The 144,179-nt window shown below is 32.8% G+C and overlaps 6 protein-coding genes across 8 annotated transcripts in view; 5 read left to right on the top strand and 1 right to left on the bottom strand.

Annotated features, from left to right (window-relative positions):
* LOC128170677 (microfibril-associated glycoprotein 4-like) overlaps positions 1–12,073 on the top strand; it is a 32,508-nt gene extending 20,435 nt beyond the window's left edge. The window contains exons 4-6 of the mRNA XM_052836441.1: positions 1,572–1,668; positions 10,003–10,173; positions 11,823–12,073. Of these exons, the coding sequence (XP_052692401.1) occupies positions 1,572–1,668; positions 10,003–10,173; positions 11,823–12,073 (519 nt within the window). The remainder of the gene's footprint in view (positions 1–1,571; positions 1,669–10,002; positions 10,174–11,822) is intronic.
* A 26,525-nt stretch (positions 12,074–38,598) lies between these two features.
* LOC128170778 (uncharacterized) lies at positions 38,599–59,283 on the top strand. The gene is made up of 4 exons (XM_052836550.1): positions 38,599–38,644; positions 40,498–40,560; positions 49,465–49,524; positions 58,046–59,283. Exons 1-4 carry the CDS (start codon positions 38,614–38,616, stop codon positions 59,281–59,283), a joined length of 1,392 nt encoding a protein of 463 aa, XP_052692510.1. The 5' UTR covers positions 38,599–38,613.
* A 10,111-nt stretch (positions 59,284–69,394) lies between these two features.
* Positions 69,395–76,123, top strand: LOC128174950 (uncharacterized). The gene is made up of 9 exons (XM_052840371.1): positions 69,395–69,422; positions 69,668–69,768; positions 70,481–70,748; positions 71,054–71,169; positions 71,386–71,551; positions 71,685–71,968; positions 72,309–72,504; positions 72,771–73,114; positions 73,305–76,123. The coding sequence occupies exons 4-9, from the start codon at positions 71,089–71,091 to the stop codon at positions 73,965–73,967; spliced, it is 1,734 nt and encodes a 577-aa protein (XP_052696331.1). The 5' UTR covers positions 69,395–69,422; positions 69,668–69,768; positions 70,481–70,748; positions 71,054–71,088; the 3' UTR covers positions 73,968–76,123.
* Positions 76,124–76,247: 124 nt separating this feature from the next.
* Positions 76,248–84,489, top strand: LOC128172939 (NKG2-A/NKG2-B type II integral membrane protein-like). 3 transcript variants are annotated; one of them, XM_052838675.1, is made up of 8 exons: positions 76,248–78,491; positions 78,657–78,746; positions 79,904–80,008; positions 80,657–80,807; positions 83,069–83,146; positions 83,429–83,508; positions 83,879–83,963; positions 84,253–84,489. In XM_052838675.1, exons 2-8 carry the CDS (start codon positions 78,672–78,674, stop codon positions 84,465–84,467), a joined length of 789 nt encoding a protein of 262 aa, XP_052694635.1. In that variant the 5' UTR covers positions 76,248–78,491; positions 78,657–78,671; the 3' UTR covers positions 84,468–84,489. The 3 variants fall into 3 exon arrangements, with proteins under 3 accessions (XP_052694635.1, XP_052694634.1, XP_052694636.1); XM_052838674.1 differs by having other exon boundaries at positions 76,248–78,746; XM_052838676.1 differs by having other exon boundaries at positions 76,248–78,746; positions 83,883–83,963; positions 84,253–84,285.
* An 8,471-nt stretch (positions 84,490–92,960) lies between these two features.
* LOC128174386 (uncharacterized) lies at positions 92,961–96,425 on the bottom strand. The gene has a single exon (XM_052839950.1). It carries the CDS (start codon positions 96,423–96,425, stop codon positions 92,961–92,963), a length of 3,465 nt encoding a protein of 1,154 aa, XP_052695910.1.
* Positions 96,426–105,922: 9,497 nt separating this feature from the next.
* LOC128173409 (uncharacterized) lies at positions 105,923–116,456 on the top strand. The gene is made up of 4 exons (XM_052839081.1): positions 105,923–106,086; positions 108,712–108,774; positions 109,553–109,624; positions 113,779–116,456. Exons 1-4 carry the CDS (start codon positions 105,930–105,932, stop codon positions 115,017–115,019), a joined length of 1,533 nt encoding a protein of 510 aa, XP_052695041.1. The 5' UTR covers positions 105,923–105,929; the 3' UTR covers positions 115,020–116,456.
* Positions 116,457–144,179: the final 27,723 nt, after the last annotated feature.

Raw genomic sequence — 144,179 nt, 5'->3', positions numbered from 1 at the left:
ATATAAAATATCATGGACTAGGGATGCGCCTGAATTACGCAAGGAACTGTTTTCAAGTTAAACATCTTATGGCAAAAAGAAAGCTTAACCAGTCCTTAAAAGAAAAATAATAGTGTACCCTCTACAGTCATTTCATGCATATCTTTTACAATTTTATGCCATGCTATGGTATGTATTTTTAATGGTATGCTATGAGATTTGTATGCTATGCTATGAAAAAATGTATCCTATGCTATGAGAAATTGAAATGGAGGGCTTAATGATATGGTATGCTATGCTATGCTATGAGATTTGAACAAAACGCGTCCACACATTTCGAAGTAAAATGATAAGAAGCTAAAGTTTATCAAAAATCTATTATGTGAACATTTATTTTTTCAAATAAAAACATTAAAGACCAAGTTAAAATAATTATGTATGCTATGCTATGGTATGCTCTGATATGATATGGCGAATGCGATTCTATGAGATTGTATGCTATGCTATGAGATTCCAATACTATGCTATGAGATTTCAATGCTATTCTATGAGATTTCAATGCTATGCTATGCTTTGGTGTATGCTGTAAAAGATATGCTTGAACCGACTGATTTTTGAATGAAATTTTTAACATGAATTTCGACTGATATAATTATTTTTTTAAGATATAAAAATAAGACATTTACTACACCGTTTGTTTAAGGGGTCATCTCAAAGTTTAAACATAGGACGCTATGGGATTTTGATCAATTTCGCACATTTTTTACAATTTTTACAATTACAACTTCTGCCCTAGGGATTTCTTTTTCTGTTCTACATATTAAAATTATTGCTAAAAGGCATCAAATGGTTAAATAAAAAAACCCTTTTACCTCCTGGTTTGTTCCAGGGGTCTTATCAAAGTTGTTTTTTGGGTGCCCAATTTCCCAGTTTGTCAGATAATGGCTATTTCTTATTTGATTTTTTAGACAAAGGCGGAAATGGTGATCTTTATAGTATTATTAAAATATTTGGACATATTTAAGTAATAAATGAATATATAACATCACATATTAAGGGTCATTAATTAAAAAAATACATGGTTACTGTTTTGAAATATATAAATTAAGCTATACTTAGGCGGGTTAAGAAAACGTGACAAAGGGCAAGGCTTGCTGAACCCTCTTCCAATTTCGACTCGAGCCCAGGTATAGCTTATACTTCGAGACATTTATGTTTATTCAACAATATAATATCAATTTGACGATTCAAACGAGCTATTTTCAACAAATTTTGCTGAATATCTGTAGTTGAAACTATCACGCCATGGCGTCAACAAAGCAAAACATGACGTCACAATACAAATGAAACGCTGCGAGAAACTTTGCGTACTCGTTCTGTACTCGGCCTCGTTAAAATCAACTTTTTAACATAGAAAACATCTGATGTATTTTATATCATTTTACTTGGCCAATCAGTACATGTGTTTTAAGTACCTTACCATTTGCTGTTATTATTTATCTAATACATACTTTACTTATTTATACAAACAGGTAAGTTAACAATAGACAGAGACCTATGCTAACTTTAAAAACAGGGATTTATTTTTGCAGGCAATACAAAGAAGAGTCAATGGCGAAGAAACCTTCAATCGAAATTGGACGGAGTACAAACTTGGATTTGGAACACCCTATGGTGACTATTGGATCGGTAAGGAACTAATATTACATTTGATCACGCAGTGGCGGATTCATAGGGGAGGATATTAAGGCACCTCCTTTGAAAATGAAAAAAGAGAAAGAAATCAAAGTACTGAAAATACTGTTATACGTTTCAATGTGGCATATAACATGTATGGCAAATATTGTCCCCGGCCGGTATCGCATACATGTACTTATTATTAACGCTTATATGCACAACTGGTGGTGAGTTTCCAACAAGGATAATAATATGGAACTCGTAGTTATAATCTTAATCCACACTTTGCTTGAGCTATGTCTCATGGCTTTCATCTTTGGGGGGATATCCATAGATATATCACAGTAGCTTTGTAGTATAGAAGTTTGTATTTGTATGTTTGTAACTATATCATTTGATATATAAATCCATTTTCGTTGTGCATTCTGTTTGCCTCAGAATGCCTCATTCAATATGCAGGTTGCCACCATACAGTGAATGAATAAATTAAATTCAAAGCGATTTCAACACAGTACGCCAAAATACCGTATAACGGGTATTTTCTGAGGCTTGACATTTTTGCGGTTTAACCCCTATAAAGTATCAAATAATATTCTGCGTTTTCAATCTCTACGGTTACATTAGACCGCAAAAATGCATATATTTACCGGATTTGCCTTAGGGAACGTAAACTAGAGAACCAAACTTACACTATTGTAGCGTTTTTATTTCCGTATTAATACAAAATACTATTGTAAAATATTAGTATTCATACAAGCATGCAAATTTCTTTTATAACTATTAAAATGAGTTACAAATACTTTAGTAGACAACTCCATTTAAAAGGAGATCAGTTTTATGCACAATGTAACTATAAACAACGGACACTATACATGTAGATCACTGTTCAAATGATTGAAACTTTTAGCCGACGGCCTCAGCGATCCCGCTTTTCTCAAACCCTTTGTAGATTAGTTTTTTGTCGGATTTGATATCAGCATGAACTCGGACAAGCCGCTCTGCCGACAGTGGCTTTAGAAATGAAAGTCTCAGACCAACGGCTGTCATAGTTTGGTCAGTGTTACCGTTCTCTAGCTGTTTTGATATTTGATTGGCGTACCATTTTTGAAATCGTTCTTTCGATTTTTCTTTGACGATTTTTTCACGGTCAAATCAATCGGCTGTAGTCGGTCGGTACAACTTGGGAGCACGAGCACAATACATTTTTCTTTAAATCATTTATAAAATCTTCACATCAAAAATGCACAATGCTTTCTGTGAGTCAGGAAATTTCCGATTATGGCTTGGTCCCTGGGTGAATAGGTCGAATATGAACCACGTTTTTTGCTCGAATTTAGTGTTGTAGATTTCAGACACTTTAGACACCCTTGTGTTACACTCTTTGATGATCTAGGGGATAAACTTGCCGATAACTGTCCGTTAGGATTTGGAAGAATACTTCCGCGCTCTACATATCTTAAAATCGACATTCTTACCGTGTTCACGGTAAATGAGAACTAACTCTCAAATATTTTACAAGTCTACTGAATACTGCTTGTGAACTTTTCCCAGATCATTTTTATTTCACACTCGACTAAACACACAGTCTTTATGTTTGTTCAGCTATAATTGATATCGCACAGGTAAAATGATATAATTAGGTATAAAATACGACGCAGAGCCCCCTAATAACGGACTGATCACGTTTGAAAATTATAGCTTGTATTTTATATAGTGTCAAAATTAGTGATTTTTTTAAAAGAATATTATGCGTTTTGAATTTTTACGGATTTTTCTTATCCACAAAATACCGAAGAAAATAAACAACCGCAGAAAATACCAGTTATACGGTATTTGATTGTATAAAGAAGGGAAATTTGTTTGTTAGTTTTTTGTTTTTTTTCATTTTCACAGGGCGAAAAACCATCTTTAAGCAAGTCCTTAAAGGTGGCTTAAAAGGTGACTTAAAGGAGCTTAAAGGCTATACAACCTTTAAGCCGCCTTTAAGTCACCTTTAAGCAAGTGCTTATAGGTCCTTAATGTCCAAACTTCTTTAAGCCACCTTTAAGCCACCTTTAAGCCATCTTTAAGCATCTTTAAGTGGCATTTACGCTCTCTTTACACTGCCTTTACACTGTCTTTAAGTGGCCTTTAAGTCAATATTGATCAAGCTGAACAATAAAAACATATATTAAATGCACAAGCTCTTTTATAGAGATGGGAGGGGGTCATCCGAGTGATAATATAATTTCCAAGGAAGGGGGGGGGTGTTCCAGGCGGTTTTAATCGTCGCTCCATTAAACACAGATCGCTATCATCAGCACCGCTCCGATGGACACAGATTGCCGTTATAAAATTCTTTATAATTTTTTGGGGGTTTCAAAATTATTGTAGGGATGAGCGCAGTCTCTGTATCTTAATATGTGCATAAAACTAATTAAAGTATGTTTGTTTCCTATTATAAATTAATCGGTGAAAAATCTCAATCTCTCTCTCTCTCTCTCTCTCTCTCTCTCTCTCTCTCTCTCTCTCTCTCTCTCTCTCTCTCTCTGTTCCTCCGGTTATTAGACAAAATAAAGATAATGAACCAAAAATGCATGATTTAATTTGATAATCGGTTTAAGGTTTGTATTTTTTTTTCAATTTTCATTATTTCTAACTCTAGATCTGCTAGATACATGTAAAAGATGAAAAGACTCTCAACTGCCTTTGTTATATCGGGCAGGATATTACTGCTTTGTTTGTCTAGACATAGTTTTGTTCGTTTGTGTATATCTAATTAGAGTCTATTGTTTGTCCAACTTAAGAAAACCCCTGGAACTAACACAGAATATACAAGATATACACAACAGTTGTGTCGTGTGCCCAGGTGCATGTTTGTGTATATCTAATTAAAGTCTATTGTTTGTCCAACTTAAGAAAACCCCTGGAACTAACACAGAATATACAAGATATACACAACAGGTGTGTCGTGTGCCCAGGTGCACGTCAGGGTTTCTAAAGGCGTTGAATCTTAGTATGTACGAGTATACGATAAGTCTAGTGAATAAAAGTTAATTTACATTTGTAATTCATTTTCAAAGTATTATTGCCTAGCTCTGGGTTTCAAAGATGTTACGTCTACAAATTAATGATACATGTATGTAAGAGTAAAATCTTGAGGCTAATTAATTAATGTACCGATGATCATAAATAGGGGTTGATTATTTAAATATATGTATAAGGGTAAAAATGTCAAATATACCCGGCCTGGCACATCATACAATTGTATATACAAGTCATTTGCAATTGCCACATGCAGTAAATACGTCACCGGTAATTGGTAATTTTGTTTGTTATAGAATTGATAGTTTAAAAATCATGTACATACAATTACATGTAAATATTTAAACATATTGGAACGGCGCCGCGATCATGAAAACCGGGAAATTGCGGGAAATTGAACAAATACCCTAATAGTATCAATGCATTTCATAAAAGAAATGATTTCATTTTCTTTCTTACATTTTTATAGCTATAAATTAGATGAACGTATATCTACTCGGTTTAAATTTATTAACTAAGAAAGCCTACTATAGTGAACCTAACGGTTTCCATTTAGGTATAATATATTTTTGTTCATTGAAGACCAAGTTCCGTATTTCATTCTAAATACACGCATGCATGTAATTTATAAATTAGATATAATTGATTGTTACAAACTGAATGGTTTGTCAAAATCTTTCAATTCAGTGATTCAATATCCACTGATATATAGGATATAAAAACGCTCATATACATGTAAGTTGCCGTGGCGCAGAGGAAGTGTGGTGATGCTAGTAAACTAAGGGTCCCGGGTTCAATTCTCGTCGTAGCCGGTTTTTTTCTTTTGTGTTTTTTTTCATTTTTCATTCTAGATCAAAAACCGTTTTAATACCTTTTCTTTCATAAAGTTAATACATTTTGTTGGAAATTAAGCACAATATTGAAATAAATTTTTTTTAATGGCTTAAAGGTGGCTTAAAGGTAGCTTAAAGGTGGCTTAAAGGTGGCTTAAAGAAGTTTGGACATTAAGGACCTATAAGTTGTCCTTAAAGGTGGCTTAAAGGTGGCTTAAAGATAGTCTTTAAGCTGCCTTTAAGCCATCTTTACGCTTTCTTTAAGCCATCTTTAAGCAACACATATAGCTTAAAGGTAGCTTAAAGGTGGCTTAAAGATCGTCTTTAAGCTACCTTTAAGCATCTTTAAGCTATCTTTAAGGAGAACTTAAAGATGGTCATTCATCCTGTGTTTGACCTTTGGGGAACAACTATTGAAAGTGTGGATTGGACTACTGTGCTTTAAAGATTTTATAGATTTCTCAGAGTAACGAGAACAAATAAAGCTTTAGTATGATAAAATACTTATCATTTTTTATTAACTATTTGGCCATACATGTAGTATGTTTATTGCCCATTCAAAAGTATTTACCTCAATATCTTCACGGGGAAAAAGTTGCAGTCTCCTTGGCCAACACACTTGCTCTTGACCTCATATCTAGTTAATACATGTAGTTGTATAGAAAAAGGAATGAGTTTACAAGAACCTGTTTGATTAAACTAGAGAATGCTTTTGGAATGCACGTCATCATGAAACCGCAGTCAAACACTATTTTACTTTCGACTTTGAGTGGTTTATTTCCATTTGCTCAAAACAAACATGAATGAAAATTTGAAGAAAAAAATCATTAACCAACGTTTTGAAGTATATTTTTTCTATTGTATTTAGCTGTAGATTTATTCAAATGATTTGAATAAATTCAAGGAAGTCACATGCGTATATTATTTCTTTTCAGTACACTTTCAAACGCATAATTTACTTGCTACAATAAACGCTTTTTAATAAACATACAACAAATATTTATTAATTATTCATAACATTTGCTTACATAAGGTTATGATTAGTTTCTTTGTTTGGAAAGCACGTTTTTTTTCTTTTTAATCTTGCATTTAATTTGCGAGAGTTTGAAGAATCCCTGTTTTGTTTTCATTTAAAGAGCTCTACGTAATGTCAAGAGTTTTCCACTAATATGTTTAATTTTTAAGAGGTCTTCGCATCCGATTTGCAATAAAATAATACTGTTCATGGGACATGTCAATAATGTAATAAGAGTGTACAAGCAAAGGTGTCTTCGTAATAAAGTTTGACCCTGACCCATTTCCCCAAGATCATTTGTGTAAGAGGTATGTCTACTTTATCAATAAATGACTCAAAAGATAAGGACCCAGAATAAAACTATTCACATACGTGTAGATTTCAAAGCCATTTGATCCTTGACCTGTTCTCTTTCCCGTAAAACTAATGGCAATATGGGTAAACTATTCCCCAATAGATGTAAGCAAAATGAGCAAAGAAATAAATAATGTTCTCAGTGAGTTTTCGATTTCTCCGAGTCACGAAAACACAGCAGATGTAAAATTATGTCTAACGTGTCAACAGGATAAGTTAGGAAAAGAAAACAAAACAAACAGACTCCAAGTCGAACGCACGTTTTTCTGAGCCATACAGCTGTGTACATAAATTTCATTTTATTATTTTTATGTACTAGACAATAGATCTAGGGTTCGCAAATCCAAGCATTATTTCCGTAAAGCTACAGTCTGTAGTTCAGCAGAATACTACAGTCATCTAAGAAGCACATTCTATTTATAAGTACCGTTTAAAAAAGACAAAAGAGATTTTTAAAAAAAAACATGAAAAGGTTGAAGAGAAAAACAATGTAAATTAACATCGGCCAACAATTACAGTATAGTAGAATAATTAAGCAATGTTTGTACCATGGTGTAAAATTTTTGAAATAAAAAATGCCAGTTTCCGAGAATTTTTATGAATAGTTGCAATTGATCCACGAATTCATTGTTTATTGATGCGCACTATCTGATAAAAATTGTACTATTGCGATCACTGGCCATGTATTTACTTATATTAAAAAAAAATGTGATTTTCATTTTTTTTTTCACAAAGAATATAAGCACAGTTCGATTTGCAACGATAGGGGCTTACGATTTTTTCATAGCAAGTGATGTCAGTATTTGGGAAGTCTGCTTTCTTTTCAGAATTTTATGCAATAATTATATTTTGCAATAGAAAAAGAAAGATTTAGATGTTTAAACTAGTATTTAATACTTGGTGTGTGTGTTTTTTTAAGAACTATAGTTTTTTTTTTAAAGTGCTACAAGCATCCTGTATACATGTAATAGGACCATTTCCAACTCCTCCTTCTTGGAAATCCTACAAATAGGATTTTTTTTAAAATTATGTATTGTCTAGTAATACGCATAAGCATTGTTTGTACTTAAAGTAAACAAAAAAAAAACCCAAAGAATAGTGATAGATTTAGGTGGTATCAGAAACATTAACATTTCATTGTTGATTAGAAAACATGTTTCAAACTGTTTAAAAGTGTAATTAGTGTGCATTTTTTTTTAATCCAAAATTTAAAAAAAAAATGTAAAATTTTGATTTGATTTAAAAAGGCTAATATATCAAGTTGATAAAGTATTAACCTTTGCAACATTGTTAGAAAAGGAAACGTTTGACTAGAAACCCTAAATTGATTGTGTTTTTATTGTTTTGTTTATTTTTACAAAATAATATACATATTTTAACGTGATGACCAATATCGGGGTTAGTTTTAAAGGGTTTATTTCTTACTTCAAAACCTAAAATACTTCAGAAGTGTTCGGCGACCTCGCCCCTGAACCCCCCTTTCCGATCATAATTGGGATCCTAACGCAACTACCCCAAAACCTCCTCCTTTGGAAAAACAATTCTGCAAGCCTACTTTTATTTCCATCATCGCAAACTACGCCCTATATGTAATATTTTCCCCACCCTCGTGGACTGAAGACCTTGTCTTGAGACGATGATTAACTAAAGGGCAGCAACATTCTCCTTAATTATTCTTTGAAAAAAATTGTCGATCCGCGAATGTCGCGTTATAGCCATTTTTATCACTGCGCATACAAACAACTTATTTATGAATACGCAGTGATAATTGAAAATTTTAATAAAATTTTCAACAACGATTAAAATTTTCAACAACGGTTGTTGTGTTTTTATGAAGCGTGTAAAGTGTCAACATTTCTTTTGATCAAGTGAAAGTTGAATTCGATTAAATATGACGATTTTGATATGCAGTTGTAGGTTCAAACTTATAACGTTATCGAGTATTAATTTTTGCCAACAATGTATGAAGCCGAAGAAAAAGTACGTGTCGCTTGCGAATTTGAGATTGCAGTGATTTTGTCGACAAAGCATTAACAAGCTTAAATAGTTTTATTGAATTATGAATTTCTACATCCAATATATACCGCTACATGTCAAGTTTACTAAGATTAGACATTTAAAGAAATCAACCGTAATTTCGTTAGCAAAAAAGGAGGTCAACATCTTTTTGATTCAAATATTTGGCGACTTTTTCAACAGCTGCAGTTTCTTAGGTAGAAATATAAATAATATGAAAAAATTGCCAAAATTGGGTTCAACTTTTAAGATGTCCAATAGGTCTGTAGCGTAAAATTTATATACTTGTTTTTGAAATAGTAAAGGTAATTGCAATTTCCGGAAAAAAATAAATATATATTACAAAATACAGACCTTACTCTAAGCTAACTCGACACATCGGCTTACGTCAGATTTAATTTTGCTTGCAAAGCCTTTTTGATTGGCTTTGTTCATCAATATTGAATAACTTACAAAACTTACCTGTACCTACGTCACAACAAGGCGTTCATACATGACATGTAGATTTAGTTACAGTAAGCTAGTGTTATTAAGAATCAGTAAAGAAATCGATATACCGAATTTCATAAATGGCAAACATTTCAACGACATTTTCATTCACAAGATATTTATCTTAAAAGGCCACCAAAGAAACAACCATGTAAACAGCTACATGCACTAATGGCAGAATGTACAAAAATGCTGGTACCTTGTACAAAGACTGAACATAACGTAACAAAAATTAATAATTTTTTATTTCTTTCAATGATGGTGCCCATTTGTACAGCCAATAAACTGCTTATTTAAATGTATTGTAAAACAAATGAGAACATTTTCAATGAAATACGTTTTTAAGCATTGTTGAGATTAAAAAAAAAACACATTATAAATATTAAGTCAAAAGAGACCGTTGGTTATTGCTGATGTTAGATAAAATATGGTTAGTGCCGAATACTGGTATTAGCGATATGAAACAGAACAAGAAATGCATGTAATTGTCTTATCCAAACTATGTACTGTTACTATTTATTCTGTATTGAAAAATACAGTTCATATTGTTTTTTCTTTACAGTTTAAAAATAAAATTAGATTGATTGTTTATTCGATTAACTTTTATAATTTCAGGAAACGAAGCCATACATCAGTTAACATTTGGACGAAATTCGTCTTTGCGTGTAACAATAACGCCAATGGACGGTGGTGTTGTTTCTTTTAAGATGTATCATCAGTTCTACGTTTTTGGCGAGGACCAGAACTATAAACTTCAACTTGCAAGCCCTGGAAATGGAAGTTTAGGTACATCGAATAGAAATATTTTTGTTTAAACATCCATTATACAGATATTGAAGAGTTGTTGCACGCTTATTTGAAAAAAAAATACCCACCTAACAACCGTTTAAGAAGCACACACACACACACACACACACACACACACACACACACACACACACACACACACACACACACACACACACACACACACATATATATATATATATATAATAAAAGAAAAAAAAACCACAAACTGCAAAACGTAGGCGCTTTCATTGTTAAATATTCAGACGTTTTACAGCCGATAAATGTAGTTGTATGATTAAACATAATCAAAAAAAAAAAAAAAACATTCTTAAATTTTCAATATAACTTGCTATATCAACACATTTTCATAACAATTTAAAAGGTGTCGTTATTAAGAATTTCAAATCATTTAGAAATTGTACTCCAATTAGTTGTATATTCAATGGATTCTTTACTGTGGTAGTGTGTTAACAAAACATAGTGCCCCTAGGATAATCCAGGTATCAAAACAATCCCTTTTTTAGAGGCGCTAAACACCCCAATCACCACCCTTTCTTTTGGCTGTGTTACATTAGAATAGAGAACAGACATACGCCCTTAAAACAAATGAATGCACTAAAAAGAATGCACTGTCCAACCATGATCTTTTGAAGCTTAAAAATTATTTCCAGTATTATAACCCATTTGAAAATAGTTTTACTCTCTCTCTCTCTCTCTCTCTCTCTCTCTCTCTCTCTCTCTCTCTCTCTCTCTCTCTCTCTCTCTCTCTCTCTGTGTTTTGCACATGTACTAAGTACAATAGTTTGGAATGTTAGAATATACAAGATTCATGTATTTTTTCTATCATTACCTGAACACTTATGTATCTTAGATTTTTACATCCGACAGAATGTAATTAAGATGCATTTAAAACCTGTAAAACTTTGATGATCATAAAGTGCAACAGCAATGTTTAAGTCATTTCATTTGAACATGATGGGGAACATTAACCTTTAAATATGTTTAAGCATGTTTTATTTATGAAACATTTACAAAAACTCTTTATTAAGCTTTTGATTTAAAAAAAATCTTGACTTTTTACAAAGTAATGGTAATTCATTACTTTACTCATGTAACTGTAAATATACCTATAATTTTTCGTGCAATAATAATCTTAATATATGCTCACTGAAAATAATGGTATGGTTACCAATACAAGCTTCTGTGCAATTAAAAACCATAAAATTGCGAGGCATTCTCAAATGGTCTGTCAAAAAGTACCCATCACAACAAATGTTTAGCTCCATTAAATTACAGTTATATATACATAAGTACCTGAATGCATGTATACCATATAAAGATAAAGTGAATGTCGTAGCTGTGTAAAATTATGAATTTTACATAAAATTGATGTTGCAATTATTTAATCTTATATAGTTATCATTTTTAAGATGTTTTTAAACGAATTCTTTTCTACTTATTAAGAAAGGGTAGTAAGACTGACATGCAATAATTTTATACAAAAAGGCTAAACGTAAGAAGTTGGTTTTTTATCATAAGAAAAGCAACATTTGTCTAATAACAAAATATCAAAAAAGGACATACATGTATCATAAATCTAATGTTATGTTTAAAAAAATGTCTTTTAAAATTGTCTGTTTTTATAGGAGATAGTCTGGTAGAGAATCTTGCCTATTACAGGGCTACAGGAATGCAATTTACTACATTCGATGTCGACAATGACAATTTTCCTATTAACTGTGCAGCAACCTTTTCAGGAGGCTGGTGGTTTAATGGGTGTCATGGTGCCTATCTCACTGGTCCTTGGCAATCGCGTGCCTGGGTAAATCCTTGGTTCATGGAATATACAAGCGGGAGGCAAGTGAATGGAACATCCATGTTGATCAAATCACATTAAGAGATATGAGTATCAGCATACAAGTACAACTTAAGTGCATGTTGAGTAACAACACATGTTTTACATGTTTATGCCTATGTATGATAAACATACCCTCAACAGTAGTAATTCAGTGAGTTTTTAAATAGTTGTGTATTATTATGGTTTGGACAATGGTGCACAATGTAAATGTCATATTGCTACCAGATAAATGTATCACTTGTAAGTGCATGTTGAGTAACAACACATTGTTTACATGTGTATGCCTATGTATGATAAACATACCCTCAACAGTAGTAATTCACGGATTTTTGAAATAGTTGTGTATTATTATATTTTGGACAATGGTGCACAATATAAATGTCATATTGCTACCAGATAAATTTATCACTTTTGTATATAACCCTTACTGAACTTAACTGCATCTTATAATATTGATCCATACAATAGATTGTAAATAAATATGTATACTACTATATTAAAATACAAGACTTAAATATTTGGGCTTTAATACTGAAAAATTAAAAGAGTGCTGTCTTTTTTGTTTTATATATTTTAAACATCATTGGTACTTTAAGATTACTATTTTTTTTATTTTTTCTTAATCAAGATTCGCTAATTAAAAATCAACGAAAATTCCTTTAAAAAATCCGGAAATCATCTGTATTTTTGGGGGTTATACAATCTTGCGCATGCGCATTACGTTCATGCTAAATCACGGGAGGCTCTTTAGTTTATGTTTCCACAATATCAAATTTACAGGGATAAACTCACAACGATATTACAAATGCAATGTATAATGTCATATGTCATATATTTTGTTCATCAAAGGAAATACTAGAGATTACTCTAGTTGTCATATAATGACCAAGTGACCAAGGGATAATAGAAGATCCCGTCCCTCAAATGTTAAAAAAATAAATACTGACTTTACATAAATGATTTATATTTCCTTTCTACATTGAATTATAAAATACATTGACGAATGATTCGTCCATGAATCTGGAATTGGAGGAAGGCACTGCTTATTAAATAAATGATCCGTGAAGTATAGCGATTGTGGTGAGACTGTCCTTCTGCTGGTGCTGGTCCTGTAGGAGGTTGATGCTCCACTCAAAGTCAAAGATGTTTACAATGTATATCCGTGGAACCACACAAGGAAACTACCAGGAATACTTAGACCTGTTAATTGTTCAAATACAAATCCATACATATGTCACAAGGTGGACACCATACCAACACGTGGCATATACACAAATACTCCATGTCTCAATGATAGACCTTTTACTTACTCGTAATTTATGTTACGCATAACTAACATGAAATACATGTACACGAATTACTTTACACATGGATACACTTACACTTACTCACACTTTACACTTACTAAAATAAGACCAACGGAACATATCTCATTCATATACATAAAGACATAAACGGACCACCATAATAAGAATGCTAAATATAGGTAACAGCTGGTAAAGATATTTAATGATAAACGTGAATAGCTTTAAGTTGAAATTACCGAGAAACTTCGTAACTGAATGTTATAAGACATTTACTGCATTTATGGAACAATAACGTTAAAAACACAATAATAATGACAAAAATAAGGCTTACCTCAGAGAAGCTGGACCATAGGCATAAGAATATGAATGCTTAAAGCAAAGTCAAAATGTGCCAGGACTTGTACAAGAAAAACAGGAGAAGTCTTAATTGTGTCCTTCCCCTCGGACTGCCGTGTCCAACTGTACACGGACTGTTTTTAATTTTAAGGTCCAGTGAGTTGAGGCTCGTTACAGGTGAATTGTACAATTAACATTTCGAAAGAGGGGGCTCACCACAGGATAATTACTATTGTCATAAAATCAAAACAAGTAATGTGTGGCTTTTATGTGACACTAACTCAGTGCATTTAATATGAAAAATCACCAGAGTTTTGAATGTCAAAAGGTTGTGTAAATTCAAAGCGAGTAAAAATACGTTGGTGAAAAAGTGTTGAATTCTTCAGTAATATGAATGACATTTTTAGATGAATGATATTTACAGCCGCAAAATGGTTTGTTATGAATAATTAAACTGATATTTTAAACAGGATTTCGGAGCGATCCTGCAATTTTTCACAACTCCTTCTAATACAAACATTTTTAACATTAAGCGTTGCAATTGCACTCTCAATGTTATAATGACAAACAGACAAACGTAAAACTCGCGATAATTTTATCATAACATTATGCAATACAATGTCGTATCATAAGGAACTATACCATAATGTAACATATTACACATAACATTATCAAATCATGATACAATATCATTATAATGATGCAATAATAATATATCTAAATGTAAAGCACTGATCTGCAATGGACGTAAGACTTTTTTATGAATATCTTTAATGGCATTGTTAACATGACCTAAGGAGTGTGAGCTCCGTATTTCGCTTATAACACTGCGACTGAAACTCAATTTATGGTTGACTATTAAAATGTCCTTACAAAAGTATTGTAGACATTAAAATTCGGGAAAATAATTTAAAGAAAGAAAGAAGGACCACACCCTTTTTCAAGGGAGATAAATAGGAAATAATGAAACTTTATTTGTAATTGTGTATTAACATTAAGTCATATCATGACCCTGAGGGTTGGTTAGGGAAACAGATGTTGGGGAGGGGTCAAACTATTACATTGTAGAATAACGTGAAAATCTTTAAAAATCTTTTTGCCAAAGAACCGGTTATATGCTAACATCTCTATGTAGATTTGATTCTAGTTTGTTCAAATCTTGACCACCCAGGTGCAGGATGGGGCCACAATTTTACGGGGGATCAATATTTTACAATTTGTAAAATGTTGTACATGTGAGCAATGTGACCCCTGGACCTCTAATATTGTGATCTTGTGGTGTTTAAAAAATGGTAAACGCCGTTGAAAAGGGTTTGGTTTCTTATATAAAATGTCTTTTTGCCGGAAAACATTTATTGATCAGTTGGCGAAAAAAAACTGTTTTTGTAAAAAAAACAAGCATTCAAAATGTCATTAAACAAGGTAAAAAAGAGGCAATGAAAATAGTATATTTTGCATAGGACATTCTTAAACTCTGAAAAATAACAAATACTTACTAAGCAATTAAGTAACAAATGAGTTCCGCCATCCTGTTCCTTGTTAGCTGAAATTGATCTAGTGGCTCTAAAAAGACAAATAACACCTTTATTGCATTAAATCACATGGAACAATATTGTAAAATATGATATGATATTGCATTGAATCATGAGATGCGATATTGAAGAACGTGGAATTTTATTGTATCATATGATACAATATTGTATGATATATATGACTGCAGTCACGAGAAAAGGGCCCTTAAGGTCAAAATTTCACAAACTCACTTTTTTGTCAATTCCGATTAGTCAACTCTTTCTGAATACAAATATACAAGGATATCCAAGAAATTGTGTGTTTTAAGCATTTTATGACAATTTTGGTAAGACAAGGATATCCAAGATATTGTGTGTTTTAAGCATTTTATGACAATTTTAGTAAGACATGTTAACACGACTTTGACGTAGCTCGTCGAAAACGTCACGACGTCACGGACGTCAAATTTTGTTTTGTATTAATTTTTTTTATACTTCCTTTCATCGTCTTTGTTTGTTTGAAATAGAATTAATAAATGATTTTCTACAATTATAGATTTCTTACAATTTTAACAAAAAAGAACAAAACATTTTGAATGTCCAGATATAGTTAAAGTTCTGCAGCTAATCCGGATACACTTCCGATGAATCCACATGCAATACTGAAGGTGAAGGGGGAGGGGGGGGGCCCTCCCCCTTCACCCGAACATAAGATAGAGGATATTTGAAGAAAACAAATATCAAACATCTCCCAAACCTTTAAATATATCAAAGTTATTTAAGCTGCCGAGAAGCATTTAAGCAAACATGTAACAAACATACATGTAGATAAAGATGGTCAAATTCGATGCCTATGCTTCTACAATTTTGGAGCATTGTTAAATAACATACATAAGTTTATTTTCAAAAATAGAAATATTTATTATTTTTGATCAACCTTTTGCACGGAAATTTTATCCCATATTTACTGATATTACTTCTTTTATCTTTATAGTTCTGACGCAAGATTAGAATCAGTATCTGTTTTTGAAACTCGGAAGTTATATGGTGTTAAATTATTTTCCTGATTGGTCTTCTTTTTTATACGTTATCGGCACTTAATTTGTAAAATTACAGGTGAAAAAAAATCGGCTTTGACTGTCTCACTGAAAAGTTACAACAAAAATGTAGACAGTTGATTTGAGCGATTTTGACAAAAAAAATGGCATCTTTATTTTAATTTTTCAATATTAAATTTACATCCACGTAGTATGATCCCCTCTATTTCTTACGAAAATTGATTGTAATTCACAGCTGTATAGAAACAGACAGGACTGAAATCTACTCGGTCCAGTTCTAACCATGCAGTTTATCGATCGGTAAAAATTTTCAGCAACCTAATAAAAATCAAGGATTGCACGAACTAATCATGATGATGAAAACTCAAATTCCCGTATAAGACGCTTTGGCTACAGCTTTCATCTAACGTACTGGTGTACATTAGCAATAATTTAGTGCTTTTACTTACTTTTAACGATCAATTCAACTCATTAATTTATCATAAAAAGGTGTAAATATAAACAATAAAATGCTTTCTTCGGTGAGCAAACGCGAGCTATAAAGATAGCCACATTACAGAACGCGGGTTACGTTAATTTTTTCGGTATTGATCGCTACTCTCTGTTTATGTTTATTGTTTAAATATACTCGTACACACCTGATTAAGTGTATCAAATACGACAGGCCAACAAAATACAAAAGCCACCCACGTGCTGAATCTGCACTTCTATTCAATCGCTTTGTAAGTTCAGGCGTACCGTTGTATTTATGTGATGCGATTTTTGTAAACCATAATCGTTGAAATAATTAATTATATATAAGCATTATTCACATTTTTTTTTCAAAATGCAAGATTGCATGTAACTTTCAATAAGACTCTTTACGTCCATTTTTGGCACTTATCGATCGATGGTACAGTGTGGATAGACGTAGCCTATGCTCAGTAAGAAGAAATATTTTTACATGTTGACTAAATTTGATTTTCTTATTATCGATGTTACACGATGAATGAATAAATCTCTCTCTCTCTCCCTCTCTCTCTCTCTCATTGAATACAAATATCGGCCAAGTGATTATCAATTTTAAACAAGAGGCACAGGGGCCACATCGCTCACCTGAGCAACAATTGCCTTAATTCTGATCAAATTAGCATTATAGTATCAAAATATCTTGACAACTAAGTACAGTAGATCTTGCTAAAAAAATTGAAAATCTGCCAATTTTTATCCACTTCTTTCTTTTGGTAAATACTAAGCCCCTTTTGTTGTTGTACCTGTAAGATGATTTTTCTCTTTTCCTATATACCCCCCCCCCCCCCATTTTGTTGCCCCACTTTTCTCTAGGGTACCATGGTTTCATCAAACTTATATCTGCATAACCTGTGCTTTCACACTAAGTACTGAGTTTTGGACCGAAAAACTTTCCCAGAATATTTTTAAAGATTTTCTCTACATATGTAAAAATTCAAACCGCCATCACGGCCCCGCCCTACCACTAGGGACTGTGATTTTGAATTTACACTACCCGAGGATGCCTCTACACAAGTTAAAGCTTTTCTGGCCAAATGGTCTTTAAAAAGAAGATTTTTAAAGATTTTCTCTATATATTCCTATGTAAAAATTCATCCCCCTATTGTGGCCCCACCCTACCCCCGGGGACCATGATTTTAACAAACTTGAATCTACACAATCTGAGGATGCTTCCACTCAAATTTGAGCTTTCCTGGCCTAATAGTTTTTGAGAAGAAGATTTTTCAAAATTTTCTCTATATATTCCTATGTAAAACTTGACCCTCGAATTGTGGCCCCACCCTACCCCCGGGGACCATGATTTGAACAAACTTGAATCTACACTACCTGTGGATGTTCCCATTTTAATTTGAGCTTTTGTGGCCCAATAGTTTTTGAGAAGAAGATTTTTAAAGATTTTCTCTATATATTCCTATGTAAAACTTGACCCCCCAATTGTGGCCCCACCCTACCCCCGGGGACCATGATTTGAACAAACTTGAATCTCCACTTCCTGAGGATGCTTCCACTCAAAGTTGAGCTTTTCTGGCCTAATAATTTTTGAGAAGAAGATTTTTAAAGATTTTCTCTCTATATTCCTATGTAAAACTTGATCCCCCAATTGTGGCCCCACCCTACCCCCGGGACCCATTATTTGAACAAATTTGAATCTACTCTACCTGTGGATGCTTCCATTTTAATTTGTGCTTTCCTGGCCCAATAGTTTTTTAGAAGAAAATTTTTAAAGATTTTCTCTCTATATTCCTATGTAAAACTTGACCCTCCAATTGTGGCCCCACCCTACCCCCGGGGACCTTGATTTGAACGAACTTGAATCTACACAATCTGAGGATGCTTCCACTCAAATTTGAGCTTTCCTGGCTTAATAGTTTTTGAGAAGAAGATTTTTCAAAATGTTCTCTATATATTCCTATGTAAAACTTGACCCTCCAATTGTGGCCCCACCCTACCCCCGGGGACCATGATTTGAACAAACTTGAATCTACACTACCTGTGGATGCTCCCATTTTAATTTGAGCTTTTGTGGCCCAATAGTTTTTGAGAAGAAGATTTTTAAAGATTTTCTCTATATATTCCTATGTAAAACTTGACCCCCCAATTGTGGCCCCACCCTACCCCCGGGGACCATGATTTGAACAAACTTGAATCTCCACTTCCTGAGGATGCTTCCACTCAAAGTTGAGCTTTTCTGGCCTAATAATTTTTGAGAAGAAGATTTTTAAAGATTTTCTCTATATATTCCTATGTAAAACTTGATCCCCCAATTGTGGCCCCACCCTACCCCCGGGACCCATTATTTGAACAAACTTGAATCTACTCTACCTGTGGATGATTCCGTTTTAATTTGAGCTTTCCTGGCCCAATAGTTTTTGAGAAGAAAATTTTTAAAGATTTTCTCTCTATATTCCTATGTAAAACTTGATCCCCTTCTTGTGGCCCCTCCCTACCCCCGGGGACCATGATTTGAACAAACTTGAATCTACACTACCTGAGGATGCCTCCACACAAGTTTTAGCTTTTCAGGCCAAATAGTTTTTGAGAAGAAGATTTTTGAAAAATACCAACAAATTTTCAATAATTCTCAATTATCTCCCCTTTAAAGAGGGCGTGGCCCTTCATTTGAACAAACTTCAATCCCCTTCACCTAGTGGTGCTTTGTGCCAAATTTGGTTGAAATCTGCCCAGTGGTTCTTGAGGAGAAGATGAAAATGTGAAAAGTTAACGACGACAACGACAACGACGACGACAACGACAACGACAGACAACGGACAAATTGTGATCAGAAAAACATCGATAAACATGAATTTTTTATTTATAAAACGGCAATTCTACTACAGTTATTGCCGAGATCAAAGAGATGCCGCGGACATTATTCTCCAATATACCACGAACGTCATCAGTAAATTATCAGATCAGAAATATCTATTTGTCTCGCACTGACTATGAAAGTACAACTTCAAACCGTAAAAAGTTTTAAAACCATGTCAGTTTCACGTGTTAGTTCCAGTCAAAACGATGTTTATTGCCTCAAATGTTTATTTTTAAGAGATCAATGAGGCTGTTCCTTGCACCTCCCTAGCATTTTTTCACTGCATGTTTTTACATAAAATATATATCGTGTAGTAGTAATAATCGTATTAAATTGCCTTTATAATATTAGGAACATGATTCAAAGATATTTTATAAATAAGATAAGAGTATTAAAAAACCAAAGAAATTTCTGTCGTCTGCATGTGATTCCTTTGATCGATACACATGTAAACATTACCAACAAAACCATTGGGGTTACACGGAACAGCCGTCAAAATGACCTAGATCGTCTCTCTATAGGAGAAACGATCCGTAGAAATACTGGGCTGTTAGTAGAATAGAAATAAAGTTCTTGTTATCGTGAATGTTGCAGGATAACCTCCTCGGTCTCGAAATGTTGTTTGAAATATAAAAGCCTCGGCTAACGCCTCGGCTTTTATATTTCAAAACAACATTTCTCGACCTCGGAGGTTATTCTGCAACATTCACGAAAACTCGTACTTTATTTCTTAATTTTATCGGGTTGATATCAAAAGTATAGTAGTATAATGACTGCATTTACAACCCTTTTTAGATAAAGGAATTAATATTGAATCATATATACGTAACTGATTTGAGATGAATATAATCATACAAAATGCTATAAAACCATGAGTTTTTAGACATGTTATAACTGGTTTTTTTTTTTAACGTAAAATAGCTCAAAAAGTACACACAACATGTGGATTTAGGTTGTCAAATTGCACAATAAAATAAAATATGTTGCGCTCAAATAATTTCAAATAAATTTGTACGGGTATATACTTTTATATTGATTTTTTCAGAAAATCAAATCCAATATATCAGAGTAAATTTTCACGCTGACAAAATATTTCTCGAACTCTTCGAATCCGGTAGTTAAATGCGTTTCAATTCGTTAAATAATTTCAAAATTTCATCGCAAATTCTTTAGTATTAATAGAATTATGCGAGAATTATTTTGTATGTTGGCAGTAGCACTATAATTGAGACATATCTGCCTCTCTCGTGTTCCTTCCGAGTAATTTTAAAGGTGTAGAATCGTCTCCCGTGAGGTAAACTTTCATACTTTTGATTTGAAATATTTGATTTGTATTGTTTCACAGTAATTACGGCGCAGATAATTGTTAGATTTGAAAAATACTGCTCTGCATTGATTCAGTGTCTCGGCCTTCAACCCCTCTTATCAACAACGAGTATGCAGTGGGGTTTTTTAAACTTAAATAATTCGTACATATATTGCTCATACAAACTAAAGTTGTACAATTTTTACTCAGAATACTTTATAAATCATCATCGGAAATCCACGACCAGTCTCGCATTCAATTATACGCAATGAGTAAGTGTATGCGAGACGGGCCTTTGGATTTCAACGATGATATGTAAAAAAAAAAAAAAGAAAAAAAAAGGTATTTTCCAATAAGAGCATATTTTCATCACACACTAGAATGGAAAATTTAGTGTTTAAGTTTCATAGCGGATGCAAAAGCAGCATTTTTTTTATAGCTCAGCATCAACTTGTGTGGAATATTGCGCGTTCGAAATGTGTAGATATTGACGTTATATGTGTATATTTCATTAATGAAATGTTTATTTTTTAAATCAACATGTAATATTTGACTGAAAAAATATTAATTGCGGTATGAACACAAGGCCAGACTTTAGTTATTAAAAAACATAACACAGACGCAGAAAAATAAATAGAAACAGAAAATAAAAAAACGCGTTTACAATGCCGCTACTTTGACGTCGTTTTCTGTGCATTGTGACGTCAAAAGATAAGGGCCCTTTTCTCATGACGGCAGTCATATGATATGCATCCCAAAATCTTGCTTCAGAAATGATACTTTAACGATCCATAAAATAAAATGTTGGTGTAGCATTCCACCTTAATACACGAATATCATGGATTAGTTTGCACATAATTATAACTTTAAACCGGGCTCCGCCGTCACTTAATTTCCTTAAGTCAATACTAAGCCTTAATTCTAAATTTTGACATATTATTAACGCACTTTTCTTTATAAGAATTTGAGTTGAAGACCAATTTAAGAGATTTAAAACATTGGTGACGGCGGCGCAAAGACAAACTAGATGCTGTCATTAGACAGTAATACCCGCACCATGTGTTTGCCCCTAAATAACACTGTTTTGTACCAGTTTAATTAAAAATGAAGACTATATGCAAGCTCCGGTAATACAATTAAAATTTATAATTTCCATAACTGAAGGATGAGATCCCTTCCCATATGATAATACACAACGTGACATGAGCGGCACTTTAGGTGCAATTTGGGGTAGAACTGATTGCAGTGAATTTTCAGTTAATCAAAAATCTTAACATTTTATGTCATAGAAAGTATAATGGTCTACATTATTATTACAAACAAAATTAAAAATTAAATTATGCCCCCTCCCCGTGGCGGTTGCCGGTTTTAGATTTGCTTCTATGTGCCTACATGAACATCATCGTGTGCACAGATTTAGAGAAGGGGTGGGAGTGAGGGGTCCAGACCCCCCCCCCCATGAAAATTCATTTATATCAATTGTAAAATTACCAAAAATACACCTTGGACCCTAATGCTCTTACAGACATCTAAACGCTCAAACCCATTGCGCTTCAATGTTAGGTAACATTATTTGGGGGGTAAATATTTAATCAATATTTAATATACTTTATTTTTATCTCAATAGAAAGTATACATGTACATCTCAATATGCAGGTGTCCTGCACCACCTTAAAGCTGTTATTTACCGAATAAAATAGTGCAAGTGGATTTGAAGAATAGGTCATAAAAATACATGCATGTTACAAATGAATGATCTTTGTCTGAAGTTACGTACACAACACAGGTCTGCATGTCTCATTAGCGGGTACTAGTTTTACCAAGCTCTTCGATCAGATGGGTTCACGTGTATATATACATGGGTGTTGCTAAAACGCGGAACGGAAAATGGAACGAAAAGCGGAACGGAAGGGAAAAATGAAAATCTTATCTAATATTATTTACCTCATAGATTTGTTAATCATGCTAAAACGATATACTGTATGTACCTTTTTAATTTTTTTTTGAAAGATTAGCAATATTAGATTATTTATTCAAGAATATTTATTTCCTCCAAATTAACAGTACAGGCATTGACCACTATATTCTGTCCCAAAATATCCTCGATTCACTTTTTGCTGTATATTTATATATACCTCAGGGTTCCAGCGATTCTCTTTTAGAAGCATTAAACATTCTCATTTAATTCTTTCTTTAAAACGTCCTCTCTAGCTTATCAGCTGGTATAAATACACGGCTAAAAAAAGAAGTCTACGGGGTTTTGCATTTCAACAGACCCGGATGATAGTGTTGAAAAATTGTGCAAGGTCTTCTGAGTCACTTCCAAATGGAGAAAAGATGTCAACATTTTCCATTATAAATCGTCCAAATGTGCTGCATGAATATTTTGGGATCGACAGACTATAGTCCAAATATATGATCGGAAAATAAATCAAACCAGGTAACGTCTAGAGCTCTCTATTCGGATCATATGTATATAGCTGCTGGAATAAACAACTGCTTAGTAATGCAAACGTAAACAAAATTGCATTGCTAAAAATACTAATTCACAAATTACTAGTTTCACAAATTACCGGGTATTTTATGTTTACTGTATTTTAAATTTTAATGCCGTCAGTCCTACGTTTTTTTTCTTCCATCTCAATGATACTGTATCGTTTGTATGATAAAAGATCGCCTAGAACACCGAAAATTCAATTTTGATGTAAGTATATACATGTACATCATATTTGAAATATAAAAATACTCAAAACACGCATAAAACGCTTTCACTAACTGCGTACGTTACGATGATATGCCAGCAATACCATATAAGAAAAATAAGTAAAAATTTATAGCTAATTTGCTCGTTTAATCATGTTAATGTTTCACAATTCGTATACATTTTATTTTTCCGTTTCCGTACTCAACTAAAGCCGAATGAATACAATGCTATAATTGATAGACATTCATATGAATATTAATAAGATAACAACGTGTTGATAATCATTCATTAGATATAAATAAAAGATACAAAGTAAATCGTTTCTGGCCAGTCTATACCCTTTTTAAGCGATAAACGTGATGATATTTTCCATTCCGTTCTGCTTTCCGTTCCGTTTTCCGTTCCGCGTTTTAGCAACACCCATACATGCATGTCTGTGTTTTCCGTATGCAGAAAAGGATTAGTTAAGATCAGCTAAAGGAATTCATTATTGTGTTTTATTTGGATTATCATTCTGATGTTGACCAATATAGGTAAGCATGATACATGTAGTAGCAGTAGCACAATATAATGAGATGCCAGCATACATAAGTTCTACTTTCATTTTCTAAATGTGATCTCCTTTTGACAGCATACTGTATCATCATCTTTTAATATTTCAATAAGCTTATCATCGTTACCTATCCTATCGCATTTGTAAAGTTTCTGTCATTTTAATTGGAAAAGTTATTTTTTCATTTGTCAGACTTGCACTATTGAGTTGACCACATATTGACCCTGTATAAATAATTTCGTATTAAATTTGTGTATTACACGTGAGTAAGTGTAGACACTTATCATTTTAGGAAGGAAGGAGTATTTCTTTCTTAATGTATTATAATGCATCAAATACAATGTAGGTCGTGACCTTATGGGACTGTTCTGACCCCACGAAACAGGAACATACAAAATATCTTCTAATGTCATTATGATGCATCATATGGTGTTAAGTACATTAATGACCCCCAGGTGTTGTCTTTAACACCCTCCCCCCTCCCCCCGCCTTTTTGAAATAGGAAATGATGATACACTGTATATTTTTCTAACTTCTGAGATCTGAGATCCTCATCCCTAAACCATATAATTTATTCTTGCTCTTTGTGTCATTGCGCGTAAAATTGTATATAGATTATGCCCCCTTGGAGACACTCTGACATTCTTGAACGAAAAATAATAAAATATTTTATCTTATTCATATGTAGTGTTTGATCCATGTGGGTAATTCCTAGCCTAATGATGTCACTGCTTTGTTTAGGAGACTGTACAATTGCCCCAAATTGGCGAATACACATGAATATAACATTTTGTTTATAAATCTTAAAAGTTTGAATAATTTGAATCATTTATTGCTATTAATTTTACCTTGTCAATAAATACTAGTTATTGATCTCAAGGTAGGAATACGACCTCTGATCATATCTCAATAGATCATTTGTCAAATATGCAAGGTGTACTGTAATTTTTTTTAAGAATAACATTTTTCACCAGTTTATAAAAGTTTTTAGACACCCAAATTATATTTTGATTTTAATAGATCATTCGACAATTAAAGAGGGGGGGGGGGTTAAAAACAGTTTATATTTGAGTTTGTTTGGGGTGGGGGTTCCAAGTCATATATTTGACAATTGTTTAATGTAATTTAAAATAAGACTAAGCCATACTACAGTCATGAACATGAATAGTATGGAACAAAACACAAACTAATACATGTATATATACATAGGAAGTATTAGTTAATATCTAGTTGTGCGCCCTAGTTTGATTTTTCTCATTTTGGGTTAGAAAACAACTTTTCGACGGGGGGGGGGGGGGGGGGGTCTAACATTGAACCTTGTAGGAAGAGTCGTAGACTCTATTGTAAATGGTAATTTGAAAACGTACAAAGATAATAATTTAGGGTTTTCATAATCATATATTGACTGTTACTGGCAATATGTAGTGTTTATTAGATCTGACCCCTGGGGTCATCCCCACCCCCAAGGAATTTGAAATTACCATAAATCTAAGAAACTGTTATAATCATGACCCCTAAACCATATATATTCATGTTTCTGATGTCAATGGGCATCAATTTTTATGTAGGTCATGGGCCCTGTGGGTGGTCCTGACCCCCTCAAACAGCAAGTCCCTTAATATCTTCAAAACAGTTGAGATCCCCACCCTTAAACCATATATATTCTTGTTTCTTGTGTTAAGGGGCATCAAACAGTTTGTAGGTCATGGGCCCCGGGGATGGTCATGACCCCCTCAAACAGGAAGTTCACAAATATCTAGAAAACGGTTGATATCCCCAACCCTTAAGATATGATGTGTCTATCCATTAAATCATAAAAGGAGTTCTAGGATCTATGTTTTTTTGAAGTGATAAACGTCAATTTTTTGCTACTTTTTGACTCCCTGGATGACATTTAAGTTTTTTAAAACCTTACTGCACATCTATAGAACAGTCCCTATCATATCCCAAGATATGATGTGTCTATCCATTAAATCATAAGAGGAGCTCTTGGATCTATGTTTTTTTTAGTGATAAACGTCAATTTTCTGCTACTATTTGACTCCCTGGATGAAATTTAACTTTTTAAAACCTTATTGCACATCTATAGGACAGCCCAAATTAAATCCTAAGAGATGACGTAGCTACTCCAAAAGTTGTGAAAGGAGTTCTTGGTACCATACGTTTTTTGCAAAAAAAAAAACCGTCATTTTTTGTTGCCAACTGATCCCCTTAATGAAAAAAAAAAATCTGGAACCTGATCACACTTCAATATGACAACCCAAATCATATTCTAGAAGATCATTTGGCTACTGCCAAAAAATGACGTTTTTGAAACCAGTTTTTTTGTAAAAACAAAACAAACGTCATTTTTCAGGCATTAAATGACCCCCAGAACAAAATTAAAAATTCCGAAACCTTATTGCGCATCTATAGGGTACCCTAAAACATATATTCTAAGAGATGATTTGTCTGTTGAAAATGTAGGAGGAGTTTGAGAAAGAAGGTTTTTGTGAAGAAAAAAAACGTCATTTTTTACATGTACCAATTATTTGACCCCCAGGACTAACAGAGAATTTTTAAAACCTTTTACAAAACAACATGATACCCCAAATCAAACTCCAAGAGTTGAGTTTGCTGGTTTATAAGATGTAAGAGCAGTTTGAGAAAGTAAAACGTGACGGACGGACGGACGGACGGAACAGGGAAACAACAATATACCCGAACTCTCTTTAGAAAGTGCGGGTATAATAAATAAAATAAGAGTCAACAACAATAAATGTGTTTACTTTGCTCATTGAATACGGAATGACTATGATGGTTTTTTCCTCTTTTTTTATGTTGATTTTTTTTTTTTATTCTATAAGTTCACTAAATATTTACATATATCTGACTGTTGTGTTTAGTTGCGCAGCAGCGATGAACAAATCAGCTTCTATTTTGTGTTGGACGACATTTTGTATTATTTTGCATGGTCGTGTAATTAACCAATCTCTTGATGAAAACCACCAGGAAGACCAATTGATACCAGGATGGACTATTATTACCGGGAAGTTTATGGTAAATAAGGATCTGTGTTGTTTTTATATTTCTAACATCACGGAGATTCATAGCTGGTCACCTAGTATGTTTTTGAACTTGCATCTACAGGTAAGTGAAGTATATGAATATCATGCACATATTGTCGGGAATATACAAGGCATGTATATATTTTTATAGAGGTCGTATATATATTTGTTTTTGTTTTTTGTTAATAATAAAAATCATGATAATGTCAGACTCTTACAGGAGACTATTTGATTATTTTTTTTAGCTAACGTACTTATGTACATTAACAGTAATTGAGAGAAGTTACTTACTTTTATAATCAATTAATTAATTTGTTAAATGAAAGGTGTAAATATACACAATGAAATACTTTCTTTGATGATTCATACAGCTTATGAAGGTAGCGACCATTGTAGAAAAACAAAATACATACCCCGCTATCGCGGGTTATGTATTTTTTCTGCAATGTCGCCATCTTCATATCCCGAATGAATCACCAAAGAAAGCATTTTATTTTTCAAGTAACTGATATCATAAATATAAGTAAATATGCATTACTAAATAACCATCGAAAAATGATCGCCATATTTTCATAGAACACTTTATCACCAATTTATAACGTGTTATGTACAAAGTTAGTCGCCGATGATATTGAAATTATATTTGTCTAATTTAAAGACACTAAACTTACAATCAGTAGAAAATAATAGCAACACAATGCATGATACTATCATCGCAAAAGGTTGACTAGTATAGCAAAATAAACTGTTTACCATGTCCCACGTTTTCGTACAATACGGCTTAAATAAGCTTGTTTCTTTGGTTATCTTTATGTCACACAATACCAAATACCATTAGACCTTTTAGAAAATATATTTACAAAACATGCACATAGATTCATAATTATGATCAATCAAAATGAACATGGAAATAAAAAAAATAACACTCTCCTATCATGAGTATTATTCTCCTACATGTACATTTCAACAATGCTTCATTATCAATCACAGGTTTAGTCGCTGTTTTCCTTTTATATTAATTTGTGTACATATTTAAACTGCTTTAATGCTTCTTTAATGTCGTCTGTCAGTTACTGAGACTTACCTCTGCTATTTACACGTATTGGATGTTAAAAATACAAGCTTGAAACTTATCCAAAGTACTGGATAACATTATAGATACTTTAAATAAAACTGTTCAATTTCCTGTGAAAATCTTTTACAGGAAAAATATTATTTGTCCTAATATATTATTCTTAACCAGACAAAGAAAGTTTCCTTGAAAACCACGTAACAACATTGGAAAAGGAACTAGACATTTGCAGAGGTTGGTAACATTGCTATATGTTTGTCTTTAATCATAGTATGTTTATGCTACAATGTTCATTTTTCTTTTCATTTGATTGAATGTCAAGTATCTCCAACACTAAGTTTTGTTTGCAAAAGTTAGAATACGGGGTAGATTGTGCGAGATATACAAAAGAAATCTACATGTATGTACACCGTATTCCTTAAAAGTTACCGGAATACAAAGCTGCACGTTAATGATAAATGTTTCTTTAAATAGCCCTTGTTTCTTGAAACAATGGTTAAATTCAAAAGGTGGAAATACATAATGTTAGTTCAAACCAGAGCAATTGTAAAATCTTTATCATTATCACTTTAAAGCATGTGAAGAGACAAAATAATAGAGCATCATTTAATGAAAACTGGGGGTATTTACGATAAAACAATTCAAAAAATTTGAATAAATCTTAATCGGAATCTTAGGAACTACATTAGTCATACCTATGTATATCTTATACCGTAACATAAAGCAAACTCAGCATTGTCCTAGCTAAGACATGCTAATGTTAAAAACTAAAAACAAATATTCCATTTTTTTTGGTCGAGCATTAATGTATTGGTTATAAACTCATTATCTTAGTTTATATCATTTTTATTTATAAATCCACGTGCATGATATCTTTGATGTTAGATTAGGGTGGAGGTAAATGTGCAGACACAAAACTCGAGGTGGCATGAGTATATATACATCTACCTAAATTGTTAAGAAGTTCAAAACGATAAACCTTAAGCAATGTATTCAGTCTACTGTTGCTACATCATTGTTTTGACGACGAATATTTACTATTTCAGTCGTTCTCGAAAACTGTTTGTTGTGTAATATCTCGATGCCGTTAGAACTAAAAAGAATAATATAGTAAGTTTCTTTTTATCTTTTGTTCTACATCTTACCTCACCAATAAGAACATTCACATACTCTAATTACAATTTCTTCGTTAAGTCGATATATTGAAATGAAACAATCGTCGTTTTTTAAAACTGTTGAGGGGGTTTCTGTCTTCAAACGTCTTTTACTTAATTACTTCTTATAAACTGGCCATTACGTTTTGACAGCCAATTCAGCAGCCCACAATTTGTTTAGACCACTGATTATATTTACATCAATAAAATGAAGTTTTTTTATTGGTGATAATTAAGACATTGAATTTTTGTAAATATGTGATTAATACACAGTATTCAAATGCTAAAATGAAATAATTAACAAAAGAACTTCTAAATGTGCGAAAACAATACTTAAAACATACTTTAGTAAGCGTCCTTTTGAAAATTGGCCTAGCTAGGCACTCTTCTAGTAACGGACTTAAGTCTAAGAATGTACATAAGTCCTACATAGCACTGTCTTAGACTATAGTACCCTTTATGTTAAAAGCCCCAGATCGTTTATACTCAGAAAATACTAGATAAAACAAAACTAGAAATATATGTTGAATGTGCATTCAGAGTTTATTTTCAAAGATTTTTTTTCCGGGACATTTTGGGAAATATAACGTAAATGTTATCGTAAAGGATAAGGATGGTTTAGTAACAACGTGAACACTTGAAATTTTCGACGTCGCAGGTTGTGCCACCTGATAGAACTTGTTGTTACTAATTATTCATTTTCTCGCCCAGATTTGATTTTTTCAGTTTTGTTTGCTAGAGGTTCATTAACAAAATTGTCTAACAAATTTGCAGTGAACATATTTTAAGTTATATGTCCAGTCTACACTATTTTGGAAAAACCATGACACCTCTTTAATGATCGTAACACCAACTTCTTAGCCATTCAAAATTGTTTTCTTGAAGTTCACAATGACAATGGATTTCAAATATATAATGTTAAGCACACTTCATTATATTCAATTATAAAAATGATGAATAGAACACGTTAAAATGTATTGCTGATTGTCTAAATGAATCATACAAGAGGCGATATGTCACGAAGGTGAACCTTTACGCACACAAGTTCGTTGTTTTTTTTTTCGAAAAATATAGTCCTAGACTATTCATTGTACTATTTTTTCACATAACTGTATACAGGTACATGTATGTACAGTCAGTTCATGCGTATCTTTTACAACAAACATCATAGCATAATATAGCATTAACATTTTATACCATGGCATAACAGTATCATATCATAGCACTTAAATCTCATTGCGCAGTAATCAATCCGATTGCATACCATTATAATCTCATTCGTCATAGCATATCATAACATACATGTAGCATACAACATAATTTTCAACTCGATGTTTACTCATTATATTCACATTGCAGAGTAGTGGTAAATTTTTTGGCCAACTTCTTCGAAATTTTTGAAATTTTCTGTATGTGGAGCTCGAGGTGGTTTTGTAATCTTATTGCATAGCAAAAACATATCACTGAGCCTGTCGATTGAATTTCTCAGAGCATACCATGTAAATATAAAGTAAGACGCAAACGAGGAAGGAGGTGAGTTTTCTTTTGATTAGAAAACACAGTGTGTTGTACATATTAATTTCGAGTATTATATACACATATACATATGTTTATAGTTGTGTTGTATATTAATTACTTTATCTTCCTTTTAATAAGTTTGATATTTGAAGATAAGCGTAGTTACTAAACTTATGTAATTGTTCTGGAAATATATGTATGACATTCTTCTTACATATAGTCGACATATCACGCTTCTTTCTAAAAACAGTAAATCATTAAACACCAATATAAAGTGTTAAATGCACATCAGTGACTGATCCCAGTTTCCTGATGGGTACTGTTATTGTTGGTTAAAATGGACAACACTGTAAAATAAAAAATGAAATAACAATAAAACTATTTGGTTGTAAACAAAATATGATCTACAAATGGCAGAATATTCTGTTGATTATGCAAACTGTGTTTCAAAACTGATGCTCACGATTTTTTATGAGCCTTTTTTCATAATCAAATGGATATTATGTTTAGCTAGTTTACTGTGACTTTGGTCATTTCTGTGATATGATGTGTTCATATTTAAACGATCCAAACCAACAAAAAAGAGTTAAAAACAGCTGGTTTGAAGGCATCCATGAGAAGAATTTAATTAAGATGAACCAATTATGTCTTTGCCTAAACAACCATTTTCTAATAAATAGCTTGATTGTTGTTTTTTTTTAACGTCAGGTGCTAGGCTGCATTTATTATTCATGAAGACCCTTGACACTGACTAATCCAAATGGTACACATCTGTATACCCCAAAGGTTGTGCTGATTGTCAATAACTCCTTATCAGTCAAACTTTCAGTCCACCTTGAAACATGGATAGATTTCGTCAAATATTGAGTAGTGATCAGAAAGTATTGGAAGTATATCGAATTATTTTTCGTTTGAAAGTTGTACTGTGATATCATTTGCTGCAAAGCAATTAATAAATATTAAGAAAATAATGCACTTAACTATCAAAAAGTTTATGATTTTGTTGGTCTCTTTTCCACTGTTTATTTGTTCCAAATAGACAAATATTTAGACACAAAAGTCTGACACCTCTTTTAACATTCATTTACACATACAAAAGACGGTTATTTAAAATTGTGTACAAGGTGAATGTATATAATCAAAGTACTGAAGTACTGACGGGAGTTGATTTTATCGATTGTTATTTATTTTTAAATCAACGATATGTTATTTTGCAACTAAATTTCTATGAGTATTTGAATTACGCACATTTAATAATATGAATCCTACAGGAATTTCGTCAAAACCCAGTATCAATCATGTTGTGTAATATTCAAAAAATTATTCCATCAATCTACGTATTAGGAATCGAAATAGTTATGAGAAATTGTATGGATCCAAGCAATATTGAACTCTACTCTCGTTCAACCAGAATCTCAGCTGTATCCGTTAATCTCCGACAAGCAAGAGAGACTCTATGCTTGTCGGAGATTTACGGAGACAGCCGAGCGTCTGGTTGAACGAGACTATGTTGAACTCTGTCGTAGGAATACATAAAATGTGCGGCTCCAAAAAATATCTAAATTGTTCGTACCATTTAAAATCTGACTATTTACAAGGTATCTATAAATGAGTTTCCTTGAAGAAAAATGCTTAAGAACTCATTACATCGAATTTATTGATTAGAACTAAATGTTGTCAGCGGTGTTGATTTGTGCATTCAAAATGTAAGGGTCCTGTGTTTCCGCAAAATAATAAATCTAAGTTAGTATGTGCCTATCGGAATTTGTTCCGGGTACATAACTTTCACCTTACCTTCACTTTTATTATTTATTTATTTATTTTGATTCTACCTCATTTTTTTTATTTGGTTCTTTTCTATCCCCTAATTTTTATGTTCGTGATTTCTAGTTCATACTTTCTAAATTTGATATAACGTAGTTTCAACTCTGATACGACCCACCCCTTTCCATGTTCTGTGACAAATAATAAGTCGTACTTGATATTATATATTTTGCATCACCACTCTCCCAAAAATTATACATCTTTTGGCTATTAAATTTTAATTTGATATTAAATTTATTTTAAGCTTTTAAACAAAACAATACCTTTAAACTTCTGCAAAAACAAAATTAGAAATGTATCAAAACCAAACACAGAGTATCAAATTTAGATACGTATATCAACTGTGACATTATACTAAAAGGCTTCCAGATTAATGTCACTCCAAACATAGGGTCAGATTCTAAAAGCTTCCAAAAACGCTGGGCTTTCATATTAAGAAGACGCTGTAAAGAATTAATGTCTCTTTGTCTGTCGTTGGATAACCACAGACTCCGACAGTTGGAGAAAGATATAGTTTCACTAGAGTCTTTTCTTGATAAATCCACATCCCGTGCAGATTTTGTTGAAGCCAAAAGAATCATAACAACACTCAATACTACCTATCTAATTACATCAACAATACTCAAAAAAGGAAGTTCCTTCGGGATGGTGTTTCAGTAACAAACAGAACTAGGCCTAATATGTTGTCATCTCGTCCTTCTACTAAACAACGTCGCTCTAGGCGCTTCAAGCGCAACAAGCAAACAAAAGAGGACGAGTCCTTGACCGATACTAACACCTCCCCAGTTCTGAATGCATCTACAGTTCCTCTCACAGACGTTGAGACATTGCTACTATCTAGGTCTCAATTTCTGCCCAACACCGCATGAGGTCGATGACAAAAAGGTTAGAGAGGACACCAGAGCATTTTCCCAAAGGCTACGATTAAAGGAACTCTTTTAGCGAAACGACTCCAGCAATGGTCACATAGATGACAATCCTCCTCCCTTGCATAATTAAGAGGAACGTAAGTTGTACCGACCCAAACGTACTTGGGAACCGGCACCTGGCAAATGTGGAGCACTCCAGTTTTACATTGATACTGTTGAGTCAGACATTGAGAAGCACCTGACCAACTAAAAAGTCGTCCCTGTCAATCTGACAAAACAAGAAAGATCAGCTTTACAAAGGTTGTAAAACAGGGACGACATAGTCATTAAAAAAACAGACAAAGGATACACAGTGGTTGTCCTAGACAACCAAGCGTATTTAGCTGAAATCATTAAAAAACTGACAGACGATCGCCTCTACAAGGAATTGGAACTCTGATCCATACGAGGAGTTTTCAGCTTTCATCACTGACAACCTTGACGAAATGTGTGAAAATGAAGAAATTGGTGTTAATGTTTATGAAACACTTCGCCCGCCCAGCCAAGTGTAGACGGTTCAATTTTATTACATGTAGCTTCCAAAAATCCACAAGGAAGGAATGCCTCGGCGACCTATAGTGAATGTCATCGGTCATCCCACGGAAAAAAACATCTGAATTTATAGATTTACATCTCCGTCCATATGTACAAGATTTGCCATCATACCTCAAGGACATTACAGATTTCCTGAACAAAACACCTTCCTCTGGCCTGCCAGACGATACTCTTCTCGTTACATGGATGTCACGTCCTTATACACGAATATAGGGCCTGCAGGGAGGTATGGGACAGTAGAACAATTCAGCAGCCGTCAACTGAGTCTCTACTCAAGCTCCTTGAACATGTTCTCAAACTGAACAATCTCATGTTTCATAGCGAACATTTCATACAAATAAGTAGTACAGCTGTAGGCACCAAAATGACGCTTCTTACGCCAATATATTTATGGAAAGATTATAACGCGACCTGCTTCTTAGAGCTCCTTTCAATCCTTTGAGCTAGTGGCAGTTCATAGACGATATTGAGATAAATAGGTTGAAAACCGAGACTGACTAAATGACTTTATTACCCTTGCCAACTTCTTTCACAATTCGATTAAATTCACAATGACGTATCTAGTTCCAAAAATGTATTTTTGGATACCACATCAACCCCGGAAGATGGTTAAATAAAATTCAGTCTTGATACAAAACCAACAGATTCTCACCTTTCTCTCAAGCTATCGAGTTGCAACCCTCCCCATACTTTTAGAGGAATTCCTAAAGGATTAACAACCCGAGTTAGACAGATCTGTTCTTATTATGAAATCTTTGAAGAACAGGGCAGAATATTAAAATCCCATCTGTGTAATCGAAGCTATAAAGCCCACACAGTGCAATCTGCAATTGATGAGATTGTTACAAAAGACAGGAAAACCCTTTTGCAATACAAAGAGAAAACAGACAAAAGCAGGGTTCCACTTGTCGCTACTTATCACCCGCCCTTAAAAACCTCAACAGCATCCTTAGAAGTAATCTGCCCTTTCGTTACACTAACAACAGAATGGCAAATTTTTTCAAGGATCCGCCAATGACTGAGTTTAAACGCCCGAAGAACTTAAAGGACAAGTGAGGGCGAGATTAGACAACCCGTTGCCAAATGGTGGTTTTAAAACATGTTCCGATGCCAGATGCCTTTTGTGCAAACAAAGCGCCAACACGGACAGTTTTGAAAGCCCCATCATGGATCGCACCTACATGTACAAGGTATTTGGCAATACGTCTTGCCGCACAGAAAACTGCATCTATCTAATCAGTTGCAAAGTTTGCTCTAAGCAATACGTTGGTGAAACAGTTGACCTCCACAGAAGGAGCAATAACCACCGCTCTACCGTAAAGACCAATTAAATCAAGAAGACCGTCGGGGAACATTTTAATACGAGTGGTCACAAATGGGAAGACATGACAGTAGTGGTTATTGACCATAATCCTCATTGGACAGACGCGGAGAGGAAACGCAAAGGAAAGTTCTGGATACACGGGCTCAAATCATTCAGACCCGATGGCATGAACAAACAAATGGACTTCACTAAAATGAACGTCTCATAGCCTTACAGCACCTGACACCCATAAAGTAATTTTATCAAATATGTCAATTGGGCCTCCTTCAGTTATTAATCTTCTTTACCACCTTTTTTTCTTAAAAGCTGGGGTTTTTTTTAATTTTATTTTTAATTTTTTATTCATTTTTTCCCTCTTTTTAATCAAATTCTTACCTGTTATAAATTTAATTGAACAATTTGGGTCTAAATCTTAAGTACCGTACGAGTTACATGTAGCAACGGTGTTCAAATTTTCATTTATTAACTCGGACGTCAATTTTTAAAAGCTAATTAACTCGATCAGGCACGAAGGTGGCAGAGTCATTGTCATAACTTCCTTTAAGAATGTGAACTAAAACCGTTTATAATGTAATTGTTCGTTTTCATAGTTTCTTTACTAGTATTAGTAGTAGCACTAGATTTTGTTTTCTTTGTTTTTCCACTGTTTTTGCCGGAACTACTTCGGCAAGGTGGTTATCTTGATAAACAAATTCTTTATTTATATGATATATTATAAAAATGTATTTTAATCTATTTAAGCACATTACTTCCATCCGTTCCCCTGTTTTTGATACGTTGCGTGAAACGTGTACTCTGTGACAACAGGGAAGCGGGGGGAATTTTAATTTTAATTTGAGTAGTCTGTTATTATTTGTATTTAATTTTAGATAAATGTAATTGTTACCATAGATTAAATGAATTGTTTGACTTTAATCCGCTATATTTTTGTTAATTCAGCGAGCGGACGATAATCTTACAAAGTTTTTTATTATTATACATTGAAGTCATTAAATATTTGTTATCCATTTAAAATTGCCATTAAAAATTGCCCCGACTTTATTCCGATATTTCTTTAATTTCCTTTATCGTTGTCTTGATTCTCGCCTAGTTGTTATTTTTACAAGCATCTTTCGTTTTCTTTCGTCATAATTTGTCATCTTCCCAAGTCAAGGGTTTCTGATCCACTCTGCTCTACATAAACCCTTGACCAAAAGGAAAACACATATGCGGGTTAATGATTACGCAATCTAGTGAGAGTACTCATTTTTAAAACTTTGTGACCTCTTGTTCTGACCAATCAAAGAATGCTTTATAAACAGAAACAGTATAGCAATATGGCTGCTCCCATGAACAGAATCAAATTCGTAGAAAATAAAGATATCCGATATCAGTAAGTCAAATACTTACTATTCCGTCTCAAATTCATTTGACAACGGTTCAACATTGATCTATTCACAATTAACATCATTATTGAAACAACGTTTCTTATTGGATCATGCAAACTTGTATGACAACCAGTTTTGCGAGGTTTCTAACCCCGTCAAGCTCTGCCTATTCGGTCAAGGGTTTATGTAGAGCGGAGCGACTTGGGAAGATGCATAGTTCGTTTGATCATTCTTTATTGCGTACTACTGTACTACTATTGCCGATCAAATTGTCCTAGTGAATAAACGATGTAAAATTAGACGATGTAAAATTACGTACAGGTAATGATAAGATAAACAATGAATTTCAGATAAAAAAAAATCTTGGAATCAACTGTTATAGAGTTTTTGACACGAATTTTTATTCATTTAAATATTGATTCTATGATTTTCTGTACTTGTCTGTATACACAGATCATACCTACTTGTACATGTAACCTGTCATCGCTTCTCTTATCTGAACTAAGATCGCGTGTATAGTCAACATATGACTATTAGTTTTCGTTTTACCGTTAAACTATACATGTACTAGTAACATATTTCTTACAATACGATACGTACACAACTGGATACAATAGCTTTTAATGGCGAAATTTATCATTCTGTTGAACAAGTGTCTGCTCTTCACTGTGTGCATATGTCTTACGTGTAGTTGTTTGTGTACATATCTACAGACAGTTGTTTTGTTTTTTTATGAATTAAGAAAAGCCATGAAACTAACTAAAGAGTTTATTCAGTTATTTTACTTTGCAGTGGAGTAAGGAGGGATATGCAATCGAAGATGCGTGTATTTCTGCGAAATAATAAACTTAGGGATATACCTTTTTAAATATTTAAGAAACAAATGCACTTTTAGTGGTGAGCTTTGATCATTTAAATGATACTTTTCAATCACGTAAGCTCTTACAAAACAGACGACTTAACGAAGACAATCGCTTAATTTGAGATGAAATAAAAAATGCACAGCTTCATATAGGGTATGTGCTTTTATCTGGTAAAAATATCTAGTTTCGAAAACAAATAAAACAACCGGTTAAATGCCGGTCAAGTTACATGTAAATATATATGTATATAGTGAAGTAGGAAGTTTTTTTTTAAATTTCTTTTACTTTTTTATTTTTTTCTTTTTGATCCAGTAAATGGAGTTAAAGAAAATGAAATTGGACACTTTAAAAAACCAAATCGTTGATGCACAATTAAGTTTAACATGTTTGCTGTGATATTTAATCAAGATAAGTTTTAAAACTATGTGCCTTACTTTTTTGTACAGGGGATCGTTGCTCTCCTTCCACCTTTTTTGCACACTCATGGCGACGTGAAGTTTTTCCTTCTTTGTTTTTTCTCATGCATCTTCTGGTTTTGCAATGCACTGACAAAAAAAAATATAAATAAAAGTCAACAACAACAACAACAACAACAATAAAAAGTGGGTTTTTTTTACTTTGCTTTTTGAATACAGAATAACCAATATGTAATTTCCCTCTCCTTCATGTTGATCTATTTCATATTCAAAAATGTTCACTAAATATGTATCTAATTATTGTGTTTAGCTATACAGCAGCGATGGACAAATCAGCTTCTTTTCTGTATTGGACAACATTTTTTATCATTCTGCATGGTAGAATAAGTAGCCAACCTCTTTATGATAACTACAAGGAAGACCGCTTGATAACCAACATGACGGATTCGTATTACAAGGAAGTATATGGTAAATAAGGAAGCATATTATATTCATGTAGAGACCCAGTTGTTCTAAACGGGTCTCCTAGTATGTTTTGTTTTGTTTTTTGTTTTGTTTTTTAAATTCGCATCAATATGTTAGTGAAGTAAATGGATAGCATGCACATATTTTCAAGTTAAATGTACGTATCTTCATAGCGGTGGTATTAAATTTGTTTTTGTACAGAAAGAAATAGTATTATGTATATAGATTATTACATGGCAATTTTTATATAACATCCTATATTAGCTAGAGGTCGCGGTATATTAGCCAGAGAGCCGTCAGGCTCGAGGGCTGATATAAAGCGACCGAGGGCTAATATAGGATGCGATATAAATATTGCCATGTTATGATTTTTATATCATATACTTAAAGAAAATATTAAAGAAACAATAAAAACATCATGTGATGAATGATTATTGTTAACAAATTGCTCCATGTCTATACATTCCATATCTGTTAAACTTCCATGAACATTTTGCGCCAGCTGTATGTATACCAGGGTCGCTTTCCATAAACGTTGCCTCGCCGGCAACGTTATCGGGAAACGGTGACGTTAATGGAACGGTTGGCAACGTCGCAATGCTCCAACGAGGACGATTGCTCCTTAAAACTGATACTTATCTTAAAATTTGATCCAGAAATTTTGGCTATTTGCAGTTCTAATGTATTTCACTGGAAATACTGGTTTTGTAGAATATGATAACCTGGACGCCATATTGTTTCCTAATCGGCAACGGTATATTGCGTTGCCACAATCGCTCGCCGGCGACGCGTGTTCCACCAATCGGCAAATCCGGCGATGCCGGTTAAATGGAAAGCACCCTAGGTTGACGTCGATGTAACTTTTTGACGTCATACTTGGAGATCGGATTTGAACGACGCATATCGAACTCTACGTCATAATAGCCGATGATTAACGGAAAGGGGTGTGATATAACATCCGAAGATTGCCGGAGAGGGGTGTTATATAAATCTTATATCACACTCCTAGGGTTTATATCACACGGGTAGGCAAAATTTCTGTTTATATCGCACAGGACGGAAAAGGGTATATTTTCTAAAAGTATACGATATATGTTTCTCTGCACTCTTTTTTTCTTTCAGTAGAACGTACCTGGTATTATGTATGCTTATGCATTACTATACAGCCATCGAAAACTATTGCCATACTTTTGATACTGAAATTATATTTTCTGAAGTGTACAGTTTAAAGACACTAAAATTACAATCAGTAAAAAATATAAGCAACATCGTGCATGATACTATACATCACATACTGGTGAATGGTATTAATAGCAATATTAACTTTTCGCCATGTCCCACGTTTTTTACGATATGGTTTTGATAAGTTTGTCCGCTTTTCCTTTAGTTCTGTTTATGTCACAAAAGACCAAATGCCATCAACACGACCCCCTTGGAAAATGTATTTATAAAACATGCACATATGTTTATAGTTAGACTCAATTAACATGAACACTGAAATAAACAATTACATTTCTTAGCGTGAGAGTTGTTCTTCAACATGTACAAAATTTCAGCAACGATGTTTTTGTCTTTAGAAGTTGAGTCGTACATATAAAATGTATTTAGTCGTCCTAATATATTCTTTGTATATCTATTTAAACTTATTTTATTTGTATTTATAAAATCGGCTGTGAATTACAGAGACTTAACTTTGCTATGACCAGGTACTGAATGTTAAAAATTACAAGCTTACAACTTATAAAGAAAATAAAAGATGAATTACAACATGATACTGTAAATGAAACTGTTTACTTACCTGTGAACATTTTCTACTGAGAGATTATTGTCTTTCTAAATATATTATCGTTAACCAGACAGAAAGATTTTCCTTCAAAACCACGTCACCACTTTGGAAAAGGAACTAGACATCTGCAGAGGTAGGTTGCATTTATGTGCATTTGTCTTTAATCATAATACAGTTATGCTAAAATGTTTATTTTCCTTAGATTGGGTATAATTTCTATTAAAAATCAAATTTTGTTTGCAAAAGTGAGTATTAAAAGAGATTATGCGAGATATATAAAAAAATATAAATGTATGTGCACCGTACTCCTTGAAATTAACCGGAATACAAAACAGCACATTGATAATCAATGGCTTAAAATATAGCCCATTGTTTTTTGAAACAATGGTTAAATTCAAAAAGTGGAAATACATATGTAAAAAGCAAACCAGAACAATGATTGCACCAACATTTGATTATCACTTAATGTAAATGAAGAGACAGTATAATAAAGCAACAGGTTATATACAATCAAACAATTTAAGAAATAAAAGTTGTTTCTTATCATGTCTTATTTTTATGAGGGAAAATAAGGAAGAAATGAGTTTCATTTGCTTCAATAATTATCTAAGTTGCATATTAATGTAATCTATTGGCATGTCAACAGAGATAAGTTACATGTCAACATTAATAAGTTGTATATAGAAATATTTATCTTGCATGTCAACATCAAAGTAGCTTACATCAAGAATGTTAGAAGTCACGTTTTGGCGATTTTTTTTATACTAAATGAGATTGTTTTTATATTTGTTTTCTGTAGCAATTTTCTGTATATGCCATTTTGTAATGTCAACAATAGGCACATTGATATACTGATTTCTCATATCAATATAACTAAGTTGCATATCGACATAAAACATTTGCCTGTCAACATTAATGAATGGAGTCAACGTAGATAAGTTGCATTTTGACCTAACCAAGTTGCATGTCAATTTATGTAAGTTGCATTAGTTGACATAACTAAGATTCATGTCAACATATATAAGTTGCATGTCAACATAAATAAGTTGCATGTCAACATACATATTTATCTAGCATGTCAACATAATTATGTTGCAACTAACTTTTTGTTGGAAGTCAGGTATTGGCGCTGCTTGATGTAATTTGATATATTTTTAATAATTCTTCTCTTATTGCAATTTTCTTGCAGACCAACATAATTATGTTGCATGTCGACATAAATGTCCTGCATGCCAACATATTTTTCTCGCATTTCGACATATCTCATCGAAAAAAAAAATTCCACATAAGGGGCAGAAGTATGCCAAGACAATTTTGTATATGATTCTTTAAGCTAATTTCATTACGGTACTTGTTACACAGGTGAGCCATAATACCGATTGACTCTTGTTTTATGTTTTAATTTGGCATTTAAGATTAAACAAGAGGCCAATTGGCCTTAACGGTCACCTGAGTAGCATATAACCCATACACAAACTTGTCGAGGAGACTCATATATGCATCTAATTAATTAAGTTTCATTCTGGAGTAGAAAAATTATAAATTTGTAATGACGACCATCTCCCTGCCTGAAATCTTTCAAAAAGAACTGTGAAACCTATAACTTTGGCGAAAAACTTAAAGATCTGGTCTACAAAATCATGAATTCAGTTTTCCTTTCAGGTGTGTGGGAGTAAAGAAGATAATGTTTTAACATTATATGCATTAAAACCTAAACATCCATTTTGGCTCTGCCCTAGAGTCAAAAACCATACTCCAGGGGACATGAAAATTAAAATTTCAGTAGAGGACTTCCTGGTAAACATAATTATAAGTCTGTTATTTATACACATGAGTGAGAATGGAGAAGAAAATTAAACATATGCATTACCACAATATATTCCTAACCAAGGGGTCATGAATTTCATTATTTTGGTAGAGAAATTCATGGACATTATAACCAGGCAATTAGTTTTTAACAAATATATATGGGAGTAGAGAAGAAGATTATCTAAGATTTATTAAATTTTTACTATATGGCCAATTTGGTCCCACCCAAGAGCCTGAACCCCTCATCCAGGGGTCATGAATTTCACAATTTAGGTAGAGAGCCTCATGGACATCATAATCAGGTATTCAGTTTTTAACAAATATATATGGGAGTAGAGAGGAAGAATTTTTTTAAGATTTAATACATTTTAACTATATGGCCATATTGGCCACACCCTAGAGCCAGAACCCCTGTCCCAGGGGCCATGAATTTCACAATTTTGGTTATGGGCTTCATGGACATTATAACTATGCAACCAGTTTTTTCCTCACATGTGTGGGAGTAGAGAAGAAGAATTTTGAAAATTTGGTGTGTTTTTTTTTTGCATATCCGGCCCTACATGTGGCGCCCCAGTGGGTGGTAAAGCTGTGATTTTTTCAATTTAGATTCCTCTTACCATAGAGATGTCTCACACTAAAAATGGTAACAATCAGTCCTGTAGTATTTAAAAAGATTTTAAAAATGTAAAATTGTTAACGCACGACGACGGAAGAAAACGAATAGCAATAGGTCACCTGAGTTTACTCAGGTGCATAAAAAAGTTCTTGATTAATATATCAAAAAAGTAAAATACAATTACCATAATAAGGGAATTCAAAATTTTTGAGAAAAAAATGTTTTAGCTTTAAAAAAGTTGTTAATGCTAGTATTAGTCTTCAGATGATATTCAAGAATTTGCAATACGTTTTAGGATCCAATTGTTCTTTTTCTATTTTAAACGTAATTTTAATAACTATTTTTGTAGTTTATAATAATTTATACGTTGCTTGAAATAGAAGTGTTGTGTGTGTAATTTCCAATAATTAAATTTTCCCCGTTTTTTTCAAGGTTCTTTTATACTAGAAGACGTTTTCTATGCATTTAAAACACAATGTCATTTGAAAATAATGTTCATGTGTCTTAGGCATAACGAACTCGACCCATGAACCATGAAAAATGGCCTAGTCTCAAAATATTATGATTTTGTTATATGTTGTTCTCTGGAATGTCTACTTTTAGGATCTGTTTTCTTTTTTTAATGGCGTCAATATTTTTCTCCAATGACGACTTCAAAGTTGGTGTCATAATTTTGTACAATTGCCCGTCGTAACGTCATGCCTATATATACATGTAAATGTATTATATTTGGTAAGACAAAAACGTTAGCAAGTGGGTCGAGTTCTTTGTTTTGTAATTTATATTTTTTGCAGATAAAAAAGCTAAAAAAAAATAATAAAAATAAAATAATTAAATAAACCGTGATCTGTTTTGAATACGCGCTCCATTTTATAAACAAAAAATACATATCAAATACACGTATTTAGCGTTCGTTATTTTGTCAATTATATTTTATTGATATCATGCTTATTTTTATTAAATATATGCATCTGCTGAAACCTTAAATCACGACCTCCTTCTTCTGGTCTAGGTTTATCATTAGATAACAGTGATTCTTTAATCATTCAAAAATGCATGTGTGCCTTCTTTGTTGCATTAAGCAATATAAGCTATCGTGTTTTTCTTTGACTAAGGTTACTTTTAACTTATTTTTCCATTTTATGTGTGAATCAGCGATTTCAAAAACGTCAAAAAGAGTATAGCCATTTTTGACACATAGACAGTAATCCTTTAAATACTGTTGATAACATATCCCTATCATTTGTTTCACGAAATGAGATCGCAATTATTTGTTTCACAAAATGATATTGTTAGATATATTGCTACTACATGAGCTATTTAGCTATTTTGGACTTATATTGGGATCGTTCTAAAAATATGAAAAGCCTAATATGAAATGGGACGAGGGAAGGGTCTAGCCTAAAAAAATATTATTTCTGTTAATATGTTGTAAACATTTAAAAATTCAAAAAATGCTGAGGGCTTTAAATTGTCGAGCAAGAACAACAAATAAATTCAACTTTAACATTGCATGAAAAGAAGTTTGAAGTGTTAATTGCTTTTTTGCTCATCTGAGCTGAAAGCTGAATTAAGCTTTTTTGATCAAAATTTAATTTGTCCGCTTTTTGTCGGCGTTCTCGTTGGTGTAAACGTTCACATTTTCATCAACTTCTCAAGAACCACAAAGCAGAATTGATCCAATCTTAGAACAAAACATCACCGGCTGAGGAGGAGTCAAGGTTGTTCAAATAAAGGGCCAGACCCTTTTAAAGGGAAGATAAATAAGAATTATTGAAAAAAATTTGGCATTTTTCAAAAATCGTCCTCTCAAAAACTATTAAGCCAAAAAGTTGTAACTTGTATGGAAGTATCCTCCGGGAGTATAGATTCAAGTTTGTTCAAATCATGGTCCCTGGGGATAGGGTGGGACCAAACTGGGGGGGGGGGGGGTGTTGATTTTTAAATAAGAATGTGTAAAAACAATCTTTAAAATTTCTTCTCAATTCTTATTTAGCTAGAAAATCATAAACCTGTGTGGAGGCATCCTCAGGTAGTTAAGATTCAGGTTTGTTCAAATAATGCCCCCGGGGTTAGGGTGGGGCCACAATAGGGGAATAATTTTTACATAGGAATATATATTTAGAAAAATCAATAAAAATGTTCTGCTAAAAAAACTATTAGGTCAGAGAAACTCAAATTTGAGTGAAAACATCATCAGATTGTAAATAGAGTGGATTGATGTTTGTTCGAATCATGGGCTCCTGGGTCATGGTGTGCCACAATGGGGGATGAAATTTTACATACGAATATATAGAAAACAATCTTTAAAATCTTCTTCTTAAAAACAATTAGGCCAGGAAATTTCAAATCTAAGTGAAAGCAACCTCAGATAGTTAAAATTCAAGTTTATTTAAATCATAGTCTATATGTATATTTGTAGCAAAAATGATCTAGATTTCATTAAATATCGTTTCATAATTATGCCTCCTTCGAAGAAGGGAGGGCATATTGCTTTGCTGCTGTCTGTCGGTCGGTCGGTCGGTCGGTCCACCAACAGTTTCCGTTCATTTTCTTTGCAAAGGATAAACATATTGAAATGAAATTTGGTATACAGGTTAATCATGATACCGTATAACGGGTAATTTTTACTGCTGTGATTTTTTACGAATTTGTCATAAAATAGTGTTTCTCTTGTGATATGACCAAATCCAAGATTTTCTTTAACCAATCTGCCATTCATCAAAGCTGTTCTGATTGACTTTATGCTTCTGTGAACACTGGATTTGGAAATATTAAACAATGTAGAGAGAATGCGGTTGGAGTCCCCTCCCCGAAGTTTCATCAACAAGATGGCCAGGCTTGTACGAACCGATTTTGCAGGGGTTGATCGGACTTTGGTATCTTCAACATAAGTGAGCAAATCTTGAAATGAAGCTTTGGATATCCTAAGAAGGTCCACATATTCTGTGTCAGTAAGACTATCACTGTTGTCAAAATCCAGTCTTGTTTTTTCTATTCTCAATACTTCAGAACACAAAAACTTGATTAGCTGAGTAATTGATCTCTTGTTGAAAGTGGTGGTATCTGCTATTGGGTTCAGCTCATTGATGTTTTGCTGAAGATGGTTCGGACATCAGCGAGATCCAGCTTGAATGATAATCTCCTCAGAAAGAAAGATACGATGCCTTACATCCACTGGAACGACGACTAATTTCGGCCCTGGACGTTTACAAATGCAGCACAAAGCGTGTCCCCTTGATGTACATGGAAAAGGCAGTGTAACAGAAGGTGGGCTAAAAGGAGGTGCTGGAAGCACTTCTGGCCTACCTTGATCTTGTGTTTTGGCATGCTTTGTGTGCTCCTTTTGTCTTAGATGGTAGTAGCACATACATCTGCATTTGTTGCATAGATAATCATTGTCACTTTGTGTTCTTCCAGAAAGCTCTGTTATGACGGCCCTACATTTCTTTGGAACACCGTGTCTGTCTTTTTGTTGCACTCTTCTAGGGCAATTAAAGCAGCTGTAAAACTTGTTTGCAGAACTTGACATCTGAAATAATAGGAAAACAATTCAGGTTTTTTTCTTTAAAAAAGTATATACCGGTATGTAAAATACATGATTTGATTAACAATTTTTATCCTTGTGTTATAAGTGAAATTTTAAAATATATGTGTCTGAAGAAATAGAATTTGATATTTTAAAAAATGCAAAGGGCTAAATGTGCATGAGGATCTCTAGGTTTCAGAATTTCATGTGCTAAAACTTCTTGCCAAAATAAAATATCATTTGGACCCCCACCCCCTCCCGCCAGGAAAAAAGTTTTCTGGATCAATGCAGGGGCTGTATACTAACATAATATTGATAAAAAATAAGAGCTGATATAAATGAATGTGCAGTTACAATATATCGATAATTTGATATGGATTTTTTTTAGATGTTAAACTATATTGAAAAAAATATATATGCTACTATAAAAAAAAAAAAATTATTATTGCATATTTTATTTTTTTACTGTTGCTAAATGTTGATGATTATTATACATATTTATGATTCGTTTGTTATCCAAATTTCCCTATTCGTACAACATACAGTTTTTGAAGAGATTGACCACATTGATAATGTGTTTGTATTTGAAAGGGGCAATTATTACATTAAGAGTTGTTGCCCTTTAACGCCCGCTTGAAAGGTATTATATGCCAGTTTTGGACTAAAAAAATGTTTAACCTTCTATTTTGAAATAACTATATTAATTCTTGTACACAAATTAATTGAATTTATCTGTTTGATAATTTCCAAATTTCTATTTTTTAAGAAAGGATAAACTTTTTTCTTTAAAAACTATGTACAATTACAATTGTTAAAACATAAAATTCAAAACATATCGGGTGAATGTCTCTCTAAATATAGCAACAATAAAAACCCATATACATGTAGCACGAGTCGGTAGAAACGCGGAGGCTGGTATTTTTATTTTAAAAGCCCTTTTAAATATACGTATGAGTTACCCAATCATTAGATATGATAAAGTACCCGCAACGCTATTTTTTACAATCATATCCTATCGTATCGTGTATCAATCCTATCGTATCGTGCGTGTATACTGTTCTATCGTGCGTTAATTCTATCCTATCGTGCGTGTATACTGTTCTATCGTGCGTTAATCCTATCAAGTTTATCGTTTAATTTCAACAATTCTTCCGTTTATCCTATCGTGCTAATCGTTTCTTGCCTTTTCATAAGCAAGTAAATTGATTACTAAGTTGCAACTCGTTCGGTGCGCCGTATACGAATATTTATCTAACAAGAATTGTAAAATCCTATCCAACATTCCGTCAGGATACTAATTTTTAATTTTTTTGGATCAAAATTAACCAATATTATATGTAAATCATATCTGTTAACATTGAAAATGAAAAACGAAGTTCTTAGGAACAAGGTAACATATTTACCTGTATATCAAATATATCAAATCGTACGCAGAGTGAATACCTGCGTAAACATTAACTTTTATGCAATATAATTTTGTTGCATCATATTTTACAGAAACAAAACTATTTATGATATAATTTATATTTAATTAAAACTCGAGCTGTATTTTGAACCCGTTATTTTTCGTTTGATATTTGATTTCAGGCTGAAATGTTCTCGGCAATCAGCTAGGGTGTGTGGTTAACAAATCGTACGCGGAATGTGTATATGCGTAAATATTTTTTTAACTTGTCTGTAATAATTCGTTTTTAATGCATCATTTTCTTATACAGAAAGAAATGCACTTATGATATATTTTATATTTACTTTATACAAGAGTTGGATTTATATAATTAAACCCGCTATTTTCCGAGTGATTTAATCTCGGGCTGAAATATTTGCGGCGATCGGCTAGGGTGTTCGGTGATGAAAACAATTTTAACAATACAGCAAATTTATTGATCATTAAAGCTCATACTTTTAGTTGAAAAAAATTAACAAGTCATTTTTATACGTTCTATAAATGATGCAGCGATGATTAACAACTCGGCAATTGTTACTAAAAAGAAATTCCACGTAAATCTTTATTTGTACGAGTTCTCTCTCAAATTCTGACATTATCAGTTTGTTGGTAAATATCGTTTAAAGCGATCATACGTTTATCATGAACATCGTTTATCCTTTCCTATCGTGTATCAATCCTATCATATCGTGCGTGTATACTGTTCTATCGTGCGTTAATCCTATCCTTTCGTGCGTGTATACTGTTCTATCGTGCGTTAATGCTATCCTATCATGCGTGAATCCTATCCTATCGTTTATCTTGTAAAAAATAACGTTGCAGTTACTGTACAATATTAATTAGATTCATATATGTAACGTGACAGAACTGCCTATTAAACGTTCAATACTTGTGTCGATATTTTACGCTTTAATCTGTTTATGAACGGGACCAATAATGAAAGAACGTTATAAAACACTCACCTTTACGATGTTTTTATTCTGAAGTCTGTCAATCTTAAAAGTTACAATCGCTCTACATATTTTCGTGACGTTTACTCTCAAAAGTTGCGAACAGACGAATTTTCACGTGCCGATCATTTTATTTGATTTGATTTTTTTCAACATGAGCACACTCGTTACTGCAAAATATTTTCATTGAAATTGGTTTCTGAGACATTGAAGTTTGTGTTACTTATTTAATTTTTTGCAGTAACGGCTGTGCTGTATCTGCAAATGAAGTTTAATTATGCTATTTTTGGTTGTTTTTCCGGAAAATCTCAAATTACGGAAAGGTTTTGAATTTAGTTTGACAACATCAACATCCGGTTGAAAAAAAGTGTTACGCATGCGAAAAGGGTATGTGCTGTAGACTGATATTTACCACCGAGATTTGTCCAAAAACCCCGTTCATAATTTTCATATTTGGTAGGCCAAAAACGTTAGCAAGTGGGTCGAGTTCTTTGTTTTGTAATTTATATTTTTTGCAGATAAAAAAGCTAAAAAAAGTAACAAAAATTAAAAAATTTAAATAAACCGTGGTCTGTTTTGAATACGAGCTCCGTTTTATAAACAAAAAATATATATCAAATACACGTATTTAGCGTTCGTTATTTTGTCAATTATATTTTATTGATATCATGCTTATTTTTATTAAATAGATGCATCTGCTGAAACCTTTACATCACGACCTCCTTCATCTGGTCTGGGTTTGTCATTAGGTAACAGTGATTTTTTAATCATTCAAAAATGCATGTGTGCCTTCTTTGTTGCATTAAGCAATATAAGCTATCGTGTTTTTCTTTGACTAAGGTTACTTTTAACTTATTTTCCATTTTATGTGTGAATCAGCGATTTCAAAAACATCAAAAAGAATATAGCCATTTTTGACACATAGACAGTAATCCTTTAAATACTGTTGATAACATATCCCTATCATTTGTTTCACGAAATGAGATCGCAATTATTTGTTTCACAAAATGATATTGTTAGATATATTGCTACTACATGAGCTATTTTGGACTTATATTGGGATCCTTCTAAAAATATGAACAAGCCTAATATGAAAATGGGACGAGGGAAGGGTCTAGCCTAAAAAAAATATTATTTCTGTTAAAATGTTGTAAACATTTAAAAATTCAAAAAATGCCGAGGGCTTTAAATTGTAGAGCAAGAACAAAAAATAAATTCAACTTTAACATTGCATGAAAAGGAGTTTGAAGTGTTAATTGCTTTTTAGCTCATCTGAGCTGAAAGCTGATTTGAGCTTTTTTGATCAAAATTTAATTTGTCCGCTTTTTGTTGGCGTTCTCGTTGGTGTAAACGTTCACATTTTCATCAACTTCTCAAGAACCACAAAGCAGAATTGAACCAATCTTAGATCAAGCATCACCGGCAAAGGAGGAGTCAAGGTTGTTCAAATAAAGGGCCAGACCCTTTTAGAGGGAAGATAAATAAGAATTATTGAAAAAAAAATTGGTATTTTTCAAAAATCGTCTTCTCAAAAACTATTAGGCCAAAAAGCTGTAATCTGTATGGAAGTATTCTCAGAGAGTATAGATTCAACACAGGATGAATGACCATCTTTAAGTCCTCCTTAAAGATAGCTTAAAGGTGTTTAAAGGTAGCTTAAAGACGATCTTTAAGCCCCCTTTAAGCTACCTTTAAGCTATAAGTATTGCTTAAAGGTGGCTTAAAGAAAGCGTAAAGGTGGCTTAAAGGCAGCTTAAAGACTATCTTTAAGCCACCTTTAAGGACAACTTATAGGTCCTTAATGTCCAAACTTCTTTAAGCCACCTTTAAGCCACCTTTAAGCTACCTTTAAGCCACCTTTAAGCCATTAAAAAAAATTAAATTCAATATTGTGCTTAATTTCCAACAAAATGTATTAACTTTATGAAAGAAAAGGTATTAAAACGGTTTTTGTTCTAGAAAGAAAAATGAAAAAAAAAACACAAAAAAAACCGTTCACGGCGAGAATTGAACCCGGGACCCTTAGCTTACTAGCATCACCACACATCCTCTGCGCCACGGCAACTTACATATATATGAGCGTTTTTATATCCTATATATCAGTGGATATTTAATCACTGTATTGAATGTGTTTACTTGAAAAGATTTTGACAAACCATTCAGTTTGTAACAATCAATTATATCTAATTTATAAATTACATGCATGCATGTATTTAGAATGAAATACGGAACTTGGTCTTCAGTGAACAAAAATATATTATACCTAAATGGAAACCGTTAGGTTCACTATAGTAGGCTTTCTTAGTTAATAAATTTAAACCGAGTAGATATACGTTCATCTAATTTATAGCTATAAAAATGTAAGAAAGAAAATGAAATCATTTCTTTTATTAAATGCATTGATACTATTAGGGTATTTGTTCAATTTCCCGCAATTTCCCGGTTTTCATGATCGCGGCGCCGTTCCAATATGTTTAAATATTTACATGTAATTGTATGTACATGTACATGATTTTTAAACTATCAATTCTATAACAAACAAAATTACCAATTACCGGTGACGTATTTACTGCATGTGGCAATTGCAAATGACTTGTACAGTACCGTCAACGCGGATCCCGTATTTGACCGCGCTCCCCCCGCGGTTATTTAATCCTTTCCGCGTTACACCATCGCGGTTAATTCATCGCGGTCCTCGCTGCAGCCATGTTTAAACCGCGGCGGTGTGACCTACCGTTGAACAAGGTGATCGGAGATTTTTACCTGTATGCTATTAGACAATAAGACGGCCACCTAACACTGAGAGTCATTATATACTAGCCATGTCTGATGTATTGTTTCCATTTCACATATTAAAATGATTACGTATTTTAATGCACGTTTTCAAAACTCCTTATCAATTATTTTAGAGATATTTTAATTAAAGAATCATCTGCATCCGAAATAATTTTCATGTAACTGTTGATATACCTAATATTTCAAAAATATTTAATCATTTTTATAATGTAATCTATATGACGGAGAGGGTTAGAACTATAATATATTATTTTTCGATTTTTTTATGATTTTAAACATTTCCGACTACAAAAATGTTTTAATCCATATCAGTTTTTAGCTCGTTTTACGGCACTCTCTCGATGCTCAAGACAATTAATCTAGTCCGTGACAGGCACATGCTACACGGAGAACGGAGTACCTACGGTCAACGGCATGATATGAAAATTTTACTCAACCCGTAAAATACTAAATTATATTGACATAATTTTATGTGAGTTCAATATGAAGCTACAACACAAATGTACATGTAGTATCAGCTGCGAATACCGTTTTACGTAACCGCCCCCTCCACCTCTTCAACGTTTTAATGACTGTGAAAGTACATGTAAATTGTACTTGACTTTAGTCCCAATTGTTTAACACAAAGGTGTGAAACCATCCCATTGACGGGAAATCACTCTACGCTTGAACGCACAGAATACACTGGTACATGTATATGAGACAGGTGGATAATCTGTGTAACGAGTGACCATAATGAATTGCATCTGTTTTTCAAACAATTTTACTAACAGTATTAACAATAAATAGTTATTCATTTTACTGGTATGTGTTTAACTGTTAAACGTGTTTAAGATGCACCGCCTCCGCAAAAAACCTAAAACCTTCAATATAGACTAAACGAGAGAGAGAGAGAGAGAGAGAGAGAGAGAGAGAGAGAGAGAGAGAGAGAGAGAGAGACTGTCAATACTCAAGACAATTAACCTAGTCCGTGACAAGCACACGCTACGCGGTGTACGTATACCATACGATCAACGGCAAAATATGAAAATTTTACTTTACCCTTAAAATATAAAAAGATATTGATATCATTTTATGTGTGTTGAATATGAAGCTACTACACATATGTCGTATCAGTGGCGAATTATAACATTTTTTGTACCCCCACCCCCTTTCCAACGTTTTAATGACTGTCAAAGTTAACTGTATTTGTCCTAATTGTTTTATACAAAGGTGTGAAACCATCGCACTGACAGGAAATCACTCTTCGCTTGAACGCACAGAATTCACGGGTATGAGGCAGGTGGATATTCATTGCAACAAGTGACAACCAGGAAATTACCCGTATATCAAACAATTTATCTAACAGTAACAATATATTATTGCTTCATTTTACTGCCTTCTTAAACTGTAAAAGGTGTTTAACATGTCTCTTCCCCCGAAAAGAGAGAGAGAAATAATTTTCTTTTTAAATAACGTTGTATACGAACAAAACTTCACAAACACAATATCAAGCATTAAATTAAACATCATGAACAGTGTTAAATACTTTATTGTTAGACAAACTTCTTTTTTTTCCTTTACCTGAAAACTAATAGAACGAAACTGTTTCCTTTATCAAGGAAGGAGCACGTGGTGCAGCTCGCGGGCTGATTTGATTGACAGGTGAAGCACGTGGACTCAGACTAAAACTGCATGATGGATTCAATCACAGTGTATACGGTCCCTATTCTTTTATGAATACTAAACTTAGGAAATTTTTATATTAGTATATTTCAAATGAATGCAGTGGCGTCGTGAGGGGGGGGGGGGGGGGGGGCGAAAGAGCATAACCCTCTCTCTCTCTCTCCTCTCTCTCTCTCCTCTCTCTCTCTCTCACATAAAGATCGTAGATAAAATCAAAATCGGCGACACTCAATCAAGAAGCCTCCTCTGTGAGATAGTTGTACGGTTAGACAAGGCCGTACGCAATTTGGAGATTTTCTTTTGTCTTGAATAGGTGTGAAAACCCCTAGAGCATGTCGTTTTCTACCCTAGGTTTGTTAATCACTATACACAGGAAATGATCGCGACTTATAATTAATATACACACTAAAGGAAATGTGTACAAAAATAGTAATTGGCATTTGAATTTTTTTAAGGTAACTCGAGATGTATGCATTTAATAACATGTACAACTTCCCATGTTGTTTTGTGATGTAACAACCTCATTCCATTTCATGTAAAGAAATGTCTATCTTCACGCACACCAGAACGATTAGCCATTGTTTTATGAAAATCACAGAATATAGTGTAAATATCTTTTCAGGGCAACACTTAGTTTAAAACTGAATACAACCCGTGCGATGTGAAAAATCATACAATTTTAATTCTGAGTACCTTTTTCCTTTGTGTTTTAATTAGGAGAACTGATTTTCCTTTGAACATTTAAGTGTGAGCATGTGTTTTTATAAGGCTACAACTAGTCGGTCTACAGAGCTGGTTGAAATCAATTTTCCGAACAAATTATAAAATTTTTATCAAAACAATGACGCTTGTTAGAGCAATTATAAGGACGTGATTTTCCGTAATATGAGCGATTAAACCACTTTTAAAATTTGAATGAATTTTTGACGGATTGATAGGATAAAAAGATAAAATGATATTGAAAATAAAAATATACATACCTGAATATTTATAAAGTAAAATATTTAATTTAAGTAAATAAGTCTTATTAATTTTACATTTTTTTTGTTAGATTTTAAAATTATAATTTAATCGTATATCGATACATGTATATCAATAAGTTGGTAAAGCATGATTTTTCAACCACCTGCGGGCATGGCTCATTTCACCTTGGATTGTACAGATAACAGCTTTAAATAATTAAAATTCAAATATTACCCCAGTATTACCAAATAAACAGCGAATATTAAAAAAAAATATTTACCTTCAAAACATGTGATTTTCTATAAAAGGATCATGATTATCTTTATGCATTTGTTAACTTACATTTATGTTTAATGCATGTTATATTTTTTTTTAATCGAGGGAGATAACTCGTGTTCCTTTTCGATACTTTTTAACACCTGTAATCGATCGTTCAAACCGCGGGGGTGTTGTCATTATGGGTGATTGAACCGCGGGGGCACGCGGTTTTTACCTGAGACAGGTGTTTAAACCGCGTTGCAATTTGGACCGCGGGGGTGCGCGGAAAATACGGGATCCGCGTTGACGGTACTGTACATACAATTGTATGATGTGCCAGGCCGGGTATATTTGACATATTTACCCTTATACATATATTTAAATAATCAACCCCTATTTATGATCACCGGTACATTAAATAATTAGCCTCAAGATTTTACTCTTACATACATGTATCGTTAATTTGTAGACGTAACATCTTTGAAACCCAGAACTAGGAAATAATACTTTGAAAATGAATTACAAATGTAAATTAACTTTTATTCACTAGACTTATCGTATACTCGTACATACTAAGATTCAACGCCTTTAGAAACCCTGACGTGCACCTGGGCACACGACACACCTGTTGTGTATATCTTGTATATTCTGTGTTAGTTCCAGGGGTTTTCTTAAGTTGGACAAACAATAGACTTTAATTAGATATACACAAACATGCACCTGGGCACACGACACAACTGCTGTGTATATCTTGTATATTCTGTGTTAGTTCCAGGGGTTTTCTTAAGTTGGACAAACAATAGACTCTAATTAGATATACACAAACGAACAAAACTATGTCTAGACAAACAAAGCAGTAATATCCTGCCCGATATAACAAAGGCAGTTGAGAGTCTTTTCATCTTTAACATGTATCTAGCAGTTAGAAATAATGAAAATTGGAAAAAAATACAAACCTTAAATCGATTAACAAATTAAATCATGCATTTTTGGTTCATTATCTTTATTTTGTTTAATAACCGGATGAACTGAGAGAGAGAGAGAGAGAGAGAGAGAGAGAGAGAGAGAGAGAGATTTTTTTCACCGATTAATTTATAATAGGAAACAAACATACTTTAATTAGTTTTATGCACATATTAAGATACAGAGACTGCGCTCATACCTACAATAATTTTGAAACCCCCAAAAAATTATAAAGAATTTTATAACGGCAATCTGTGTCAATCAGAGCGGTGCTGATGATAGCGATCTGTGTTTAATGGAGCGACGATTAAAACCGCCTGGAACACCCCCCCCCCCCCTTCCTTGGAAATTATATTATCACTCGGATGACCCCCTCCCATCTCTATAAAAGAGCTTTTGCATTTAATATATGTTTTTATTGTTCAGCTTGATCAATTTTGACTTAAAGGCCACTTAAAGACAGTGTAAAGGCAGTGTAAAGAGAGCGTAAATGCCACTTAAAGATGCTTAAAGGCGGCTTAAAGGTGGCTTAAAGGTAGCTTAAAGAAGTTTGGACATTAAGGACCTATAAGCACTTGCTTAAAGGTGACTTAAAGGCGGCTTAAAGGTTGTATAGCCTTTAAGCTCCTTTAAGTCACCTTTAAGCCACCTTTAAGGACTTGCTTAAAGATGGTTTTTCGCCCTGTGCAAGTTTTTTAAATCATGGTCCCTGGGGACAGGGTGGGACCAAACTGGGGTGGGGGGGGGGTGTTGATTTTCAAATAAGAATGTGTAGAAACAATCTTAAAAATTTCTTCTCAATAACTATTTGGCCAGAAAATCATAAACCTGTGTGGAGGCATCCTCAGGTAGTTAAGATTCAGGTTTGTTCAAATAATGCCCCCGGGGTTAGGGTGGGGCCACAATAGGGGAATAATTTTTACATAGGATTATATATTTAGAAAAATCAATAAAAATGTTCTGCTAAAAAAACTATTAGGTCAGAGAAACTCAAATTTGAGTGAAAACATCATCAGATTGTAAATAGAGTAGATCGATGTTTGTTCGAATCATGGTCTCCTGGGTCATGGTGTGCCACAATGGGGAATGAATTTTTACTTACGAATATATAGAAAACAATCTTTAAAATCTTCTTCTTAAAAACAATTAGGCCAGGAAATTTCAAATCTAAGTGAAAGCAACCTCAGATAGTGAAGATTCAAGTTTATTTAAATCAAAGTCTATATGTATACTGTAGAAAAAATGATCTAGATTTCATTAAATATCGTTTCATAATTATGCCTCCCTTCGAAGAAGGGAGGGCATATTGCTTTGCTGCTGTGGGTCGGTCGGTCGGGCGGTCGGTCGGTCCACCAACAGTTTCCGTTCATTTTCTTTGCAAAGGATAAACATATTGAAATGAAATTTGGTATACAGGTTAATCATGATACCGTATAACAGGTAATTTTTACTGCTGTGATTTTTTACGAATTTGTCATAAAAGAGTGTGATTTGAATTTTTACGCGTAATTTTTTTACGAATTGGACCTGTCCGTAAAAATTAATATCATCTGTCGTAAAAGGGGGGAAGATTTCACCGTGACTTTGTTAAAGTTAACACACATGCAAATCAGAAAATCGTTTTTCTGCTAACGATTCTTTATATTTATGATTGTGTTTATACATTTACCTTTATTTCATAAGTGATATACACTTTACTTAGTCCTATTTATCTTCATCATTGATGTACACCATGTGCTCGTCTCAGTTCGATTTACCGGGAAAAAAAGAAAGACAACTCCATTTCAAAAAAAAAAAATTCTCTCTCTTTTTCTTTCTCTCCCAACCAAAAAAGACATGTAGCTACTAACGTGGCATTATGCGTAGTTTTAAAAAATACTCAAGACTGAATAGAAAGATCTGAACTGTTATCACCACGTGACAAAAACGCTCAAATATACCTACATGTACAGCCGTCAGGGACTGAGCTGAAGGTCATGACCAATACTCTCATACGTACGATGTAGACAATTTACGTGCAGTGTTTTTTTTACTTCTGTGAACATTTACGGGTTTAATTTTTACGGTTTTATAAAACTCGTAAAAATTAGTAAAAATTAGCAGCACGTAAAAAATATCCATTATACGGTAATATCTAGATCAAGTTCGATATTGGGTACGATCAGGCAATTTTCGACAGAGTTATGGCCCTTGGACTTAGAAAAATTCGAGTTATTTGCAGTTTCCGCTCATTTTCTTCGCATAGGATAAACATATTGAAATGTAATTTATTATATACAAGTTTATCTTGATAATATCTAGATCAAGTTCGATATTGGGTTCGATCGAGCAATTTTCGACAGAGTTATGGCCCTTGGAATTAGAAAAATTCGAGTTATTTGCAGTTTCCGCTCATTTTCTTTGCAGAGGGTGCACATATTAATATGAAAGTTTGTATGCAGGTTTATCTAAATAATATCTAGGTCAGGTTTGATTTTGGGTATGATAGAGCAATTTCCGAAAGAGTTATGACCCCTTGGACTTAGATAAATTCCAAATATATGCAGTTTACGTTCAATTTCTTTGTGGATGTTTCCAAGGGAGGTGGGCACAAGTGTTTCACAAACATCTCTTGTTAATTTGTAGGATCTAGAGGAAAAGGATTTTTAGTTTTATTCATGAAACATTACAAGTCTACAACAAAGAATGTTTACGTTACATCAGAAAAAGAAGTTCAGATTAATATTACAACTTCCTCTCGTCTGGATCCATCATTAAAAATGCAGATTGACATGAATTTGAATATTCCTTCGAGTCATCATTTCATATTTCCGAAGGAAATTGAACTGAAGTACTTTGAAAAGGAATTTAAGTCAGTGTTGATAGAAACTTCCGATGACGTGTTTGTTGTTAGCTTAGATGGCCGCGATGCCTCTGCTGATGGAACAACAAACATACCAATACATAAACTATCTACACGATACGTAGTGATAACAGCACAGCCATTATCTCTAAAAAGCCAGCTGGCAGTGGCAGCACTGGAAAACAACACAAGAATTTCAGTAAGATTTCGAATGAAACAGAATACGTCAATAAAAATAGAAGGTAGCACATACTACAACGGTGACGCATTTATCTTTTCTCTTGATCGTTTTGAAACATATCAAATTGCGCATAGTACTGATTTAACTGGAACTTTCATCGAATCTTCGAATCCAATTGCAGCTTTCTCGGGAAACGATTGCACCGAATTTAATGGTGGGGGGTACTGTGATCATCTTTTGGAGCAATTACCTCCAACTGACACAATAGACAAAACTTATATAGTGCCTCCTAATTCGGATGGAAGGGACACTATAATACGCATTACAGCAACACATATGTCAGACGTATATTATATGATCGGGAATGTTATTCAAACAAGATTATTAGAGAGATACGATTTTTTCGACATCCGAATCTCAAGCAACCAATCGTGCTATATTAAGTCCACAGAACCCATCTTAGTAACCGGATTTGGCTTGCACTCAAATTCCTCAACGCTGGGTGATCCATCAATGACAATCGTACCGGGGATAAACCAATACCTGAACTACTACAAAATACCCATACCGACAGGCTATGTTCATAATGTTGTATCAATTATGATGAGAGAGTCCTCTAAAGCTTTCATCCGCATCAATGATGAACTACTTAATGCAGTAGAAAGCGTTTTTGAAGACAGCTTGTTAATTGGTAATATTTCATACAGTGTTGTTTCAATTCTAGTAGCACAGGGAGAGTTTAAAGCATTTACGTTGGACGGAGAACGTTTTGGAGTTATGGTGTCTGGAATTAGAAAAAACGAAGCGTACGGATTTTCCGGAAACTCTTTACTACCATAAGGAAACGTACTTATTATTTTTGTGCTTTAAGTAATGATGAATACCTGATGAACGTCATCTATTAAAATTATTAGCTAGGGAAAAGTTGCTGCTGTCAGTTGAAAGTCGCCCCAATTTGTTGCTGTGTAACACTAAAATATTGTAAAATACTTTAAATATATGATTTATCGATTCAACGTATCGCCAAAGTAGTACTAAAATATGATTATAAATGTTTAAGGATAACATTAATTTGAATAGAGAAGGTTTCTAGTTTTTATATTATACGTTTTTTAAACTAAAAAACAATCAGGATTAACATAAAATATTTTACAGTAGCAGACTGGTAACGATATAATATATGAATGTTTCGCTTGAAATTCTCAAATGAATATTTTTTAATGTTTTATGTATAGTTTTAAAAATGTGATTTTTCCTATTATTTTGTTATACCGCATCATCCCCCCCCAACCAACCAAAAAAAACCAAACAAACAAACAAAGAAAAACAAACAAACAAACAAACAAAAAGACCAAAAAAAAAAAAATATATAAAAAACAAAAACAAAAAAACAAAAGCATAAAAAAATAAAATACAAAAAAACAAAACAAAGAAAAAAACAACAAAAAAACAAAAACAAAAAAGCCTAAATCTAATTATTATTTTACCGGGAGAAAAGGTATTTGTAATCAATTATCTCATTAATAATTTTTAGCTTAACATTTTAATGTGCATGTTCTGTCTATGTATACTTGAATGTAGATTTCAGTATGAAATTATTTTAATTAATTATGATTGTTTTCGGAAGTTTTTACTTTTCCAAAACCCATAGCAACGACCATTGTTTGAAGCTAAACATCGCTCGTAAACAGGCATTGTCCGCCATATTGCTCCTTCACCACCGCTATCGCTACAACCCTTATATAAGCAGCAGACCTCTTAACATTTTAAATTTTTTTGCCATAAAGGTCTTACCTCTGTCAGCGTACATCTTCCCTCTCCGTTTTACTCGGTCGCGAAATGAAATGAAATCATGAAGTTTTCCGCAATTTTTTCAAGCCAGGAGAACATTAACATTAAAGAAACTGGTCAAAACATAATTTACACACAGAATATGTACATAAAACAAGAATTAAATACATTAAATCCAAAGACCAAGAAAAGTACAATACACGTCGGCAACTATTTCCAAATGTGCAATCGGGTGTAACGAAATCGAGGGGTTTATATACCAGGTATATGTTTGACGATGCTTATTTACGAGGGGTGTTTAGCTTAAAACAAAACAAAAATGATTGCTGTGAAAATAAAATCCCTACCCTTAAACTATTTACAAAAAAAAATTACTTAGACTCATTCTTTAATGTCTCAAACTTATAACGTTTTCCTTTTTTTCAATTTTAAACAATGGCAACCTTTCACAATCTCTGATTTATTGCACAACCACAATACTTTGTAAGTAATCCTAATAATAACAACATAATCATTTAAATCAAATTGTATGTTTTATTACATTATAACGCTTTGGAAATATGCATACTTCCAGCTATATTTTTGTCTTTATATCGAAAACTGGCATTTTTGAAATATTTAAATATACTTGTGTAAGACCAAATTGTCGCTATTACTTATATTTAGCCTAACAATTTTATACATATTTACCCTTTGTTAACATTACAATACATTTAATGTTGTTTTGCCATTTTACCTCCAATGTCTAAAGAAAATTATTGATATGCGTTGCCACCGAATTTGAATTTCAAATTAATTAATTTCAAAAACAAAAGAAAACAAGGAAAAACAAATGACAAGGGACGACAAACTGTGGAATCATTTAAATTCATGGGGGCCAAGTTTCGTGGATTGTGGGTTTTTACTTATTCGTGGGGTTGTTATTTCGTGGATGCATCGGTTTTCAGTTTTAATAAGAAAACTAACTCTTTTAAAATTTGTTTACGTCGAGGAGATTAATTCTTGGGGAAGTGCTACCAACAAATACCACGAAAATTGAGCCACCACGATTCTAATGATTCCAAAGTATATCAAAAACCAAAATCTAAGTTATTTTTCATCTTAAGATCTAGGTGATCGACCAAAAAATTACTTTGTTTCTTGGTTTTATTTTGAGGAAAAAAAATAAACAACGTTGATATTTTGATGGCTGTACATATTTATCATATATCTTTTTTGTATAGCAAGAATAGTCATAGTATTTTTATTTTATCAAACAAAGTTAACAGAGTGCAGTTTACATTTCCTGGAGGGGTTTTTTTTTTATCAAAAATGACTGCAATTATATGATTTATTCTATATGAAAAATCTGTTTTGTTTATTGGTAATTCAATCTTAATTTAAAGGATATAGGCCAGAAACTACCTATTATGTAAGAGGAAGAACTTCTTGGGGCTCTAATCAGTTATTTAAAAAAAAGGAATGGACAGTTTTAGGCTTATATCTGACATAAATAATAAATTCTGTTGTTTTAAGAATGAACAATGTCATACAACTTTGAATAATACTGATGATTATATTTCTTTTAAAATTTAGCAATAAAATTTATCTTGTATATTCATGTTTCTTGTGCGTGCTTAATTAGCAGTTTCAACTTTGTTCCAGGGCTTGCAAAAGTCTATATTCATTCATCTTTCTAATGAAAGACCAATATTTCATTTTCAGTTGGGGAGGACATGTTTTATTACTCTAATAGAGCTGTACATTGTTAAAAACAAGTGAAAAGCTGTCGATGTGACAGCAAACCGGGTTTTCTTTTATGTAAACTGTATCCATAATCCATGTCAACCCTTATCCAGTGAAATGGAGTACCCTACATGTTTATGCAACATTTTGCCAAAAAATGACTAAGTTCAAAAGTTGGTATTTTTTTCATAAATTATCGGAAATCAAAATCCTAGCAATATGCACACCTCTGATATATGTACAATTGATCTGCAAAAGAACAACTTCCTATCTTGAGAACTGTAGGAGGAGTTATCCATACAATGAGGGTACCCTATATGCAATATTCTGCCAAAAAATGACTAAGTTCAAAAGCTGGTATTTTTTCGATAATTTTATCAAAAATCAAAATCCTAGCAATATGCACACCTCTAATATATGTACAATTGATCTGCAAAAAAACAACTTCCTATCTTGAGAACTGTAGGAGGAGTTATCCGTACAATGAGGGTACCCTATATGCAACTTTTTGCCAAAAAATGACTAAGTTCAAAAGCTGGTATTTTTTTGATAAATTATTGGAAATCAAAATCCTAGCAATATGCACACCTCTGATATATGTACAATTGATCTGCAAAAGAACAACTTCCTATCTTGAGAACTGTAGGAGGAGTTATCCGTACAATGAGGGTACCCTATATGCAACTTTTTGCCAAAAAATGACTAAGTTCAAAAGCTGGTATTTTTTTGATAAATTATTGGAAATCAAAATCCTAGCAATATGCACACCTCTGATATATGTACAATTGATCTGCAAAAGAACAACTTCCTATCTTGAGAACTGTAGGAGGAGTTATCCATACAATGAGGGTACCCTTTTGCCCGCCCGCCCGCCCGCCATTTTCACCATTTTAATAACCGGATTTTTCCTTTGGAAAACCCGGTTAAAAATACTAAAAAAACTGAAATGTTCTAAGTGGTTTTATGAATATGGAAGGCAAGAATGGTGAGCCAAATTTTAATAAAAAATGATAAACCCTTTTGATAGACTGACTAGCACAAAAAATTAGAACCTTTTTTCAGGATGTTGAGAAGGCCGAAGGAAATTATTATTTTTTTTACGTGAATTAAACATAATATTTGAATACATGTTCAATAGATGGATACTAGAGATCTGAAACAAGAGGCCAACAGGCCTTATCGGTCTCCGGAGTACCATAGCCCATATTCAAATCTATCGAGGAATCTCACATATGCATTTACTGTATATTCCTTATGAAATGCAATTAATTAATATCTGCGTAAAATCGACAGAAGTACATCTCGCGAATTTTAACATCTCGCTTTTATTTTTCAAATATATGTTAAAAAGATGGAATTATGATAACAATTCGACAATCGCGATTTTATCTTGCAGTTTAATGAAATACTGTTGAATCGCGTAAAATAAGGAATCTACAGTTATCAAGTTTCATTCAGGAAGAAATAAACAAAATTATGGTAATTGCATGGCCCCCTCCCCATCTAAACTCTTGCAAACAAGACTATGAAACCTATACTTTTGGTAAAAAACATTGAAATAACGATATACTTCATGACCTGACATTAAAATCGACAATGGACACGGGACTGTTGGATGTATGATCAACATTCGAATAGATAAACTTCCCAAAAAAATACACATTGATATCAATGTAACCCAATACTATATATATTTTGAAGGCAAGACATTTTAAAATGGTAGTGTGCTATATGTATCTCTCGACTCTTTTGTAATCTACCAAATTGCACATGCGCCGGATTTAACTGGAACAATCATTTAGTCATTGTTTCCAATCGGAACCTTTCCAGGAAACGACCTCATTAAAATGGGTTACATTGGGTATTGTGATCACCTCATTAACAGAATTAGCACCAACACACGCTGATGCATTCTGAATTTCGTTTGCAAGGACACACTTATTCGCATCGCAGCAATCGAAAAATCAGAAATATATTAGGTGATTGGAACTGTCAATAAAACTATTTCGTTAGATTCATCTAATTTTTTCTACACCCGAATCTCTAGCCACATAGCATGTTTTATTAAATCAACATGACCCGTCCTGGTAATATAAATAGGTTTGGCTTCTAATATATCAAACTTAGGATATCCAGCAATGACAATAATTCAAAGAATCAACCATTATCTGAACTACTACAAAATAGTAATACCCAATGAATATGTTGATAGATTTATTTTTATGATTAATGTATCATCCTAAGATTTCAACTGCATCACTTCACTAGTTTGTTACAAACAGCATGCAATATCGTTTTTGAAGAAAATATGTCAGTTGGTAGTGTCACTTACAGTGTGAAATCAAATACGAGTACCAGAGAGGCAGCTTACAGCGTATCATTAACTGGAGAAGTGTGTGGGATCATTTTTGGAAGAGTAAAACAATATGAAGCGTATGGAATTTCCGGACACATATTGCTTCCTTGCTAAACATACGCGTAGTGCCCATTCTTTTTATGTTATATTCGCTTTGATGTATTCATAAATAAACATATATGCTTTATTAGTTAAATGTGGTAATATTCGCTAAGCATGTACGATTAAGTAGTGGGCAGTGACTTGCATCTCTGCATATGTAAATGTACGATACAACTTATTGTAGCTCTCAGGCACAAACTTGTCTTTTTATGATCTGTCTCCTTTCTTTCGATATTTATGTACATACATGTAACTTATTTTACTTTAAACATGTTTTTTATTGTGCCATTCAATAAATTACCATTTTTATTATCTACAGAGGAGTGATGTTACATATCGATGGTGGTGGTAAGGCAAGCAGAAATAAATTTACATTAACTGCGTTTATACTCTATTCTTATAGGAATTTTCACTATTTTCATGCAAGATAGATGAATCTGTCAGTGAATCCGTCTATAATTCTTGCTTTAATTTTGGTTTATTAATTTGCTCTTTTCCCTTATTTATCAGTATGGCTTTATTTAGTATAAAAGTGTATTTAGGGTACCATAAAGATTGAAATTTTATTTGTCTTATAGTATGAATACGAAGTATCTGTAGGTGATTATTATAAATTCCTTTTTATACGCAAGTGCTTAGTTCAGCGATTCACCTGTGTTTGTATGCATTCGCGAGAATAACTTTATTTGATGCTTTAATGTGTTTGACAAATTCTAAAATAATAGAGATAATAAAAGTTTGGTTTTCAGATTTTGAAAGCAACGTGAAGGTCATATTTGAAAGATTATGCTTCAAAAATACCGAAGATCAGTGTAGTCAGCCACTCTACGGATGATTTAAATCCAACATCTGTCAAGGGATTGATACACGTCACAAACAAACAGGAAATTCCGTTCATTACGGTAACAAATATATGATCTAGTACAAAGATGAGAATACGAAACATGAATAAAATTGTTCCACAAAATATACATATATTATTTTTTCATAATTTCTTTATCATTACGCTCATTTGATTGTTTTTAATTCGAAAAACAGAGAGAGAAAAAAAAAACTTTGAAAAAAAAATATGCCTACGATATGCTCTTTTAAGATTTGTAAGCTTTCATATGTTTGCGTAAAAATTGTTATCATCATGGATTTGGTTTCTCCCGTAAAAAAAAATACATTGTTCTATTCATACAACGGGCTAATTTGTAAACTCGTCACTTTGTTCTATTTACTTGGTAGATGTCTCGACCACATCTTTCTGGATATTCGAGTCGTAAAATTGAGGATAGATGACTCTCCATAGACGTAATTTTGTAGGAATTATCTCATGTTGTAGGCCAGTATTGCAGAGAATGCTTGATAAATCTAAACACTAACACAAAAGCAAGTTTAAGGAGGCCTTAAAAATCAATAATTATCATTAAAAAGCGGTTTTCTGCGTTAATATTAAAAAAAAGTCTAAATTAGTTCATGATAAAGGAATGTAGGCATATCATCCTAAAAGATGTCAACCGACTGGAGGTAATCCTACGAAATTGCCTCCAGTGAAAACCATCAACATTTATTACTCAAATCGTATATCTGTAAATTTCCATATCAATTGTGTGCTTATGTCTAGGTTTTTTGTCCACAAAAAGGCATGTAAAGTACAAGGCTACCCCTTTATAAAGTGTACTCTCATAAAGTATAGATAATATCACAACATCTAAAGTTCTTTTTCAAACCGGTCATTCAATCATGATTGTGAATATTTTTAAGTACCAGTCCATATAAAAACCAGACAAACTTTAAAAAATGTGATACATGGTATATCATGAAATAAACTTTTACAGTGTAATTTGGGTTGGACTTTATTAAAAAATGATATGTTTAAAATTTCAAGGAATTTGCTTAAGCGGTTTAGTAAAGAGAGCATTTTAAAGTATGCTGACTTTTTTCTGCAATGCCTATTATTTCTATAGTATACATAGTAGCTTTGGGTTTAATTTTTTACAAAGACCAGATACATGCTAACAAGACATGTGTGTAATTTATTCATTTAAATGATAAACTATCTATTTCATATTAAAATTCCGTGGGCTCTATTACTAAAAGATTTTTACAACTGTCTAAACAATAGGAGTTTAATCCTTAAGATTATCTCCCTTTGTGGAACTCTTCTGAATTAGAAACAAGATTCCGTCCATTAAAAATGGCAGACGACTGTCATCCAAATTATGCATTTAAAAACAAATGCAGTTTTTCTGCATTTTCGAACATCACATGCGGATTATCAGCGTTTTTCCCATCTGAAAGAGAATTTGTTCAAATTTCTGACTGTTCAAAAGATGTAAGTGGGCATCTTAGGTCTTTAAAACTTGGACAGGACAGCATTCCATCTGAGGGACATTTACTTCTGCTCAGAATTGGATTATTTTCACCTGTTCTGAATAATTTTAATATATGCCCTAATCATCGTGCAAAACTCGGTGTAAAATGGAAAAGACACAGTGTGAAGTGTTCATATCCAGACCATTCTCACAATGGAAAGATGGAACGGCCAGTGACACCACACATGTCTAGATTCATCCTTGAGCACAAAGGAGAGTTAGTGCCTGTTGGATCAGGTTAGTTTCAGGATAATTCACTCTCAATTTAAAAAAAAAGTGATGTTCTTTTAATATTACCAGGATCAAATCCCCCAGGGGGTCTATTTTTTTAAACTCTCAACACTGTTCAAGATAAAATATTAATTTTAAAAATTGTTTTCACTAAATTAAATAAAGGGCTTTCAAGATTAATTTGTGCAGATTGTGTTAAGATTAATTATAGATGTATAGTGTTATGTAAATATTGTTGTTATTTCAGAAAATGCTGTAATATGCTCTCAATATATTTACATTTACTTATATCTTTTTAAATTTTTTTTTAACCTTTAATTTAATAAGCAAATCTTGCCATTAAATTAACTTCAAAGTCTTCTTTTACTGTCCAGGCATTTGTCGGAGATGTAGATTTGAATTGTACAAGGAGATGGAAAATTCGAACAAGATTGAGAATGAAGTAAGATATGAAAAGTTGACACAGTAATATAAGAGGAATGGATATATATATATATATGCAATTATTTCATTTATAGTTTGAATGTGGTTAAATTAGATTAAATTGCTTTGGATATGTTAAGTTTTACATGTAGTTGTTAATTATTATATTTTACAGTTACCACCAAAGTGTACACATCCAGATGTATTGACACCAATAAAGATTGAGGACACTAAGGAAGTTAATGTAGATATGGTACACATGGATATTTTTATTTTAAAATCATCAATGATGATTTATTTTATCCTATATCACTGTATGTGTAATTTGGTTAAATCGCTGACAATCAATAATATGCATGTAAAGATAATCAGCTTTCCTTATTTTTGATTATGTATTTCATGATTTTAATTAGAACCTGATTGATAAAATAATGGTGCATTTTAATTGAAAGTTTTATTTTTATACAGGAAGAAAACGATGAAATTTGGAAAACTGATGATCACCTGGAGATATTTTCTGATGAAGATTCAGTGGGTGTAAGTATCTGTGATGACTATACTTGAACTGATTACAACTTTGGTCGTGGTGTACTTATAAAGCATTGCAAAATCAACTCATCATTTAATTAACTTTTACTATCAAAACACTGATAATTTATTATATGAATAAAATGTACGACATAAATTACTTGTTTAATTTTTATTGGGCAATATTCACTTGACATGTACTAACAACATATTTATGATAAAACCTACCAGGTAAATGGATGTTAGTTTAAATCAAGTTAATATATATGTATGCAACTGTTTAAAATTTGTTAACAATGTTGACTAAATTACACTTATTCAGTAGTTGTAGTAAAAATATAGCTCTCGTTATAGATTTTTGGTTGTAAAACTGATTTTCTTAATTTTGACAGCTTCTTGGTTCTCAACCATCATCACAATCCTCATCTTGGAGTGAAGAAAATAACAACACTCTAGATATTTTCAATAAGGCTGTAACTTTGCTTGGACATGGGAAGATGAGCCCACTTAAATTCAAAGTACATCAGAGGCTGGACAGCCTTAAGCCCTCCACTACAAGATTGCTTAAGAGAAAAGCCACAGAAGCAGTCAATTTAGTTCTTGAGAGTATGTTTTATTTCTTTTTTGTAACACAGTTAATTATATAATGCTCTATTAAGACTCTCTCTCTCTCTCCCCCTCTCTCTCTCTCTCTCTCTCAGACTCTCTAATAGGACTATCTCTCTCTCTCTCTCTCTCTCTCTCTCTCTCTCTCTCTCTCTCTCTGACTCAGACTGTTTGTCTTTCTCTTATTGGCTCAGACTCTCTCTCTCTCTCTCTCTCTCTCTCTCATATATTTTAACTTTGAACTGATTTATATAATATCCTATCTCTCTGTGAATCAAGATTCTCTTTCTCATATTTATTTTAACTGATTCATATAATATCCTATCGCTCTGTGAATCAAGATTCATTCTCTCTCTCTCTCTCTCTCTCTCTCTCTGAAATAGTAGTAGTATCTCTCTATCTTATGGTGACTTTAGATCTGTCTTTCTTTGTCTCTTTTTCTTTCTCTCAAAAATTTTATTCATTTATATATAAAATCCATACTAGTAGTAGTAAATGTATATCTCTATCTTACAATGACTCGATATTTGTCTCTCTGTTTCTCTTTGTCTCTCATATATTATATTTGTGCTCCATATTCACAGTTTTTTATTTATTTTAGGTATAGCTCCAGGACAGGGAAATGAATTGTTAAAGCTTATTCACGAGCCAGAGCAGCAGCAAGAAACAAGCTCTAGCAAACTTGATCAACGTGTTGTTAAACTGTACTGTGAAAGCACAGACAAGGCTGTTAAGAAACGACTGTTGTCCATGATTGCTTGCTCTCATACAAAAAAAACAGCTTCAGCAGATCATTCCCTCAGTCACCATGCATGCTATAAATGAGGCAAGGAAACATGCTGTTGAACATTCTGAAGGTATAGTAATTCACTTTCATCACTTTATGACTTGCACATGTATTGAATGTGTGTGTTATATTCATGCCAATGTGTGCTTTAAGAACATTATAAGTGTAATTCATTATTAGCTAGAAAACTGATATATATATTTCTAGGTTTTTTAATTCCTTAATTTGATTGCTTCATTTTGTGCCCAAATAACTTGTGAGTAAAAACATGTTGAGAATTAGCTTTGTTAATTACATTTAATCCATTTATTACAGGTGCTGAGGTTCCTAAACAGAAACCAGTATTTCATAAGAAAATTGATCTCATGAAATTGGACCATGCACTGGATTTTATCTTCAATCCAGCATTTCATCAGGTATCTATTAATTGTTTTGTATGTATCATGCAGTTCTTTGCAATTATGTACCTCAATGTAATGATAAATCTGTATCAGGTCATGCAAATTAAGGTTTCACTCATGATTTCACTTTGTGTATGGCAGCTCTCTGTGTCTGCAAAAATAATCATGATTCTCTCTAACCAAAACCATTGGCAAAATGATCAATTAATATATTCATTTCAATTGAACTCCTTAAGTGCTATTCAATAAAATATGAAAATATAATTATAACATGTATTTCATGTATTTCAATTATAATAATTCAGATCATGAATGATGATCAAATAAATGTACTATAAACCAAGTATTATCCTTGTGTGATAAATATTCCTGAGTTCCAATGATTGCATAAAGTGATATGGTACCATTTAAACAAGTTTAAACTTTTATTAATACAATGTATATACTTATTAGAATACAGTTACCGGCCAAACATGCCTGTGAAAAAAATGTGACTACTTGTTTGCAGGGATTAAAGAGGTCATCCCCCCCCCCAGAAAAAAATTATGGGGGTAGTAATTGGTTTACAGTAATTAAACAATCAAACATGTGCAATTGTAATTTTTGCAATTTCATTTATGCATGAACTCATAATACTTTAAATTGTGTAATTAAATATTGATATTACATGTGTAGCAGAGCAAAAAAGTGCAAGACCTAACTAGTATATATAACTTATAATAAACAGGTTTCCTCTGTTGGTACTAAAGAGATGAGACTAGAGGATGGCAGCATTGTGTCCATTCCAGAGGTGGTCAGAACAGTCTGGCACTCAACTCTGATCAAACTCTATCTGGCATATTGTGAAGAGACAGAGTTTATTCCTCTGTCTAGGTCTACATTGTTCCATATTCTTTGAGTTTGTCCCGCTTCAAGGCGCACAAATCTGAAGGGTCTGGACAATATAACAGCAGATGGAGAGAGCTCATATGATGTGCTTCTATCAGTAGTTGCAGGTTTGTAAAGTTTATTTTTCATGAAAGACAATACGTGTATATAGATTAAATTGCTAAATTCTCCTCAGCTTCCTGTAGAATTTATACCATAGTTCTTTGATATTGACTTTTTACACTTACGGTATGTGATGGAAATGTCACCAATCAAGGGAATGCTAAATGCACATGTATCTGTGACAAATTCTCATAACCAAAAGCGTGTTTCAAACAGTAAAGACATTCATATCCTCTACTCTTACGGTGATTATCGGTAATATAATTACATTACAACATGTATTATGACTTCATTATGTACTGTATTGTAGATGTGGAAAAGTACATAACAGATGGATTATTGCTAATGGAACTGAAGGAATGCAAAGAATCCTTGGCATCCAGTAGAATTTATATGAAAACAGATTTTAAAATGCATTTGAAACAGGTATATTATTGCAATGTATTAAAATAATATGTTTTATTGCTGTCATATTCAATATGACTGTTACACTTTATCAATGTAAAATTAAGTGGCAAGTTTAAATGGGACTTTTTTAAATAAATTATAATATCAGATTTGATCCATTTTTGTTATTCATAATGGACTTGCTTAACTGAGGTAATTTAATTTAAATCAATTATTTTTTCTCTTTCTATGCAGACTGACCACTGCAGTGATCATTGCATTAACCATGCTCTAAAAGATCCGCTTGACATTCATTTCCAGCAAGCATGTACTGACCACCAACATGATGTTGGTTGCGACCGCTGCCAATTACTTCCAAAAGCAGTTTTAAATTTGAAGGAAATCCTGAGCAATCTCGCAGGTAATTTGCTATTAATGAATAATTCTTATCAATTTGATAAGATTTGAAAGTGAAACATGGCACTGAGTGTATACTAAAAATATTGAATTTTGTTCGATTGAGTTTGATTTTAAAATAATGATTAATTTGACAGATCTTTCCCCCAACACCAGAGAAGAATTGTTTATGGATATTGATGCAGCGGTAACAAAGATTCTTCAATGGAAATGCCACATAATTAGAACTATCAATCAGGATACTGCTAGGACACACACACTGAAAGATCTCCAGCCTGGTGATATTCTTATTATTATGGACTGGGCCATGAAATTCTTACCAATTACATTTAGAGAAAAACAGAGCGACTGGTATGGCCAGAAGGGCATAAATTGGCACGTGTCTGTGTGCATTTACAAGGATGAAAACTCAAATTTAAAGGTGAGATTAGTGAGAACAATTTAATGTGGTAATTCTATGGCTATAGGATTTCTCATGATTTTTGATGGATTAAATGATATTGTTTGACAATAAGTTGTATTTTTACTTTCCAAGCAGCCTTGCCAATGGGTTAAAAAGCATGCACACACAATCAGTTCAATCTGAATAAAAGTCATGTACATTGTACATTTGCAAATCAATATAAAATGACTTACAATGTAGTGATGCATTATGAAATCATGCATGCAGCATAAAAATACACATTGTTATATAAAGAATTTTAGGTCTACTTAATCTTTTAATGCATTACAAACTCATGTTAAATTTTTTTGTTTTTTAGCATAGAACATTCGCTCACATGTTGGATGGAGTGCGTCAAGACTGGTTAGCGGTTGCCTGTCTTTTGGAAGACACACTTCATCATGTGAAACTGCAACTTCCCAGTACAACAAGGGCATTTATTCGGAGTGATAATGCCGGGTGCTACCATTGCGGCAATCTATGGCTTGCCATACCAGGCATCAGTAGGCGCACTGGTAAATAATTTTTATTTATCCTCCAAGTCATATATTAAAAATATATATGCATTTGTAACCTAATAACTGACACAGCAAATGGATTAAGTATAGTAAATGCTTTGTAGATGAATTAATTTTATGAGTAAGACAGGCAGAGAGAGAGAGAGAGAGAGAGAGAGAGAGAGAGAGAGAGGTACCTTTATTAAAGCAAGGCATCATGCAGTCAAAAGTTTACTTTCTTTACCATGAATACTATATATATTTATATATATAATTCATTTCAGGAGTGTTCATAGACCGCTACGATTACAGTGAGGCCCAAAGTGGGAAGTCCTACTGTGATGCTAAAATAGCCCACATGAGAGGGAAGTTTAGCAAAGTTGTCGCATCAGGATATAACATCCTTACAGCAGCCAACATGAAGTCTGCCATAGACCTGTATGAAGGAACAACTGGATGTCAAGCAGCACATGTTAAGCTCCAGGGATTTCCTCCTTCTACAGCTAAGTGCCCAATAAAGGGCATAACCAAGATTTCAAATGTCAAGTTTGAACCAAAGCATCTAACAACTTGGAGGGCCTTCAATATTGGCACAGGCAAGCAGTTGCCTATTGAACATGAAAACAATGTAAGTGTAACAATGTATGTGCAGCACTAAGCACACAGATTGTTTATTACAGTACACTGAAATGTTTATAATGACATCAAGCTTTAGAAGTCAAACCAGTTCAACTTCTCTTACAGTTTTAATTAATGCAATTCAAACATTAAGGAAATCTTTCAAATACATGACTAACCACTGCATGTTTTAATTATAGGACCTGGCAGAATTAGAAATTATATCTGATTTTGTTTTGAAATCTGGATCAGTTGGGCACATTCAAAACCCCAAAGAGAGCAATGATGTTGTTGATTCTTCAGATGATCATGCTTTTAATTGTCCTGAAGCAGGATGTACCCAGATCTTCACAAGATACAGTGAGATGCAAAACCATTGCTTAATCGGCAATCACACTTACCAGCTCCAAGCAAGGTCATCTTATGATGATATAAAAATGAGATGGATGGATGCATGTTGTACACTATCAGAAGATACTCTGAAATATTCTAAAACCGGAGAAGGGGTCACTGAGCAAGTGTGTGTGCAGTCTGATATGGGTTGGGCTTTGAAAAAAGAGAGAAAAAGTGCTAGATTCTCAGATGACTTGAAATCATATCTTAGTGATATATTCTTGCAAGGAGAGAGTAGTGGAGCAAAGGTACATCCATCAGTTGTCGCTAAAAACATGAGAGTTGCTAAAAATGAAAATGGAGAAAAAAGATTCAGTGCAAACCAATATTTGGCTGTTGGTCAAATCTCATCTTTTTTTTCAAGACTTTCTGCATTGAAAAAAACGTCCTCCACAGATATCAGTGATGATGATTTGGATGCAGTTCTTTTGAACATTGCTAAGGCCGAAACAGCTGCAGAATTTCAGTAGGAATGACATAATTGACTGAGATAGAAACATTACTCATTTTGTGACAAGGACTGAAATTGTTTGATACATAGATGTATATAACTTATGCAAAGTGTTTTTATTGTGACAATATCTGTAGATTTTAAAAGAAAGCTGGGTGGTTAACACATTACTCATCAGCTCTTAGTAACCTTTAATTTTTAGATATGACGTGCTAAGCTAAAGGAAATCATTAAATTTCAGCTGGTGAACGTCAGTATTTTTTAAATATCTTTATAAAGAGCTCTTCCCTTTAAGAATACCAGTGAATACTATCTTACAATGACCTCAACCATCCAGCCCTGTTAATTCATTCTTGTTTTATGATAACATGGTATCATTTCAATTGAATTGATGTACAAGATTGTGTGTAATGGGATGAGGGGTGAGCAAAACTCCATTTTTAACGAATAATCTACATGAACAGTCTCTTCAGATATTATGTACGATAATAAGTAAAATTATTGTCTGATAATGATTGCATCGGTTGACCAATACACCACTGGGTAGTAATTTAAATACAATTTACATGTAAAATTAATACATAATTGATACTTTGACCAAAAACCATGCTGATATATTGAACCCCATGTATTTTCATATGAATATCATCCTCATAGTTCCTACTTGCTGAAATTCTCTAGAAGAACAATTAAATGTGGAAGCTCAATTTAATTTGTTTTTCATATTTTCTTTAATAGGATTAAATAGCTCAATCACAGGTATAATAATATAATTAAATTCATGTCAAACAAAAAATGTACATAGGTTATTAAAAAAAAAATACTGTGCCTAATGGATTAGATAAGTTTTTCTCCTTAATTGCAAATTATTTCAAGAAATATATAAAAATGGACTGAAAATCTTGTAAGACAATTGCTCTGCATGATTTAGTGATCGATGTGTTCAAAATTTTAATATTTGGCTCATGATTGAAAGCGCCCAAATGTAAGGTATTGAACAGATATCACATTCTTACCATCACCTGCATATCAATTACCTATTGGTCTATTCAGGTGTGCTAAGTTAAACAAATTGTTAAAATGTCAAAAAACAGACAGTAAATGGTCTGACAAACCACTGGTAGTTAAAGAAAATGAAAAAAGGGCAATTTAGCAAAATTCACATTTTCGCAATTCTATTATATCATGATATTAGAGGTATTGTGACATAGTATTGATACATTTCCCAAAGAAAATATTATGCATAGTTTAAAACAAATGACCTTGAACTTGCCTAAATGACCCTGGGTCAAGATGATGACACACATTCAGATCTTTTGCAATCTTTGACAAATTGTATGAAGTGAAAACTCCCCCAGTTTCTATTCACTGGACACAAATAATGCACTTTTTCTTCAAGTGACCTTGAACTTATCTAAATGACCTTGAGTCAAGGTCTTGTCACACCTCGGGCCATCAACAGTTTTTGTGTGATATAGAAATTCCTAATCATCATGTTACTCCAAAAGAAATATATGGATCAGACACTTTTTATTTAAGTGACTTTGAACTTGTCCACATGACCTTGGGTCAAGGACACAACACAACCTTGTTTCCTACAAATATTATAATTGGTGGAAAAAAAATCTTTTCATAACATTTATCTGATTTATGCAGTAAAACTTCTAAAATGTGTGTTCTTAAAGGGATTTGTTTGTATTTTCAGTATAAAAACAACCATTTTTTGTTGCCTAGCAACGGGCATATTAAAGAAAGAGCCCACGGAAATAAAAGTAGATATAATTATTTCATCTCCTATTTATTCATTTTGAATATACTTACCATGCATATTTATCTGACTTTTTTTGCTTTACTAAATTAAAATAGACTAAAAACTGCTTAAAACGCTGATTCAGCAAAATTTGAAAATGACCTATCTTTTGAGGATCGGTAGAAATAAATTCCTTTATCTATTTAATCTATTTTGGTGATGATTATAGTATATAATATAATGTTTTTAAGATATCAGATTTTGTTTAATCAGATTGATTCTTAAAGATTAAATTTTAACATCTGAAATGGTGATAGTATACCAAAACCATAGAGCAAATTCAGCTCCGTTGCTAAGGGAACTATCTTTAACTGATTTCCATAGCAACGTTTCATGAATTTAATTTTTATTTTACATACACTATATTTGGACCCTAAAAAACCAGTATGTGAAATATCATCATAATCTGAGAACCTACATGTATCACCATTTGTCTGAATTTAATATGGACTGGTACTTAAATACTAAAAATCAAAATACAGACTGCCTTCTATTAAGTCGTTACATGGATTAAAGGGCTTGGTACACATTTTTCAAGTGCACTTTTGTTGCGACAATTTGAAAAAAGGGAGAAAATGAAGGTTTAAAGGACACGAAGTAATTTTACATCCTAATTTTTTGAGTTATACTTCCATGACGCGAATTATTTTCTTTATTACATCGCTTGATCTTTAACACTGCGTCAAAGATTTCTACCTTTCTTTTCATTCTACTTTGTATATGAAATGTAGACACATATTATGTTAAATTACTCCTTAGATTGCACTTCGGTAGTGAACAACGAAGTCTTGATTATGCAGCACTTCAAACCTGACAAGTTACTTAGGATAAGCAATTGTTTTATGTAAAATTAAGAAGAAATTAAAAAAAACGTATTTACTTGTTTGCTTTCTGTATGGTCTTTGGTAAAAGAAATAAGTTCAAAATTTAAACTAATTATTGTAAGAGTAATTATCTTCTTTTTTTATTATTTAGAGTAGTTTTAAGATACCACTCCATACATGTATGTCACATCAAATACAAAAAAAGGAGTAAAGGAATCAGCATTGAGATTTCATTATATGTGAATAAATAGGCATAACATACAGAACGAAAACGAAGACAAAGAATATTTAAGTACTACATTTGGCTCACTATAATTTATGTGTTTGTTAATTAAATGCTTTAAATTCGTTGAATTTGAAAAAAAAACCCTCAAGATAATTAGTTATCTTTTATACTTGCAAGCGAAATTTAAACACTTGACGAGGGCGAGTAGAGTTTGCGTGCGCAATTCTTTACACATTTTTCTTCATGCAGCTGTAGATGCAAAATTATAACTTTCTTATAATTTTTACTTCATTTATTCCTTTATTTACTTATTTTTTAAATTATTATTTCTTTTACGAAGTTAACATTTATGTAGCAATATTATGATTATTAGTTTAAAAAATCTTTATTTATTAATTTGATACGAAGAAACCTAACGGTGCTTACGCGTCATCTATTTGCAGTATCTTATACTCTGCATAAACCTAAAGTAAAATGTACAATTAGCTTAATTTTCCGAAGCGCCGGTGGATTTTAAAACTAAGAATTTTTTCGACATAGCAGTAAAGAATCATTCAATGTATTAGTATTGTAATAGTGTTAATTCATATTAATAAAAAACCCAAAATATGCCATAATATGCCATTTCGTGCAGAAAAAAATATTATCCCTGGACGAAATCGTGAGATAAACTTTTTTAATTTTTTTTAATTTTTATAGCAATTCGAATTAATTTGAAGGAACAAGAAATCCCAATGGTTAAAATTTAGAATCGTATGCGGTAAACGTGAAACTATAGAGTGATTCAACAAATTGTCATACTGTCCAAAAATAAAACGATTTTTTTTTCTAGATTAAGCCTAGGAAATCGGGATTATTAAAAAGAAAAAAAAACATGAAATAAATATTTTAGGAAAATATGCTAGATAAGTCACATATTCTGGGTACAATTTATACCTATTCAAGTGCACTTTTAAAATGAACATTATTAAATTTAAAAGTCCATAATTATAATGTGGGTAGACTGATTTCCTTGAATGGCTTTGATGAAAGAGAGAGATATGAAGTTGAACTTATCAGGCATTTTATCCGTCAGCTGCACTTTTAAAGAGCGCTAGTTCTTAAGATATACCTGTAAAATATATCCTTAATAATAGAATCTGTTTACACTTCTCTTATAGTAAATTACAAATTCATTTTCGAAAAAACAACTATTTATTTGTCTACCTGTTTAAAATTGAGAACCAGAAAAAAAACCAAAACCAAACCCAACTGCCCATATTTTTTATCTACTTTAAATAAGATATTTTTTTTTATATTAGCCTTATTTGTATCTAACCCACTCTGGAACTCCGCATTATCTAATTTAAATTTAGAATTTATTAAACATATATATACATATTTTATCAAGTTTGATTCAAACACCACTTTCACATTTAAACCATTCTATTACAAAGTGTATAAAAAATTACGAATCGAGTTGTTATCTTAAAGTTTTGTTTTTTATAATAATGTAGCACTATTAAACTGTTAATAAACCTCATATATATTTGAAAAAGAAATTGCACTTTGCCTTTAATAAATAGCTATGTAAACTGTTGAAATGTGAAGTAATTATTTCAAGCATATTAAACTTATTTATATAAATAAATGCTTTCCTAACCTTCAGTTCAAAAACAGCGGTTTTTGGAAAAGCAAAGACGGGTATGTATCTTTCATTTGCAACTAAAAGCTAACAAGAATTTGTTTTTGGTCGTTTTGATTCTCGATTATACATCTTTGGTTTATATGAAAGGTTGTGTTATGAAAAATGATTTTCATACCGTATATGAATTGCAACATAAATGTATGCTATGGTTTTTTTTTCAGAAACTCACATATAAAATGAACTACTTTAGCGGATATGGGTTACCACGGTTTAGCAAGGATCTAACTTCAGAATTTCAACTAAAACCAGAGGTACATGTACCAGCGAGTGTCTGTTCAAAGATGTATTGTTCTTTTTTATTGAAATTAAGCATGTGTCAGTTTTTTTTAAGTATTTGGCCATTCAGGAAATCAGGATACAATTTTAGAACGTAAATAAAATTAAAGAAGATCGATACGATGCAAAAGTTTATTGAAGGGTTATCAGTGATACAAATGAGATGTTTTAAAAAATAAGTTTGCTCTGGCCCCAGTTCATTGAATTTATATTTGTTTATGCGTTATTCCCAATCCCCTTATTTTAATTATGGTAAATCTACCTTCATGTGAATAATGTCGGAATTGATCGAAAGAAAGGGGCATTAAAGAAAAAAAATTAAGAAAAAAAAACACAACAATTCAAAACCAAGCTAACAATACCAAATCTTATCTATTTATGAAACATATTTGCGTATATTTACATCATTGTTTTGAATCATGGTTTTGATCAAGATATCAAATACTGAAGCAATGTTTGTTCGATGTTGAAATGTAGGTATCATAGAAACTCTATTTTAGAAAGACAATTAGTTCTATGCAAGTTTAAAACAAATTTTATATTAAATATTCACAAAAACCCCCAAAACTATATCATATTTTATAATATTTACATTTTCCAGTGTCTTTGCCTGTGATAACACTACGTATCGATATTGTACTATATAACCCATAATACAAATGACGCCAAATCGAGGCGCTAGCGGGCTTTGCTTATTAATATTTAAATATATAATCGTACGATGGCTTGAAATTGTATAAATATAAGTAATAAGGAATCATTCTTTGAATATTATGAGATGATAATTTCGGTCGGGGTGTGATTAAATCTATCATAAAGCCCTTCGGGCTTTATTGGATTTGATCACGCCCCTACCGAAATTATCACCTCATAATACTAAAAGAATGATTCCTTACTTATTGCGCGACTAAATATAAAAAATATAACTTATCAACAATCAGTAATTACGTTCTTTCACACAAGCATTATGATATAAATTAAGATTTATCACTTTTTACTGGCTTTTTATATTATACATATAATGAAAAGCGATATTTGTGTGTCACAATGTAACTATATCGTATTTATTACCTTTGACGTGCTAGTTTTTTGCATGAGAGTTTTAATGATGGTATCACTTTATAATTTAAAGTCTACAGATCGTTTTGTTCAAGTGACTAGAACTTCAGGACGCTGGAGAGATTTAGTAGACCCAAACAATGATTCAAACAACACATACATTTACAAAGGATCCCAGGTACGGTAATTGGAGTTGATTTTAATTTATACTTTTAAAAGTTAATCTTCTTTTTCATATATAGTATCACATACATACTATATTTAGTCCAGCATACTTGTTTTATGTATAATGTCAATACAGCATTCACCTAAGACTATTAATTTAACATGCCTTGATAAAATTGTAAATTTGAATAGTTCTTACATTGAGTAAGTTAATTATCTATAAAATAAACCTGTTGACTTTTGCATGCGGTTCATGTATGTGTCTTACATGCTTTGGCTATTTAAAATTAAGAGATTATTAAGAATTTGGTCGGATACTTTTATAAATTCATCATTAGTACCTGTGATAGTGAGAACAATATGAATGTCATCCACTGATTTTGCTGAAGACTGGCCGGCTAAGGTACTATCCCCTGTCAGAATTTTTGAGCTGCAGTGGTACATGTAGCTGGCTAGTGATCATTGGACCTTTTTTACAAACAAAACATAATTTTGTCCTTCACCTATCTACAGTAAATATACATAATTATCAATTATATATAATTATAGTAATCGTGTCTTTGTTTACACCCTTGAAAAACTCATAAGGGTTTATATATATATAAAAGATGTTCATTTATTATTTCTTTTAATAACAATAAATGGTACGGTTTATTTCTAGTCAACAGAACTGGACGGCAAACAAAAGAATTCCAAAATAAAGTTGTATGTGGCGATTTTGATACTTTTTACTTTCCTGATCGTTTCCTGCATTGGAGTAGCTGTTGTGTCAACCATGTTATATCACGAGCAAAATAAACACAATAATGATGGTACGTATAACGTTTTTTTTTATCTTTGTTTTGGTTTGATTAACGAATTAAAACGTTCATTATTTAATATCCAAAAAAAAACTATATCAACGTTATAACAGTAGTTTAAATTCTAGTTTTGATCTTCAGTGCAAATTTGCTTTAGTTTTTTTCATTTAATATATACTGTAGAATTGAAAATTGAAATATTTCTTTTTCTTTACCAAATTTACTGTTATTGAATAAAGCGTATACTATTTTTTTTATTTCATAAAATTACTTCTCTATGAAAAAAAAAACATGAATACAAAATGTATATCATTTTTATTGACACTTTGCAAATGGTACAGTTTATCAAAATTTATAAAATAAAAAGAATCAAGGCAGTTCATAATGTAAGGATAGGGAAATAAAGTGCATAAATATACCTTATTGATAACTCACTCAGCCTACTACTACATCTTCGTATGTAGTTATACTACGAAAATACTTGTTGATAACACTTAAACACAGTTTAGCTAAACGTATATCATACAAAACTGACTATGGATATTTTTTGTTTTGCTACCAAATAATGTATGATTTGACTGTACTACTACTACTACTACTACTACCACTACTACAACTTCTACTACTACTTCTACTACAACTTCTACTACTACTATTACTACTACTTCTACTACTACTTCTACTACTACATACTCTACCAATAGCACCACTACTACTACTATTACTACAACTACTACTACTACTACTACTACTACTACTACTACTACTAACATTGCTACTACTATTATCACCACTTCTTTTACTTCTACTTCTACTACTACATACTCTACCAATAGCACCACTACTACTACTATTACTACAACTACTACTACATCCATTACTACTACTACTACTACTATAACTACTTCTACTACTACTACTACTACTACTTCTACTACTACCACTACTACTACTACTACTACTACTTCTTCTACTACTACTACTTTTTCTACTACTACTACTTTTACTACTATTACTACTACTACTACTACTACTTCTTCTACTACTACTACTTTTACTACTATTACTACTACTACTACTACTACTTCTTCTACTACTACTACTACTACTACTACTACTACTACTACTACTACTACTACTACTTTTTCTACTACTACTACTTTTACTACTATTACTACTACTACTACTACTACTTCTTCTACTACTACTACTTTTACTACTATTACTACTACTACTACTTCTTCTACTACTACTACTTTTACTACTATTACTACTACTACTACTACTACTTCTTCTACTTCTACTTCTTTTACTACTATTACTACTACTACTACTACTACTTCTTCTACTACTACTACTACTACTACTACTACTATTACATCTACTACTACTACTTCTACTAATACTACTTCTACTACTACTACTACTACTACTACTACACGTTATGTATTACTACTACTACTACTACTACTACTACTTCTACTACTACTACTACTACTACTACTACTACACGTTATGTATTACTTCTACTACTACTACTACTACTTCTACTACTACTACTACTTCTACTACTACTACTACTACTACTACTACTACTACACGTTATGTATTACTTCTACTACTACTACTACTACTTCTACTACTACTACTACTTCTACTACTACTACTACTACTACTAACATTGCTACTACTATTATCACCACTTCTTTTACTTCTACTTCTACTACTACATACTCTACCAATAGCACCACTACTACTACTATTACTACAACTACTACTACATCCATTACTACTACTACTACTACTACTACTACTTCTACTACTACTACTACTACTACTAACATTGCTACTACTATTATCACCACTTCTTTTACTTCTACTTCTACTACTACATACTCTACCAATAGCACCACTACTACTACTATTACTACAACTACTACTACATCCATTACTACTACTATTACTACTACTACTGCTACTACTACTACTACTGCTACACGTTATGTACTACTACTATAACTACTACTACTACTACTGCCACTATCACCACTTCTTTTACTACTACTACTACTTCTACTACTACATACTCTACCAATAGCACCACTACTACTACTATTACTACAACTACAACTACATCCATTACTACTACAATTAATTATAATAATACTACCGCTATTACCACTTCTGCTTACCAATACCACTACTCCTGCTAGTATTTCTTATCCTATAATGATGATTATTATCATTAGGTGGTAAAGATATTATTTTTGCAGCTCTTACAACAAAGTCAATTACAATGACAACAATAAATCCAACACTACACTGCAAAGACGATACACCGGCCGCAGAGAGTAAGACATATTCTCTTTGAATTTAATTTACTTACCAGAAGTATTACAATTAACAGAATTTGTATAATACAAGTTAAAGTTGTAAGATTGTTTCACTGGGGTGAATTATTATTCATTATTATTTATTATTCAGACTTTTTTAAAGAGAATTCTGACTTTTAATAGTATCATTCCAAAATGAAACAGATACTAATTGAATAATAACAGAGTGTATGACGGTATATGTACATTTAGTTTTGAGTAGTTATTTTTCTTTTTTCTTTTTTTTTCTATTAAAAAAAGAATGTAGCGAAGGTTGGACCTTAAATGATGGTTCCTGCTATTGGTTAAATAAAGATTTTTTAAGCTGGGACGAGGCACAGGTATGTTTTAATGCTTCTCTGTTTTGGGATTTTATGCAATATTTCTTTGCAAAAGGCACACATTTTGTTGAAAGTCAAGCAATTTTTTATTAAATTGTGACATTTCATGTTTTATATAATTGTCAGCCATTTACAAGCATTAAACATATATACACTTTAGACATTTAGTTTTAAAACAAAGCAAATAGTTTTAGTATGATGACAACATAAACATACATGATCTACCTAGTTCTAAATTGTGTCTGATGAGCCTAAAATTTAAAAGAGCATTCATTTGCTTATTTGGAATGCGGTGGTTTTTTTTTAATTCTAACATGTTATGTCTCAAATGGTACAATGCATCAATTTAAATATCATGTTCTTAACTAAGGCAGCTTGTCGAAAGAGGTCAGCTACTTTGGTTGAGATCACAAATGGGAACGAAAACATGTTTTTAGAAGAATTTGCAATAAACTGTAAGTGTTTTCTCTTGCAAAAATAAAAAAATGCTTGCTAATTGTAAGAATTAAAGTTATAAAAGGAATTCTGTTTAGATTTGAAACTTTGTGTAACGGTATAATTACACGTTAAAAACAACATTATATTACTATCTATCTCGATTCGTTGTTTTAAATTTGGACACACATTTTAACATATAAGTATATCATTCGGATAAAAATGTTTCAGGATTTTTTTCCTCGAGTCTCATCCTCTGTTCTCTCATTTGATGTTGAATTTATATGATGGACCGGTTTTTTTTTTCAGACTTGATATGGGTTGGAATAAAAGTTATTGAGAGTAACACTCGAATAAACACCTGCTCGCAGACACCTTCTTCCGTTGGATTAACATACACTAGAGAATTTGGAAAGTGTATAGAATCAATTACGATATTCGATGGAACTGGTGAACCTTTTTCGTTCTTTGTTAATCGTGATTGTAATGACCGTTTAATGTCTGTGTGTGAAAGATTTTTTTAAATTAACAAAGGATATCAACAAATTATTATAATTTGCAAAATGAAATAAACTCACAGTAAATTTTGTTTGTGTTTAATGAAATGTTGACAAAGTGTAGGTATAATGGTGACTGTCATTTCATTATAGTATTAGAAACATACATATACCCAAATTGGACTACAAAACAACCGACTCGCTCTAAACTGCAACATATTAATGAGTTGTTTGTCATAGGCTATCACCATGCCCGACAAAAACACTCATTTAAAAAAATTTGACTAAATAAATATAGAATTGGTGACATGTGTATATGTAAAACGCACTTAAATTCCCCCAGGCCTGTACGTTTGACTTCGTTGTACGGAAGCTTTCTTTTAGATGCAGTTATAGCTGCAACAAGAATCAAGCTCTTTGAAAAGCAACGTGAAGGTATTTCGTTACAGCAAGTCAAGAAAAGATTGCCAATCAGACTGATTAAAACCACCTACTTCTTCTTACACTTGTCAGGGTCTGACAGGATTTGATATGGAGTCACCTCAACCTCTTCTTCGAACCAATCAGGCCTTTTGAAAAATTAATTTAAACTCTTCAAAAGAGACATGCAGAATAAATCATGCCTTTTTTCTATTTCAACTTTAGACCGAGTATTGAAGACCCATACCTCTCATAAAACAAATGACGGCATGTATATGATAAGTCGGAGCATATTTAAATTGTTTTCAATTGTAGGACATTGTAAAAATGACCTCGTATCGATACCTATCAGACCCGTAAGAGAAGGGGGATGTTTTTAATCAATCGCGATTGTCAAATTGATACTAGTAAACGTATGTACAAATAATCGAAAACAGGGTTCAATTTCATAGTATTATCACCCCTGCGAATGTGATCCGAATGTTTCCTTTATCGTTGCTAAGTATATAATAAATCCAGAGGTGCTCGAATGAAAGTTCACGAGACTTCACCGAGAATTGTTCAGTTCCTGTGAAATTTCGAGCGAAAGTATATATGTTCGAATAATATTCTCAAAATACGTAAGGACTGGTCCTTTTTTATATCATATCCTGCTTTGATTTATGTTAAAACATGAAAATCGTCTAAGATGTGTGTTTTATTTCACTACCTAGCGGTTATTTAAATTAAATAATGATATTCAGAACATGGTTATCGTTTGTGTTCAACCACGTGTAGAGTGGTTAAAAATATAAACATTTGGTTGCTTAATAAAATCAAAGCCTTGTATGATGTTTTTTAAAAAAAATAATGAGTGTCTGTTTTGCATAAAATATCGAGCCATTTTCAAGAAACCTTCTGCATAAAATAGAATAGTCTGTTTCACTATTGACGCTATTAATAGGTCAGGCGAGGATCGAAAATTAACCCTAAGGGGTGTCTTTTCTAATCAGGTTAGTTGTTGCAACAGCAGAAAAAAACTATTTTTTTCTATTGTCACATTTATTTCTAGAACACATTTTATCCACCAATTAATGAAAATAAAGTTTAAAATGAATAAACCTCTAGGTTTGATATTTGACTACAAGTACCTAGATTCTATGAAATGGACTACAAACACGAAGCACGATTTTAACTGCGAAACTGAAAGGGTCAAATATAACCACGTGGTCCAAAATCTAAATGACAATAACATTCGCAGGGGTGATTATGTTTGAACTAGGCAGGTTGTCCGTTGAACTTACTTCACGATTTTATCATTTTATGATTAATTTTAACAAGTTGCATTATGTATGTACATGTATTGAAAGAAAATCAAACAAGTGAATACGTTATGGACAACTGATGACATGACACTAACTTGACTTATATCAATATGTAATAATCAACACAAAGGTGCTATGTTTGATAAACATCTCTATGAACTCATGCTTTCAGCTCTACCACTAACGCATGGATTATATTAAAATTACAGTGTTGAAAACAAGATATCTGTGAGCAAATGCTCACTAGTGATACCCCCGCTCTGATGTGAATATGCAAAATAAGCAAAGTCGACATTTAACAGAAAGCTTGCATCCGATTGGTACAGAAATATATCCCACAATATGGCATGCCTAAACAAATAGTGTCTTAAAATTTCAAGCATCTGCGATAAATAGCTGCGGAGAAATCTTTGAGGAAATTTTTTTTGAAAATTTTGGCTAAAATAAACAAAGTACTCATTTAACAGGTGGATGACGTCCGATTGGTACAAAAATATATCCCACGATATAGCATGCCTTAACAAAGACTGTGTAAAAATTTCAAGCATCTCCGATAAATAGCTGCTGAGAAATCTTTGACGAAAATTTGTTTGAAAATTTTGGCAAAAAATAAACAGTCATTATTTAACAGGAAGATGACGTCCGATTGATAAAAAAAAAAATCCCACGATATGGCATGCCTATACAAATACTGTGTAAAAATTTCAAGCATCTGCGATAAACAGTTGCTGAGAAATCTTTGACGAAAATTTGTTTGAAAATTTGGGCTAAAAATAAACAAAGTCGTCATTTAACAGGAAGTTGATGCCCGATTGGTACAGAAATATATCCCACGATATGGCATGCCTATACAAATATTGTGTAAAATTTCGAGCATCTGTGATAAATAGTTGCTGAGAAATCTTTGACGAAAATTTGTTTGAAAATTATTGCAAAAAATAAACAAAGTCGTCATTTGACAGGAGGTTGACGTCTGATTGGTACAAAAATATATCCCACGATATGGCATGCCTATACAAATACTGTGTAAAAATTTCAAGCATCTGCGATAAACAGTTGCTAAGAAATCTTTGACGAAAATTTGTTTGAAAATTTTAGTTAAAAAATAAGCAAAGTCGTCATTTAACAGGAAGTTGACGTCTGATTGGTACAAAAATATATCCCACAATATGGCATGCCTATACAAATACTGTGTGAAAATTTCAAGCATCTGCGATAAACAGTTGCTGAGAAATCTTTGACGAAAATTTGTTCGAAAATTTTGGTTAAAAAATAAGCAAAGTCGTCATTTAATAGGAAGTTGACGTCCGATTGGTACAAAAATATACCCCACGATATGGCATGCCTTCACAAACACTGTGTGAAAATTTCAAGCATCTGCGATAAATAGTTGCTGAGATAAATGCGACAGAAATTTTTGTTACGGACGGACAGACAGACGGACGGACGGACAGACAGACAGACGGACGGACGGACGGACAGACAGACAGACACACAAGGGTAAAACAGTATACCCCCTCTCCTTCGGAGCGGGGGTATAATAAATGATTGAATTAAACATAAATTATAAATAAACGATGGCGTCTTCTCCCACCTAATGGGGTACGAAACATAAGAAGTGCTCAGCGGAAAGGCCATTTTTTACCGCATTATGCTTGGTTATGCTGGCACTCGGCAACTTTTTTGAAGGCGGGTATCAAAGTAAATGCCACACAATGCACACAATTAAATGTTCTAAATATAAATTTAAGGGACTAGAAATAATGTTCGCTTCTTTAGTGCAACACGAACAACGACCTATATTTTAAAAGTATTTCTATCATATCACATATATATATACAACAGGCGCAGATCCGTGTATTTTTGTCCATGGGGAGTTTTCACAAAATCGATTTTTAAAGTCACCTCATTTTTTTTAATAAAGTGCAGTGATAGCAAACAGTGTTAAAAATCTTATGTCCATTGGTGCCATTAAGGAGAGAGCATCCTCTGCTGACCGGTTACTAACCGCCGTGTGCTTGTGGTCATTATCAGGAAAACGGAGAAAACGTCAGTCAGCATTCAGCCTAGCAGAAGATTGTATTTGCCGACAAGGTCGTTTAATCGACCGTAGAACATAAGAAATGATGACTTCAATCGAGACTGTAGACTATCTTGTTTTATCAACTTGTTTGTCAGAAAAGCAAAGGTGGCTTCTACACACGGTCACACCACTCCCTATTTAGAGTTGTGCGCGGGAGTCTTTATTATTAAATTGACAGAAACAGTAGAGGAAGAATTGGACCTTGCGAAGAGTGCATTCTGCTTTTTTTCAGATAGGCGAGGTGATTTCATGTCTAGGTGTGCAATCGTGTGAGTCGCATAAAATTATTTTGTAGATATGAGCAGTGGAGTTACATATCTAATAAATTCAAGCGAGCTGATATCGCCACCAGAAGTTTTAAGACTGTCGCTACGAGGACCGGAATTTCTCGTCAATGAAGTTGTTAACTTGAACAAGTATTTCTTCTGTAGTTGAGGCGGATTACGACGTAGAGATCAGGAAATAAGTTGTGAACATGAAGACTGAGAGATTAGATCCTTCAGAGAAAGTTTTGTCAGTTTAACAAAATTCTCATCTTTGAATAGTCTAAAGAGAACTATCACAATTTACAGACGTTGCGTCACATGCAAGAAACTAAAAGGCAGCTTTGGCTGGATAAATATGTCAGACTTAACCAGAGCCACCATTCACATTTGTGGGCATCGACACCTTTGGAACCTGGCATATTGTTTACAGAAAAACGACATGCAAAGAAACCTTAACTGCTAGGCCATTCTGTTCATATGTATGTATGGTATCCAGAGCTGTCCATGTCGAATTCATTGAGGAGTTAAGCAGTTTTTCTTTTATCATTGCTCTATGCAGATTTATGGCCATTCGTGGACCCGTTAAATAATTCAGGTCGGATAGAGTCACCAGTTTTGTTGGTGGTGTGAATGAACAAAAATTGGATGCCCGATTAAATGAGAAGAGCCCTGTTGTCGCTTACTTGGACAATAACACAATTTCTTGGATCGTCAACCCTTTCCATGCCTCACACTTCGAAAAAGTTAGGAAAGATATGTTGGGTTGTTGTAGACGGATCTGAAATGCCTTGTTACGACAGAACAAACATGATCTGACAAACGTAGACTTATCAACTTTCATGAAGTTTGTACCATTCTATATGCACAACCTTTAGTGTCAGTATCATAAGATTAAGACAAATCAGATGCATTATCACCTAGTCAGCTGCTTATCAAAAAGAGTTCTTTGGGTAATTTTGATTTACCGAGCTGCCACCTGAAAAATGCTATCAAGAACTAGTGGAAGAATGCGCAGTATCTTGCCAACAATTTTTTGGCCCGCTGGCGCTCAGAGTACATTTACCTTCTTCAAACCAGACCAAAATTGGAATACTTTAGCATTTATTCAGTGCATGACGGTTCGTTTGCATCGGTGATCGTTTGTTTTGCATCGATATCTGCTGATTTTGCAAAAGAAGCTGTTGGTTTTGTTTTAAGCTGGTCTGCTTCATATTAAAGCATGTTTGTTTTTTTTAAAATAAATTTAGATGTTTTGCATTAACATTTTTTTTTTTTTACCTTTTCCGCCGCCCATACAAAAAAAAAAAACTACAATAGTGATAATATGATCGCTATAACTAAACAAAACTTCTTAAAAAATGTATAATATTCTTTTTAAAAGAATCATCGAATCCCTACATTCCGGACGACAATTCTTTTATCGTGCCAGGACCTACAACATTCATGTAACATTGTTGCACGGAACTTGGATTTTAATTCTTAATTTTAAAAATCATTTTTCTTTGTACAAATTGCTTAGTTGATGTACAACTCTAACGTGAACCTTAATAACTTTCTACACTATTTTGATTGGTTTAACATTAATTACAACACTAGTATACATATTTAAAAGACTGGTTGATCAGTCAAGGTGTGAATGCTGTCTTAAAGGTGTCGAAGTCTATACAAAGTCTCAACATTAATAAACAAAATCATTCATGGGTAAATATATTAATCTTAAGTTGAGACATAAGTCAATTTTGCATGCACTGATCAAAATCTCGGTGTTGCATTGTACTTAATCCATTAAATACAATTAGACTTGCATATTTAGATTAGGAATGATAGTTTATGTTGATTTCATTGATGGTCTGGTTTTATCTTACTTTACAAACTATCGTTTAAAACAATTATGAGGTGATAATATACGGTCAAGTGTGATCAAATATATTGTGGTGCTGTGTACAGGGTGTGGTGTGGGTCCAATTGCACCACAAAGCCGCGGGGACGAAAAGCACGTCCGAGACTTTCAAATCTTTATTCAGAACCGACAGATAAACAGTACACCGAACCCGATGTTCGAGCCCGACACAAATTACAATACATGCACTACACTACTCCCCTTTTTCTAAGGAAGATGTCACACAACAACAGTGTTCTGAAATGAAAATTAATCATTTGTTCGAGGATAATCATTCATCAGCTAAAATAAACACAATTTAAATGTTCAAATAATAGTGTCATTTTAAGACGCATATCTGGATGGAGGTTTAATCTTCCTTCCACGCCTAGTTGTCGTTTTCGTGGTCGTACAGTCATCCTCCAAGTTAGTGTTTCGACACTCCTCTGCAGAATCGTCTTTTAAATTCATGTCCTCGCCAACATCAGGTAGTTTTGGTATGACCTTGACCTCAGTGTTTTTACTTTGGGTGTTTTCCTCACCGTGATTTTCAAGGTCCTTTAGTTGGATTACCTGCTCCCTCCTCTCATCAAACTCCATACAGTACTGAAGCTGTCTTCGAGCTTTCGAAATCCACCTAGGCACCGTTTCTAGAAGGCAGGGCTTGAGACGATCATGATGTAGTATTGTAGAGCCCTTCTTTGTAATGACTTCATATAATACTTGGCCAAGTTTTCTGGCAACAACTGCTGGACCCTTCCACAATGACTGTAACTTTGGGCTCTTTCCAACTTTCTTAGCATCATCTTTAATGTATACTAGATCACTAGGATTGTACGACTTCTCATGTGTACGCAAGTCATGTAAGCGTCTTTGACCTCTTGATGCACTTTTCAAGTTTTCCCGAGCTATATTCTCACACTTTTTCATAGACGATCGCAGTTTATCTATGAAGGGAATTTCATCTTCCTCTACTGGGTTTAAACCAAACATTACCTCTTGTGGAAGATGAACCTCACGACCCAACATTAGTCTGTTAGGTGTAAGGCCAGTGCTGGTGTGAGGAGTACTTCTGTATGCTCCAGCAAGCAGAGGGATGTGATCGTCCCAATCATCTTGATTCTGGCTGACAAAGCATCGCATCATTTGGAGAAGAGTCCTATTAAATCTCTCTACCAACCCATTTGAGGAGGGATGGTATGGAGTTGTTCTTGTCTTTGCCCAGCCCATTAACTCTGCTAGTCGTTTCATCAATTCACCATCAAAATTCCGCCCTTGGTCTGTGTGGAGTTCTAGGGGTACTCCAAAATGAGCGATAAAGTCCTTCACTAGAACACTGGCTATGGACTCTGCAGTTTGGTCAGGTAGTGGATAACACTCTGTCCATTTAGAGATCTGCTCAACTAGTACAAGAATGTATTTATTTCCTTGTTTGGATATGGGGAATGGTCCTAATATATCCAGCTGTATTCTGTCCATTGGTGATCCTGCACAATACTGTTGCATCAAAGACTTGTTTACTTTGTTAGCCTTTTTGCTTAGTGCACACTTTTCACATGCGCCTACAAAAGTTGTCACATAATCTGTCATGTTATACCAGTAGAAGGATTGTCGAAGGCGCTGTATGGTTCTTTTTATTCCAAGGTGCCCTGATAATGGTGAGCAGTGAGCAATTTCCATTACTTCGCCCTTCATTGCATCTGCCACTATAAAGAGTTTTCGGGTTTCTTCAGGAAATTCCCATCTGTAGAATAGGCAATTATTGCTTAACAACAAGTTTTCTGTCATCAGCCAAAAGTGCCTCAGACCTGGTGACTCTGCAAACATTTCCTCTCGATGTTTTGGAAAATCTTGCTCTATCCACTTAAAAATCTTACATAGCTCTGGATCATCTCTTTGTTTCTGTCCCAATTCTTCATTGGTGTAAGCGTTGAGGGATATCTGGGGACGGACCTCATCATCATCACCATCATCAGACTCATCCATCCTTGTTATTTGGCAAACAGTTTCTGTCTCTTCATCCTGCTTGGGGACACTGTGTCCTCCAGAGCAAGTATCTTGGTCAGAGACATCACAAGATTGGTTCCCATGATTTGTTTGGTTTTCCAAAAGTACTAAACTGCTATCACTCTTGACAGCGAGGGGTATGACATCATCTACATCAGAATGAAAGCGAGACCACTCCTGGTGAATTTTCATGCAGTGTTTACAACCACCACAAGGCAAGTCAGATACGCTTGATCCAACAGTGTAACAGTCACACTTTGATTGCTCTGAAGGGTATCTAGACAAGGCATCTCCGTTGCCATGGTTTATGCCTTTTCTGTGTTGAAAAACAATGTTGAATTGGCTCAGGTGTTCTAACCATCGCGCAAGCTGCCCTTGAGGAGTCTTAAAACGATACAGCCATGTAAGGGAGCCATGGTCAGTACGAACGATTAACTGTCTGCCCAAGAGATAGTGTTTGAACTTCTGAGTGAATGTGACAATAGCAAGAAGTTCCTTGCGTGTAACACAGTACTTTGATTGTGCTGGGCCAAGACGCTTACTAGCATAGCTGATTACCTTCTATGAGTCACCCTGCAACTGTGAAAGTACTGCTCCAATTGAGCAGTAGTTGGAGGCGTCTGTATCTAGAATGAATGTATTCTTAGACAGTGGGTAAGCCAAAACAGGTGGAGAAACAAGCTTCTCTTTTAGAACATCAAATGTTTTCTGTTGCTCAGCTCTCCATTTAAATGTCACACCCTTCTTTGTTAATTGGTACAGTGGTTCGGCAATCTCAGAGTACTTATCAATAAACCTGCGATAATAGTTGGTGAGTCCTAGAAAGGATTGTACATCCTTAACACTCTGAGGCTGAGGCCAATTTTGTACTACCCGAGTCAGTTCAGGGTTGGCCTCCATTCCATCTGCGCTGATCCGGTGCCCCAAAAACAATACACTTTGCTGAAAAAAATGGCATTTAGATGGCTTTAGCTTTAAGTTGCTCTCTCTAAATCTTTGAAGCACTTCCTTGAGGTGCATGATGTGCTCTTGCATGTTGCGGCTAGCAACTATAACATCATCTAAATAAATCAATACCATATTCCATTGCAGACCTTTAAGAACACACTCCATTGCTCTCTGAAATGTCCCCAGGGCTCCACACAGCCCAAAAGGCATGCGAGTGTACTCGAAGAGCCTGTAGCGGGTTAAAAAAGCTGTTTTTCTCCTATCTGCTTGATCCACTTCAATTTGATGATATCTTTGCTGGAGGTCTATAGTTGAAAAAATGGTAGAGCCAGCAAGGGTGTCTAAACATTCTTCAATATTAGGGAGTGGATATGAGTCTTTCCTGGTGACATCATTCAATTTTCTATAATCGATGCACCATCTGACTCCGCCATCTTTCTTTCTGACCAGAACCACAGGTGATGCCCAGTCTGAAGTTGAAGGTACTACAACTCCACTGTCAAGAAGACTCTGCAAGTGTTGTTCTTCCTCTTCTTGAAATCCTAAGGGTGTTCGCCGCACTGGTTGGCGCACTGGTGACGCATCTCCTGTAACAATCTGATGGGAAATCTTGGAGAAGCACCCGACATCATTGGCATTTTTAGCGAAAACATCCTGATAGTTCAGTAACAATGTTTTTAGTTCCTTGGTCTCTGCCTCTGAACATCCCTTTGTTGTATTTTCCATTAATTTCTCCAAATGTAATGGTACATGTTCGACACTTCCTTGACCCTGTTGACTACCTTCCACATCACTAGGTGGCTCGTAAGAGTTGTTTTGCTCTGTCTCAGCCTCCACTAATTTACCTAAATGTGTACCTGCAGGCAACTTTAGTTCTTGGGGGGTTGGGTTAAGGATTCGAACAGGTATTCGATCATTCATTTTTAATTGTACGGATCCAGTGTGAGCACCATTTTTCAAAGATGCTGGCTCATGTACTCCCACTAGTTGTTGATCGGGTTTATCAACACATCCACTTAGTATTGTCTCACTCATTGGGGGCAGAGTGGTATCTTTTTCAATGCTAACTCTTGCTACATGCATTTTGTTTGGTGAATCCACATTTCCAATTACGAGTTCACCCCTAACCAACAAATCACCTTGTCTTGTCAAAACAACAGCATCAAGGGCCATCAACAAATCTATCCCGATCCACACCTCATCACGTATGGGTGCAATGCAGACCTTCCAATCAATGGATGACCTTCCCAGATCAACTCTTACTCCGACATCAGTAACTGCAGACATCTTATTGCCACCTTCTGCATTTAACGGTGTTGTTGTTTTGTTACCACCAGAATACGCTAAGCTTCTGTTTCTCACAAAGTCTTCTGATAAGACAGTTACTTCAGCTCCAGTAGCAATCACTGCTAGAGTCTGCTCCCCATTTATTTGCACTGGTACTCTAATTGTTTTCCCATTTTCACTTCCAATCTTAAAAAGTTTCTTTGAGGTGTCCTTCTCATTTAATTCGCTTTTTCTAGGAGATTGTAATGGAGATGTTGGACAATCTCTTTGAAAATGGTTATATTCTCCACACTTAAAACAACCTCTTCTGGGGGATGAAGACCTTTGAGATGATCTCATTTCTGCTGTTCTGTGCTCTATCAAGGCCTTTAATTCCTGAATTGCCTCCTTAAGTGTTTTCTCCTTTGCTTCAGGGGATGCCACTGATCGCACATTTTCACAAGAACTACCTTCCTCACTGTCAATGTTACAGAGGTCGTCTTGCCAGGATACTCTTCTAGAATGGCGCTGGAATTGAACATTTTCACGACCTATTGTAGCTCTGAAGTTGTGTTGTAACTGTATAACAACATCTAAGGCTTCAGATATAGTTTTCGGCATTTTGTTTAACGCTTCATATCCAATCTTAGCATTTTTATAACCCTTTAAGAAGGATTCTGCAGCTATTTCCTCTTGGAGTTCAATGCTTACAGAGGGAAAAGCTTGCGAAACCAAACGCCGCACAGTCTCGGCAAACTCATCATCAGATTCTCCCTTCTGTCTTACTTCCTCTAGTCGTTTTCTTGCAGTAGCAGGTGGATCCTTTCGGTTGAATCTATCTGACATAAGTTTTAATAACTTTGGGTAGTCATTCTGAACAGATTTTGGTAGGCTGCATAGGTATTTTGATGCTTGGCCTCTCAAGCATTCTATGAATCGGTCAAGGCGTTCTTCATCTCCCCATTCATATCTCTGTGCTGCTCTATTGAAAGTTAGAAGGAATCCTTCCCAGTCTCCACTCCCATCAAATACTGGTAACTTTTGCCTTGGCATATAATCATTTCTTGTGCTCATAGATCCTAGGCTTCGGCCAGACTCGAACTGGTTTATTGTATCTAGCAATGGCTGGAATGGTTTGTTGCTTGGTCCAGGTATGGGAGTCGAGGTAGGTTGTCTGAAGCCATTACTTGTCTGGTGGTTTCTCTGCAAAGCTTGACCTGAATATGATGAGCTATGACAATTGGTGTTTGTATTGCTATGGGGTGTTGAAAACCCAAGCCATTCTGCAGCATTGTGTTGTCGTTTTCCTTCCTCGTCATGTTGGTACAGTCTGGGGCTGTCCCCTTGACTGTTCAACATTTCTGTTTTGTGGTCCTGGTATGCGTGTACCTGTCTGGGGCTGTCCCCTCGACTAAGTGAACGCTCCAGGACCTGTGTGAGCCCTTCAGTTATGTCCGAGAAAAGTTTTTCTTGTCTCCTAACCATCTCTTTTTGACTCTCTATCGATTCAGACAGAAGTCGCTCTTGATTCTTTATAATGTTTAATTGTTTGTCTATCGTAGCAGATAACAGCCTCTCATTGTTCATCACCAATTGCATTTGTCTATCTAAAGCTGAATCCTGCTTACTTAACATCAATTTTGTTGCTTCCTCTAAGTTGAGGGTGAGGCTACCTAAGCTCCTGTCAACTTTTTCTAAAACCATGACAGTACTTTGTTCAACTGAAGGAATGACTAAACAAGGATTATTGAAGTCATCAGTATCTGTTGTAGCAGTAATAGTGTTGTCAAGTATGTTGTCGCTTTCTGACATAATTGTTGATATTAATTTTATAAAGTCAGTAGTTCCTGTGGGTCAACATTCAATGTTAGCACATCTGGTGTTGCATCAGACCAGCACTCATTCACTATGTCTAATTCTAATCGCCTTAACCACTTTTCAGATAATTGGCTATCAGGATGAATTCCGTCTTTCAAGAGGTTATAATTAAAAGACTGTCTTCCCCGACCTCTGACTTTTACAATATCAAGGTGAAACTGAAGAGTATTACGACCTAATGACTGATTAACATCATAAATTCGCTGGTTAAGACCATTTATTTCCTCAATCAAAAACTTGTCTGTAGTCTCAAAGTTTTCAGGATTAGGGTGCCCTAAATAGGTATTGTACAGTTTTGCAGAATACACTGGAATAGTAATGAATTTTAGAAAACCTTGTTTTGAAATGACAATTTTTTTTATCCTATCAAACTGTTCTAAAATGTTGGTCGTTGCTGCACCTAAAGAATTATACCTCAATTCAATTTGCCTCTGTCTGTGACCAGGGCCCCTGTGTATTTTCTTTGTAATATCACTAACACCTAACCAAACATACACTACTAAAGGCTTGCTACCCCTTGACAACTTTTCAAATTCAGGTACTGCTCTATCGATAGCCACTGCAGATGTAGCCCCTGAATATGTGAAGAAATGAAGGGGAATTCTACTGTTGTGATGTACTCTTAAACAATTTCCTAAGCTATCAGACACCAGTACAGGCAACTTGGTAATGGGACTGGGAGGAACTTGGAGTGGGTTTTTGTCCAGATATTTTGTGATACTTGACAAGCTCATTAATGAAAATATTCCCACTTGATCTATCTTATCCTAAAATCACAAAATCGAGAAATGACCCCTAACAATAATGTAAAGTTGCTGTTGGAGGGGGGGGGGGGGGGGGGCAAGATCAAAAATAATGATCCCAAGAAATAAAAAGAAAAGCACCAAAAAAATTAAAAAATACAGATGCGGATTCTCACAATCTGATAACAAGTTTAATATACAAGAAAGCATGCAAAAAACAGAGGAGCGGATTCACACTACCCCTGGATGCATGCACGTGGTCAGAACCAACGCAGATCAATTCCTACAACTGAAGTGACCTAATCTCGTACAAATTCCGACAAAACTTGCAGTATGATTAAAACGCACTTCTGACACCAGTGTGGTGCTGTGTACAGGGTGTGGTGTGGGTCCAATTGCACCACAAAGCCGCGGGGTCAAAAAGCACGTCCGAGACTTTCAAATCTTTATTCAGAACCGACAGATAAACAGTACACCGAGCCCGATGTTCGAGCCCGACACCAATTACAATACATACACTACAATATAATACAGCACTTCGGGCTTTATCGGATTTGATCCCTTCCTTCTGTATTCAATCACCTCATAATATTAAAAAAATCACTATTCTTTTAACTGTGATTTTGCCATTTTTATTCAAAGAAAGATTTGAAAAATTATTTAAATATAGCAATATGAATATATAATATAATTACGTAGGCATTGAGAAAAACCCTGTAAATCGCATCTTCAGATTCTATTTTTGAATAAATTACGACATATTCGGTAGAAACTGTAAATGGAATTATGGTGGATCGCATTCCGTCTCTATCCGATCCGTTTATATCAGAATGGTGTGTGTTTTGCTGCCACAAAAACCAACACCTCTTGATTTTAAGCTGTTATGAAAGCATCAGCCAAGGTTTGAAAAACACCTGATCTATTTCATTTTATTTTTTTTCATTTATTACATTCCATAGGAGATAACGATTTCCAAAGTTGGTGTATTTTAAACTTTAACCATATTTGTTTTGCAAGATAGCACATACTGGAGATGGTTCAATCACTTATTAATTAACTTGCTGTCTGTAGCCCTTATGCTATCGAAACATAATTAATATCAGCAGTAACAGTAATATATTGTATTGATCATTAAATCACTCAGTGCGTTTATTCGAACATACAAACCTAAACATGATTTTACAGACAGCTATGGTGGGAGCTGCGATCTTGATTTTTTTCCTTTTTATTAAGTTGCGAAAAAATATCAAAAAGAAAAGATACTATTCTTTGCTGGCGCTTAACTGAATTCCATGATTCTGGCAATTCCACACTAGGTTGATCATGTCAATGAACTAGTAGCTAAGATTTCAAACTTTGATTGACAATCAGCGTCATTAAAGTTTGTCAATATGGTACTCTGTCATTTGAAGTTAATAGTCTGTTTCCTTTGTGTATTTTGATCGCCCCAGGATGAAGCAACCCACATTAAAAAAATAGATAAATAAATAAATTTGATTCAGAGAGATTTCATCACAGGAAACCCAAATATTTGATTGAGAAGGGATTTTTTTTCACTTTTGGCCTTTGGGTTGACGCTGCAAAAGGAATCTGTAAAGTGTGGATTGGACTACTCTGAAAAGTAGGTTAAAATGCACTCTAATAGTTCATATGAATGTATTATATGCAACATTACACTGATTAAATGATGTTTTAACATTCACATTTATACAAATGTTATCTGTAAAGTGCACTTAGATACACTTAGATACAGTAAGATGAATTATAATAATTACAGATCTTTCAAAAGTTATACTCTTCAAAATATGCACAGGTAATCTTAATTTAATAATGAATCGTGGCTTTGCTTTAAAAAGAAACATATAATATATTTTAGTGCAATTTTCTCGTTGAATTGTCACACTTATGGGCCATATATGAAAGAGATCAACTATATCCTTGAACAGTTCTCATGCTTATTGCTGCAACAACTTAGCTAAAAAGAAAAAAAAAACATTATCAGAAATATCTATTATAGATCAGAGAACTCTTAATTGGATTTTAAAATAAAGGGAGGTGTACTTTTATAGATAACCGTAGAAATGACAGGTGTATGTCTGTACGTACTAAAGAGGTATTTGAATGCAGTTAAGTATGCAAATGGTTAGCTATGGTTTTATCTTCAAAATTTATCATTGAACAGGTTTATTTTCCTTGATAGTTTTTTTTTAATCATCAGTTATGTGTAACATTATGTGTTTGCTTTACATTTTTGAAAATATGAATTTGCATCCTTTCCATGACCATTGGGATCATGTGTACTTTTGATTCAGATGTATGTGTGTGCGTTTATGGGTATCTTATACAGTATTTGCTTATATTACAGACGCGTTATTTCAGGCAAATAGGACAAAGTGAATAAGTTGATACATACATCGTCCGAGCTGACATACATTTTAAAGAAATATAAGATAAGGTGTATTTCACTGCTTTTATGAAACATAATGTAGCTAACATTTTTCTCTAAAACATCATTTATTATATTACGTTTTGTTTGTTGTTTTATTGTTTATTATAGCTAAAGTTTCGTGTCGTATCCATTTGTAACCTAACATGAAATATATAATTAACAAACCAAACATAAACAACTTTTAAAGCAAACTAGCACAACCGCGTCAAACATTTAAATTGAATACATATCACGAGATACATTTGAGGAATATGATAGATAAAACAAGATAAAGCCAAGTTTATAACAATAAAATGTATAAAGAAGCTATTTAAGCTAATATGTGTCTATGTACGTTACATTTATCCGCGTTTTAGCCTATAAAATAAGTTTCATACCAATCTAGGACAAAACTAATACATGGACTAGCTGCAGGTCTAAAAATTATTCTAATGGACGACCTGGCAGCTTAAACTCCGTACGTGTAAAAGATTTTTTTCGGGGCAAACATATGCTTGCTCTGGACTGACTAATCTTACTTTCCAACAGATTCTATACAAATATTTGATTTAAAGAAAAACCATTGGCATTTTACTACCGATACTGTCAATATACCTGCATTTGTTACTCTTCTTAACAGTATCACCAGCCCCGTAAAGTGGAGTTGTCTAAATTTTTTTACATGTAAGATAGGTAAATCCTTATCTGCGCATTAATTTAACATGCATCATTTTTCAAAGAGAGTTAGAATGTTTAATAGACGGTTTAAGGCAAGTAAAGTGACGATATCAGTTGTTAATTACCTGATGATTTTTAAAATTGCAACTCTTGTCAGAGAAATTAAGAGGCAATAAGGTAAATTAGTCCAGAATTAGCGCACCTTTTTGGCTCCGTAAAATGCAACTCCTTAACATGTACCGAACGATAGCTCCCAGTTTGTCAAATGCATAAATAGATACTGGAAAATGATAAAATCTTTCTCCATTCCGAAGTACGAGGGACACCTTGCACACTTTTTCAACTTACTCATCTGGGTACTCTTCATTTTGTTTGCAATGCAAAATCCACGTAGACTTTCTTATTTTGAGTGTTTATTAAAACTCTAAACAGAAGAAGCGTGTTTAAGAACAGAAAATCTGGACTTTTTTATTTCAGTAAATGGACAGATTGGTAATTTGGTAAAAAAAAAGAAGGTATTATTATTGATTGATAATCAAAATACTAAAAAAAAATGGTAGAAGACTTTAGACAGAGTATAATACATAACTGTTTGTTCTATATTTTCCCTTAAAATTATATAAATAGTGCCTGTTTGGTAGTGTAACAGTTGACATTGACACCCCGAGGAAACCATTGTCAACCGACGGAAAACGGAGGTTGACAATGGTTTTCGAGGGGTGTCAATTTCAACTGTTATCCTCCCAAACAGGCACTATTTATTTTATTATACTGAATGTCTTCATTTTAGAGAATATTTTTACTGCTTTTACATAGAAATGACGTGAATTCTATGGCAACCATACGCGCATAATTTACGCGGATGTAACAATTCGTTGTTACCCGTTGCTAAGTGTGTTGCTTACGCTGAGGGTAATAGAACGGATTATCAACTGCGTCTAAACCAATCAGATTTCAGTTTTTAAAATGAAAGTATAATAATGTATTTTATTGAAATAAATATTTCAGAAATGCCAGGTTCTGGTCAGAAACACTATGGTTGTTTCAACTCTCCTTAAAGAGTAAGACAGAAGCATAGGCACATAATATCGTTTAGCAAAAGAGCTTTAATTGCCAAATTAAAAGAAAAGACTCCATCAAATAGTGACTTTCTCTGTAACAAATGCAGATGTATTTGCCAGCATCACATTAAAAAGAAAACCAGTATGCCCAGCAGGGTACAGCAGGTTCCAGCACAATCCACTGACCTCCATTCAGTCATCCATCCATTCTTCTCCCATTTCCAAGCACATCTAGAGAACACGCTTCATGCTGCATATGCAAGCTCCAAGGTTTTAAGCTGGCTGTAGTTCCAGTAGGTGCAAGACATCACATCTTCATTACTAAAGTGGTCATCATCCCTGCTGGAGCTTGCTGCTGTCCAAACCACCTACAACAGAACATAGACGATCTCAATCCTTTATCTGATTCTACTTTGTTTAATAAGACAGGAATCACAGAACTAGTTAAGTTTCTGCGGAATGAGGTTTTAAAGAAGGAGAGGATGAGATTAGACTTTGATAGCCGAGGGAATCTTGCTTCAGATTACCAAAGTCTGCTTGGAATTCCAAAAACAGCCTTTGAGGACTTACTGAAGTATGTTGAGGGGAAAGTGAAGGTCACTCAAATAAGAACAGTACGGACAACCTTGGCCATATTTCTAATGAATTTTTTCTCTCCAAGCAAGTAAATACCCTTCAGCACCATATAGAAGAAAACCATCTAGACAGACGATCAGTATGTTGGAAGGAGGCTGATGACTTAATAGACTTTCCAAACATGGATGAGGTTCAACTTAGAACCAGCACATGCCGTTTATATCAACTGCGTCTATCACCATCCTACGCCCAAGAACATATAGAGGGAGACTGCAGCATCCAAAAGTGTCTTTATTTTCACTATTATTTATTACATGCTTCCTTATATGATCAACAAATCATCACCATATTTAACGACGTTACACAAGAAAACTATGAGAGATATTTAAAAAAAAGAAAAACATTTTCAAGAAGCACATTTTCTAGAGAGTATATAAGTTTCAATACTTGAAACTAGGCCATTTTTCACGGTTTGAGGGTCGAGTTCTTTTGCCAATATGATGTCTTTGTATAAAATAGAAAATATATGCACAATTATTTTTGTTATTTACCATTCACTACAAGCCGAAAAACACCATATCCTTACTCATTCAGGCTGCCTGGCTAAAATGACAGAAATTGGTCTTATTTACGTTTCTTTCTATTTTAGAAACAAATTGAGCCTTCTGCTTCTCTGTGAGGTTAATTTCAGAAATTTCAGACATACTGAATCAAAGATGCAGAGGTTTAAACCAAATGATATGGTCAATTACCTGTAATTAACAGTAAGTAAAGATCAATGGGCCAATTTAAGAAATAATAACATTAATAATTTGCTTAATTCATAAAAGGGAGTGATGGGGCAGCATAAGCAAAAAAAAAATATTGTTAACAAGAGCCACCAGTGTCTACAGGTTTGTCCATTGTGCTAATCACCAGACCTAACAAACACTGCCTATTTCTTGACAAATACAGAGTCTGGCTAATTTGAACTGACGGTATATTATGCAACTTAAATATATCATTAAAACAAGTTTTCGGGGAATTCATAATTTCAAACTATGCTTCAATGTAGCAAGGGGACATTTCTTTGTTTCGTATGTTTTTTTTGGGGGGGATGCATAAAATTGTTTGATAGGGGTACCCCATTTACCGCTGTGCTGCGGGAAATTCATAATTTGGACCTGGAGCAAAATAACTTGTTTCTACTTGTTGGACTAAGGAAGGACATTAAAGTTAGAAATTCACCAAAAATACACCTACATTTGTTTTCTCGTCAAAAAAAAGTCTATTTAACCACCTTGTGTACTGTCAAAATTCTAATCATTTGAACCATTTAAACCCTATCTAACCAATCTCCCTGCAGAGAGATGACCCCCGGGACAGGGTGCAATCTGTAGTCTAACATGTCCCCTCACTGCCAGTCTGTAACGCCCCACCTCCTATCCATGTCATTTTGATATTTTAACTATTTTACTTACCGTCCGCCCTTCTTTCTTCTTGCATTAAAGGTGAGACACCTGTGAACAGCAGCTGTTTCGGATCTTACTCCCAAGCACCCCCTATAACACTATGGGACCTACATGCTTTACATCAACATACAGGAATGACTCCCTGCTACAAAAGAATTATCAACATAAACGATTTACTAATTTCCGTAGTACATACATGCCTTCAAAGGCAGCTGCACTCATTTTTACTAAAATAGTCACTCGTACTTTATGCGAAACTGTCCTTTGCTACATGTACCTTAGCAAAGAAGTAAATTATTTTTTTTTTTCCACTGAAAAAAAAAAATAAGTTGGTTTTGGAAATTCTCAATCTCTTAGTATGAAGGACAATGTCAAAACATGGACTAATTCACATTCATATTCATAATTTACATTTTTCCTTCCAGCTCTGATAGTTTTAATCAGTTTTCTTAGCAACTTAGATTTGTTCCCAATAAAAGAATAGCAAGTCTTCTCTTAGATCATGTAAGCAGGAAAACATATTACATGCTAAAGAGACACAGGACTGGCACTTTTGTTTAATCCCCAGGAAGTTGAGTTGTGCTGTAGAGAGGACGAATGTGTTTAATGTACAAAAAATGTTCTAGTTTTGTGTTACGGGCATTTGCTTGAGCATATATTCTTTTTAATCATGCATTTATCTGATAAATTAGCGCACACTACAATGTATAGCTACAATTAAATGAATTCAACGTCAGGCAATATTCTCTCACTCAGGTGAACAGTAACACAAAAACAAGTTGATTTTCAAAACAATATAATCATGCACCATTAAATGCTCTTTTGTCGCATGACGAACCTGTATTTAAATAGCAAATCTTTAAGTAATATAATCTAGAAAATAAACACGCCTATCTGTCGAAAGGGCAAGGTCATAAAAAAGAAGTTCTTTTTACAGACGAAAAGGAAAAGGAAGTAAGTTCTTTTTTTTTTAACTGTTAACAAAATAGTCTCTAACAATGGCAGAACATTTTGGTAAAAGTACAAAGTGTTGTTTTAATATATGAAACAAAATTATAACCTGGTTTGAGCAATTTGAAATTAGAGCAGATTGAATTAGTGGGACTGCTGCATGCCTTTGGTGTCAAAGACAAGCCACGATACAAAATGAAGATTACTTTCATTACTGAAAGAAATGATAATGAGGCATTAAATGTAGATATGTTCACTTTTGTTAATTAATTTGACCATGAATGAATGAATATAAAAAACAATAAGATACGAAACCTTGTTTTTTTTTTTAAATTTCAAGTATTTCTTGATTATGTTAATTTGTATATATGTTTTTCAAATTGATTGAAAGATTGGATTTATGATATTGTCTTACCTTTTATCTATGTTAGTAGCTTGGAACAGTCGTTGCTCTAGTAATCAATAGGGGAAAAAATCATTCACAACCTATTTCATAGTCATTACTTTTGGCAAGGGGGAAATTATGTCGTAGATACAAGTAAAAGTATATAACTTTCAACACATTCCATTACCGTTTTGTTATTATATGATCGTAATAAACTATCAAGTAAAAGACACAATTCTTTTGCATGCTAAACTAAATTAATATCGAGAATATTATTATTTTTGCGGTTAGAGATTATATGGTAGAAAAGGCTGGACACAACTTAAAGATAAACAAACTTAAGAATATGTAAAAAATTAATAGTATGACTATCACGATATACAAGGTATACATGTGTACGGCTGTTTGATGACTTCATTTTAGATTAAGTAGCATGTTTGGCTCACGATAATGTTTAGCCTACAACATACTAAACAAAGGGTTTCAGTTAAGTGTGTGACTTCACAATGCTTTTTCGCAATCTATGGTGTTTAAATTACGAAGTGACAGACTATTTGTATAGAGCATTACATAGCGTGTAAAAAACAAAAAAATTAAAAAAATAACAAATCGGTGACCTGATTCAAGGTACCACGAGTTTTAGACTTCGGAATACCGACATTTAAATAGATATTACACTGTAGTTATTTATAGATTAACTTAAGTTTTTTACCGCATTATGTTTTGTATTTCGTTTTAGTCGACACAGGTGAAGACTCGCAACAACAAAAGAATTGAAACTGGAAAAAAGGCAGTTCTACATATTTGTAGTTGTTTTCCTTTAGAGGACAGGAGTCAACTGTGTAAAAGTAAATGGTTTTATTAACATTCAAAATAATATGTGGTAAGACAATAAGAAATATATATGTCAATATAATTATGGAAAGACAATATGATAAGTGATCAATGATTTGACTTTTTACAGAATGAGAGACAACGAAGTATAAATGTTCTTAACATATTTTATGCAATATTTTGAAATTAAGCTGCTGGGATGACGTGGAGCACAATTTCTATGTCAACATATAAGAGAAGAATAATTTATAGTTATAATTTGTTAAAGTTCGTCCATAATTTTTTGATGTAAACAATTTTCTTTATCTTATGTTTCAGTTTAACACCAACGATGGACCGAGTGTCATCCTATTTAGTTGTATTTCAAGTTTTATTTTTCATCCTGCATGTACATTTGGACCATATCAATGGGCAATCTTTATATGAAACTCCTCGAGAAGACAAATTAAAAGACTCAGAGGCGCATTCCTACTACCGGAAAGTATATGGTAAACAAAAAGTTCGATTGTTATAATTTTTTTTAAACATATATTGTCGTCACTGGCATATACCGTAATATGTACTGTACAGTTACATCCAATGTACATATTTTGACATGTATTAAAATTCAAGCAATCATCAGTGTCGAAAATGTTTAAGCATCTTAGCTGTGTATTTTTATTTTGTGTAAAGAGAGGTTCCATAGTTTTATTTTCACAGGTTTTAATAATCTGAAATCATTTATTGGCTGTTATGTTTTTTTTTCGTGCAAAACATATTCATGTTGGAATGTTGTGATAATAAATGAAAGGACGCCTTTTTCATTGAAGAACATAGAAGTAAAGTAACACTACTGACTTTCAAATAAGTTGATTAGAGGTTATTTGTTTTGATTTTTGTTATTCTTATGCGGGCATAAGGCATCTCTCAGCGATCGGTTGAGCAAATATTCTTCTGAATAATATGCCGTCACAATAAGCAGCATGATGTCATATTTTACTCAAGAAGCATGTCATTTTTAACTTTATGTCTTGTTCAAATTAGGAAAAAAACTAAAGACGTAAATGTCACTAGAAACTCTTCTAGATCAATACATCTTTAATATTTTTGTATTACGTATCATATTCATTGATTACGTCACAAGCATGTTAAATAGATAAGATCAATGTCAGGACACAAATAATCGGAATGCAGTGTAATTATTGTTGAAATAAGACTTATTTAATATAGATACTTCAGATTTAGACGAGTGTCAGTTAGGATATAACCAAAGTAATGCAGACAGGGGTATTTTGTTTTTTTTTAGCACATGTTATAAGGTAAACAGATATACATTTATTTGGCTTGACCGTCCTTTCCTCTGTCAGTGTGTACAACAAAGACAAAAGTGTAACATTACTCCGAATATTATGGAATATGAATTTGGCATATAATAAAAGAATATGAGCTAGAATACTTTGAAACTGCTGCTAAAATCCTTTGCTTCGTTGCTGTTAATAGCAATAACGAACTCAATTTTCAATTAAAAGTTCAGAGGGTTTGCGATAATAGTCATTTATGAAAATATTTGTTTTATGTGGCTAACAACAGGATTCTAGAAGTAATACTGATAAACATAAACTGTTTCCCGATCAAATTATTGTATTATTAAGAAGAAGGTTAGTGTCAATCTTTTTGATTTTTTGTTAAGGTAACAGTGACCTATTTTAAACTGTCACGTGATACCACGGCACGACAGCTTCAATGTGCGAAGACAATCACGTTGTATTAATATTCAGAAATGTTTTCATTAAAATAAACATTTAAAAAAAAATAACCATAATATCTACGATCATTAAACTCGGAGTTACCTTAGCATACCTGCGTTCAGCATCACTAGCGGAAAACCCATTCAGCGTAGCAAAATGAAGACTTTTACCTCTTTTCCCCTCCCCTTATTGGGGAGGGGGTCTGTTCATAATTGTTTCTGTTGATATTCTTCTCCTGGTGATGTTGTGGAGGACTGACTTTTTTTACTTCTTATTAAGACAAAGGTTGATAATGTAAATTTTTTGAGCCATCGTTAACTTAAACAATCATATTACCCAAAAGGAAGATACATATATACAAAGCACCAAAAATGGCTAACGACACGAACAATTGATATTGTCAAATTTTCGGGACAACCAGTTCCTTCTTCAGGACAGAAGAAATAAATAACATGGGTAAATCAAAGAAATAAAAATCTAGCGCTTCTACTAAAACTACCAAAGAAACTAAAAAAAAAGAACTACATTATAAAGAGTTTCAGTTCACATTCTTAAAGTAGGTGTTAATAATGCGGCCGATAGCTTAAAAATTATCAATTGACTACCAATTTTACACCTGATTGAGTTAATTAGCTAATTAAAATTAACGTCCGAGTTAATAAATGAAAATTTGAACCCCCGTTCTTAACTCGTACGGCACTTATGATTAAGACCCGAATTAACGTTTATTTTAATTATTCAGCTAAGTTTATAATGGGTTAGAATTTGATTAAAAAAAGGAATATAAATAAAAGATTAAAAATACAGAAATAATGAAAATAGTTATTAATTAATAAGAGGTAGTAAAGGAAACTAATAACTGAAAGAGGCGCAGTTGACAGATTTGATAAAATTTCTATATGGGTGACAGGTGATATAAGGCTATGAGACGTTCATTTTAGTGAAGTCTATTTGTTTGTTCATGCCACCAGGTCTTAATGATTTGAGTCTGTGCATCCAGAACTTTTCCTTGCTTTTTCTCTCCGCATCTGTCCAATGAGGTCAATGACCACTACTGTCATGTTTCCAATTTGTGGCCACTCGTATTAAAATGTTCCCCGACGGGCTCCCTGGTTTTTTAGGTCTCTATGGTAGAGCGGTGGATATTGATCCTTCTGTGATCCTCTTATATATATATTTTATGTATATATATATATATATATATATATATATATATATATATATATATATATATATATATACACAATTCTATTTAAATAAAAAATAACAAAAAAAAAAACAAAAAAACAACGAAGACCAGTAAACCAAGTTAATAAATGGATTGAGAATTATGTGATTATCATTTTTTTTTTTATCTAATGTTAATATTTTCCTCTATTTACACAGAACGAGAACTTTTCCATGAAATCAGGATCAACAATTTGCATAAGGAACTAGAAATGATTAGAGGTGATGTTATGCTTAAAATTAGTATTTTGTTGAAGTTACAATCAAATAAATGTATTCTGTCTTCGTCAATGACTGTATATTTACATCTACTGAGTATGATTTCATCTATTTCTTTACGGAAACTTAGATTAATTGATAGCTTTATTGAAATAGCCAGACTAAAGCATAAAGCGACCTCAAACAAATCAGGGACTGTACGAAATAATGATGATGTCAGAGTCAAATTCAAATTGAAGACAATTTGGCTGTTTCTTTTAGCTAGCGGGCTGATGTACATGAACAATAATTTAGTGAATTTCACTTACTTTTTACAATAAATGAATTGATTTGTTGAAAGAAAGATGTAAATATAAGCAATAAAATGCTTTCGTTGGTGATTCATGCAGGTTATGCAGGTAGCGATCATTGCAGAAAAAAATACATAAACCGCTAACACCTTCATATCCCGCATGGATCACCAAAGAAAGCATTTTATTGTTTAAATGTATGTTAATCAGCTATTCAAGAAAACAAATGAAGGGGTCATAATTTTTTTAATCAGCTTTTGTATGTGTAAATTTCTTTAAAAATGTTTGTTAAAGTTTAAAACCAATACAAATGTTTTATACGAGCTAAAAAGTGTGTGTATTACACTTACAGCTTAGAAAACGTCAATAACTCTATTATAGTGGATGTTTTTAGGTATCTAGCCAATAAAATTAAACGTCGTTTGAAAAAATATTTAGGAAATATGAATATCTATATATATTGTTGATTTAATCATTTTCTTATAACTCAGATACATGTACAACACCTGATTTGCAATCTACTTCACCATCGTATCAGATACCAAGTCAGAATATAACTAGAGGTAAATTAAAAAAAATTATAATAAAATACGTATTTATTGCCAAACAATTGCAGTGTAAGTAAATAAACAAATAATAGTTTTCACTCAAAGTTGCTTTTTTCTCTAGTCATGGGATATAGACATAATAAATGTAGTGTGCAAATAATAAGTACATGCAAGTGTTGAAAAAAAAGACATTACCTTTCTGGTGTCAAAATTTGAAATGTACAATGGGTCATCCAGAATTAATGTCACATAATGCACCGTGCTTTTCTGTATATAGAAAATCTTTATTTTTTTGTAGATAAGGCAGTTATTTCACGAGTAATGCATGATTTGTTCGATATTTTCACACATGTGTAGCACGAGTGAAAGAAAAGGTCTCATGAGTAGGATAACTTTGTCTCCAACTTCAAAACATTGCATTTTCTGTTAAGTAAATGTTCCCCAGATTTTGTTGTCCCCGTATAACCGTGTGTTGTTGAAGTCATTCAAAACCATGCTGCACTTTGGATATAGCTTTATAAGAAAGATACACAAAATTATCAACACAGCAGATTTGAGCAATTTGAGACCTTTATTATCACATCACTAGAATAAAACCATTGTTTTTTAAATGTTGAAGACGCAAATATTTTTGTGTTTTTTGGGGTGTTTTTTCTATAAGTAGATCGCGCATGAATATTAAGGGAGGAATTACTATCGAAAACAAATCGAATAGCTCTGAATTCAGAAAGTTATTATTTAATTTAACAAATTTTAGCTGCTTTATTAGATGATATTAAGAAACGTCTATTCGCTTAAAATATCTAGCGGTAAGATTCATCCTAAATTTTGTCGATGCAAAGCCTTTATTGTGTTGTCGAGTTGTTTTGATATCCAGTAGACGTCTCTGACAAAATCCCATTTTCATATAATTCCAAACTGTCAAATAATACCACTTTTATACAATAAATTACATTATTTCACTTTTAATAATGTAATAAAACATAATTTGAGAGATCAAAACGTGCACAGTCATATTTCTAATTCTATTTGATTCATACACTTATAAATGTTAAGCACTTTTTGTAAAGGCCATGGTTTAGCAATTGCCAAGAAAGAAAGCAAATGACTGCATTTATATATTATCCAAGAAAGAGAGTAATATAATTGTTTATTCAATAAAAAAAAAAACCCAATTACAATTAAGTTTGAGCATCACGGTTAATAATTTGAAATTGATCTAAATCAAAACTTCAAAAAAGATAAACTCATCCAGCTTATGGCGATTACCTTTACCTCAGGCTCTATATATCATAATACAAAATGTTTTTTTTTTTAATTCATTATTAATTGTAATTTTCCTCTGACATGTGTCGATCAGGATAATTATCTGTAAATATTTCAAAGCGGGAAATTTGACGATACATGACGAGTTTTCAAGATGTTTTTGATCGGGTAGATTAAGACAACTTTGAGGTTAGTCTTTGTGAAAATGGTGAACATCTAAAACGCGGTATGTTAAGGAAGGATATGGACACTTAGCTTCCTATTTAGACTGTTGTATTCAAAATCGTGAAATTAAATACCAGTCTTAAATCAGATCAAACACCTAGTAATATCCTTTGAAATAGATGCCAATACAATAAAATCGGAGAGTACATCACTGCCACATCGGTGCATTATCAAGTGGCAGCTATAAATAGCTTACGTATATTCCTTAACATAAAAAGAAATAGAACAACACTACCCTGCGGTATCCACAAAGCAATAACCATATCAAGTGAAGGTGAAACATCTCAGTTTTATCAAAACTGCTACTAATATCCTATATTCACCTTTATTAAATAGTTATTCATCCGCTTCTCAAAAAAAACCTTCCCACCTTCTACTCAGTTTGAACAGAAAACGGTATGTTGCATAAAAATACCTCATAACACGGGATTCTAGCAGCACTTTTCAATTTCAGATTTCACTTTTTGATCAAAGTATCGATACATGTAAAATTTGAAGTTCAATATATACGGGGTTGTGTTTTTCTAGTCAGATTTTTATAACATAAACAACGACAGAGGAAACAGATTTACAGAGTATAATACTCGTTAAAACAAATATACTATATAGTAGTTATTAGTTCTACTTTCCTGGTCAACTGACAAAACAGTAAACTGTAGGTGCTGAATTCAGAAACAGAGGAAATTCTGGTTGATCAGACGAGATCCTTATAATTAAATCTTTTCAATATTTTTTTTTTTTTAAATGAATACATAATTAATGGTTTAAGACTAATTTTAAAAATTTCATTTGCAATTGCACTGCAGCATTTTAAAATCATATTTATAATGTGAATGATCTTTCAAAGACTTACGATGTCTGCAGTCTCCATATTCAGAAAAAAAAAAGCAAAAAAACTTTGCCTCTGCTTTTTTCATCTACATCTTTATATTGATTTATAACACATCACTGCCCTAAGAAACTATTTATTGCATTGATAATTTAGCTAAAATAACCAAGGATAACGTTCATCCATGCTGTCAATCTGCACTTACAAGTCTTTAAAACGCTCTGATAAGTGGTGTTTTCTATGTAATTGTTACAAGCGTTTTTAAACTGATTTGTAAAGACTCTACGCGGGTATGATAAGGCAACTCTCAGCGATTAAATTCCTTTGATCGATATGACGTCACAATAAGCAGCATGATGTCATATTTTACTCAGAAACATGTCGATTTTAACTTTATCTCTGGTTTAAATTATAAAAACTACAGGCATAAAATATAACTAGAAACTCTTCTAACTGAATATATCTTCGATTTCTCTGTATTACGTATAATTATCATTGATGACGTCACAAGCATGTTTAATAGAGAAGATCATGTCGGGAGACAAATCATCGGAATGAAATGTAAACAATGCCGAAATAAAACTTATTTAATACAGATACCTAAGATATAGATGAGTGTTAGTTATGATATAATCAGGATATTACAGGCATGGATATATTGTTTAATCAGCGAGTGTTATAAGGTAAGCAGATCGACATTTATATGGCTTGACCAGCCTTTCCTTTGACAGTGTGTACAAAAAAGGCAAATGTGTAACACTACTCCGGATATTATAAAAGATGAATTTGGTAAATATCAACGGTATATGACCTAAACTCTTTGAAAAGTGCTGCTAGAATCCAGTGCTTCGTTGTTTTAGATGAAAAATACGTAGTATTTTCAATGAAATTATAGAAGTTGAGAGGGTTTCCGATAAATATTTACATTATTTATGTTATGCAATTAACAATAAGATTCTAACAGTAATACTAATAAACATGAACTATTTGCCGATCGAAATATTGTAGCAACCATACAAATGAACTTTGGGGTAGTGTTACACTTTTTGATTTTTTGTTAAGGCAAAAAACTGATCTATTTTTAACTGTCACGTGATACCATGGCACGGCAGCTTCAAAGATCGAGTCGATATCGAAGGAGAAAAATAATATCTTGGTGAACACATTCACTTGGTATTAATATTCCGCACTGTTTTCATAAAAATAAACAGTTTTTAAATTGATCAAAATTTTGACGGTCATTAAACTCGGAGTTGCCTTAACCTACCCGCGTATTGTTTGAATCAAATACGGTTGGTAATCTGGATTTGGAATAAAAAAGTGTTCGGGTCTGCGCATAAAAAATAGGGTCGGTCGGGAAACCGGAAACAGTTCAAAATATTTCGCTGCAGAGGTCTAACCTGTGTGGACGTACATCTTGCCTCGCCGTGTTACTCGGTCGCGATGAAATTATCAAGTTTTACGCACTTTTTTCAAACAGGAGAACACTAACATCAAATGATCTGGTCATTGCATTATTTACAAATATAACATGCACATAAAATAAGAATGAAATGCATAAAAATCTAAGACAACAAAAAGAACAATAAACGTCGGCCACGAGATTCAGATGTGTAATCGGGTGTAACGAAATCGAATGGTTTATATACCAGGTACCTGTGTGATGGTGCCTATTTACGTGCGGTGTTCAGTTTTAAGTTGATGCCTTTGTGATTAAACAAAATATAACGAACCAATACTTTTAAACAGCACTATTGGAGTAATAATATTCAAACAAATTTATTTGAAAAGTATTTGTATTTTTTTTTCTTGGTACAACAATCAAGTCATGTCATTTTTTTTTTTGCAGGATCCAAAGGAAAAGGTTTTATGCTTTTATTTATGAAAAATATAGTAAATACAACAAAACATGTATACGTAACATCGGAAAGTGACGTCCAAATGAACATCACAACCTCTTCTCGTCTAGATCCCTCCTTAAAAATGCACATTGACAGGAATAGTGTGGTCAAGTCCAGTCACCATATCATTCTCCCGACTGAATTTGACCTAAATTACTTTCAAAAAGAAGTAAAGTCCGTTTTAATTGAAACTTCCGATGATGTGAACGTTATTAGTTTTGACAGTGGACATGGGACTGTTGGAAGCACAATGAACCTACCAATTCATAAACTTTCCACAAAATATATAGTGACATCAGTAACACCTTATACTGGTCGGAAAAGTCAGCTAGCAGTTGTCGCTATCCAAAACGGTACTTTTATTTCAATCACTTTTAAAATGGCAGAAAATGTTGTTTTAAATATTCAAGGCGACGCATTTTACAACGGCAGTGTATTTTATTTATATCTCAACTCTTTTGAAACCTACCAAATTGCCCATGCGTCGGATTTAACTGGATCAGTTATTGAGTCGTCGTATCCTATTGCAGCCTTTTCAGGGAACGACTGCATTAAAATGGATGGTATTGGATATTGTGACCACCTCGTGGCACAATTGCCACCAACAGACGCTGTTGATGATACCTACATAGTTCCCCCGAATTCTGTTGGCAGGGATACAGTTATTCGCATCACAGCGATAGAAAAAACAGAAATGTATTACGTAATCGGAACTGTCAATAAAACTATTTCGATAGACAAAACTAATTTTTTCGACACCCGGTTCTTTAGCAAGCAGACATGCCTTATTAAATCTACACGACCCGTTTTAGTAACAGGAATCGGATTGGCTTCTAAAATCTCAAATTTGGGTGACCCAACGATGACAATTATTCAAGGAATCAACCAATATCTGAATTACTATAAACTAGTAATACCCACAGGCTATATTAATAATTTTGTTTCTTTAATGATAAAAGAATCATCACAGGATTTCATCCGCATCAATAGTTCGGTAGTAACCGCATGCAATATCGTTTTTGAGAAAAATGTGCTACTTGGTAGTAACACTTACAACGTGAAATCAATACGAGTACCAGAAGGGGATCTTACCGCGTTTACATTAAACGGAGAAGTGTTTGGGATCGTTGTCACGGGACTCAACAAAGATGAAGCGTATGGGTTTTCAGGAAACATTTTGCTTCCGTAGTGTCCGTTCGTTTTATTCATATTTGCTGTGATGCATTCATAAATATCTACCATTATGTCAACAGCTAAATGTGAGAATATTTGCTGAGTTTATACGATTAAGCCATGGGCAGTGACTTCTATCCATTAATAATTATTTTCGTTTAGTGCGTTAATATCCTCTTTATTTATGAGTTTTCATTGTGTTCATGTAACTCTCCATGATATCAGCCCAACATATAGACGATTAAGATTAATGGATCCGTGTCCGAAAACTTAAATAAGCATTGCTTGGATATTTTAACTGCTTTGAACTTTAATTTATCAATGTATTTTACATTCAGTTGTATTGATTATTCAGACCTACTTGATAGTTATTATTTTATTTAGCTTATTGATGTCTTATTATGACTATTATAAAAATACTATGAATGTCAAAGTGATTACTGTGAATTCCTTATTTTACGAGTACTTAATTCTGCGATTCCGCTGTTTTGTATCTAATTGCGAAAATATAAAATCGCGAGCACATCTTTTTTGTACAGTTTAAAACTGTCTGAAAAAATAAAAGCGAGGTTTTAAAAATTCGCGAGAGTTCCTTCTCGCGATATTAAGCGGATATTACTTCCTCACATTTAGTAAGAATCCACAGGAAATAAAATGTTAATTTCTTTTGAAGATACAAAATGAATTGAATGACGAAATATTTTGTTGTAACTACTGTATATACAAATATAACAATCGGCTTTTACTTAATATTATATACTAAATACATGTAACAATAACAACAATTCACAGATTTAGAGAGAAAGTTCAAACAATCTAAATGTTTCATTTTTTGTACATGCTTACTATTTATAGTTGCAAATACATTTCTTATACAAACAAGATAAGAAGCAATCATATTCGTTCCTGTATGAACGGTTCAACATGTTAAGATGTTGTACATTTATTCAGATTGTGAAATGATTGTTGCACATGCTTTTGCTTTGACTGTTGCGTAATAACCAACACAAATATAAAAACACAGTTGTACTTAAAATTTCATATATTTTTTTTTTTCAAATGTAAATGCAAGAATAAATAGCACGGGTTGAGCCTAAAATAGGGCAGTTTGAATCATTGCTTAAATATTTTTTACAATAAAAATACAATACCGAAGTGATAACGTAATTGGTAAGGTGTTGCAAAAACCGTTATCCATTTCAAATGTTATAAATATTTATTTCACTTTTATTTCAATTAAATAGCCCATGGATCACTTATAATAAAACGCAAGTAAGTGTTGGCTGTTTAGAATTCCTAAACACATTTTGTCATTTTGTAACTTATTGAATTAAAACAGAATAACACATCAATGCATGGATATCGGTAACTTCAAATGTATCAATTTATTACAAATCCAAACATGTCTGCAGAGTATGCTCTCATTAATTTTAGATATGCTATCTTAATATAACAAAAGAGACACACTACTTTTTGTACTTATATGTTAATAAAAAAAAAGTATAGCTCTTTGTTGTGTTATTTTAAAAACTGTTTTCGATAGATCGATCGATGGGAAATTCTTTTGGATCTCTTGTAACTTTGCGCATACATGTAATTTAAGGTTTTGTAATCATTTATAATAAATTTTTTTTATTTCTATGAAAAATGTATTGAAGGACATGTATCCGGAATCTCAAACCGAAAAATAAATGCTTTTGGTTCTTCATAGTCATTTTGATAAAAATGTTAACTAATAAATACACAATCGAAGAAAAATGTTTATTTTGACATCCAGTGTTTTAGTATTAACATTTTTGTCCACCTTTCGTATAGTATTCATTATGCCTACAAATTTTGCCTTAATATTTAAGAACATTGGTTACAATTTGAGAATAGTTAGATTCATTTATAATTTTCCCTACAATTACAAAATTATTCAAAGGGTTGTACTGTACAAAAAGTTGTTATGTAAAACTAAACTATCTTTATCAGTCATATGAAACTTGCAGGTTAAAATTGACCTTTATTCAGAAAATTTACAACAAAATGAATAACTACATTGGGAATGGATCGCCCCGTTTCGGGAATGATTTTGAATCCCGATTTGAACCAAAGGTATTTAAATTCCAGATTTCTAGTGAATGTAAAAACAATGTAGAACATAAGTGATGAAGCGTGTTTTCATTTGTGTTCCGTTAATTTTGATAGCTACTACGAATATAAACAATACTTTTCCTTTTCCAAATCGAATTAACAAGTTGTTGATTGGATGATTAAGCTCAAATTCTTGCTAGTTTGAAGGTTGACCATGGATATTCATGAATTTAACTGACTGCATGAATATATTCTGTTCAATACGCATCTCAACATGTACAGTTTACATTATTAAATACACAGTTTTTATTTGTTACAATTATATGTAGAAAGCTTGGAAAATATTTTAGTGCACGTGCGAAAAATGGAAAGTATAAATAAATTGTATTAGATACACCAAAGCCATTTGATGTAGATATCATGAATACGATTAATCATAGAAATGACGCAGCAATCTTTTCCATTTCCCCAAACATCTATTTTTTACTCTATCGATATGCTTTCACTAAAAAAATCAGTTTTAAAGACTAAACTATCTGCCGTTTAAGATCTATTTAACATAGAATATATTTAACTTTAATGAAATCGTATACTTTTTTAATGTACTGTGGAATCTTTTAAATTCGAAGGAGTCAGTTTTCATGGATTGTAGGTTTTTCTTTCGTATTCGTATTCGTGAGGATGGATTTTCGTTCAGTTGTCGGTTTCCAGTTTCAGTAAGAAATCTTACTCTTTCAAAATATGCTTTCATAGAGGATTTAAATTCTTGGTGAAAGGATACTCTCAAATATAACGAAAGTTGAGCCATCACGAATTCTAATGATTCCACAGACTAATCAGATGCATGGTTGTTTGTTTTACGCTATGTCTTATCAGTCGAAGGAGCATATGGACACTAATCAGAATTCTTAGACAACGGTGTACGCCGTCGTGTTGACTTTGTTAACGTTGCTGATCTTGTCCTTCATTGCTGTGGCTGTATTGGCCACTTTTTTATACCATGTCAAAAGTACAAACGATGGTGCTGGTGAGTACCTGCAAACTTGAAGCAATCTGAAAGTTTTGAAATGTTCATCATTTTATACTTAGCCCAACTAATTATGAATTCCTCTATTTCCTACGGAACTTTACAGAAATCTACGCAATACAAATCACGTTCTTGTTATCTGCTTCATCATATTCACAATCTTATAATTCTTTAAAGTTGTTGTATCAAATGCATAATTTAGCTTTTAAAGTCAAATAGCTAAATTTATTATTTGGACATCCTTACATGTAATTTATGTCCTACTTTAAGTTTTGTTGTTTATTGATACGAAAGGTTCTACATGTAATAAATCACGTGTATACAGATTTCAGTCTTGTCAGTATGGAATACAATTTGTGTTCTTAAGAAATAGAGGGAGGATATATTCTTAATTTAAATAGTTTGTTATGATTGTTGTAGCATTTAAAATCTCTAGTTTAACTTATTGAAAAATATTTACCCTTCTCAGAAATTGCGGAAGAAGTCGCTTTTTTTTCATATGGTACAAAATATGCCATATGATACATTGTAAATCAAAAAAGAATATTTCACTTTTTTTCTTCAAAAAATTGGAATCTATAAATACTCATTAAACAAATATATTTTCTTAGGGCGGTTAAAATGATATGAACATAATTATTTGTTTTAAAAACTTTTCATTTTACGACCGACTTTTTATCATTTCATATCGGATCAATTCTTAAAATGTTAACGGCGCATGGTGATTTTTGAATAATAAATGCAGTAAAACACGTTGCCCTCGCTTGTTGCAGTAAAACCAGTATACATGTACAATATACATGTAAGTACAGGATATATACTTATTTTATGTGTTTCTGTATTTTTCCTTAATTCTAACGTAATACAATTTATTAAAAATGGTTTAAAAATTTGCAAGTCTGATCATATACAATTGCATCAATAAGATAAATCTAACCCAATGCATTATGTTAATCATGTTTAAATTTGATGAAGAAGACGCCAATGATTGAAAAATTGAAATAATCTTGTTAAAATTTTTATTTTAAGTGCCGACCTCAGGGTCACTCAAGGTTTTCTCAGTACCCTCAGTGCCGACCTCAGGGTCTCTCCGGGCTTCCTTAGTAATCTCAGTGCCGACCTCAGGGTCTCTCAAGGCTTCCTCAGTACCCTCAGTGCAGACCTCAGGACCTTCAGGGTTTTCTCAGTACCCTCAGTGCCGATCTCAGGGTATCAAAGGGTTACCTCAGTATCCTCAGTGTCGACCTAAGGGTCTCTCAGGGTTTTCTCAGTATCACTCAGGGTTTCCTCGGGTTTATTTTTATAGTCTCAGATTTTTTTTTCATTACAGATGTTAATTTACAATTTCAAATGAAAATCTATTTTATGCATTTGCCATAATCAACAAAATTTAGGAAAAAAGTAACATATAATTTAATGGAACATTTAAGTCTTCAAATGACTGATGAAATGCTTGCAACTAATTGTCCAAGAAATGTAATTCGTTTTGGATGTTGTTAGATTGAAGAAAATTTGGACAACGGAGAATTGGGAATGATTTGTAATATTTAGTCCATCTGAGTTTTGGCGCATCTGATATAATAAGTCTGTACTTCAAATACAATTGCTGTCGTAATTACAACTGACTTCATTTTTTACTTCTCATTAAGTGGATCCCATATATGATTGGATGAAGTACAATGTTATTATGATAATCATCTTGTGCTGGGTATGCTGATATATCAAGAAAATATCTATGTTCTTCTGTATCTACCTGACGCGATCTTTATGTTTTCCTTTCTAGTTTTCATGTATTGTCAAATTATTATTGTTAAATAAAAAGGAAAAACGAATGCCATTTTCATATATTTTTTTTATTATACACAAAATCCACAACAACATTTTTTAAAGCATTTTTTAAAAATATATGTCAGAAACTTTGCTTAGAGAAAATAAAAACATATTTCGTTAACTTTTTACCGCACAGAAATTTGTACGAGCGTTACCAACCAACAAAATATACTCTATATGATAATTTTTGTCACAAGAAAAAAAGAATAGGTTGTACTTCCTTGTCATTTTTTTAATTATCGACACAATGGGATTTTGTAATTACTGTATCCCGAAGTATTAGTCATATATCATGCATATGCAGTATTCATAGACAAGAGATATATGATTAATGTTCTACACGAACAGGTACAATAGAACATTTAATATATGTTATATGACATTTAGACGGCAGTTTAAAAAAACAAAACTTTTTTTTATAAGTTAGGGAGATTTGTTGTCAATGGACTATCTGAATATCGACTTTTTAAATTAAATTATTATTTTGAAAGAATAAAATAGTTCGAGATATTTTAGCTAATATTATAAAAGTGTCCCCCCCCCCATTTTTTTTTTGGTTATATACATTTTTTTCTTATCCCAAAATATTATGTCAATTTAAATGAGAATGACCAATTCTTTGTCCTTTATTATTATGAACACCGACATAGAGTTAAATAAATCTGCATATCCCTTTTTTCGCATCTAAAAAAGAATTGCATAAATGTTTTAATGCCAAAGTACTCACAATTTTAATGACAACAACACACATACACAAAAACACATGTGTAGATTGTACTATAACTCATGTATCTCAAAAATTTTTTGCTTGAGGAATAAAATGACTCAAATTGATTTAAATTTCAAAAACTGTGAAGATGATATATTGTAGTTTTGATTTAATCTATTTATTTATAGTTTGGTAAAAATTGGGTCGAAATTTAAAGAAAAAAAAACGTGAAAATAACCACAACAACAACATAAACAACAATAACAACAATTACAATAACATAGCCATTCAATACTTTGACAAACTGTAATATTCAGCGTGTACATGCATTAATTTTTTTTCGTTTACTACTCAATAAAAAAGGACGTGCAGTCAATAAACAATATATATAAAAAAAAACTTCAAAAAATATTAGAGTTGGTTTTTTTTTGTTCATTTTTTTCCACATTTATAATTTGTTCAAGACTGTTGATTCTTAATTACACAAAGAATGAAAAAGTGCGTAAAATCGCGAGAAGCACATTTTGCGAATTCTAAAATCTTGCTTTTATCCCCGGACATAATGTTAACTACATAAAAATATGATAACAATTCGACGCTCGTCATTTTATTTTCTCGCGAAATGATGAAAAACGGTTGAATTGCGGAACTAAGTATTCGCATAAAAAAGAAATATCTAGTAATTATAGATTCAGAAATTTATTAGGCAAGTTTTAAAACCTTGTTTTATTTAAGATTATTTTTGGGGCATCATTTTCTTCAATTCATTGCATATCCTTATTAAAAGCCGCTTAGGAGGAAAATGCGTTCTTATCGCTTTTTTGTGTGTGATACTGGTAATTTGCAATTTAAAACTCAAACAATATTTATTTTTTAACTTGTATGTGATAAAATTTTAACAAGAAATAATTTAATGATCTCTCAAAATATGAAATTGAAAAAAAAAATCTCTCTTATTTTAAACAACAGTCATGAGGTGATATTAAAATCTCATCGACAAAGGAAATGTCAATGTAAGAAATTGAAATAAAATTGATATATGAAATATAAAAGTTAAAATCCTAAGTCTAAGAAAACGTCAACAGCTCAAACTTCAACAACAATTTGAAAAAAAATAGTATTATTAAGGATTTGTTTACTCGAGGTTTGAGATTTCCAAAAAAAAAATTGCAAAGTTCATTACCTGAAGTCAAAAATTGTTTTAAAAACAAATAATAACAATGTTATTAACAAAAATCGATATTGATATCCATATTTTGTTTATTTTAGAAAGATGTGCTACGACAAAAGTAAATCAATATTGAAACAGAGGAAATTCGGACTATTTTTTTCTCGTTTTTCTTATTTTCCCCAAAAAATTTATTGTTGCAATGTAATTGCAAAAGTTAAGCTTCTATTTGTTTTTTTGTGTTGTTTTTTTTACATATTTTATGGTTGTATTTACTCATGTATAATTTTTGATCACTGGCTGGCATGCGATTTGAAAAATATTTAAAATACATAAAATCAATTCTAGATAAAATATCTCGAAATTTTGATCATTGATTTTTTATAATGTTAATGTCGATAGATTACAGACAATAAAATCACTTTTAGGCAATCAATGGTTTGAGCTCCTATTTGTCATTTGTTTGTAAAATCAATCAAAAAAGGGTACAATTTTGAAAATTGTTAGAGGAAATTTGGACACAAAAAAATATGAGCTCAAAACGATTTATTCCAATTTAAAATTAGTTAAGCTATTCGCATTTTATTTTACCAACTTACAAATTGTTTTATTATTTCTAATGATTACAAAATAAAGAAAACCTTGGCAAGGGGACACAATTTTGAATTTTTTTTCATTAAACATTCAGAGGTCTCTAGCATAAAAATAGGTTATTGACCTTGTTATTTGAAAGTAAAAATAGCTCCACAATAGAGGGACTACAATGTACAATAAGTAGTTTTTCGTTCCTTTAAGTGTTTCTTTTTCTCCCCTTTTAAAGACTGTCTAATCATAAAAGGTACATAATCCTTAAGTATAATTCTAAATGTTCACATTTTGTGGACAATAACTCTAAATGAAATCAACATATACAATTTTTTTTTCGTCCTAAAATCTATCATTTGTAACGAAAAAGTTTTAATAAGTTATTTGAGTAAAACCACACTCCATAATTATAGATTTGAAGTATTTATCTAATTAGCTGTGCAATATAATTCTCAATCTATTGCATTTCAGTATACAGATCCACCTCATAATAAAACACCTTAATGGCAGAGTATGTGTTTGATCTGCAATACCGATAAAACCACAATTTGTTCGATCTTTTTGTAATTGTTAAGCAGCAAATGTTTCTATCTGATAACTCTTAATGCAAGTAATCATTAAAACCACCATACAGATCTTAATATATCAAAATCAACAACAATCACAACAACAACAAAATGCAACAACAACAACAGTAACAACACTTTGAACATCTACAGTGTCCTGCTTTTGATCTATGTGAAATACGATATTCTAAAAACAAAGCTACCGTTCAAGGAAAAAACACAAGGCTTTTAAAGTAGAAACGGCAAATATTATTATTTTAGATATAATGTTTCATATTTATGTTAAAGTACAATTGCCGGATCAATTGAACAGGTTAGTTTGGAATGGGGTTTTTTTTTTATGTCTGTTAGTTTTCGTGGTTGTGTAGATACATGAGTACTGAGTAAAAATATCATTCCTTGTGTATGTTTTTTTTTTCGTCCTACAAGGATATCAAGATTTTTTAATATTTAAAATTTAAAAAAAAATTAAAAACACACAACTTTTTACCTATCGAACCACAAATGAATAAAAAGACCCACATTTTTGACATATAAGATTACATTTTACCAAAAACAATTTAATATAATAGTTAACATTCCTGTCATGCACAGTCAAACAACTATCCCGAAAATCCTAAGGATGATTTATGAACTATGTACCGGTTTACAAACTATGCACACGTTCAAAAATATTTGACCATACAATGTTACAACTGAACAACTAACACTGCAATGCAATGCATTCTTTTTCCGTTAGTCTCGTTGAATTTTAATTTCAAGGTTTTACTTTTCAATACTAAATATTAAAAATTTGTATCGAGCCAAAATCCTTATTAAATATGAATGGGCTGACAGGAACTCAGCTCATTGTTACCCGCTATAAAGCCGCTTAATTATTAATCTTAATGTCTTTTTTAACACATTAAAGTCACGTTTTGTCGGGTGATCTTTTTAAAAACATGGATTGATTCCCAGCCATTTTCTTTTTTTTACGAAATGGCAAACAAGTAAAACGTTTACAATTTTAAACACTTGCAACTTATTGGGTGTCATCTCTTATATGAGCGAGGAAAGATTAACGAAAAAAAAACACGATTCTGCAGTAAAATTGGTTTAACGCTTTCTAGTTCTCATACTTTTTGTACATACTCCTGTTGTCATTCTTATGGGTCTAATCTGAACCTATATTTCAGTTGAAGTTTTACAGCGGTATCGCAGAAAAATCATATTCAGCCCTAGCTTTAGCTCCCGAAAATATGAGCTCAAAATGTTCCACTTTAACTATAGCTAGTGTAGGCTCAGCTTTCTCTACACTTATAGACCTCACGTTGTATGGTAAATTCATGACGAACACATTTTCCTCAAATACAATATCGCTTCCGTTGGTCATCGTGTTGTTAATTCGGATTTATTTTTTTAAAGACTGTCTAATCATAAAAGGTACATAACAATGATCGAATCTGGGTGGCAACACCATTTTCTAGTCAATATAATTATATATTCCCGTTGTATTGTTTTCTTCATTTTCTGCAACACAATGGAATTAAAAGTAATGCTATAAACATTATTATTCAAATTGAAACTCATCAGTTTATATAAAAAGTGATATTATTTACTTGATCAATGAATTGAAGGTCCAAAGTAAACTGTAAAACTACTTTTAATTAGCAATGAAATTTATAATATATAAATTTGATAAACTCTTTGTGCTTGTTGGTACATGTACCTCTTTCCCTCGATAAGTTTTTCCGAAATGTATTGTGCTATTAGAAAATTTCCGTCTTGTTGAATGTTATCATACAGAAACATTAACCCATATTGCCCGTTAGATATATGAACTTTTTAAAGGAATAATCCTTCATACTACTTAAGCAGATTGAAGACGGCTTTTTTTTCATTCAAGTTTTCGCACGAAACAACAAATAATGATTTTAAAAAACAGGATCGTTTTTCTTATAAATATCATATTCGATGAAGTACATGTATCCACAATCAAACTGTCAGTGCAATACTTAATTTTTAAAATTGGTCAAAAAGTGGAATGTCATTAATAAAAACCGTTTACATACCATTAGGCTTGACATATACATCGAAAAAAAGCCATCCATTTTCAGAGACTCTCGCGTCTAAGGGGTTGCATGAAGCAAAGGGAAGACACACGCCTGTCAGTCGGTTGAAGTTGAAACAGTTGCATCCATTACCACAAAGAACGCTGCAAATAAGGATAGAATCCGTTGTCTTGTTTAATAACGGGTCCTTAATGAATCTTTCGTTGTCTAACTCTTCGTTAACATGATAAATTCGGTCCATGGCTTGATTAAGTCTCAAATACATGTACATTATCGACAACACAAACCAACCAACAGATGGCTGCATGATTTGTTAACTTTACTAGTGTGGTATAATGCGACTGTTAAAAAAATAGCAAGTTCTTAATCGAATTCACCGGATCTTTTCTACGTAAATAAATCAATGTTACACAGATATCGTAGTATTCCTTTCAATTATCCTCAGATTCAGTGACGTTGAATAAACTTCGGATTTGTCTAACTACTCCTACATCTCTTTATCAAATCAAATTAGAAGGTCGTATGAACGGTTCTTTTCGGAAACATTTATTTAAAACCTAAATATTCTAACTGTACTTCAACGTTCAGGTTCTCTTTATGACGTTCGTTTGTTATCACTTAATATGCCATGGTATTTCAGCTTAAATATATCATACTGAATATTTATGAATAAATAGCATTGGTTGCATATCGTGAGTGTATGAATAGTGGAACAGACATTGAATTCCATTAAAAACAGAAACAAAAGCTAATGAAAAATTAATAATTATTGACGTATTACGTATTATGCAGCAAAAAAGCAGCGGATGTCATTAGTCATTATTTTCTTACGTAGCCTAGAAAGAGTAAGCAATGAATTTGTTTTTAACGAAAAAAAACATTGCTCGCAAAAAGTTTTTAAAGCGCTATGCATAGCTCAGCGCTTTATTGTCGTTATACTTCTGCTTCCGGTTCATCGAATAACTGCCCCTATGAGCTGAGCCATATATAACATTTACATGTAAACTTGTTAGAGAACCAGTTTCAAGATTTCACGCACATAATTGCACGGGATATTGTTGTTCGGACTGTTATGAATATTATGTGACGGGCTTACGTATATCACTGCAGGGGCTGCCACGAAGTGTAAAGGAAATATAATGCTTATACCGAAGCTGAAATACAGAAAAAATTAAATCGATTCTTTTTAACTTACGCTTGCACAAAGTGAATTTTCCTTTAGAACCAAGCTAGGTTAGCGCTTTTCAGTACTATCGGTACTCTGATTATTTTATGACCACATTCAACATATCGTTATTAATTCATAGCGTTGTGTCTGAAAAAAAGTCGGCTCTAGGGTCGATCATAATTGTGTCCGCACATGTATGAGGTATCCGGCGAACTTCCATTACGCTTTGCGCTTCTTTGTTACCTATGCAGTGACGATTTCATGTAATTTTGTTAATGAAATAGAAAAAGAACTAAGGAACATTGTTTTGATGTATCTGTCCTTCGTTTTACACATTGATACACTTACAAAATGATTTGAATTATGGTTTTAAATTACATTCATCAACATAATGTTCGGAACTACTTTTCACATACTAAACGTAAAGTTACTCGTTTCTTGCGGCTTGGAAAGCAACCAAAACAGCGTGGTTAACCTTAGCACGCTGTAGTTTTAGCATTACGCAAAAACAGTTCTAGCCGACATTAGTTATCAGATGACATTCATTCAACTGATTTCACGCGTTAATCGTTCCTTTAAAATAAAGCCACTTGTCCTTATTATTATGCATTCTGAGTGTGGAATTATTTAAGAAGCGGTTTATAAAAAAGCGTAAACTGCCCCAAGTTATAAAATATCGTATAACATACATCCAAATTAAATTTATTCCTTATAATTTAATACATTTATCAAAACGCTATCTAAATATTTTATATCTTTGTTTTAATCATAAACGATAGCTAAACAAATGACATTTAAAACTACATGCGCATTAATACAACATCCTTAGGAACCAGTGACCCAGATTAAAACGAAGCGAGGAGAGGCAACCATATTGGAATATTGTGTTTAGACGCTGGTTAGAAACTTTAAAGATTACTGTTTCAATTTAAACGTACATTTGTTAAAAGTAGAATTTCACATAAATCCAAAAGAAGGGAAGTGGGAAGATTGCATGGACAGGGTTCTAGAGGCCTTGAATGCAGCACTTGAGACAAACTAATCTATGGACATCGACTCGGGACTGGGAGCGGTGTGTTGAATGACCGAACATTTTGTAGTTTGCGGTTTTAAAGTAAGTCAATTTAAGGTGTCGCTCATTTGTTTCTTCTGAGCAGTGGAGCAAACCCGATTATAGCTTTTAACAGAGGAATCGATTTTATGCCACGACATGTGCATGGTAGGCCTTATTTCGAACCACGCATTATCCATGCCTTGGATTGCTGTTGCTCGCAAACAATGGACGGTGTAAGATGTGCTGCATTTTGCATTTTTGGAAATAATTTGAAGCGGCTAAACTAGTAATGCTTAACTTGGACGTTACTGAACCATACGCCTCTTTTTCGGGTGACGGCAGCGCTTTTTTACACAGTAATTGAAGAGACTTGTCGCATTAGGATTCGTTTTCGCAAGAAACAACTTTAGAGAATTGACAGGACATTTTGGCCTAATTCAGGGACTACTTACATTCGTTTTTCTTTTAGACCACCAGCTGTGGTATTTCATCCCGCCAATCTTTTTTCTTTTGTGGGAAAGTGATGCGTATTCATGACCATTTTCATCAGTTTTAAAGACAAAAGAATTTGGCTCTTGCTGCTCATGGAATCCAAGGCCTCTTGAGACAAACTGAATAGACAAGAGAAACCATATTCTAAAACGCAGTGTAACAGAAGTGAGGTTTTCATAAAGGTTAGTAGAGATGTTCTCTAAATCTGCCGTGTTTATGATTTCTCTATGCTTTGTTGGTCTTGCAAGACCTTCGTGTAGATTTTTATTTTTTCAGTTTACCATCAAAAATGCTATTGGAACTTCTTAATTCTTTCCCCCAAACTATATCAATATCCCTCCCGAAATCTTGCAGGTGTTGGTTAATTGTAGAGCGGATAGATTTGTAGGAATATTTTTGATAATCTTATGTTAGTTCAGACGAAAAAATATCTGATCGGCCAATGTTTGACTTGGTTTTCGAGCTGCTTCAGCGTAGAGATTTCATAGCTTGCTGTTTAATTCTAAAGGTTCAATCAGATTGAAATTTGTTGGCTCGCGCAAATATGTTTTTGCTCCATTCTACAAAAAGGGGAATCTAATTATTAAAACCACACCAATACATCATCACAAACCTAGATAGCTTAAAAGTAAAGCGCTCTGAAAAGAGAGATTTGGGTGCAATTCCCATTCTGGGTTGAAATTTGGTGTTTTTGGTAAAATGAGCAGGTTAACTGTAGGATAAAATTAAATTATTGATATTTATTCAACATAGGTTTTTTATGATTTATTTTTAAATGTTCAAGTGCCTTTTTTTTTGTTTGTTTTTTTTTTTTTTTTTACATTTTTTAAATACCCTGCCATGAAAAAATTATCCCCAATTTTGTGCTTCTTTTGGTAGAAATTTAAGTTCTTCTGTCTCAAGTTGTTTATAATACATTTCTATGACATTTTTTATTTTTTTATTTTTGATTTTGATGATTTTGGAAAGATATGAGCTGAAACATTTCCCTTCTTTTCTATTTAAAAAGCATTATTAAGTTTCTTTGCTGCTTCCTCCGTTGATGTGGAGTCAGGGATATCATAACATACATCAAGACAAGCAAGTTCACTGTCATGGATGACAATTTATTCTAAAATGTTTCAATCAATTTCTTCTGTTTCTCCAGGATTTTCAAAATGTGGAACAAAAACAAACTTTAAATTAAATCTGCCATTTTCATTGTTTAGATATAGCAGAATAGAATAGCCACATGCTAAATAATATCTAAACACATACAGTCATTTCATGCATATCTTTTACAATTTAATGCTATGCTATGGTATGCGATTTTAATGATATGCTATGAGATTTGTATGGTATGCTATTAGATTTGTATGCTATGCTATGAGAAATTGAATGAAGGGCTGAATGATATGGTATGGTATGCTATGCTATGGTATGCTATGATATTTGAACAAAAACGCCTCCATACACAGAAGAGTTCCACATATTTCGATGTAAAATAATAAGATGCAAAAGTTTACCACAAATCCACCATGTAAACATTTCTTTTTTCAAAAAAAAAAAATTAAAACCGAGTTAAAATAATGTTGTATGCTATGCTATGGTATGATATGACGGATGCGATTCTATGAGATTGTATGCTATGGTATGAGATTCCAATGCTATGCTATGAGATTTCAATGCTATGCTATGAGATTTCAATGTTTTGCTATGCTATGGTGTATGTTGTATAAGATATGCTTGAACTGACTGTATCCCCATGTTATAGTCCTATGTATCATTTTTAATTCATTGTTTAAATTTATTTTTAAAATTTAAAAAAAAAAATGAATTATTTGATACAAATTTATATTATTCAAATGAAAATAATCATACTCTCTTTATTCACATTGATAAATACATGTGCATGTGTACATGTATGATTTACATGTAAAACGGTAAATCCGGCTAGATGTTAACAAGGGGGTGAGTCGCCATACCAATTTATGTTATACAACATAATGCAAGTCCCTCTATCTGTATCAGCCAATCAAATGCCGTGTTACAATCAGAGTTAAATTATTTTAATATCGACAGAAGAGCACTTAACATCTCTTGTTAGATATAAGTGTGGTGCATAATTTGTGGATATTATTCCAAACTAGTCCTGGCCTAAATCCTCACTTCAACGTTTCAGTGACATAGTTTTCGAAGTTGTAACTGTACATATCATATCACTATTTTTACGACCAAAAAATTTATAAACATTGCGTTAAAAAAATAATAATAACATCCGAAGGGACACACCAATCACCACTACTGAATTCAAAATCCACTGATATTCCCAAAAATTGACTGACATTGTCTGACATCTACTGTATAACCACTGTACCCTACTGTAAATCCACTGTACACCCACTGTACAGAGCTACTGTACCACACTGTATCCCACTTTACCCCACTGTACAGAGCCACTGTACTCCACTGTACTCCACTGGACAGCACAGTACCTACCCACTGACCAGCACTGTACCTCACTGTACACCACTGTACGGGGCACTGACCAGCACTGTACCTCACTGTACACCACTGTACGGGGCACTAACCAGCACTGTACCCCACTGTACAGGGTACTGACAAATACTGTACACCACTGTAACCCACTGTACCTAGTATGTTTTTATAAGTTATTATGTTTAAACAATGAATTGAATATTTACTTTATTTGAGACCAAAATTTGGATTTGTTTTGATTCTTTCCTATTGCTAACAAGAGAGAAAATGGGCTTCTATTTCTTTAAGTTCATATATAATTACATGCGCTGTCAGAATTCTTTCGAGGGAAAGGGCAGGGATGCTTGTTTTCTGGGGGAGCTTAGACATATTTTGGATAGTTGTACTATGTAAGTTTTAAAAAAATTAGATTATCCTCTGACCCCCCCCCCCCCCCATCCTCCGATCTACGCATGTATTTATCTTAAAACTCAGAATCCAATTATCATACAAAATATAGCAACTTATTCAATAGAAAGGGGGTAATATTTTTATATATTTCAAAATCAATGTTTTAGTAACTTAATATCTAGTTGATTTTTTTTTTGGACAATTAATTTCATTTAATCAATATTGTCAAATAAATATTAGTATATATGTTACATTAAAGTTTTAAAATTAAGAGAATTTAAAACTATGAATTACAATCTATAGATAGTTTTAAATTATCTGAATTTTAAAACTTTAATGTAACATATATGTGGAGGAGGGACAACTTTTTCAACGATAAAAACAATTCCACCATATTGCTCAACATTCTGACTTTTTTTTCAAAAGAGAGAAGATAACTGGTCTGGACTTAAAATGTCTTTGAAGTTTTACTTCACAGGACGATCAGCGAGTCAGTATCTGTGTATAGTATACATACTTTCAGTAGATCAAAAGGTGTGAATGTCCCAATATTCAACCTTGTAAATTGTCAGTCTGACACCTTGTTCAAGATATTACGTAATTCCCTTAAAAGAGTTTTTGTGGTCTTTAGATTATTAAATCCATTTGAAATATATTTTTTTAAAAACATAACATGTATGAAAAAACGGAATACTCTTTATATTAATCATTTTAGATGCGTTTTTTTATTATTTAAATCAAGTTGGATATTAAACATGTTAAACATTTATAAATCCTCCCCCCCCCCCCCCACCACCAGTCGCTGATATCAAAATAAGTATTGTGTTAAATTAAAAATGAAATATGGTGATAACGAACAGTGTTCAAATAATATTTCACCTTATTACGGTACTTTTAGTTATATACTTTTGAAGTTGAACAATGTTCATTACCAACACATGTAATACATCTACATGTATATTCTCTTGCACAGCTTAAGAATGTTGCCATGAAATACATGTAGTAACAGTTTTAATAAGAAAAAATATAAAAATTCCCTCCCTCCTTCCTCTCTCTCTCTCTCTCTCTCTCTCTCTCTCTCTCTCTCTCTCTCATGTTGTAACTATTCTCCCCACCGCGCGCAATATTTTTGCTGCATCACAATTTAATTTTAGCATCTCTTCAATTATAAGCGACACCTTAATTAATAGGCAAACATGTTTATGTTCTCTTTCCGTAAGTAGTGAATTGAGTAAGGGTCGGATAAATGAGAAAAATAGTTTTATTATTCAGTTATTGAAAATTTATTTTTGAATCATGTTGAATGTATATGACCTAATAAATTTCACGACGATAAATGAGCATGCAGCCCAAAACATGCATACAAAATTTTCCTTTTTAAAACAAACTTATGAGCAATTAAAGCTGTATTTACTGATTATACACTCAATTGGAACTTGTTGAACGAAAACGTCACTCCATGGAAAACGAACTCTATTAGTTGTCATCGTATAATGGCTGCCTTTACATTCAAGTGAATATTATCAGGGACGTATATACTATACTAGTATATACGTCCCTGATATTATTACTGATCGTATGGTTTTCTTATACAGTTACAATGTATATTTGTTAAAATTAACGTCTTAAACAATGCCAAGTGCTAAACACAATGAACTGAGTTAAATCTTTAAAGCAGAATTAGTTTACTGAATTTTTTTAATTGTGCTTTACACATTTGCTCGGACGACATTTCCGTATAAAATCGCTTCGTATGGTCATTAAAACAAAAAGATATTCAAACTATGACAAATTCTGACTAATTATTTATGTCTTGTGTAATATTTGCTTCCTGTGTATAGTGATTAGCAGCGTTCACGATCGCAGGTAGACTTCAATCCCCGGAGGCTTTCACACCTCTAGAAATTAAGCCCCGCCCCTTACCTGAGATTTACCACCCGGTAAAAAAGTTCGGCCTTTAAAACGATCTTTCGATTTTTCTTCTGTTTTTTTCTTCAATTACTGAAACCAGTATATTGTATCATAGCAAACATTTCAAATCTTCTATAAAATCTCTCTCCCTCTTTCTTTCTCTCTCTCTCTCTCTCTCTCTCTCTTTTTCTCGCTCTCTCTCTCCATGCTAACGTACGAATATTTTTAGTATTTAAATAAAATACTACCGGTAACATGTAGTAATGTAGACAGCGGCTAAATCTACATATTGGCATTAAAAAAAATTAAAGTATGTATTTATCTTTAGTTTCGGGAAAATGTCTATGGATTCAAATGATTTGAAGTTTGTTATTCAATGATTGTCTTAAAAATTCTTAATGATTGAAAGTCAACCCTAAAAAGTAATATTTTATATCGACAGTGTACTGTCTCCTTCTTTGTGTATGTCTACAGAAAAAAATCTGTTGTCTGTCTGGGAACAACGAAAAACCCGGAACTAACAGAAAGGCTCAGACTATACACACGGCCGGGTGCCTGTGTCAAGGTGTGAAAACTGACCACCTGTGTATATGTGTTGGGGTCTAGGAATAAATAGATGTCAATGTCGGGGAAATACACTGTTAAAACAAAAAATCTGAGTTTTCACTTTTGATTAAAAAAAATCATTATGGTTGCCGGATGCATTGGGACCATAATCATTTAAAATCTGTCTTAAAATATCATTATAATTTACTTACATGTAGGACTAGTTTCATGTAATGTTTGCACAAAAGTTGGATTTATTATATCTATTTAATAGTGATTACACATCGAGGTCAAAATTAAAAAAAAATGCATTAATTTTTATAACCGATTGCTTAACATAAATCGTTTCGACATAACAGAGTACTGCAAGGGGTATCAAGTGGATTCGGGAAAAAAAAAGGGGGGGGGAGGGTGATATTATCCATATAATTACATTTCATTTTTCGACTTAAAGTTTGCAGATATTTTTTTAAACCACGGAGTTGGTTGGCAAAAATAAACGTAAGACATAAAGAAAAATAATCGATATGTAAAAGAAGCAGATTAATAGACAATCAATTTCTTGTTATTCTAATCGATTTCTGATAAATCTCTCTCTCTCTCTCTTTCTTTCTCTCATGAATTTTTTAGTGCTAAAACTTGAGGCCCCGAGTCATAAAGGTATAAGCACGTTAAAATCCCCTTACGGCATCACAACCGCCACTTCCAACATAGATTTTATTGTTAACTTTTCTACGCTTGCAAATGACACCAATACAATATTGTCAGAAAGTGATATACCTGTACTATCTCTCTCTCTCTCCCCCTCTCTCTCTCTCTCTCTCTCTCTCATTATACAAAAAAGTGTGTAGCGTAGGGCATTTTATATATCTTATTTCTTAAACATTTAAAAGTAAATCATTTAACGAGGGCTTGTCATGTATCAGGAATAAGAAATGATTATGTAACCTTGCTGGTTGGGGGGGGGGGGGTATTTTCGAATGACTGGCAGAATGAACATAATGACATGTACTTTTTTAATAATCAGATTCAACATGTAAAATTCAATGCTTTCACCTTATAGCTAGGGAAATTATCATAATTTTATGATCGTAACTTTCAATAACAATAGACATTTATTAATAAAGAATACGACCTGGTGCATTCTTCTGTCAAGTTATCTGTCAAGTTATCTGTATACATAATGATGATGCTATATACAGCATAATAAAAATAAATATCGAAGAAAAAAAATATACTGAAGATTTAAAAATCTAATTTTTATCTCAAATTAATAGTACAGTGCCGTACAGTGGGGTACAGTGCTGGTCAGTGCCCTGTACAGTGGGGTACAGTGCTGGTCAGTGCCCTGTACAGTGACGTACAGTGGGGTACAGTGGAAGTCAGTAGGACTGTACAGTGGGATACAGTGCTGTTCAGTAGAAATGTACAGTGGGGTACAGTGGAAGTCAGTGAAATGTACAGTGAGGTACAGTCAATGTACAGTGGATGTCAGACAATGTCATTCAATATTTGGGAATATCAGTGGATTTTGAATTCAGTAGTGCACATTACCTAGAGACGCGACGAAAAGAAAACATTTGGTTACGTTTCTATACACAAAAAGTACTAAAGTAATTTTTCCTAACGTATTTATTTATCATCGGGAAGCATTGATATACAGTTTTGTTTTTAACTTCGAATCAATTGTCTGATAAGACATTGACGACTACTATTAGTTCTAAATTACTATAATTATACATGTTTATCATTTTAAGGGTGTCATTTTGTGTTTTTCACCATCGCTATCTTTGTGCTTTATAGTCAGAAAAGCAAGTCTAAAAATCGTGTAGAATGGAGATTTAGCAATTTGTGTCTACACTTATGTGTTTGTAATTGATCAAAGAAATATAATCATGAACTTATTTTACTGTATATCTATTAAAATGACATTCAATCGTCATAAGACTCTTCATGTTGTCCATTTAATTTTGAACAAAATCGTCAAAAACCTCAAGTTCTGAGAAATCAACAGCACGCTTGTCTCAAGAAAATAAAATAAATACCGCATGGCAGTAGGAGTTGTCCAATACACATTTTGGATGTAACATGTTTATATTGTTGCAATATTTTAGGTTTAATACCACACAATTCTCTTTGTTACCTCACAATATTTACAGATTTGTATACAATATTATTGTTCATTGTTAATGGTCTTTGACATCAATTCATACATTCCTCGACTTTATAATATTGTTTGCCAGTTCTATACTTTACCGAAATGCGTCTTTATGCCCCTTTTTTGTCTTAATTCTGCCAGTTTGTTCATCAACTGATCCTCCAGTCCTTTCATATATTAGATATTCTATACTTTTTGTCCTTTAATCAGATATGTATTTTATTTTAATAGCTGGGTTTATGCTAATAAATTACAGGTCATTCTCCAGTTGTTTCATCCATTATGGGTTCTATATACATTGCATTTCTCTGCTTGCAAATATATACGTTTATGTACAGTTATGTCCATCAGGTGAGTGTTTTGGTGTTTAGGTTCATGTGAACGGTTTATAGAGTTATGACCCTTAGTCTGGTACATGTGTGAGGCTTAAATAGGTCTCGTGAAAGAGATGTAGTGAATTTTCAATATGCGTAAATGATTTTTCATTCATAATAAAGCACAGAGGCATGCGCTGCAGTGTATTTTAGTTCATTTAAATGATGATAATCACAGTGTCGTAACTTCTGCATCCTGATCGATACATCATTAGCTATTAGATAGTAGCTTACTTAAGCGTAATTTTTCGCCTTTTTTAACCTGCATAATTGTATAAATTGCGTTATCTAAAATATTTCTATAATATTTTGCTGGTTTGAGAAACGTTTTCAACATGACGTGGGGCCCCTCAACATAGAATATCCGACGAAAACATCTATTTTTTGTTTATACATGATCTATTTTACAATACTGTCCATATATTTTGTATAAATGGCTCCATTAAGCTGACTGTATTGTAATTATTGTTGGCCATACTAGATAAGCTGTCCATATGCCATAATTTGTTTGCTTTTTTGACTTGCATACTTTTTACGCATCTTGTTTCTTAGTCAAGTTTCTCCTGATTTGAGAACCTTTTTGCCAATATGTTGTAAGCCCCACAACATAAAAATATCTAAAGAAAACAAGGCATTTAAATCTTTTTAGTAAAAGATCTATTTTACTACATTGTTCAGCAATTTTGAATATGGTTCCATAAAACTGATTTAATTGTAGCTATTGTTTTCTAGGTGAGCGATGTGGTCCATAGGCCTCTGTTTTTTTAGTTTAGGCGAGCTGTACGTGTTCATTGAAAGTTGTCTTGTTTACTTTTACCATCCATTGGTCAGTGGGCGCACGGGAAATTACGTTTGTATCGAAGATGTATAAATGAAAAAAAAATACCTAGGGCCGGTCTGACATATCAATTGTTTTGTTATACCCCTACTAATTTAATAACTCGTTTTTGCGGTATATGACATCACCGGTCAACAGTCTTTTTAACAGTCGCTTTAACAGTTCCAATCCAACAGTTCCTGTCCAACAGTCAAAATGCAGGACTTTTTTTGTTAAGAGTAATGTAGTAACTGCTCTACAGGTGTATACATGTAACCATGTTAATTGGCAATTTAAATCTCAAACAAAATCTATTTTTTGTTACTTATAAATGATAAATGTTTAAGTAAACGATTTAAAAACTACTCAAAATATGTAAATAAAAAAGAAAATGCTTTTAAGTTTTAAAGTAACATCGTTACATGATATTGAAATCCCATTCAAAAAGGGAATATCAAAGTAAGATAATGATATACTTGTTAAAATCCTTAGGAAAACGACAACAATTCACAATTAAACATCACTTTGACAAACTGTTATATTTAGATGTAGTATGAATGTAAAAGATCATTTTATTCTTAAGACGGGTATGTGGACAATTAACTCTCAATGAAATCCACCTGTAATGAATATTCGATTTTTTTCCTTCCCAATATATATCATTTGTGACGGAAAAATATTTTTATTTTAAAATGTTATTTTAGTTCTAAAACATCCCATATAAATCTAAAGTCTTTCTTGAATTAATTGTGCAGCATAATCATCAATCCAATTCATTTCATTATATAAATCCACATTGTAGTGTAATACGTTGTAATGGCATAATTATTTTTTAATATGTTATACGGAAAAACGGCAATTATTTCGATCAATATTTTTGTAATTTTTAAGGTACGAATGATCATATTTGATAAAACATATTGAATTAAAAAAAGAATGCATATGTGTTTAAGTTTTGTTTTCGTTTATTCCATCACACTTGGCATAATAATAAAATTCCAATTAAAAGTAAACATTAAATGGATTCTACTGTTCTAAATATTATTTTCTTTAAAACAAAAAGGAAAAGAACAATCACAACAGTTACAACAACAACAACAACAACATTTTAACGAACCATGAAATTTTGCTTTTAATGTATATGAAACTCTAACAAAACGCTACCATTCTAAGAAAAATAGCACGCGTTTCAATGTCGGAAAGGTAAAACCATTTCAATTTTATGGGTATATAGTATCATACTAATGTTAAATTACAATTTACTATTAAAATACCACCTGTTTAATTCGAAATTTTTCTTATGTTCGTTAGTTTTATTATGTATGTTGGTACATGAGTACTGAGTAAAAATATCATTCCAAATTTTTTTCTCGTCCTACATGGATATTTAGAATTTTTAACATTCAAAATTTAGAAAAACAACATTAAAAATGCACTTGCAACACAGTTTCTTTCAACAAATGATGTTACATTTGTACAAATAACATTCTCGCGATGTCTTTTTGCCGTTATTCTCGTATGGTTTTATTTCGAGGTTTTACTTTGTAACAAATATATCTTAGAATTTGTATCGAGCATTATCTTTGAAAAGCATTGTTAAAAATTAATCGGCTGACACGTACACCACTTATTGTTCCCCGCTATTAAGCCGCTTAATTATTAATCTTAATGTCTTTTTAAACACATGAAAGTCACGTTTTGTCTGGCAATCTTTAAAAAAAACATAGATTAACAACCATTTTCTTTTTTTTACGAAAAGGCAAATGAGTAAGCTGTCTACAAATTGACAAACCTACAATTCATCAATATCATTTCTTATATTAGCAAAAAACGACGAAAAAAAACCCAGTTGTTTATTAATATTGTTATGAACCTCTCCAATCGATGAAATTCCTGGACTTACTACGGCGATAATTTTTAAGGACTCAGCCTGGTCTAGATTGCACGGCTGAGGTTTTACATCAATCTCGCAGAAAAAGCATACGCTGCAGCCACTCTACACCCCCATGGAAAACATGGGTCCAAAAGGTTCCCCACCAGTTGTAGACATGGAAACTTCACCCTCCGGTACTATAATAGACCTCACGCTGTATGTTAAGTTCAAGACTAATACATTTTCTTAAAAATCAAATTCTAATTTGGACTTGTAACTTTGGGAATCCATTGCTTTTATAAGTCGCAAATATAAGTAGTACTACATAACCAACAATACAAAACGAACAAAAGATGACGCCATGAATTGTGAAGTGTACTACAATGGTATACCACGACTTTCAAAAACTAGTAAGTTCTTAATCAAATTCACTGGATCTTTTCTTTGTCAATACATTTGAAGTTACACAAATATTTTAGTATTCCTTTCCATTATCTTCTGATTTGGTGACGTTGAATAGACGTCGAGTTCTTCTTATTTTTCCTACATGTACATCTCGGTTGAATTTAACCAGGACAATCATATATAAATTGTTCTACTCAGAAATATTCGGCCAAAAACCTCAATATTTCAATCGTAATTCAACATTCAGTTTGTCTTTTCGACAAACGTTTATTATCATCCATGATATTTTTATTTCAAATTACAAACTAAAAATTAACCAATACCATTGGTTGCATATCGTGAGTGTAAAAACAGTGGATCAACCATTGACTGCCATTTTAAACAGAAACAAAGGCTTATGCCAAATTAATAATCAATGCCGTATTATGTACCTTTTAGCGAATCAGCAGCGGGTGACATTTGTCTTTTTGTTCATACGTAGCCTTAAAACGAGATAGCTATGAATTTGTTTTGAATGAGAAAAAAAAAGATTTTTTGTTCGGAAAAGTTCTTTTTCAGGAACATATCCAGCAAAAAGTAATTAATTCATAGCGTTGCGTCTGAAAAGAGGAAATGCCGTTTAAAACCTATTTGTATTAGCTGCAATTTGCAGTAAAATTTAAAGGCATATCATGTTCTAACAGGGGAGGATTCTGGGATAACCTTTAATAGTTCATCAGTCTTTTGTTTTGTCTTGGCGGATATTCAAGAACGATCAATCGCATTTAAAATCAATGATTTCAAATTAAAATTTGTACGATTGGCAACATTTTTTTAAAATAACTACTTTAATGAAGCCTTTAACAAATCTTGATATTAATATCCTGAAATTTGAATCGTCAAAATGAGAGAAAAAAAATAAAATGAAATGTATACAAAAATGTTCAACACACAAACAGTTCAAAGAACATGTATAATCTCAATGTAATCACCCTCTTTGTAATCACACAAATAAAAAAAAGACAATCCAGCAATAAGAATGTATCAAAAACTACCCTCAATTTCACTGAAAGCAAAACGCTTCAATATAATATGTACGCAATTGTGTATATTTCTTTCCTAAATGCGTTTTTTGTTAAACGTTAAAAGTAAAATGCTTAAGGTTTATAATGTCATTGAATTTTCGACAAATGCATATGACCATTTGTAAATTGTTATTTTGAATACTTATCGGTTTACGATAAATTGTTGATTCATTATCCGTTCGATGCATGTCTTAAATTTGTGCTTCTGTCATTCGTGATTTGTTATTCAAAATTTGTAAGGTAATGTACCATCATGGAGAAAGACGACGCGCACTACGTCTAATCGTTTGGGAAACCGACTATAGAACTCAGGTCAATCAACATCTACCTGTACAAAACCCGGTAGATTTACTTTTTGGATTCAAACACACTTTAACGTTCACTTTTTGTGTTTGTTTGTTTAAGGGTTTGATTGTTCATAAACAATGCATAAGATTGTAAAGAAAAACTTCGTCATGAAAACATTATAATAGAGAAGAGTTCCCTAAGATATTTATAGTGTTTTCTAGAAAATTTGCACTGGGATCTTCGCTCCATAATAGAGATTAAATGTACCTCACTCTGAAAAGGTAATGTCACCTCACGACAAATTCAAAACTGCAGATGAACTCAATTACCTCCTTAAATCTGCACCATATTGTAATGATATTCTTCAAAGTAAATACAGCACAAAACTAGAAGCTATAAAGTTTAAAGAAATAATATCAAATAGAAAAAAACCGCTATGAAATAAAATTGATGACTTCCTTTATTACAAAATATCCGCGTAAGTCTACCATCATTTGTAAAACAACCCTTGCTTTTTATCTAAATACATAAATTTACATAAATTTAGACTGTTCTGTCCTCCGTACAAATTATTTTAGGTTTCAAGTTGTCAAAAAAAAAAACCCACCCATATTTTTTTCGTAACCATGTGGCGGCATGTTTATGTTGCAGGGGACACAAATTTGCACAAAAGACCTGGTCAAAATTATGAAATAAAGGGAGAACATGGGTTTGGCTGGGTATTAGGGGGGTAAAAATTGCTAAAATATTGATTGCATTCATTTTGTGGAAAGAGGAGACACTTAAGTATTGGTGTCACTTTTCAACAGCTATGAAATGAAAATGCAAAACTGTAACCAAAGGTCACTTTCGGTTTTTGGTGTGTTCCGAACCAGAAATGTCACCCGAAAAAAAGTTGATTGACACCCTCCCCCTTCCCCATCAATTGTAGATTATTTGCATGGGTAGACATTTAGGTACAAATCATATGGTAGTTTATGGCAGTTGCTTGTGAAATGTGAAAAGGGTCATTTTTTCCGAAAATTATCAGATGTTCTCTGGTTACCCTATCTAGTGCTATTATGTATGTTGTACATGTTTATTCTAAAATGTTTACAAATGCCAAGGAATCAGGACAGTGTGTCCCCTGTATGCAAATTTAAAAATCCACTGAAAATTAGATCACATATATGGGCACCACCTGATTCACAGATCCTCGACAAAAAAAAAAAACTATCCTTCGCCACCTAAGTTTGTAGATTAATTTATGGAGGTTTTAGGGAAATCACTGTAATAATCTCTCTTTATAATAATAACTCATTTGTAACACCGTTATTTGATTTCTAATGCGTGTCTGGAGTTTTGAATGTTTATGTGAATCTTTGTGATTTTTCAATATATCCTGTCTATTAGTAGGACACATCATTTCAGTTTTCATTGCATTACATACACCTTGAATTGTTATGTGTGAATCAAATGCTGATCAAAATTGTTTGTTTGTTTTGTTTTGTTTTGTTTTTTATTTGTTTTTTGGGGGTGTTTTTTTATGTACTTTCTGCGTGTATCTTGCCTTACTGACAGGTAATATTTCCTTCTTTTGATCCGAAATAAATGAAATTTGCATACGATATTCTTGTTCATTATTGATACTCTTTGACATCAATTCATACATTCCTCGACTATATTATATTGTTTGCCAGTTCTATAATTTAATAATTTAAACGAAATGCGTCTTCAGGCTCTTTTTCTCTTGCCTTGATTCTGGCAGTTTGTACATCAACTGATTTCCAGTCCTTTCATATATTAGATATTCTATACTTGTTGCTCTGTAAGCAGATATGTAGTTAGTTTTAATGATGAGTTTATGCTGATAAATTACCGGTCATTCTCCAGTTATTTCATCCATCATGGGTTCTATATACATTGCTCTATTTTGCTTGCAAATATATACATTTATGTACATCTGGTGATTGATTTGGTGTTAAAGTTCATGTGAAAGTTTTATAGAGTTATGACCCTTAGTCTGGTACATGTGCGAGGCTTTAATAGGTCTCATGAAAGAGATGTAGTGAATTCTCAATATGCGTAAATGATTTGTCATTGATAATAAAGCACAGAGGCATGCGCTACAGTTCATTTAAATGATGGTATTCACAGTGTCGTAACTTCTGCATCCTAATTGATACACGTAGATATTAGCTCACTTAAGCGTAATTTTTCGTCTTTTTATAAGTTATGTTATCTAGACTATTTCTTTAATGTTTTGCTAATTTGAGAAACTTTTTCGAGATGACGTGGGCCCCCTCAACATAAGAATATCCGAAGAAAACATTTATTGTGTGTTTATACATGATCTATTTACAATACTGTTCATATATTTTGTATTTGGCTCCATTAAGCTGACTGTATTGTAATTATTGTTGTCCTTACTAGATAAGTTGTCCATATGCCATAATTTGTTTGCTTGTTTGACTTGCATACTTTTTACGCATCTTGTTCTCTTTCTTAGTCAAGTAAGTTTCTCCTGATTTGAGAAACGTTTTTTCAAGATGTAGTGAGCCCCACAACATAAAAATATCTAAATAATAAAAGACATTTAAATCTTTTTAGTACAGGATCTTTTTTACTTCAATGTCCAGTAATAATTCTATTTTCAGAATGTTACTAAATAAGTATTCAAAATGTGCTTTATTTTAAATGAAAGGGTTTTTGTTTATTGTTGTATTTTCTATTTTATTTTTTTGGTGCCTCTTTGGAGAAAATGCGTTGTTATTGCCCTTTTTGTGTGTTATAATATATATTTGTTGAATGGGGTCTCGGGCAACAGTTAATATGTCGGACTGGCTCGCAAACTGTAGCCTAGGGCCGGTCTGTCATATCAATTGTTGCCCGAGACACAGTCAACAATTGCTTTGTTATACCCCTACTAATTTAATGACTTTGCGGAATATGACGTCATTGGTCAACAGTCTTTTTAACAGTCGCTTTAACAGTTCCAATCAAACCGTTATAGTCCAACAGTCAAAATGCAGGACTTTTTGTATAGAGTTATATAGTAACTGTTTTACAGGGGTATAACAATGTTAATTGGCAATTTAAATCTCACACAAAATATTGTTTTTGTAATTTATAAGAGATATATGTTTAAGTAAACGATTTAAAAACTAGTCAAAATATGTAAATAAAAAAGAAAATGCTTTTAAGTTTTAAAGTAAAATCGTGACATGATATGAAATCCCATTCAAAAAGGGAATATCAAAGTAAAATAAAGATATACTTGTTAAAATCCTTAGAAAAACGACAACAATTCACAATTAAACAACACTTTGACAAACTGTTATATTTACATTTAGTATGAATGTAAAAGATCATTTTATTCTTAAGACGGGTATGTAGACAATTAACTCTCAATGAAATCGACCTGAAATATATGTTCGATTTTTTCCTTTCCAATATATATCATTTGAGACGGAAAAATATTTTTATTTTAAAATGTTATTTCAGTTTTATAACATCCCATATAAATCAAAAGTCTTTCTTGAACTAATTGTGCAGCATAATCATCAATCCAATTCATTTCATTATATAAATCCACATTGTAGTTTAATACGTTGTAATGGCATAATCATTTTTAATATGTTATACGGAAAAACGGCAATTATTTCGATCAATATTTTTGTAATTTTTAAGGTACGAATTGTCATATTTAATTAAACATATTGAATTTAAAAAAACGTGTTTAAGTTTTGTTTTTGTTTTTTCCATCACAAATGGCATCACAATGAAATTACATTTTAAAGTAAACATTAAAAGGAATCTACTGTTCTAAATATTATTTTCTTTAAAACAAAAAGAAAAAGAACAATGACAACAGTTACAACAACAACAACAACAACATTTTAACGAACCATAAAGTTCTGCTCTTAATCTATATGAAAATCTAACAAAACGCTACCATTCTAGGAAAAAAACCACTTGATTTAATGTTGGAACGGTAAAACCATTTCAATTTTATGGATATATAGTATCATACTTATGTTGAATTACAATTACCTATTAAAATACCACCTGATTAATTTGAAATTTTTCTTATGCTTGTAGTTTTATTACGTATGTTGGTACATGTGTACTGAGTAAAAACATCATTCCAGTTGTTTTTTTCTCGTC

Source organism: Crassostrea angulata, chromosome 2 (genome assembly GCF_025612915.1).
Source record: "Crassostrea angulata isolate pt1a10 chromosome 2, ASM2561291v2, whole genome shotgun sequence".
NCBI classification, from domain to species: Eukaryota; Metazoa; Mollusca; class Bivalvia; order Ostreida; family Ostreidae; genus Magallana; species Magallana angulata.
This window is presented reverse-complemented; position numbering and strand designations above follow the sequence as displayed.

What these genes read in the sequence shown, in the direction of transcription:
- LOC128173409 (XM_052839081.1), top strand. Translation starts at nt 105,930, where the DNA reads ATGGACCGAGTGTCATCCTATTTAGTTGTATTTCAAGTTTTATTTTTC. An exon ending in CTACTACCGGAAAGTATATG is followed by an intron (nt 106,087 to 108,711) that starts GTAAACAAAAAG and finishes CTATTTACACAG; the next exon opens with AACGAGAACTTTTCCATGAA. An exon ending in AAGTCAGAATATAACTAGAG is followed by an intron (nt 109,625 to 113,778) that starts GTAAATTAAAAA and finishes TTTTTTTTGCAG; the next exon opens with GATCCAAAGGAAAAGGTTTT.
- LOC128170778 (XM_052836550.1), top strand. Translation starts at nt 38,614, where the DNA reads ATGACGGATTCGTATTACAAGGAAGTATATG. An exon ending in GTATTACAAGGAAGTATATG is followed by an intron (nt 38,645 to 40,497) that starts GTAAATAAGGAA and finishes ATCGTTAACCAG; the next exon opens with ACAGAAAGATTTTCCTTCAA. An exon ending in GGAACTAGACATCTGCAGAG is followed by an intron (nt 40,561 to 49,464) that starts GTAGGTTGCATT and finishes TTTATTAAATAG; the next exon opens with ATGCATCTGCTGAAACCTTT.
- LOC128174386 (XM_052839950.1), bottom strand. Translation starts at nt 96,425, where the DNA reads ATGTCAGAAAGCGACAACATACTTGACAACACTATTACTGCTACAACA.
- LOC128174950 (XM_052840371.1), top strand. Translation starts at nt 71,089, where the DNA reads ATGGAACTGAAGGAATGCAAAGAATCCTTGGCATCCAGTAGAATTTAT. An exon ending in TTAAAATGCATTTGAAACAG is followed by an intron (nt 71,170 to 71,385) that starts GTATATTATTGC and finishes CTTTCTATGCAG; the next exon opens with ACTGACCACTGCAGTGATCA. An exon ending in ATGAAAACTCAAATTTAAAG is followed by an intron (nt 71,969 to 72,308) that starts GTGAGATTAGTG and finishes TTTGTTTTTTAG; the next exon opens with CATAGAACATTCGCTCACAT.
- LOC128172939 (XM_052838674.1), top strand. Translation starts at nt 78,576, where the DNA reads ATGAAAGGTTGTGTTATGAAAAATGATTTTCATACCGTATATGAATTG. An exon ending in AATTTCAACTAAAACCAGAG is followed by an intron (nt 78,747 to 79,903) that starts GTACATGTACCA and finishes TATAATTTAAAG; the next exon opens with TCTACAGATCGTTTTGTTCA. An exon ending in AGAAGAATTTGCAATAAACT is followed by an intron (nt 83,964 to 84,252) that starts GTAAGTGTTTTC and finishes TTTTTTTTTCAG; the next exon opens with ACTTGATATGGGTTGGAATA.